The sequence below is a fragment of the Labeo rohita genome, chromosome 4 (assembly GCF_022985175.1).
Source record: "Labeo rohita strain BAU-BD-2019 chromosome 4, IGBB_LRoh.1.0, whole genome shotgun sequence".
NCBI lineage: Eukaryota > Metazoa > Chordata > Actinopteri > Cypriniformes > Cyprinidae > Labeo > Labeo rohita.
Window position 1 is genome coordinate 41356989 of NC_066872.1, and position 136463 is coordinate 41493451.

General features: G+C 38.9%; 2 protein-coding genes and 1 long non-coding RNA gene across 8 annotated transcripts; 2 read left to right on the top strand and 1 right to left on the bottom strand.

Annotated features, from left to right (window-relative positions):
* Positions 1 to 4042: 4042 nt before the first annotated feature.
* foxp2 (forkhead box P2) lies at positions 4043 to 113441 on the bottom strand. 6 transcript variants are annotated; one of them, XM_051108394.1, is made up of 19 exons: positions 113158 to 113441; positions 105007 to 105071; positions 104539 to 104603; positions 67716 to 67893; positions 45332 to 45421; positions 36852 to 36989; positions 34234 to 34323; positions 31517 to 31691; positions 30603 to 30816; positions 28990 to 29094; positions 23429 to 23516; positions 19585 to 19668; positions 16015 to 16225; positions 15466 to 15542; positions 15236 to 15337; positions 13303 to 13424; positions 13151 to 13220; positions 12307 to 12518; positions 4043 to 4913 (listed from the first exon to the last, which is right to left on the bottom strand). In XM_051108394.1, the coding sequence occupies exons 4-19, from the start codon at positions 67881 to 67883 to the stop codon at positions 4769 to 4771; spliced, it is 2091 nt and encodes a 696-aa protein (XP_050964351.1). In that variant the 5' UTR covers positions 67884 to 67893; positions 104539 to 104603; positions 105007 to 105071; positions 113158 to 113441; the 3' UTR covers positions 4043 to 4768. The 6 variants fall into 6 exon arrangements, with proteins under 6 accessions (XP_050964351.1, XP_050964356.1, XP_050964354.1 ...); XM_051108399.1 differs by lacking the exon at positions 67716 to 67893; XM_051108397.1 differs by lacking the exons at positions 104539 to 104603; positions 105007 to 105071; positions 113158 to 113441 and adding an exon at positions 76130 to 76252.
* Positions 75796 to 78631, top strand: LOC127164442 (uncharacterized). Its single transcript, XR_007827649.1, has 3 exons — positions 75796 to 75974; positions 76797 to 77010; positions 77660 to 78631. It is a non-coding gene; the product is annotated as an uncharacterized LOC127164442 (long non-coding RNA).
* Positions 113442 to 115563: 2122 nt separating the features above from the next.
* ppp1r3aa (protein phosphatase 1, regulatory subunit 3Aa) lies at positions 115564 to 122976 on the top strand. The gene is made up of 4 exons (XM_051108393.1): positions 115564 to 116724; positions 118391 to 118443; positions 118529 to 118629; positions 118814 to 122976. The coding sequence occupies exons 1-4, from the start codon at positions 115946 to 115948 to the stop codon at positions 120518 to 120520; spliced, it is 2640 nt and encodes an 879-aa protein (XP_050964350.1). The 5' UTR covers positions 115564 to 115945; the 3' UTR covers positions 120521 to 122976.
* The last annotated feature ends 13487 nt before the right edge of the window (positions 122977 to 136463 follow it).

Sequence of the window (136463 nt, forward strand, 5' to 3'; positions counted from 1 at the left end):
TTCCTTTTTCCTGTACTAACTTAAAATGTAAAAAAAAAAAAGACTTCTGGTTCATTAGCCGCTATAGAGGGTTTGCACTTACGTCACGATTTGGTCAGTTACCCGGATGCGCGGCCATATTGGCGATACTCTGATGTAAACAACAGTATGATTGCATGGTTAATGTACTCCTGAATGCGTTATTCTGCTAATTTATGCTGTCTAAACCATGGAAAAACTTGTGGAAGCTGCTAATTCATATAGAGGAGGAGTTAGTAAGCAGAAAGGGCACAATATTTTGACAAACTAAAGTTAACAGGTGGTAAAAATATGTACAAGCAGCATAATTAAAATATTAGCCTAATATTTCACCTACCTGACCAGAAATGATAAGAACAAACACGAATGTTGTAATGTTTCTTGGACATCCTGGTTCAGTTTGGCCACAAACGCCTTTTGTTCCTCAGACTCTTCTCCTTGATTTGTTATAACTTTAGGCAGTTTATAGTACTCTAAATGTTTTTTTCCCCAGTCCGACTAATTAGTACAGCCCAAAACATGAAATAACTGATCATTTTTAGCAGCAAAAATCAGCAACATATGCGAGTTTCCTTCAGTTCTGTGGCACTGTTTACGTTCAGCACCGCCATATGAGGCGTTGTGAAAACAACGAGAAGAATAACAACGGTAAAACTGTTTGCACAACAAACCAGTGTGTTCATAATTGAGGTACTACATTAAAATAATATGTTAAGACACACCAGTTTGCAATATCGGCCAGCAAAGCTGGACACGGACGAGACCGGAAACCAGACCCTTAGAAATTACAAATGGCGGCGCCCACTCTTAAGGTAAAAAAATAAGGTGGATAGCGTTTGGAACGGGACTGTCGGTTTGTTTCATTATTATTGTTATAATAACATTAATTATTTTAAAGCTCTTTTTAGTTTAAAGTGTAGAAAGTTACTTTCAAACGTCCTCAGCGACTCGGCTATATGCGCGCCATGCATTATTTCTGGGAAATAAACCGCTCCCTCACGCCTTGCTTTTCAGCGTTCAAGTAAACACACGCTGCAGCTCAACTGGGGACCAAAAACATAGCAAATACGCATGAAGATGTGCCGTTTCCCCTCACAGAGGGCTAGGCTGCATCCCAAATAGCCTTTTCAAGTAAGTTGTGCCGGGCCACGCTCTCCTCAGATCAAAGCCGAGGACGGAGAGAACACGGGCCGCGTCCATTACCCGCACCTCTGGCTGCACGGGCGGCTCCTCTCCCCTCGTCTAAACAACACTCGAGGTGCCGAGAGCCGGAACAAAGCCGTGTAAGTCGGCTATTAAAGTTTTATTGTTTTTTTTTTTTCCCGCCTCTCTTTTCCGAGCTGTTTTTGAGTTCCTGCGACGAATTCCTCCACGTTGCATAAAAGCATAATGCAGCCCCCATTTCCACAGGCTGCGTCTTTGTAGAATAAAAGATAAATGTGTACAAAAAAGTAAGAACTCCCTGATGTTGGAGGTAGACAGTTGCTTTTCAAATCCTAGTTTTGGTCCTTTATTTTATTCAGCAGTGAAAAGCCATGAATACAGAAAATAATAACGGCCGTTACAGTTCTCAATCGTGACCTCTACTCTCGCAGAAATCCGTAACATATGGACACAGTACACGGTAATGAAAAGTATCAAAAAGGAGTCTCGATTCGAACGAAACGAAACCAAACGAAAAAGCAAAAAACAACCAAAAGGTATTCACCAATTACATAAACATGTTTTTTTGCTACAGTCCCAATTTACTGTATACATAGGGGATCATATTCCCGGAGAATGATAGTTATTAGAAAGGATACATGACTCAACTGCCAGACGTAATGCTTCAGAACGTATGCACAGAGGTACAAGCAATAAATACACACATTAGGAAAAGCCTTACAGCTACGCAACGCAGATGCAGGAAAAGCAGGTTTGCTATTCTTAGCAAGCAATGAGAGAACAGTAAAAATTCAGGAGGAAAAAAACACTGATCTTTTTAGCTTAGAAAAAAATGTCTGGTAAATTCATGGGTCCACCAACATTTTTTTTTTGTATCTTTTTACATAATATGCACAATTATCAAAATACAGACAAAATCATCCCAGAAAAAAACCCAGACAATCCTAAAATCTATTGGAGGAGATTGCCGATCTGGAGGTTCTTCTGGTATTATGTGCAAGCAACTATTTTAGACATTTTTTAAAATGTTTTTACAAAACCCATGCAAACTCTACAGGTAATATGCATTCTGTGGCTGAGAGTTTCTTTTTGTCGATCATCATCATCGTCGTCGTCATCTCCTCCCGGAAACAGTATAGCTGAGGTATGCACACTTTATGCACTTAGTCCATCGTCATCATCATCATCATCATCATCATCTGACGTTTTATTATACGTGTTTATTAATTCTTATTTCCAGTCCACCAAATGAATTTAGACATGCATTTTTTAATAACACAATATCCCCTTACAGGTATTTTTACATATTCATTCTACAAATGTTCTGAGGACAAACTAGTTCAATGCAAACCCTTCCACATCTGCCTTTGGGAATGTAAACTGGCGCTTTTGGCGACGTCCTGCGTGAATCGGGCGGAAAAATGTGTCGGTGGCGTTCTAACGATTCGTGCAATCTGCCGTTTGTTCGCTTTGTTGTGAAGAGGTAGAAGCCTTTTTTGGATAAGTGGGAGAACCCTTTTTGTATCTTCTTATTCAAAGACGCTGCGTCCTTATATTTGGTGCCATAAAATTATTATGAATGTCATCTTCAAGTCAATTTGCTGACTCCAGCAAAGGATAAGGGATACGCTTTGTTCCTGGATCCAGCTTCACTGTCTTATTAGCGTGTGAGAGTGTGAGAAAGTGTGTGTTGGTGTGCTAAAACTAGCAGCCAACCCTTCAGTTTGGCACGAAACGGGAACAACTGCACAGTATGTTTCACGCACACACACACCCACAAGAGAGAGAGAGACAAACTTTGACATTATCGGTTACAACACAAAGCAGTTATCCGTTTCAAATGGGTTTTCTGCATTAGAGAACAATCAAAGAAAAAGAGAGAGAAGAAAAGGAAACAGGCTTTGCGTTATTTTCATCTCCATCCGCTGTATAAGAAGAGGCAGAAATCTGTATAACTTTGGTTTGACTGAAAACAGAAGCAAACTTTAAAGCAACAACCGCTTTTCCTCGATGACATCAGCAACGTTCACATCAAAGCGTTTCACCTCAAATAACTGGTTGCTACTTATACATGGTCTAACCACAAACCTTCCCATGATCCTATATAGCCATGAATTATACAATGAGTCTGAATCAATGGAGCAAAGCAAACGTCAGCTGGAAAAGGATCGCTCCTCCTCCCGTCATGGCTCTGTTGTTTGCTTTTACAAGATAACCAAGCCACATCATTTCATATCGACTTGAAATCATGACTTTTTTGGCTTCACTAGATATCTTAAAGTTTGGTTACTATATTTTCGCTTTCGGCTCTGAAGAAACTCGACGGATATAAGACATGACACGTCGGACAGTCACAATGAACAGTACATTTCACTAGTAAAAACGATGACAGGATGGCTTACGCAAATCATAGTAAAAAGAAGGAATACAAAAGTGACCTTTTCTGCACTTCCACAAATGGTTGTTTTGGTCGTGATCCATTTATAGCTGCTCTCTCGCTCGGCCCGAGCGAGCGCTCCGTCTGTCGATCAAATTACATCAAAATCATTTTACTCTTTGTACAGGGCTAAAGGAGACAATCCCAGAGGTTATTCGAAGGTAGTTAGTGGAAACAAAACAACTTCTCTTTGTACTAGTTAAAGTCACAGAAGACTGACCAAAGAGTCTGGCGGCTTCTGTCTAAGCTATTGGCCGTTGATAGTGTTGGCTTTGGTTTCTAGCTGTTGCCTGTGACTCTTTGCAGGTAGACAAAGCTTTAGAACAAGGAGGTAAAGAGACTAGAAGAGTATGCAGAAACGCATCTTTTTCTTGCGTGTTTTTCCTCTCAGCAGAAACAGAGCTAGTGAGACTCGAGACCTACTTTGTGTTTTTTTTTTTTTTTTTTTTTTTTTTTTTTTTTTTTTTTGGACGGCTGCAACAGTCTTGACACCTCGGTTGCGTTATTGATGCGAATGCCATTTACAGTTGGTGGCGGCACAAACGTGACTCGAACGAAACGACAGTGATGGTGGGGGCAAAAACAAATGAACAGCAACGACAACAAAAAAACCAGCTTTTTTTCCTTTTTAAAATTTTGTCGACATACAGGCAGTGACACTAAGTTTTGATACTACTCATGTGCAAAAAAGAACAGAGCAACAACTTGAATTGAACCAGCAATTGCATCTAACACCGACGACTACTGTGGCTTGGATATTCACAAACTTAAAACTTCTTTTTTTTGGCAGTATATGTGGCCGTTGGCTTTCTACAAAACGGACTCGCTCCCGTCTTTCGCTTCTGTCTTTCTTTCGGTCCGTGAGCCTCGTGTTTGTCGCGTGAGGTGGCCGAGTCGATTCGAATGAATTCTTGTCCTTTTGTTCTTCCTTTCGTGTTTGTTTTTAAAAAGCAGACGTCTCGTGTCTGTCCATCTGTGGTCCCTAAAGATCTGCGCTATGGATTTTCTTCGGGCCAGTCTCCAGATGCATGCTAAATAAATACTCCCGCCTGCTGCGTCCAGTCTTTTTGCGTTTGCGGTGGTTGTGGATTAGTTGAGGGGCGGGGCCTGAAAGAGCCAGAGCCCCGGCGAAGGGGTGGGGCAAAATAGTCATTCCAGGTCCTCCGATAGGTTGCCCTCCTCCAGCTCCCGGTCATCATCCAGCTCGGGACTGTGATTGGCCGTGGTCACCAATGACATCGGACAGTCCTCGTCGTCCATGTTTAGTGGCTCCTCCTTGACGTGAATCGGAGGCCTGCGGAAGCGGAAAAAATTGGCCACAAATTAGAAGAAGGTCTGGTCAAATATGTTGATCAAAAATGAAGTAAAAACAATTTTTTATTTAATATATATGAAAATGTAATTTATTTCTGTGATCAAAGATGAATTTTCAGCATTATTACTTCAGTTTTCAGTAAAAATATCCTGATTTGGTGCTTAAAATGCATTTCTTATAATCAATGCTGAAAAGAGTTTAATATTGCTTAATATTTTTGTGCAACTGTGATACTTTTTTTTTCAGGATTCTTTGATGAATAGAAAGTTCAGAAGAACAGCATTTAGTCAAAATATATTTTTTGAATCATAAAAGTCTTTACTGTCACTTTTGAAACGATTAATATATCTTTTCTAAATAAAAGTATAAATTTCTTTGAAATTCTTACTGACCCTAAACCTTTGAACGGTAATAATAAATAATAAAACAAACAGGATATTCAGGACTTTATATGACCATTAAAGAGGTTTGTTTTGCACTAATAACCATCTAACTACACAATATCACACTTATTACTTAGTAAATAAATAAATGGACATTAAATATGATTTAAGTTCTTAAGTATTAATTTATAATTCTTACTGCCCCTAAAAAAATAAAATGAATAATAATAATAATAACAATAATAATAATAATAAACAAAATAACAAAATGAAAATAAATAAATAGGATTTTCAGGACCTTATATGACCATTAAAGAGGTTTGCTTATTACTTATTAAATAAATAAATAGACATTAAATATGATTTAAGATCAAACTATATTATTAAATGAGAAGATCATTTGATATGTCATTTGATCCATTTAATATGTCTTTTTTGATTAAAGTATTAATTTCTTTAAAATTCTTACTTCCCTTCCTGCCCCTAAAATAATAATAAATAAAAATAAAATAAAAAATAACATTAAACAAATAAATAGGATATTCAGGACCTTATATGACCATGAAAGAGGTTTGATTATTACTTATTAAATAAATAAATAAATAGACATTAAATATGATTTAAGTTCAAATTATATTATTAAATGAGAAGATAATTTAATACGTCATTTGATCCATTTAATACGTCTTTTCTGAATTAAAGTATTCATTTCTTTAAAGTTCTTAATGTGCCTAAAAAAATAAAATAACAAAAATAACATAAAATGAAAATAAATAAATAAATAAATAAATAAATAAATAAATAAATAAAGACACTCAGGACCTTATATGACCATGAAAGAGGTTTGATTATTACTTATTAAATAAATAAATAAATAAGTAAACATTAAATATGATTTATGTTCAAATTATATTATTAAAGGAGAAGATCATTTAATACGTCATTTGGCATTTGATCCATTTAATACATCTTTTCTGAATTAAATTTAATTTCTTTAAAATTCTTATTGCCCCTAAAAAAGCATTAATAAAATAACAATAAATAAATAAATAAATGGGATATTCAGAACCTTGTATGACCACTAAAAAGGTTTGCTTATTGCTTATTAAATAAATAAATGGACATTAAATATGATTTAAGTTTAAATTATATTATTAAATGAGAAGAAAGAGCGATAAAAGTAGCAGAGCTATACAGAAATGTGCTTGTCAGTATTTACTTGAGCCATCATTACACAAAAATTATCTGACAGCAAAATGCATCGACTGACCAATCAGAATCAAGCATCTCAGGAAGCTGTCAAAAAAAAAAAAAAGTACCTATAAGCTTCGTAGCCTATAGAAAAGCAAATCTAAGATCTAATTACAAATCTGTAATGAAATAAGAAAAGTGTAAAAACCAAGTGTAACTCATCAACCACACAAAAAAGATTAGATACAAGCATTCAACACGGCACCAGAGACACCTTTAACTCAAGATGTTTTCAAAGTCGCAAAAGAAGCGTTAACAGCAATTAAACCCCGATTAATGAAGCGCGTGTGGAAACGCGAAAGCGTTGACAGTAAAATATGCTCGCTGCTGAGAAGTTTACTGATGGCACCTGCTATTTAAAAGGGAAAAAAGGAGTAGCTGCAGCCCCATTATAAATAATGGAGAATTTCTCATCCTCTCGCCCCTGGAGCAAAGAGGGGGGGTTTGTTGGGTGGGCGGGGGGAGAGTGGAGCTTTTTTTTTTTTTTTTTTATCTTGTTAATAGAAAGTGCAGGCCTTCGTTAATATGCAGGGGCCGTGGTGGCACTTCTCAAGTGAGGAGACAACCTGCAGCTAGACTCCACCATTAATCAACTTCAGACTGCCAGTTGCCTCGGACACCATGATCCATGTTTTTAACTCCAAATGGATGAATATCTTTACCGACTGTCAATAAATGTAGGGACGAGGGTAAAAAAACACGGAACGGTTTGGCGAGGAGCGGCGAGATGCCGAAGAGAGGGCGGAAGTAGGGTTACTAACAAGAATAATAACTCTGTCATACACAAACAAGGCTTAACATGATCTCGGGCCCTTGGCAGGGAGAGAGGTTTGTGCTACCATGATAAATCTGACAAAACCTAATTATTTCTGACACGTCGGATGCATCAGGAAATCCCGCTGGACTGGAGAGAGAGAGAGAGAGAGGAAAGAGAGAGGAATCCTTATCAACCAGTCTCTGTATTAGGCCGTGTCTGGCTGCTCTCTCCTGGGTCGCGCTCATCAATGGCACGGGGAACTTTGAATATGAAAAGAATTTTAAAAGGTACAGATTACTTTAATATTTATAGCAAAATAGATTAATATTCAGATGTGGAAGCGCCGGGATGTTTCTGTCTCCTGTACTCGGCTACGTGCGCCGGAGAGAAAGGGAGGCGACTACGCCGGACCACCACAATGATATATTTCACACCCTCAAGTAATACCTGTGAATGCGAATTAAAAAGTTCTCCTTCCTTTATTAAAGCAATTAATTCAAGCACAATGGCGTCTGGTCGCCAGACAGTGTAATCTTGAGTAAAGATACGCTTGCGCTGGCATGTCCATCGGCCATTACTAGTTCTTTTTACTAATTTGACATAGTTTTCATAGCTTTATGGAATTCATATCGTAATTTCTCATCATTTAACTGGCATATTAGCCATAAAAACATTGGTTTAATGTTTGCAATCATCAGTTCTGTCAAAATGGTGCTATAAAAGACATTTTTGACTGTCACTGCTCATTGTTAAAGTTTTTTCTTGTAATTTTAGGCATAATAATGATGCTAAAATGTTCATAAACATATTTTGGCCACATTTATCACACAATAAAAACTGAATACACCTAAAGATGTTACGTAGAAACAATTGATCAAGCTTTAGTCTTCCAAAAATGTAATTTTGGATGAGAATATTCCATCATGCTTTGCTCTTGTTGGTATATTCACCTAAGATTGCAGAATGTTTTGTCATTTTATTTATTTTTTTCTTTTTCATAGTTGTACGTCTTTGCCAAAATGTTATGTAGTTTTTGTAATTGTATGTGATTTTTGAAACTTTTTCATTCATGCAAGTTCATTCTCATAATTTCTCTGATACTACAATCTATTTCAGTATCAAAGAAAGGGTAACGTTTTATCGGCCACATTTATTGTACAATAACAAACTGATATACACTTACATAAACAAAAATGTGACCCTGGACCACAAAACCAGTCATAAAGGTCAATTTTTAAAATTGAGATTTATGCATAATCTGAAAGCTCAATAAATAAGCTTTCATTGATGTATGGTTTGTTAGGATGGGACAATATTTGGCCAAAACAAATCTAAATATTAAGAAAATCACTTTTAAAGTTGTCCAAATGAAGTTCTTAGCAATGCATATTACTAATCAAAAGTTAAGTTTTGATATATTTACGGTAGCAAATTTACAAAATATCTTCTTAGAACATGATCTTTACTTAATATCCTAATGATTTTTGGCATAAAAGAAAAAAATATCATTTTGACCCATGCAATGTAGTTTTGGCTATTGCTACAAATATTCCCATGCTACCTCAGAATGGTTTTGTTGTCCAGGCTCACAAATGATCATGCTCTTGTCTTCAAACAGTGTTAATTTGACTGAAAATGTTCAATCACGTCTTTCTCTCATTAGTATATTCACTTGTGATTAACAAGATTTCTATCTTTGTAATTTGCTGTATTTTTTTTATCACTTTTTATCATTTTACTGGTGCTACAGCCATAAAAATGAAGCTGTAATGTTAGTAAACATCTCTTTTGTCATGTTTAATGAGGCCATAAAAGACACTGTTGACCATCAACCCTCACCTAACGTTCGGCTGGCCACATTTATCGTACAATAACAAACAGATATACTTAAAGATATTACGGCGAGACAAATGATCCCGGTCGGTCTGACGTTCCACTGGCCATTAAGCTCGACACAGGCCTTTACTCCTAATGTGAAGAAGCATGGCTTACAGCTTTCATTTGCATTAATTATAAATCAGCGGCATGCTTGTGAGGTCGGAGGAGGAAGGAGAGAGGAAGAGAGAAATGATTAGTCCTTGCCGTCCCTTCTCCACTGTATTAAGATGTCAGGATGAGTCATTTTGTGTTTAATGAGAGGCTGGCATGAGAAAATCTGGAGCCGGAGTCTGTGCCAGTCTCCCTGTGTGTGTATGTGCGTGTGCAGACATTGGCACAGCGCTTGAGTAAAGACGACTATGACTGCAAACACTACCAATTTCAAACATGTTTGTGCAAAACGTGTTGGTTTAAAAGTGTTCAAAAAGTTTCATTACATGTGCCTCTGAAATGCTTGATTCTGATTAGTCAGTAGCAGCATATATAATTAAAAATTATAAATATAAATATAGATTTTTTTTTTTTTTTGGCACAAAAAAAAAAAATCCATAAAATGACATATTTCCATATTATGACAGTGTCTAAATGTTTTATTACATGAGTCTCTGAAATACTTGATTCTGATTGGTCAGCTGCAGCACATATAATTATAAATTATAAATATTTTTATTTGTTCTCTCTAATTTTTCTTTTTGGCACAAATTTACTTCCATATTATGACATATTTCAGAGTAAACAATGGTTAAAAAATTAGAAAATTTAAATTGTACTTAACTTTATCTATTGAGAATTCACTTGATAAAAACTGCATTAAAAATAAATATTTACATTTTTTATTATATCGAAGAAACTTTCATTTGATCATACTGTATTTGCTGACATAAAAGCATTAAATTGTTCTCTTCTAAACCAGATACTGATAACAAAACGTCAAAAATCATACACATGCTCATACACACACATCTAGTCTGACTGGTGCCATTAATGCAACATGTTCAGAGAAAGGTTAGTCAAACTGTTCTGTTTCTCAAGAGACAAAATGCGAATGTGTTGTCCTCTTCATTATTAAATGCATCCCAGAAAAAGCCACTCTCAAAACATATTTCTTCCATTTTGGGCGTGTAGAGGTCATGTAACAAAGATTTCACCTTTACTGAGCATTTATGTCTTAACGCTTCAGCCAGAAAGAGAGAAAATATGACAGACGGACAGGCAGAAAGAGAGAGAGACGGGTCTAAAAAACACCAGACTTAACTGTCTGCTATTAAAAGTTAAATAACCTGAGGGAGTGAATACACTGGGATTCTGTCTGGATCTCGGATTTGGCCCACTTCACACTACTGTCCCACTTCTGAATCAAACACACTCCTATTAACACACATTTCCAGAGCTTGCAGTGTATTTTTTTAGCTAATAGGGTCTTTGGGTTAGCATTAGCAACTCGAAACGTATAAAACGTGTGTGTGCGCGGGTCTGACGGCGTACGACACACTTCCCGCTGCCCTTAACGCTCGTGCTACTATCTTTGGCTGGGTAAACACAGCCATCCAGCATGAGTGACATCACTGATTAGGGCGAGCACATGTTCTGTATCACCATTCCTCCGACCGGCACCGCATTAATCTTTCATCAGCCTGTGCTCTCTCTCTCTGTCTCCTTCTTTCTCTCTGTGAGCCATTAAAAAAGATGGAAAGGCAAAGATTTTAAAGTAATTAATGATATAGTTAGCTGCTAAATATTAATAGGAACGGTCTTGCATAAAATATAACATCTAAACCTCTGCGATGCGGACAGTGGGGTAATTACAAGGGAATCTATAATTATGGCAGCCTGCACTTCTTACCTATTTATAGGTAAGAGCTGTAATCCAAGAACCAAATGTACACTTAACCTTCAGGTCTACATGATTTTTTTTTGTATGCATATGTAATTTAAATGTAATTTAGGAACCATGTGAATATTTACACCACTCCTGGTTTAATGCTGAAAATCTGACAAAAAAAGACCATATTTGTGACCCTGGATCAAAAAATCAGTCTTAAGCAATACAGGTATATTTGTAGCAATAGCCAAAAATACATTGTATGGGTCAAAATTATCTTTTTTTTTTTCTTTTATGCCCCCAAAAATTAGGATATTAAATAAAGATCATGTTCCATGAAGATATTTGGCAAATTTCCTGCCGTAAATATATCAAAGCTTAATTTTTGATTAGTAATATGCATTGCTAAGAACTTAATTTGGACCACTTTAAAGTGGATTTTCTCAACATTTTGATTTTTTTGCACCCTCAGATTTCAGATTTTCAAATAGTTGTCAAATAAGCTTATTTATTCAGCTTTAAAAACCTTTATGACTGGTTTTGTGGTCCAGGGTCACATTTTTTAAGAAATAAATAATATATTAATAATTAATTCATTTTATTACTGCTACAATATTCAGATTTGTGGCTCACAAAATAGCTTTTTTGCTATAATGATCAAAACTTCATCCTTAATATGTAAGGTAAATATTTTCAAATAAATAATTATTTTATTAATAACTGTATTAAGTGCACCTCATCCCTCAAAATGTACATAAACGAGCAGTTTGCAACCCATTTATGTCCATAAAGTGACATATTACAGAGTGAAATTGGATAAACAATAAGTTTAGTGAACTGAATTAATTTATTAGGATTTAGGAATTTAATTTAAACAATTTAGGAACCTTGCGAATACTCTGCGAATAAACTGCAGAATCAGAGCTAAAAATCTTAAAGAATAAAAGATTTCTTTTATAAATAATATTAATAATAATTTCTATTTTATTTCTATAACAGTTCATTATTTTAGGATCTTAAATACAAAATAAAATCAAAATTGACGAATAAAAAAATAAATAAAAAAACGAATATATATTTATTTATTTATTATTATTATTTTTTTTTTATCTGTGTCTTGTCACTGTCATTCTGTTGTGGAAGCACCTGTCACCATAAAATAGCCAATATTTCATGATCCAATCAAATCCTGTTGTATGAAATCAGGCCCTGCTGAATATTTTGTAAATACGTCACATTATAGATGTCTAAATGCACGTGAATGTGTTTATGTGAACTCACAGGTGGGTCTGTGGGGAGTATCCGGGACTGCTGTGTCCGTTAGTGTCCAGGTGATCTAGCGTGCCGTTGAGATCTTCATGCGTGGTGCCCTGTAATAGGCCGGTCGGGCTGCCGCTCAACAGTCCTGGAGGACTCGCCCCCATCATACCTGACGCGCTATTCATCAAGCCTGGATTACCCAGCAACGGCAAAGAGGTCTCCGCCAACGCAGCCTACGAGAGAAAGCGAGAGAGGGAATAGTTATACTCAAGCATTTTCAAGCCTTTTCAGCAGTCGGCATGTCACGGCGCACGGCTTCCAGCTCGTTCGAGATTATCTCCTCTTTTACTTCCGATTTATTGCTGAAGAATCAGTATGATAAAAACAGATGAGAACTGCCACAAAGTGGCAGGGAAAAAAACAACGGGAAAGTTTCCAAGTTGCAAAAACAATCTCTTCGCCTTACAAGACAGGCCTCAAATGAACAGCGAATGAAGAAAGCCCAAGCATCCACATGATAATGAAACCATCCAAAACTTTACCTCAAAACAGTCAAAGAAAAAAGACTCCTGACATTTTTGCCTCCTGCACATTAAAGTTATATACAGTAATTAAATTTTAAAGTTTTTGCCACGAGCACCTCGCTGGCCGACACCGCGAAGCCAAATCATTTATGACAGTTTGGATAAATATTAATGATTATGCCCTCGCATTTGCACAGGCTGCTATCAATCTGAGGCCAGGCTGGCAGAGAAGGTACCTGCCTCTACCACACGGTGTCCTTCTAGACTCTCACTGCCTGTGCCAACCTCTCTCTCACACACACACACACACACACACACACACACACACACACACACGTTACCTGTAAGCTGGCGTTGAGAGCCGCCCCATAACCCAGACTGGATGGCAGGTTCTTGACCAGCGTCGGGCTCCTGATCAACAAGACGAATGTTTAAGTATATAACTGTGAGAGCATCTAAAAGACATTTAGACTGTGTTTGTGTGCATGCGTACCCTGTTATCTTTTGAGATCTGCGTTTCTGATATTCCATTTCGTCCACGGTCCACACTGCGCCCTTCACGTTCTCCACCCGGACGAAACACTTGTGCAGGCTGAGGTTGTGTCGCACTGCGTTCTGTAAAACATTGAAAATACAAAAATGAGTGCATTTACTTCAATAAACGTATTAGTGTGCATTGTTTATCAATGCATTTTCTTCTTCTTAAAAAAAAAAATAAAAAAAAAAAAAGGTGTATTTTTTTAAAAACAAAAAACATTAACCAATGATATCAAAGCCTATCTGCTGAACACTATTGTTGATGTAACGTTATTGTAGATTAAAACAAAAACTTAAATCATGTCAGTTATTTAAATTACCGCAGTTATTTAAAAATTAAAGGCTATAACAAGTAAGAAAATGTAGAAAAGGACAAGAAAAAAAAAAAGCAATTACAATTCAAAAATTTTTCAAAATGACCCATAAACACTCTTTCATAATCAAGAAGCATGCATAAAAAATAAAGAAATATGGCGTCGCCATAAAAGAATCTAATTAGAACATGTAGCAACGAAGCCAAATAATAACCTTTGCTCATATTACATTTTTTTCATGTTTTATTTGAGGGGCGGGTGTTTTTTTGCTCTAAGAAAAGGGAGAGAGAGGAATATAAAAAAAAACCCCTCATAAGCAGATCTCGCATCTGACCTGAAAATCCCAGGATTTGATTGATCTTAATGCCCATGGCTCTGAATATGATAATTTTAATATTAATGAGCAAATGAGCAGTTTTATTATGCATGCTATATAGTTATAACTAATAAGCTGGCGGGGCTGAGAGCTCGATCCCCAAGCTGAGCTGATGAGACCAAGCGCAGATATTAAATCACCTTTCATTCCTTTTTAAAAATTCTCTCTGTTAATCAAATGACAAGCCCGTCACCAGCCGGCCCTGCCCGGGCCCTCACAAAAGAGCAGGGAGGCTCCGAATGGAAATTCCTGCTCCGCTATTGTAAAAGGAGGGACCCGAATATGCCGAAAGCCCCTGCTTTGCCTCTTTGTTCCAGTTGGGACCAGATTAAAATATTGAGTTGATAAGGACAGAAGCTGGAAACAGGGATGCATACGCATCTCCAAACACACGCTCCGGCAGTAAATGAGTCGTGGCCCAGCATGCATCTGTACGGGGAGCTATTGCACACCCTTGTGGAGCTGTAATCATACACCAGCATCATTAGCAAGCCAAATCCAAATTAATTCACTTTGCTAAATCTAGTGCTGGGAAATGCCTCGCATGCTGATGAGAGCCGGAGAAACCTTTGAGAGGACCTGCGTCTGAGTTAAAATAGAAAGGGGAAAAGCGGCCGTGCGTCTTATCGACGCGTGCCGCGCTCTCCTGTCTAAAAATAGCGGATGGTTTTTATTGTATCCTCCTTTTCTTTTTATCCCCGCCTGACAATGTATTTGTTGGGACAGAGATACAAATGAGGCCTTTTGTACTGGGAAATAAAGTGCGTTTCCTGGATGACAGGGGCATTAGCGCTTCAGAGGCAAGCGGGTCTTAACCTCTCTCTCCATTTGTCTTGTTCCGCTTTTTGTCTCGCCGCGTGAGTTATAGCCCTGGCCGACATCAACAACAACAAGAAAAGGGATGTAGCGGAGTGCGTCTACAAGGCAAACAGCCATCTTTCAAACTAATTAACCAATAATATGCAGGGTGGGGAGGGAGAACAAATGAAAAGGAGACACTGAGAAAGCAGTAATACGCCACGTCTAACAAAAGGTGCTGATGATTGAGTGGCTGGTTAGTAATTAGCGCGTCAGAGCGCACACCTCCCCGTCAAGACTCGGCTATTAATTGCACCAAATTAGAAAACGATATCAGAGGCTGAATTATTCTTTCACTTGTCACAGAGAGAGCGAGATAAAGAGAGAATTCGTCCGTTTACCTTCCAGGTGGCGGCGTTGCGTCTGAAGTAGGCGAAGGTCCGCGTGAACCAGCTGTAGATTTCGTTGAGCGTTAGCTGCATTTCATTTGACTCCATGATAGCCTGCGAAGAGATGCCATTAAGCGGCGCGTTAGAGACTGGAGTGCGTCGAGGCGCTCTCACCCAGATTTAATTCAAGCAGCAATTAATTACAATCTAATCAGGCTAAAGCTAATTTATTTCCCACTCACCTGCCTGATGAGGGTTGCATAAGTAAACGGCGGCCTGACGTCGGCGTTCTTGTAAAACTCGTAGTTTGGGGCGATCTCTGCGGAGAAAAATAAAGAAACGGTAAGATAAATGCAAAAATAAATAAATAAACCCAAGTGTCGCCACCTGGGATAATTGCTAAACGTGTCTCCGCCAGGAATTCATTCAGGATTTTATCAAATTAAAACGAGGGGAGAGTTAGGGGGTGGGGGGGACACTTCAAATCAGCATTTTGCATGTCCAACTAAATACATTTTTAATTAATCTCTCTCTGGAGAAATCTTAAACATTAACACGCTCGTGAAATTAGAGCCCGCGTCGATATTTTGTATGTGTTTGAATAATTCATGCCTTCCCCGCTGCTCCAACACTTGCGGAAGACCAGTAAATACAAACATCAAACAGGATGTTTTTACATGCGTCGCCTTCTTGAATATTGCATCGTTTTATATTTGCCTGTAATTAAAATACATTGAATATTGATGATTTGATTTGAGCCACATTTGCATAAAAAAAAACCCTCCACAAACCTGAGGACAAGGTCATGGAGTATTTGTCGGTGTGGCGTCTGCGCATGGCGCCCATGCTGGGCACGTTGGCGGGACTGAGTACGTTGGGCACCTGGGGCATCTGGGAAAGGGGCGTGACTGGAGCGGTGGGCGTGGTGGGCGTCTGAGGTAAGTTGGGAGGCGAGACGGACGGGAGGTTCTTTGACATGGTGACGCTGGAGACGAGATTCAGCTGTAGAGAGAGAGAAAGAGAGGGTTTGAAACGAGTGCTGGCTCATTCCTACAGCTGTGTTTCCCCTAATAAGCAAAGGAGGAAGCAGCCAATCTGCACTAATTACAGGATGAAATTGTATCATAAGAATTCTAATTAGAGCACGCTGTTAAAGATTATCTAATGATCAGGCTGTGAGTTATCCCGGCCCATCTCTATCCCATAAGAGCTCCCTGGATGCAAAACACACACACACGCACTTACACACATCACCTGGCTTCCTGCCATAACCTGGTGCCTCGCTACTGATCCGTCTCACTCTCTTCCTGTCTTACCACCCAAACAGTGTCAGTTTTTTTTTTTAAATCAATATCCACTGTTTTTGTATCCCAACTTCACCCGAGTGGAAAATTCCACCCTGACCTTTAGCCTCACTGTTAATTCCTTCGAATGGTAATGACATCATTACATATTCAAACCAAATTGCCTTAATTGCGAACTGGCAAGCGGAATTCCGGTCCAACGAGCGCCGGTTGGACATCAACAACCGTTTGTGGCACGTGTTGATAAATACAATGAAATGTCAAGCCGGCTATTCTCAGGCGGCTGCTCTATAGACAATTACAGCTCCACTTAACGATAATGAGATAATGCCAACACAGAGAGTGGCACGCGCTATACCACTCCGCAAGAAATCAATGACTCCTCTAGGGGAATGTTGTATGCTGGCTAACGACTGGAACTAAGACCTTGAAAGGAAATTAATGACAGAGACGCGTTGTCTACCAGAGGGACGTCTTAGGAAAAGGGTAAACGGTTATGTTTTTGACATTACATCACATGCTAAGTAAATACTTGTGTCTTAAAGTCAATATGCAATCAGAATCGACCCCTATTACTTCTAAACATCTTCCTTATGAAATAAAATAAACGTGTTCCTGGTCTTATTATGAACAATTAATTGTCACACATTATAAAAAATAAAACAATAAAATAAAAGAATTAAATATTCTGATTCATTCTGAATTTGAATCTAAATTTCATTTTATTTTATTTTGATTTGTTTTGTTTAAAATAAAATAAAATTTACATTTTCTACAACAAAAATTGTTTCATTTTGCATTTGAATTCAAATTTTTTGTTTAAAATAAAATAGAAGCTTAAATTTTCTACAACAGATATTCTGTTTAATTTTGCATTTTAATTTGATCTAGAATTTTTTTGTTTAAAATAAAACAAAAACTTATACTTTCTACAACAAATATTTTCATTTTTCATTTGAATTCCAATTTCATTTGATTTAGATTTTTTATATAAAATAAAAGATTACATTTTACACACAAACAAATTGTTTCATTTTAAATTTGAATTCAAATTAAAAATTCAAGAATTCAGAATTCAGAAATTAAATTTAGAATTCAAATTTGATGGGGGGGTCCACTGTTACAAAGCCCGCCTCCCCACTCCAAACAAAAACTAGCTTTGTTATATGAGATGTAAATCAATTGTTATTTGTATTCCCATCTTTGTCCTTGCTTGCAAAAATGCAGTTTGATGTGTATAATACGTCGTCAGGGGCCGGGTCATGGCACCAGATTTGAGGATTGTCTCTCTTAATATCTTTCTTATTGCGGCCAAACCACCACATCAGGCCGTAATTACACACTACTCATCTAAAAAGGTTCTGATACACTGTCAAACATTGCAAAAAAGCACTTGATAATAAATCCTATCAGTACTGAGAGAGCGGGGAAGCAGATAGAGAGTGTGCCGCATGTATATTTAAAATGTTAAGACAAGATTTTCCTCCCCTCTCCTCACCTGGTTACGGCAACAAGCGTAACATGTTTGCAGGCATACAATCCGGTGTTTGCAAAATGGAATTTATTAAAGCTTAACTGAGCAGGAGTGAATGAGACACAGGGATCAGCCCTTTACTACCGCTGCTCATCTGAATATATATTCAAGGTTGGCTGAGAGGAAGGGAAGGGGTTGGGAAAAAAAGAGCCCCTCATTATTCAGGACTAGCAGCCTTGGTAACTTTGATTTTCAGCCATCCATGGCATGGCCAAAAGGTAACATTTAATGAAGTGCCATTCAGAGTTTAAATGGGGTCGTATAACAGTGTACCAGCACCTTGTGTTGGGCTACTGATAGCGGTTGAGGGTTTGCCGGTGCTCATTTTGTCCTGCTAATAAATTCGCACTATTAATATTTATCAAATGTGTGGGACGGTTCTCCGTCGGCCCTGTGTGTACGAGGGCGTGAAAGTACCGTCATATTATCTGTAGCATCCCTTTTTTTCCGGGTAGGATACACGTGTTCTCTTTTGTACCTGCGAAAGCGATAACGTTAAAGCATTTGCGCGAGACTTGCACTAAGACAAAAAGGAATGAGCCGAAAAAAAAAAAACGCAGACCCTCGCTGATTATTTAAGAACTCGCCATTAATTGCTCATCATCAAATGCAATTAGCAGTCCTTTCATGTGCGGTTTATGTAATGTAATACTTCATTAATATTATTCATTCATATGCGCTCGTGGATTATAGGCTGAACGTTTTTTATTAGAGTCGATTTCACCGAGCTGCTGGAGTTCTGAGGATGAAAACGAAAAAAAAGCCCTGAATAATAAATCGACAGAGGTGAGCAGTCGATTCCTGATGGATTTACAGGATAATTATTCTGTCTTGTGATTATCTGCTTTATACGGTGGGAGGTGATGAGAAAAAATTATGCTGGGGAAATTAGCTACTTGCTAAGCGGCGGCAACACGCTAACAATGTTTTCCCCCGCAAAATATTGAATAGCTAATAAATAATTCCAATAAATAATATTTATCACAGCCTACTCTCTTTTGTAAACACTTTAATTTCCAGCACAACACTCTGTGTCTTTTATATTTCGCTGTTGATTAACGGTTAAGAATGTGAAATTGGATGTTTTTTGTCTCCAGACGGATGGGCCGTGTTCATATACAGCTCCATTTTTCTCCAAATACACAGCTATATCTCTGAATGTTTACAGATTACGGGTTATTTCTGCACAGATCATCTTCTCGCAGTTTCCTTCTATCATTTCAAACTGTTTGTTTTCTGAAACGAAACGTCTTCCCCCCCTACTTTAAGTGCGCCTGCGGTCGCGGCGCTAAACAGCTTTTACCGGCCAACAGGTTGTTTGCCGTGCTAAAGCCATCAGAGTGTAATGGCTCTACGATTTTTGGCTGAGATCGGGTGTATGATTTAATGCTCTCTCGGTCCTGATAGGGTCCCAAGAAAGCAGGCATTACAAATCCCATTCTCCTCTCATCCTCCAACCGTGTTTAGAGAGCTCATTTACCATCCGAGTCCTGTTTACTGTACGCGTACCAATATGCACTCACCGGTTTTGGTGATGGTTTGGGCTCTGAGGGCCTCATGTGCAAGTGTGCCATCATCGCCTGAAGACGCTCACGTTCTTTAGAAAGCTGTTAGCGGAAAGAGGGTGGGGGAGAGAGAGAGAGAGAAAAAAAAAGAAAACAGGCCGGTTTTAGAAATGAGTGATTTTCCCCAGACTACCACAGTAATACATCTTGTTATCAAGCTTGTCTGCTTGTAATAAATCCTGCATACGGCCGGACCGGCTTCCTTAAGCTCGCCTCACAGACGTAGACATAAAGCAGCGGTTCACAACCGGCAGGCTGTGACCCAAAAAATAGCTGGAGGCCATGTGGTCATGGACTTGCTGCAAAACAACAATTCTAAATGCAAATAAAAAATTAACCATGCACTTGAGTATAATTAGGATAGAACAATGCAGGCTTTTAAAAAGGAGAGGAAAACACATCATATCTTCTTTAACAACTATTTCAAAACAAATTCACCTGTCACATTTGTCTTTTTTGTGCATTTAAACTAAATTAAAGCAATAAGCCCCAAGAAGCCGTGGTTTACAGTGAATTTATAACAGCTAAGAAGCATTGTTAGGCACAACGCGAAGCGAAGTTGTTATAAATTCACTGTAAACCACAGCTTCACGGGGCTTAATGCTTTTATAAAACTGTTATTCCATATACGTAGTAAAGTTTCACAAAATAAAACAGAGCAACTAAAGTGTAATGATATTCCGCCAAACAAAGTAGTTCTTAAGAAACGGTTGTTGTTGCAACAAAGTGGTTGCCGAGCAACACACAAACATAAACAAAGGTGCATGTTTAAGGTGCAATATTAATCACTGTTACCATATAATAATGCATTAGGCATCTTTTCGGAACAGGTTGTCTAATGAACTGATGATTGAATAAATACAGCGTTAACTCAAGAAACACTGTCTATAAAGACTAATGTTTTTGTATGTTTGAGGAGCGGAGAAGAGTCTGAGCATTTGCCATCAAGTTAGCAAATATACTTTTGTTGCAACCACAACTGTTTCTGAGGAACTACATTGTTTGGCGGATGAATAATGTTTGTATTAGTATCATTACACTTTAATTGCTCGGTTTTATTTTGTGAAACCTTACTATGTATATGAATGGCCGCAATAAGCCTCATGAAGCCGTGGTTTACAGTGAATTTATAACAGCTAAGGGGGTTTTAGGCACTCCGGTTCATGTCATGCCTAACAACGCCCCTTAGCTGTTATAAATTCACTGTAAACCTTCTTGGGGTTTATTGCTTTATTGGACCATGTATTAATCAAGGTAAATATTAATTCTTAAAATTTAAAATATATTACTATGTGTGAAAATTCACATTAAATGATAAATAAATGACATAAAAGTTCAGGTATGCAACCTTACTGCAAAGTGATTCCCTTTATGTACGACGTTTCTGTTACTGTTAGATGATAGGAAAGAGTTTTGTACAGCGTTGGACACTTGATGTCCTTGGGTTCTGAAGCAAAACCAGTCGAGAACCACTGAGAGTGAGAGAGAGGCAGATTAAAGCAAGGATAAGAGAACCATTCCTCATGGTGCGGTGATGGAGAGCTGAAGGTGGTGCTCGGAGGTCACGGAAAACAAATAGCACTTCATCTTTTTGTCAATAGCAGAATTTAGGTCAGCAAAGCTCTGACAGTAACAAGCTACTCAGGCCATAAATTAGAGGGTCCTGGTCGGCGACTCAAAGTCCTGTGGACACTGTTAGGGCTGGAGTGGATCTAGCAGCTGCCGAGAGGTGAAGGGGTCCCGCAAACAGAGTGCCAGTCAGTCCCGCCTCCCTGCCTCCTCCCGGGTCCTCCGAGGTCCAGTTAGTGCCCCGGCGATCTGTTATCATCAATCTAACTCACGGAGAGTGACAGGGACCGGCCCGCACGGCGCACCGTCTTGAACTCCGCCGGTGAGCCGGCATTCGAGCTCTGAACCGGGCCTCATTACCACTGACGGAGTGCAAAAAGGAGTGGAAAAAAGCCCAGAAGGACAGAAAACAGCAGCGCTGCTGTAATTGGTCACAGTGTAAGCACGCCGGCTTTGTGGTATCAGCGAACAAGAGAACAAGTCAAGAGAGAAATCGTGATGTCCGTCTGTTATTTTACATATAAACAAGAATTATTCATTGTTCTGTTTCAAGAGCCCAACAAATAAATAGGAAGGGTTTTGCCGAGCGTAAAAACCTTTAAAGGTTGAGGGGAACGCTTGGCTTGCATTCAGATGGGCATCACGAAGGCTTAGAGGAGCCACGGTCAGAAAGCAATCCGCACTACAAAGGCAAAGCGGCTCTTTGCGTGCACAAACGCGAGGGAACGGCTAGATTTACATAAAAAAAACAAGCACAGGCCGCAATTATTCTGCAAGCGGTTATTTATTTGAAATTAACAGAAGAAAGATGGATTTCAACCCCGTGCGCCGCATCCCATGATGCACTGGGAGGTGTGAGGCAAAGGACAGAGCGTTAACTGGCGGGAGAGATGGCCGCAGAGCTGAGTAATAGCATCCCTCAATCACTGCTCTCATTATCTCGCCAGCGTGACACCTTAATAAGGTCACGCTCCAGCTACTGAAAATAGTGGCTCTCTTTAGAGGTTCCTTCAGGTGCAAAGTGTATTTAATTAACACAGTCCAGCCCAGATGCGCGCATATTAATTGGACGGGATAGAAAATAAGCACAAACCATGATTCAATTATAAAGGCCTGTGATGGTTTTCACCTTTGTTGGGATGGATTTGCTCAAGGTGTCCCTTGTGCGTTTTTACACTTTATGCGCCACAAGTTTTTTATGGCAACAAGCTAATTAACAAAATGTTTGGTGTTATGCTGCAAAAAAACAGTTGAACAAGTGTGTGTTAAAGACAACATGAAAATAAAAGCAAGCAAAACCTGGTACTGAACATTCACTTTTCACACTTGGTGCAAAAAATCCAGTCTTGCTCTAAATTAAGGACTAATATCTAATATCTTGTTTTCAAACATGTTTTTTAAACTGGATGAGCAGATTGTCCTGGTTGCAATCTGCCAGTGCTTACATTTATTCATTTAGCAGATGTTTTCATCCATATGCAATGTTAAGTTTCAAGTATAAGTACGTACACAAGCTAGGTAAAGCCAAGTTTTGATAATGCAACATTTTCAATTTGTAGAGAAATCAGTCATTGTGAATGCCATTTTATGTTGTCTTTAAAGTGATAGTTCACCCAAAAATGTCAATTTTGTCATTTACTCACCCTCTCATTCTAAATCTGTATGATTTTCTTGTGTGAAACGTAAATGTGTCCATGCAATGAAAGTCAATAGGGTACAAACTATCACTGAACCAAAATTGACTTTCATTGTATGGACAACAAAACATTTTTCAAACCCATTTTCAAACATCAGTCATACAGATTTGAATGACATGAGGGTGTGCAAATGATTGCAGACTAGTCAATTTTAGGTGAACTCTTTCTTTAAATGCATATATGTAACCCTGGACCACAAAAACAGTCATAAGTAGCACAGGTATATTTGTAGCAATAGCCAAAAATACAATGCATGGGTCAAAATTATCGATTTTTCTTTTTTATGCCAAATATCATTAGGTCAATTCTTTCATTTACTCACCCTCTTATTATTCTAAAACTTGATTTTCTTGTGTGAAACATAAGTGACCATACAATGAAAGTCAATGGGGTCCAAACAATCACTAAACCAAATTGACTTTCATTCCATCAGGTTCGAATGTAATAAGGGTGTGTAAATGATCCCAGACTTGTCATTTCCAGGTGAACGGTTTCTTTAAAATGTGCATATGCTTGTATTCATGTGTCTACTGTACCTGTATCTCTAGCTGTTGTACCACCTGCATCTGTACTCGGCACTGGGCGGTACTCCTGTCGTCCAGAGCGTGTTCATTGTTAAGGTGCCTGCAGGCAAATAGGAGAAACAGATGAGAAACCAACCCTCACACAGACACACACACAGGCTGAACTAATAATAGACGGTTGCTGTTGATCAACTACCACTGTTGTTGATGAATATGATTTCTGGATTACAGGACGTCCAGCCCATTAGCTTTTAACAAGCCGCCGCCATCTAACAAGTGTGTCCCGCGCTCGCTGAAAGCCGGTGTTTAACATCACAATAGCGCGACTGTCATGCGAATGAGAGGCAGCGCTCAGAACACAACGGCTTATGAGGGATGTTGGCGTACAAAAGGCCTCGCGCAGAGGTTTTGTCTTCTACATTTATCAAGAAATAAATACAATAAATGCAATTTAACTCGAGTAACGTTTAAAAAGCGCCTCCTACGGAGAGTGCATTATTCCGCCGACATATTAAATGTATCTACTCATCCTTTCATTAGAATATTACGCAGGGGGGGAAAAAAACCCACTTCAGACTGCAGAAGCAGTCAATGGCGGTTTTCCTTGATTGGATTTTGTCTGCAGGACACAAAAGAAGCCCGCCATTAAAATAGACCTTTATTCCCGGCGAACGCACGGAGGCGAAAAGGTTTTTAAAAGTGTTGTGATGTTCGGTAATGAGCCTCTATCTAAATTATCATTGGTGACAAACCCACAAAGCGCTCTTTTAGAAGACATGCTTGTGAAATGCCAATGCTGCCACTCTCTTTCCTGTAATTATAGGTTAGCTTGCAGACCCTTCAATGATCATTTACAGTACAACCTCCAGTGCATTAGTGTGAGCTTAAATTGCGCACACACACTCGCGCGCAAACACACACCCACCCACACCGAGCTAGTTTTAACACTACTAAGCATTTTCTCTATTCATTCTCTATTCATAGCGCAAGCTATTGTTTATGTGCAAAACGCAAAATAACAACGTATTCATAATCCTCCTCAAACACGCCAATCAAAGCAGAGGACATTTGAGAACACAATGGCCGCCGCTACCTTTCAATTACGCCCGTGCCCATTTAAAATTATTTCATTCCATCACGCCCGCTTTTGCTATTGTAACCGTTTCAGGTCTAATGCTCAGATATTCTCCATTATAAATCAAGAGTGAGATAGCATTGAACAGAAGAAGAAGGGAAAAAAAAAAAAAAAAAGCCTAGGATGACTGGAGAGTCGGTGCCTTTCTCCGGCCCCGTGCCTAATTGCTGTTTCAGAATGCGCATGCAAAGGGGCATTTCATTAATCATGTAATCAGGTCCCTCGCAGGGAACTAATGCTGCAAATACCCTTTTCATTTCAATGCTCATAATGCTATCTTATGCACTTGATGTATGGTGGATGTCATAAATTACAGCTGCTTCAAAAGCCACGACTGGCTAGTTCTGCCGTCCCGACAGGTAGCTCGCTAAATAACATCTTATCTCGCACGCCCCGTTTCTCATTAGTGACCATCTAGATCTTAATCTCTTTTTCTTGTTTCTTTTAGGAACGTGAAGTTTTCTTCTCTAATGGAAGCCTGTTTCCTTCTCTGAGAGTAAATAAAATAAATGCAATTGTTTAAATACTAGGTTCTTTATGCTTGTTTGGAGATAAAGAGTCACAATTATTAGAAATAGACATAACTGCAAGATATTTAAGCAGTTATGAGAATGTCATGAAAGTCTGAGACATGAAGTCTGAACTTTGAGACAAAGAGTCGCATATATAAATATGTGGAAAAATATGACCTAAAAAAAGAAAATCACAATGGCAAGTCGCAACTGTGAGATACAAAGTCACAGTTGTGAAACACTAAGTCCCAATTATGTAAAAAAAAAAAAATTATTAAAATATAATAACAGAAACAAATGAGATAAAGTAACAATTTTAAGTAAAAAAAAACAACTAATAAAAGTCAAAAATGTGATATATAAAGTTGAAATTATGTGAAAAAATAATTAAATAGGGAAATATAGTCAAAGTTGTAAGATATATTTACAATTAATAAAAGAAAGAAATTGTTATGAAGTCAAAATTGTGACAAAGTACCAACAGACCAATTATAAGTTTGTAAACATTTGGATGCATGCATCATGATTGCAGAAAACCCTGGAGAGATAGCCTTTACGGCTAGAGAATTACACAGATACGGTACAAAATAGTTCAATTTAAAAAGATTATAGATTGATTAGATGTCTTTTTTAAAATATTCTCCGCATATTACAAGTGCTTGTCACTGATAAGCACTGTTATTCAACGAAACTGGCGTTAGATAGTGGGATAGTCTTACAGATCTGAAACATTAATGACGTTTTCTGTGGGCGGAGCCTATCTGGTGACATGAATGACATGGAACAAAAGAATAAAAAAAAAAGGTAAATTTGATTTTATATTTCAAAATTCTGACTTTATTCTTGCAATTCCAAGATTATATCTCACAATTCTAATGAGGAAAAAAAACTTGTCATTCTCTCTTTTGCCCTTTGGCTCAGGATAGGAGTTTATGTCCCACACTTCTGGCTTTTTTCCCCTTAGAATTGAGTTATAAAGTCTGAATTTGTGAGAAAAAAAGTCAGAATTTTTAAATAAAGTATATTTAAGATAAAATATATATAAATTTATCGTAAAAATTTTTATAGCAATAGGTTTAAATAATATTTAATGCGGTAACTGTAGGGTTAATACAATACTATGAACAGCATACGTGAATATTATGTAGACCTATTGTTTAAATCAAATTTATGCTTTAAAAGTAGAGTAATCATAGCAGTTTTCATCCATAGTATGTACGTTTAAACGTATGTGTTTAGCTTTAAATGGCGTCTTTGACGACAGTATTCTATAAAATTTTTTTGCATTCCGATTTTGACATCAAAATAGCTTTTTTCTCTCTTATTTCATGGATTTTACCCGTTTTATCTCCACCAGTGTTTTCTTGCAACCACTGACGTCTGTGGACCAGTGAAGTAACTGACGTCTACTCCAAATTGGTCTACAGTAAGCTATAAAGTCAAAAATGTAAGCTATAAAGTCACAATTGTGAGATACTAAGTAGCAATTGTGAGAAATGAAGTCGCAATTACCTTTTTTAATAGCCAGCAGGATGAAATACAGCACAACAGAGTCTTCAGCGAGTGCTAACGCTAGCGAGAGCTAGTTAGTGCTGGTGATTACATCCAGATTACTGCATGGCTATGAAATATTCAGGCTGTAGGTGTTTGACTATGCATTGATAAAAGCAGGGGGCTGGAGGGGGGTTAGATGCAGTCACCAATATCTCTTAATGAGCCTGTGGCGCTGGGTTTAGTTCAAACAGAGAGGTGAGAGGAGAATGAGACGGGGCCGCCCGCTCGCTCTGAGCAAACATCTCTGGAGCCGCCTGTAATTTATGGGTCACTTTATAGGCATATTGATTTTTGTTTTGAGATGGGGAATGAGGGCTCTGATGGTCTAAGAAACAGACGGACAGGTACGCAACGGACTGCGAAGTGCATCCACAGACAGAATGAAATCGGCTGAGTTAAAGCTAGCCGAGTAGGCCAACGTGGACCATTTCGCTAAGGACTCATCACTCGTTGATTAATCTAACCTGGGACTTCCTGTTGGCTTTCATTAGCGCCCAGTTTAGGACGCAGCACTGTAAGAGGCGAAAGCTCGGCAGGTTGCTTCACCAGTTCTAAATGTTAAATAGCTGAAAAAGACAATTAATTTCCCTGTAAAAGCCCTGTTAGATCATGCAAGGGTTTGTTTACGGAGATACACAAGCTCATATTGCGTCCACATGGGAGAGATGCTACAGCACTGACAGCACGTCAATCTTTATTACAGGCCAGCGGGTATGTCTGTATTTTTCTCTCCCCACTCATCCTGATTCTTCTCAAACATGTGAGAGGAAATCAATAAGGGAACTAGGGCAGCAATCTGGAGCTTAAACAATAACAAAATCGCCTGCGTAGCAGAACAACATTAGAACGCTATGAATTCATTAGCCTCGTCTTTTAGCTGCACGTAACCCCCAAATAAGTTGCCCCGAATCAGACCCGCAAGACGCGTGCTTTGTTGCATTAATACACACGTCTCGAGGTGTACCCGCGTGCTTGCACGCACATTCACGCACGTCTATTTGAACTTCAGAGCTAATATAACGTGCCAGGCACCTCTTGGCTACCCCTCTCCAGGTGCACGGCGCATGAAAGAGTGCAGAGCTGCGCTTAAATGCTGATCTTGACAACTTTCTCAGCAACACAACAAAGATTACAAAACCGTGGCTGGTTTCTTCTCCGCGAGCTACAAGCCCGCGCAGGTTGGGTGAATCCCTCCGCCCCCTGCTTCCCCATCAAAGGTGCCATTTGAATCTGACACCTATTTTATGTAAACCATTTTAAGCGTGTGTACCTGGATGATACGCAGCAGTGACTGGCATCTCCGAACGACATTAAAAGCTTCTTTCTGACACGACAATCGCTCCTCCAAGGCACGGCGCCACCCGCCATCTCGCCAGCTCAGATCACGCTGTCTTTTGTGGGAGCGTTTTCATGTACGAGTTACAGTACGGGCGTCTCCGACTCTGAGAGGGTGTCTCGCCCCCATTTCAACGAAGATTTGGAGGATGATTGCTGTAACGGCATCCTACCGCATAAGCTGTCAGATGCAGAGCGTTTTTATTTAGTCCTCGTCAACCATTGATCTGCACACCAGATTTGGCGGGAAATGATCACATGATCTCTGATGTATGCTGTGCTGCAATCGTAATAAACAAACCCCAAAGGGGTAGACGGGGTTAGTTAACCCTGTACTTTGCAGTTTGGTTGATGGTTGTAACCAACTAGTTAACTCAAGGGAGCGAAATTCTTGACTTGTTTGGAGTGAACTCTTTAGATTGCGTCTAGACAGACCAACGTCATCACTCTCAAAAGCCGTTTACATGAATTGACGTGGACATTTACACCCACCAAACGCACCAGATTATTATTTCACAGTTAATTACGGACCTAATTAGAATATTCAAATGAAGCCTTTTCTCCATTCTTTGATGGTGAGGCTCTTTCCTCGGAGTGGCAACGTGATAACCTGCAATCTCCAGCACTGCAAACACCTTCTTCTTTGATGTCCCCCCACTCACGTCCCGGCAACAAAGCCGGCCAATTACAAATGAGCTAATTAACTAAATTGTTGATGGAGCATGAAGAGTTCATTTCACTCCGTTAGCTGTGCCATGACAACACCGCACGGCTATGTGGGTTGCCATTAGCTTCTGCCGTTCAACGCCAGCCCATCATGCACTCACGTAGCCGTAGAGATGCACGGTCATTTCTGAGCACCGCCTATGATGGGTTTAAAGGCGCCTTTGGGAAATCTGTTTTGCAGATTTACAGCAGAAGTCTGAAAACTGTATAAAGTGTCAATGGAAGCAAACGTAACAACTAAGCATCAAGTAAGCATTTAAAAAGAGTCATACAGACAAGTGCACATAAATTTTCTCTTGATGATCACTTACTTCAAAAACTGTCCAAAGTCGTCACAAATACTTTCACATCCTGGCCACTTGCACACTCCGTGACCATAGAGGGAGTGTGATGCTCCGGTCTCTTCATGCAGCGAACTGAAAGAGAAATAATGAGCATTGAAAATGTGGTGGAAAACATGGTACCTGTCAAGATACTATGACCAAAAGTTGGGTCAATTTGGTGGACTTGATGCTCAGCAAAGCTGAAAAAACACACATGCTTTCCCTCAACATCAGGCCACCTTGTGATTATTGATCCAAAGTATTACTGAGGAGACACAAGTGTGTTAAAAAACACACGGCCCAGCCAAGTAAAATCGGCCGTCAACATTTTTTCCACAGGCTTTCACCTTGTAAATCCATTACGGACAACTTGTGTAAATAGCAGAAAACCGGCCGCTGCGCTTTAATTTTCACCAGGAGATTCATTTGCGGTGGAGCTGGCGTTTTTAAGGACACAACCTGTTGTGAAAAGACATTGCGGTAAGTTACGACCGCCAGTTCTAATGGTGCTGAGGGGCTAATGTGTGAAAGTGAGGCTAAGCAGACCAGCACGGCGTGTGTTTGTGTGCGGCACACGCTCGCACACACAAACCTCACCGGCTGTTTTACCTTGCCGTTATCGATCCAGCACATCTTAGAAAGCAGCTGGCTCTGACAACACAACACACTCCGTGATTACGAACGACCGCGGGCCCGAGAGACTCCGCCAACACACGAGAAGAGTGTAACCTATTTCTTAAATTATTTCCCTGTCTCTCTCTGTTTTTTCCTTTTTCTTCTCTGCCTCTAAAGATATCTCTCTCAAGAAAGGGCTTTCTGTGAAGACGCTACGTACTTGAAACCAATTACACAACACATCCACCCCCAGTGAAGTCAACGGCTGTTGCTATGTACTAACATATGGCCGCTACAGACTGAATAATACATGGAGAAATATGCGAATCTATGTCTTACAGCAGCCGCGGAGCATATAAAAGGGCCGTCGCGCATATAAACGCTCAGGAAATGCCACACCGGCACAGTGTATTCTATTTACATGACAAGCTGCGCCAGCAAAGCAATTTCAAAAGAAAAGCAAGGTATTAAATACTTAATGTACAGTGAGGTGAGCTGTGTGTTCCTGCCACTGAAAGTTGCACCTCCATGCGTTTGATATACCGGAAGGCGCTGCGTTCAATAGCACGCTGTCTCGAGGGAGGTTTCGTCTCATTTCAACTGTTATCCAGACATTAATAAACTATTGATGAGCAAACAAACAAAAACACACAGCCCTCTCCCGGAAGGAACGAGCATTCTCCTTTTGCAAATGGGGACAAACATCAACCGTTCTTTCGTTTTCCGTGTTGCACATGAAAAGTAGCTTAAACGGCTGTTTGGTTTGTGTTTGTTAACATGCCTTTGTGTTGCACACAAGACCCTTTATCGAGTGATCACGTATATCTGAAAAGGGATTTGGAGTTTTTCATCCATTCACCGCTTTCATCTAAAGTGACTTTAAATGGCTGATACAGCCGGATCTCAAGGACCCAATGGTGATCGGGTAACCGGAAGAATAAACCTACGCACTTCCAAATAGCTTTAGCATGCATGTGTGCATGTACCTCTCTCTCCGGTTGTTGAGGGCCGGGGACTGGCCGTTGGAGATGCCGTGATGGGTGATGGGCGGAGAAGCTTTGGGGTTGCTGGTGGAGGTAGTGGACGAGTTGTTGGTGGTGCTCAGGTCCAGGCCGCTGTGTTTTAGCCCGTTGTCCTCCATGGCGTGGCTACTGGTGACGTCTTTCCAAAGTTGCTGGAGTTCGGCGGGGCTCAGACCAGCTGCAAGAGAGTCACAAACAGGTTTACAGACACAATCATTCACGAAAAACTCTCATTACGAGCTCCCGTCTGCCCTTTTCTAACAAGGTAGGTAAACCTGTTGTGCTCTGCTGCGAAACTTGAGCATCACACTTAAGCATCTGGAGGTAAACCAGCGCAAGATCGACCCGGACACTCATCCCTCGCTTCGTTCCCGTGGTATCCGAAAGTGCAGAGCAACCAGGAACTCATCTGCACATGATTATGCATTCATAAACAAGCCTCTGTGTGCAGAATCAAATCATCACATAATCCCTTGGATGATAAAATGACTATTCCGCTTCGTGTCGCCCCGGCTATACTCCAATTAAGAGCCTTTTTCAAACTATTGTCATCCACCGCCATTTCGATAAACACAGTAGCACCAGGTGTTTGTTCCAGGAAAAAAGCAAATGGCAACAGCTCGTCTTCCTCAGAGCTCTGAGCTCGCACTGCGAGTCCGTAAACAACAACAACAGGCAAGGAGGGGAGGGAGATAGAGAGTGAGAGAGAGGGAGAGTGAGAGAGGGGGAGAGAGGAAAACAACAAGCACACAGACACAAGCAACAGAAAAAGAAAAAACTGAAATGGCAAGCAAAATGCAGCAGGAAACAAAAAAGGGAGTTTAAAAGAGGACGCAGCCACACACGCATACTCTCAGATGATCACGTGAGGATGTTACCTGGCGGCAGAGTCTGTCCGGGGAGGGTGGGCTGTCCTGGGCCGGGGGGCAGAGAGAGGAGGCCCTGCCTCTGCATGTTGAGCAGGTGCTGCTGCTGCTGCAGTTGCTGCATTTGCAAGAGCTGCTGCTGAAAGACCAGCTGCTGTGCCGCCAACTGCTGCTGCTGCTGCTGTTGCTATAGTGAGAGAGAGAGAGAAAGAGAGCGAGTGAGCATACACACGCAAAACACTAATCACACACATGGACGAGAAAGTGTGTTTGGTTATACATGTGGCCCAAGTGGAACCTAGCCGTCTCGTTCTCTTCGTCTCGCCTGCTTGCGTGGACTGTGGTAAACTGTGGGTGGGAGGGTGCGTGGAGCCCCCTCCTTCCGCCATTGATAGTTAATTGTCTTGCATTTCTAATGGTCCATTACAGCTTATGGGGCCACGGGGAGGGGGTGACGGAGGGAGGGAAGCTGAGAGAGATTTACAGCACCCACCCACCCCCCCATCCCCTCCGAGCCCTGTTTACCGCCAGTCGAGCCTCTTGCGTAAGCTGGCGAAGACAACAACAAAAACAACAACAACAGCAGCAGCAGCGGCGGCAAACCACAGAAAAACAATGCAGCGCTTCAATGATCAAAGCACAGCAACTATGCTTGAAATCTTTCCATGGATAAAAATAAAGCTGTAAAATCAGGTAAACGCTGATGTTACAAAATAAAACAATAACAGAAAGGGTTAGCAAAATCGCAGTGAACAAAACACCCATGTAAAACTCATTAAGCACATTTTGCATAGAACATATTACAATTAAACAACTGGATTCCATTCATGAAACATCAGCTATGAAAATTTTGCATAAACTCACATAATATGGACTTGTAAAGTAGATATGCATGTGAAATTAAAATAACTTGCAAGATCCAATCACTAAATTGCAACATTTGAGTTTCATTCATGAAAAAAACAGCAAATCGAATTTGTGCGTTAAATTGCATTACTGCAAAAAAACGCTGTAAATATGTGACCCTGGACCACAAAACCAGTCATAAGGGTCATTTTTTTTTTTACATTTTTTTGGTTTGTTAGGACAGGACAGTAGCCTGAGATACAACTATTCGAAAATCAGAAATCTGAGTGCGCAAAAAATCTAAATATTTAGAAAATCGCCTTTAAAGTTGTCCAAATGAACTTCTTAGCAATGCATATTACTAATCAAAAATTAAGTGTGATATATTTACGGTAAAAATATCTTCATGCAATATATACATATCTTCATGGCTATTGCTACAAATATACCCATGCTACTTAAGACTCGTTTTGTGGTCTAGGCTCACATATTCTTCTCATGTTTCATAAATCAGGCACAACATATAACTTTGTCGTACTAGTTTGTAACACCATTTTCACGTAAATTGTCATATATGCAAATTCATTCTGTTAGTGATTCATGAACGAGGCTCGATGTTTGTATAATTTTGCATGTGATGAAACGACAAGACACCTCTTTAGTCTCGACTGTTCAGAAATGTAAAGTGGTGTAGTAGTTGCATTTCCATGTCGTACAGACTCAATTTATTAGCTGTTTTTTAGGAGGTCTGGCTTAAAAATGACTGAAGTTTGCTTCTGTGGACAAAATCTCCAGAGGTCCATTAGCAAACTGAGAGCTAGTTTCTGCTGAGACCCTGTTAGCTTGAGCTTTCTCTCTCTCTCTCTCTCTCTCTCTCTCTCCCATCCGCTTTCCCTTTCCTCTTCTCCTGTCAGAATACATTACAACCTACTCAGTGACAAGAAAGCAAAGACCCCCATTACAGGAGGAAAGTTAAACTTCCAATTTTTGCTCGGAATTACACCAGCGGTAGGACTGAACGGACTCCAGAGGAAGACCTTCAGTCAAGAACGGTGAGGAAGACCTCACTCCTTTAGTTTAGGGATGAGAGAGCAAGAGAAAGAGAGGCAAAACTTGTGATGCGCTCACTGGAAAACAGACTGCATAATGGAGTGAGCCGTGCGGATTGGCCCCGCCGTCTCGTGAGAAATAAGGGAGCAATTTCTATTCCATATTTGATGGCGGGGGCCTGAAAAAAATCTATTCGCAAATCCAAACAGAAACAAAGCCTCCGGGAGGTCAGTCCTGCTTTCTGTAGGCCCTGCATAATGGCTTGCTTGAAGAGAGACAATGGTGCAAGGTGCCAGTTGAAGAGACTGCTGGGGGCGGGGGACGTTTCCCGTCCACGATACCTAGCTGATCAATTTAACTGCTTCCGCACGTTTTGTTTGGATTGCCGCCGCCCCCCTCTCTTTGCCGCGCTTCGCTTTTTGATGCCTGCTCCTGCGTGTCAGCAACCCTCTCAGTCTGCTTCTGTCTGTCTGTCAGACAGATCCACGGTCTGACTGTCAGTTTGATTTATGAGCTCGCTGCGGTCGAACTTTTCTGCTCGTCGGCCCAAACCCGCCGCGGTGGTTCATTAACGAACAGACCCCGTGTGCTACGCTAAAGCGGGCATTTTTGCGTCAGCGTAACTCTAAATTGCCGCCAAGGATAGAGTTGAGACACCTGACAACATTGTCTGTCTAATTTTAGCGCTTCGGTAGCATTCAGAAGAAGTTTCCTCTGAGGTAAAAGAAGGTTCCCTCTTGTAATGACAGCATAGACTGATTTACAAGTTGCTTGTGGTTGGTGAACGTAAGGGAAATCATCACTTTGCCGATTGCATGGTGTGTTTATCATACCTCTTTCGCTTGTTTTCCTGGGTGCTGTTGCTGCAAAAGCTGTAGATGAAGTTGCTCCTGTTGTTTCTTATAAAACTCTTGCAGGTGTTGCTGTGGAAAGACATGGAAATACTCTATTAAAATGTGTGGAATATACAAGAACAAATGTGCTAACTATGGAAGCCCGTTTCCACCAATGAATAAAAATTAAAAAAAAGGCTATTGTGACTTATCTCACAATTGTGAGATATAAACTGAGAAAAAAAGTCAGAATTGTGAGATATAAACTCGCAATTCTGTGAACATATTAGTCTTTTTTTTCCCACTAAGAACTGGACTTTATAACTGGCAACTGCAAGTTTGTATCTCACAATTCTGACTTTATAACTCGTAATTGTGTTTATATCTCAGTTCTGAGAAAAAAATGTCAGAATTGCGAGTTTATATGACACAATTCTGAGAAAAAAAGACAGACTTGCGAGATGTAAACTTGAAATTGCAAGAACAAAAAAGGCAGAATTGTGAGATAAAAAGTCGCAATTACCTATTATTATATATATTCAGTGGCAGAAACGGGCTTCCATAGCTAACATTAAGCTATTTTATAATCATCACATTTATTTATACAGAGCTTTTTTTTATAACAAAAACTACGATTGTTGTTGAAAAGTACTTTCTGCTTCTGTTTCCCTTTTCCATTAAGTATTATATCATTATAGCATTTGCACTAACCGCTAGGAACAGATGCAGTTAAGGTAAACACTCTTAGCGCTAAATGCAAATGTGCTAAATGCTAGCCTAAAGTTGTGACAAAAGCAGTGTTGCCAAGTCTGTGGTTTTTCCGCGGAATTGAGCTACTTTCATAGTGTTGCCGCTGGTTAAAGCGACCCCAATTACATAATATTCAGCCCCTGGAATGCAAATTCTACCAGGAGACCGCCCTCGACTTTTGGGCTAGTTTTAGGTTGCAATTGGTTGTGAAAACCTGGCAACCCTGGCCTGAATGGCTTGAAAACAAACAGTTGCACAAATCTTATACTTCTGCTTATATCCTTTAAGTGCTTGGAAAAAATTACAAGTTTGTGTAACTGCTTGTAGCAAACTGCTACACCTGTGACAAAACCAAGCATCTGTTGTAGATGGCTAGAAAATTTATCTGTTGCTTATTTCCCTCTTCTGACATAAGTGTGGCCATACCTCAAAGCAGAGCTACAACAGAACAAACAGATTCGTAGCCGACTCCAGGGCTCCTGAGGCCGCACGACATGCCTGGATGTGCTTCTGCATGTCACATCATAAATAACATCTCTCTCCGGTCGAGACAAAGAGACCAGCACTTCCCCTCATCATGCGTCTCCATATGGACTTTTATGCGGCTGCACATTACCGCTAGAGGAACAATTAATCTTATTGCCTATATATTTTTTCCTCTCTGATGCCTTGACAGGCAGTGAAATTCTGAAATGAATGTGAAGCACTCAAAGGAGAGGATTCATCATTGTGAATTAATGCATTTAGCACACTTCTCCTCTTCGTCTCAGAGTGCTGTCCTCAGGAGCTCGTCGTCGGAATACAGGAGCCGAGCTCTCCCGTCTCGTTCAGCGGGAGACGTCTTCAGCGTGAGACGCTCGTCACCGTTTATACAGACCTAATTATAATCAAGGCTAACTGAGTTAATGGAGATGTTTTTAATGAAGAGCTCACTCGGAGAGATTTTAAAATCACTTTTGAAGATATAATCTACTCTTGTCAGAGACGTGGTCTAGTTGTTAGCGCACACACTAGGATACGACGTCGTTTGAGATGTTTTTCCTCATCATTTCATGTCCTCACAGTACTACGCCTGCTGAAAAATCCACCTAAACCTGGTTTGCCAGTCTTAGCTGGTTAAAGAAGGGTCTCCCAGCCTGACCAAATGCACATTGTAAGGCAAGGAGACCAGCTGAGACCAGCTAAGACCAGCAAACAGTTTAGGCTGGTTTATGGTCAAAAAAAGACCAAAAATAAACACAGTATGTCTACAAACAAAGTCTACAAATGTCATATGTCTGCTATAGCTACCCATGCTCACTCTTCAAACTGCTGCTTTATTAGAAGAAGTGAAGAACGTAGGAGAGCATGCTAATTTACGCTAAAGCTCATTATATCAGTGGTTTTCAATCCTGGTCCTGGGGACACACTGCTTTGCACATTTTGTATGTCTCCCTCACCTGACACACTCAGTTCAGTACATGGATCTCTCTCCTAGCGAGCTGATGATCTGAATCAGGTGTGGTAAATAAGGGAGACACACAAAATGTGCAGAGCAGTGGATGCTATATCAGCCTTTGCTGCAACACTAAAAAAGCAATGCATCTTGCAATGCATCTTACATTAATGAGTCAAACAACATGTGAAATCAAGTTCATGTTTTCAAAGTGTTCAAGTTCACGTACCACTAACTCTACTTGACTTTCTTGTTTCTGTGCTCCGTTTGTCCCCAAAAGACGTCCCCACTGAAAACAACTAATTACACGCCTGTCCATATTTGTTTCTCTGATCTAAGTATGTCAAGGACAGATGAGAGGATCTGCGTGCTACCGTTTCAAAACACGACTGCATATGGGACAGCGAGTAAGAGGGTGTTTATGTGTGTTCACCTGCTGAAGCATGACTGCTTGTTGTTGCTGTAGGAGGGCTTGGAGCTGTTGGGGGGACAGGACCTGCTGTTGAAGGATCTGCTGCATCTGTTGGGGTGTGATCACCTGTGGACTCATCATTGCCACAGACACTGGCACCTAAGAGAGATGGAGACACAGAGAACGATGCATTAGCCACATCTCATGAAACTCTTCAACTGCAAAGTCACACGCTTCTCGAACTCTCTGGAAATGGTGCGAGCACAGTATATGTAATCATTCGGCAGTGCATGTGTACTTTCTTACTCTATATATTTTCTGTCAGCTACTCCCTATGGGAAAAGCACTGCGCTTTAAATAGAGGAGGACCTTAATTAGCTGAACCCTTCAACTCCCCCAGGCGATTTCTAGCGCTACAACACACGAGGCAGGCAGGTAAGACGCACATCTCCAGAGCCGACTGTGGGTCGTAAGCGGACACATGGCCTGTTGAGGAGCAGCTAAGCTAAGTAGCATGGATTCAGGCTGCCGAAGCTTTGAAAAGTCTGTGAGAAACTCCTGATTGAAGCTGAGCTGCTGTGAAGTATTCTGTTTTACAGAGGTGAGGGGAATTACCAGTTGCCTCTCGCTGCGCATTGAAGTTTCCAAGTTGCACGCTTGGAAGAAAGCAGCCAGAGGCACAAGTCTTCCACGAGATGTCATTTTTAAAAATTCATGTCATTTTTTAAATGATAAGAATCATTAAAATACCAGCTGTCAAACTGTGCGAGAGAACTTTTTCGGCTAAAAAACAAAACAAAGAAAATATTTTCGCAGCCCGGCATTGAAATGAAGAAAGCGGGTTTTTTGCAAACGTGCAACATTTACATTAATTCGACTCGATTCTTCGCTCATGCCTAAAACTGCACGATGAAAAGAATAAAAATAATTGCCGTACAAATGCTTTTGGAGAAAGACAGAAACCTGTTTTTTTTTTCTGGACGCTGCACCTGTCTACTCTGACTCTTCAGGGCATTCTTTGTACTTTATGAAGCATGCTACATGTTGCATCGTCCAACAGAGCAGCTTCGACAGATGCTGTCTATCATCAAGACAGCCGAGCCTTCGGCGTCATGACAGGTAAACATCTCTATTGTTGTGGTCTCTGAGCTTGAGAGAAAGACACGAGGCTCCATTAGACGTCGCGAGGGGTCCGAGCGACTCTTCGCGCCGGCTAATCAAGACCGCTTGATTGCTTTCCGTACGTCTGAGCTCTCAGGGCCTTGACACGTCCTTGTTTTAGTCTCCTGGCTCGGCCCAGCTCAGGTTCCCCTCTTTGATTAGCAGAGACATTTGCATGGTCACTACACATTTTTCATTTTAGAAGTCATTATGCATTAGCGCTCCTGAGCGCCGAGCTTGACTAATCCTGATGAACTGAGTAGCGGAGCTGAAGGTCACACTCCATCCCCACTCATATTCATATTCAAACAAATCCAAGCACCATTCTTCATTAGACTGGCCCCAAAACTCAACGAGCACCTCCAGTACCACGGAGGGAAGCGCACACACAAATACACTTTCTTTCTTTCTGTCTGTCTGTCTCTCTTCGGGGAGGAAAGGTGTGACGAGGGAGGAGGTATTGGAAGAAAAAACAAAAAACAAAGGAACAAAGCAACAAAGTCACAAATTAAACAGCTGCATGTAATTATGCAAATGTATGCTTACACCTTCAATGTTATTAAACCTTAAGACACATTTGTGATGTGTAATTACCCCCAGGTTCAGCCAGGGTTCTGCGCCGGCCTAAATGACAATATAAAGACCAAAGCATGAAAATACAAGCGGAGATGTTCTCATTACGCTCATTATTTGTATATTTAAATGAGCTACGGACTGAATAAACGAACGATCACCTCGTCTGCACCGCGGCGCGGCGAATACAATAAACATGTAAATTTCAGAACAATTCGCTAAGTTTATTTATCGAACCATAGCTGACTGTGTGTTGTATTTTTCGCCTCGAACTTGCCAAAGAGAAATAAAATGAACTCAGGATACGCCCCTGAGCCTCTCATTAGCTTTTTAGCAGATCGACGGATGATACACATCTTCATTTCATAGCAAAAAAGGACGAGACAAAGTTGAAGTTTCGGCCCACTCACTTCCGAGTTGCGCACAATGCTAATTCCAGCATTTAACGCCGGCGTTTTCTGCATGATATATCAGAGCTTGAAAGATGAAAGCAGATAAGTAATTGCTCTCCTGGTTCTTATTCTTCACTGACAACCCATAAATTTAATTTTACACACACGTTCATTTACATTTTCGAGTATATGACATGATAATTGGCGGAATATAACACCTCCATTCCGCGGGATACTGCGGGGGGCGATGATTGACAAGCTGGGTGAATTGAAAGGAACAGAGGCTGAATTGCTTCTCCCCGAAATGATTTCGCCAAGACGGGGCATAATTAATGAGCGTTTGCCAAAGGGTCGAGCCGTAAACAGTCACAGACAATGGGTCTTTTCCCTTGCAGGATGCCAGATGAAGAATACGACTGCAAGAGGCAATGATGCAACCCGACGAGTGCTAGAAAACTTCACCGATAATGGCATTCTTCATGAATCAAAGCATCAACTTCAATCATCTGCACTTGAAGCACTTGTGCTGTAAGAAAATTTACTTACAGGCCATCAACTGACATCTGTTTCTCACTCTCACTTTAAACAACAAGCACGTCCAAAAATGGCAATCCGTGAAGCTTTGATTTCTATTGGAAAACTACAAATACAAGCTGATCTCCATTGACCTGCTCTTTAAAGCCACAAGGCTCAGCACCTGAGAGAGAGTAGAACAAATAGCTTTAAATTGGTCAGTGATGAGAAAACATCAGCGGCCCTCCAAAAGAACGAGCAGATCATTACAGCGCTCTCGCTATGCCAAAACGGGTCTTGGCGGTCAACTCCACATCATAAGAACGAAAAACGCAAGACTTGAGCCTTCCTGCAGTACCTGAAAACACATCAAATGTCCCGTTGGTGTAATTCCAGCAACAACATCTGAGAGAGCTGTGTTTAATAACTATAATTATTTTTGTGCAAACTAACTAAAATAGTTAGTGAGAGTTGATTTGATTCTTTTGGCCTGTTCAGACTGAACTGGCCAAATTATGGGGCCACTTCAGAGAACCGCTTGCTATAGGTACTTATAGTTACTGTCTCGCCAATTTATCTCATTCTCAAGGAATGGGGCTTTTCCTAGACTTCGGAAAGGATCTTGACCTTTCCACTTTGGTAAAGCTAAGGCTGCTAATTCAGTCAGTAATTAATGGTTTCGCAGTCAAGGGTTTATCGATGGAGTTGCTTTACTTGGGGACCACCAATACGCACACTCATTGATTTGTGAGTCATCGACAACATAAACACATACTTGCACTAATCCAAACCTAAAACACAGTTGCGCAGTGATCGTTTGGATTAGAAGATCAATGTGAACGCTCTTTGGGATCGGAGTTAAGTAGATTACAGGAATGTTTTCCCAAATCAATTTACTGTATGTTACAGTTCAGCAAAATAGTATGGGAAGAGTGGATGTGAGCTAACAGTGAAACCAGAGTTTCGTTTTTGTCAATGAAGGAAGGGATCAAATGCATACTACAGGAAGTTAAGCCTAGTGTGCTTTCCAAAGGGAACATAGTTAAGATCATGCTGCAAAACCACTCAAAGAAAAGATTTTGAAATGCATAATGTGGTCCAAAAGACTGAGACTACAATTGAAGAAAAATTTGATCTTCAAGAACGAAGTCTACACAGTCTGAAAGTTGTCTTCCTTTGTTTTCCTCAAATATGTTTCTTACCATATTTGAAACAACGCATCGCGTGGCATTTACAGGGAAATCTGTCTCTCTCGCTCACTCCGCATCAGCCCCCTCCTCTTCTCCCTCTTGAAAGCTTTGTGATGTCGCAGGTAATAGGGAGTCTGTTGGATCGCTCTCCTCGTCAAGTGACACGCAGTAAATTACACAAGCTTCAAGCAGCTCGCTGAATTATAGTTCATCACTTGGAAAGACTTCCCACCACCGGGCTACACGTATCAGATCTGCCAGTTAGGATCCAATTAACACCCTGGCCAGAGTAATCAGACTGCATGTGTAAGGGCTGCTGGAACTGGTTTATTACTCCCATGCATCTTCTGTCAGAAGGTACAGTTGTTGCTTCTACATCAAAGCGGTGCCATGGCACTATTTTTTTTTCCCCCACTCCCACCGTTCCACTGGTTCTTGCCTAAGGGTTATACTTCAACTTCTTTTGCATTGCAATGTGAGCCCCTGCAAACCAAATCCCTTGCAATTTTCACACGCTGCCCACTAGTTCAGGTAACTGGGGTAAAGTAGGATGCTTTCCTGGTTACCAAAGATCACAAATCTGCAAATACAGTTTTTCCCTCTTCCTTCGCTTTGGAGTGGCTGAACTTTTTTGGAATTTGAACTGAATTGGTTACACCTTACAGAAAGCTGAAATGGAATTTTAATTGGAATGCACAAGAAGTGCAATCTAAACACAAAGTTCTACCAGTGAGGCCTATGAACATTCAAACTTCAATGCTTTTTAAACCTTTATCAAAACTTTCCAACAAGACTTGTTTCCTATGCCTGTAGTCCTTTTGTAGTTCCTCTGTTCATTGGTTCCTCATGATTTCTTGTTTAACCCAGCCTGTATAAATATCCCTTGTGTTTCCTATGTTTCTTGGGTAGTTGCTGGATGTGCATATTCTCATTCCCTCCTTCTTTTTATGTAAAGTCTTGAACTTAGATCCACATCTTACCTTGCTTCCACTAGTAAAATCACAGTTTTATTAACTTCTTTAAATGTTAATTTATTTGGATTACACTTTCTGATATTTAAATTCAAATTGCAATTCTGCATTCTATTGGTGAATTCAAATTGGAACTGAAATGGAATTTAAAAGGCATTCCAAATTTTCTCCGGAATGGCGCACAACCCTACTGTTGGGTGAACGCTGTTAATAATCAATGTTAATGTGAGGGCACGAGTCTCCTTTTATAAATTCCGCCGGCTTTGTGCACGGTTCCAGTTGGCGGTCTGAGTAGATGAATTTTAAGGAACATGGCGCAGGAGTCTGACGCTCAGATGAGCTGTGCGTCGCTGACCTTTAAATCGGCGACACTCGGAGGATGGCTCACTGCTCAGGAAGTGATTGGGTTGAGCTATCTACTACTTCTCTCTTGTCTTGGAATGCACACGAGCAACGAGCCACTCAGCCGTTCTTCCTATGAACAAGGAAGCCTCTGGAAGGATGTTTGGTTATGAAAAAGTTACATTGTTGGGTTTAAAATGAACAAAAAAAAAGGTCAAAGTATTGGCCGTTTGCTTCTGTCATGGACGCAAGCGCTGTAGAGTGTATCGTAGTCGAAGCTAGTGAGCTAAAATTGCTTTGTTTGGTTGTTTCACCTTGTTAATGCTCAGATATCGCTTTTGGAGCCCACAACGCCAAGAGGTCAGAGGTCAACTCTACCTCTTTAAACACCTTTCTGTCACCTAGACAGCTGTATTATATCACCACAAAAGCCTGCTGTAACACCCACATGCCTCTGTTTGTTCAGCATCCTCCTGCTAGCTTCTAACCACTGTTTCGTCAGTATTCAGTATCGCTAACATGTGTTTTCACACTGTTAAATGCCCATCCTGCCATCAGGACGAGACGCCTGGGCGGCACACAGAGCCAAACAAACAAACCGGCATGTAGCTTATAGTTGGAGAATGGCAGCTGGGCTGATTGGGAGGGCAGGAGACACAATTGCCAGTCGCGCAAGCTTTCTGTAATCCCCCTTCCCTTTCGTCCTCTCGCTTTTTATTTGTGTTTTAAATGTCAGTGTATAAAACGCGCAGGAGATATTGCCACTCGGAGGGAGAGGCGCTACGACGCGAGAGGACTGTTGTGTGCCTTGGGAAATCCTTGTAAGCAGCATGGAGAAGGCACAAGGATTTACGGGGAAGAAATAGGTGTTTATTGACTTCTCCTCTGGGCTTACGGGGTAATAATAGACCTGTCACATTACACAAATGTGGAAAAGCGGCTTCTGAGCGCGTCAAAAGCGCGAGATGAAGCACTGGATAGAATTAGTCAGCCGACAGGCTTTAGACACTAATACAAGTAATTAAAACCGTGAGCTCCAGCACTTAGATGCTCGTGCGGTAAATAATTTATACGCCATGATCTATGGATCACTTTCCCTGGCTTTCCTGGACAGGGAAAGGGGCGGATTCATCAGTGTCAGGAAACGAGCAGGCGTTTACTTTTTTATGTAAATAAGTCATTTTTCAAAATGCTTGTTACTTGGCACGTCTAAGTACATGCATATGAAGTGAATTGGGTTTCTGTAAGCGTTTAAAAGCGTAGTGATCAAAGAGAAAAGGAATTTAAAGGAATATTCCATTAGAGGTGAATGGAACCAGCCTGTAAATGTTCAAATACTGTTTCAATAGTACAGCCACAAGACATGAACAAGATGTGTGTTTTCTAACTGTTGCTATGACAAACTCCTTAAACCCTAAAATAACTGTAGAAATGACAATATAAACAATTTCAGAGCTCAAATAATAAGTTTTAACAGAAGAATTTATTTTATAAAATTATAAGCTTCACATTTCTGCTTTAGAAATGGGCCCCATTCACTTCCATTGTACCTACCTCAACATAACCTTGATTTTTAATTCTTTTTTTAAAAGAAAAGTAAAAATAATTTGTGGTAGTCAACAGTTGAATGGAATATTCGTTTTTTTAAGAAACAAAGGATTACTAGACATTTAAAACAGCACCGAATAAGTTAATAAAGGAAAGGATCGACAGCATTGATTAACTACAGCCTGAAGACAGCACTCAACAAGCCCTGATTCATATTGATTCATATGGCTAACATGAGGCAAGGATGGCATAAGCAAATGTAAATATTCAATATTTACCATCCTCCGGTGTTATTAGAGTCAGGGGCTCGGTCATGGGCTACCAGTTATCACAGACCTTCCTCATCCAATATCACTCGGCTTCCTCGGGAAGTATCGCACGGCAATTTGCAGTCACGCCGTGTGCCGGGAATCCATTCTCTGAGTATACAGACGGCTGCGAAACTACAATGGATACACGAAAGCGCATCCACCTAGGCTTTGCTTTACAGCTAATATCTTTGCACAGAAGGTGAAAAATAATAAAACAAAAGGAAAAACTTTGATTTCCCCAAATATCATATTTGCCTCAACCGGCCTGAATATATTAAAAGCCGAAGGCACCCCAATCTTTAACTTCGGCATAATTAGATACACAAGGGTGTGACTCTTAAAAAAGGTGTTGCCATTGTAACACTCTGTGAAAATATTAACGACGAGGGTTAGCACCAATTTTCTCTTCCTTTAATTAAATGCACGGGGTACTAATGAGGTAAACCACTGCTAGCTGATAGCACTTATTAGCAGGGAGGAGGGCGCGCTCTCTCTCGCACTTAATTTAAACCTAAAAATACGGAGCCTGGCAGATGTCAAGCGCTTACATAATGTGAGGCGGCACGTTTGTATTGTGGGGATGTGAGAGAAATAACACGTCGACACTCAGTGGGTAAGTAAACAGGTCTGGTAATAGGGGATGCGACGTGCGCGATGCCGCTGTGACCTTTACCAAATCACTGACAATAGCGATGCGGCGCAGCTGGAATCAATAATGGCAAATTATCTTGGAGGGGTACAAATGACAGCTAGTTAGGATACGCAATGCTACAGGAAGCCAGGAGGAGTTGCCATTTGGTTTGCATTGTAAAGAATCCAACAGAAGTTTTCCAAAAGCTTTTTATTTCTCATTAACCATGTTAATTACCACCAAAAGAAGACAGTGAGGCACTTACAGTTAAAGTGAATGTGGCCCAGTCTATAAATGTTTAAACTCACTGTTTCACCACAAAATGTTAACAATGGGAGTTAAAATGACTTTAGCATGAGAAAACGGATTACTAACAGCTTCTGTGTAAAGTTACATCCAATTTTTCTTCGTTGCCACGATAACTCCTAAATCCCTAAAATGATTATTTAAACAGCTACACATAAATTGGCCTCATTCACTTTCATAGTAAGTGCTTCACTGCAACCTTGATTTTTGCTTTTTTAAAGACAACAAGGAACAAATCAATATTGTTTTTTGTGTTAATCAACATTCTAAAACAAATGCTGTCAATTGGGCATTTAATACGTCAATATCTTTTGACAGCAGAGATTTCAAGGCTGCCCAACAGAGGAGGTGAGGTAATGTAGCTGTAGACAACAGAAAGGTTTCAGGTGTGAGGTATTTTGTTTGGTTTCTTTTGGAGAAGGGCAGGCTTGACAGGTTGAAATTTTACTGACAGCTCCAGAATTACATTGCCAAATCAAACAGAGTAGCTGGAACAGAGGAAATCTTTTCCAGAGCGCCATGTATTATGGATGGACTTAAGAGATTAGCGAGGAACTGCTCACCTGCAACGGACGCTGTTTGTCGTTGTTCTTTGGAGATTTCAGGCCACTGCCTGGTTGCTGTAGGAGTAATTGCCTTGCTGCTTGTAGGGCCTGTGAAGAAAAGAAAAGAGAAAAAGAGACGCAAAATTAGTTTTTTTTTTTCATCCGTCTTCCTCCCCTTCAGCTCCGGCACACTCAAATATCAAACACTGTGAAAGGTGACATCAACCCGGCGCATTCCATCCACTACACTATTCATTGTTGTTGATGAGCCATGAAGCGTCTCTCAGATATACATTTTTCATGATAATCCACAAAGCCATGATGAAAGATAAATACAGTTTGTCTAGCACCTCTGAAGAGCACGAGGGAAAAAAAAAAACACACAGAGAGTGTCAGTGGTATTGACCTGTCTAGTGTGTGCTCAGCTGAAATACCCACTTCTCTGCAAATTACCGGCCCATTTGCATATTCATAATATCAATTTGAAGTAGAGGCAGGCGATGTGAAGTGTTCCTAGAAGCTGTAATTAAAGTTGACAAAATCAACATCAGATTACCTCAGGAGTGAATTAACAAGGAGCTGAGCATTAGCCGGGCCCCTGAGCACAGGGGTGACGCCGGCCCTTCTCTGCCAAATCACTCCAGTACCTACTTCTCCAATGTCATAGAACAATACAAGAATATTTGGTTGCTAAGGCAAGCATCCCTATTGCTCATACATCTTAGCATATGGATTTACATTGTATGGGTGAGTCCTCTGGGCTCTTAACTTGGACTAGTAAGCAACCACCTAGCAACCATTAGAAATGTTCTAGCCACCCACATGACCATATCAACGCTCGGACAACACCTCAGAACACCTTAGTAACCGCCACATTCCTATACAATGCATTAACAATTAGCATCTAGAAAGGCCTTAACCACCCACACCACCATAGCAACACCCCAGCAACTCCCCACTACACCCTAACAATACAGCAATGACTGATCACTAATTTTTCTTCATAAAATGTAAACAGTTATTTGCATGTCTTAGTAACCACCCACATCGCCACAGCAACATACTAACAATCACTCAGAACATCTTAGTGACTGATCATAAATGCATGAGCAACCCCCCAACTCACCATATTAAATCACACTAACAATCACTCTGAAAACCTTAGCAACCACCTAGAAATGCTCTAGCCACCACTCACCAATTCTAGGCTCTTTAGACTTGGACCAGTAGGTAACCACCTAGCAACCACCTAGTAACCACCCAGAACACCTTAGCAACCACCTAAATTTTCTTTGGCAGCTATGTCCCTATAGCAACTCACTAACAATCACTCTGAACACTTTAGCAACCACCTAGAAACACTCTAGTAACCATTCAGAATTTCTGGGCTCTTTAGACCAGTAGGTAACCAGCAACCACCTAATAACCACCCAGAACAACTTAGCAACCACCTAGAAATACCCTAGCAATCACACTTAACTGTTGACCCGCCATAAATGACTTAGCAATCACTCAACAAGAGAAACACACTAGTAAGAGACCACGTAGAAACCACCTAGTAACCACCTAGAACACCTTAGCAACCACTTAAAATTGCCTTAGCAACCACCTAGTATATGTCCCCATAACAACACAAACAATCACTCTGAACACCTGTGACTGATCATAAATGCATGAGCAACCCCCCAACTCACCATATTAAATCACACTAACAATCACTCTGAAAACCTTAGCAACCACCTAGAAATGCTCTAGCCACCACTCACCAATTCTAGGCTCTTTAGACTTGGACCAGTAGGTAACCACCTAGCAACCACCTAGTAACCACCCAGAACACCTTAGCAACCACCTAAATTTTCTTTGGCAGCTATGTCCCTATAGCAACTCACTAACAATCACTCTGAACACTTTAGCAACCACCTAGAAACACTCTAGTAACCATTCAGAATTTCTGGGCTCTTTAGACCAGTAGGTAACCAGCAACCACCTAATAACCACCCAGAACAACTTAGCAACCACCTAGAAATACCCTAGCAATCACACTTAACTGTTGACCCGCCATAAATGACTTAGCAATCACTCAACAAGAGAAACACACTAGTAAGAGACCACGTAGAAACCACCTAGTAACCACCTAGAACACCTTAGCAACCACTTAAAATTGCCTTAGCAACCACCTAGTATATGTCCCCATAACAACACAAACAATCACTCTGAACACCTTAACAAACTCACCAATTTCAGGCTCTTTAGACCTTTTCCAGTAAGTGACCACCTAGCAACCACATAGTAAACACCCAGAACACCTTAGCAACCACCTAAAATTTCCTTAGCAACTATGTCCCCATAGCAGCGCACTAACAATCACTCTAAACTCCTTCATCATTTGCTCTTCAGACTTGGACCAGTTAGTGACCACCTAGCAACCACCTAGTAACCACCCAGAACACCTTAGCAACCACCTAAAGTTGCCGTAGCAACCACCTATTGTATGTCCCCATAACAACACACTAACAATCACTCTGAACACCTTAACAACCACTCACTAATTCTAGGCTCTTTAGACTTGGACCAGCAAGTATGATCTAGCGACTACCTAGCAACCACCCAGAACACCTTAGAAACCACCTAAAACTGCCTTAGCAACCACCTACTGTATGTCCCCATAACATCACACTAACAATCACTCTGAACACCTTACCAACCGCTTAGAAATGCCCTAGTCACCATTCACCATTTTTAGCCTCTTTAGACTTGGATCTGTAAGTGACCAACTAGCAAACACCTAGTAACCACCCAGAACACCTTAGCAACCACTTAAAATTGCCTTAGCAACCACCTAGTATATGTCCCCATAGTATATGTCCCTACGCTCTTTTGACTTGGACTAGCCACCTAAACACCACCCAGAACAACTTGGAAATCACTTAGAAATACCCTAGCAATCGCCCTCAACATCCTACCAACTTTTGCATATGCAACTATCCACTCCTTTTTCTTCAGAAATTGTAAACATGTTTTTTTATAATCTTTTTTTTCTTGTTACAGTATGTGTGTGTATGCCTGATGCCAAGGCAGGTTGAAATGATGTACCTTACAGTGTTCCTCATGTACCTACAGGAATACTGATAGACACGTTCAAAGGAAAGCAACTCTTTCCAGACTTCCTGGAGTTGTATGTCGATGGTAGACAGAAGTGAACAACGACTCTGTGAACACAGCCGCAGACGGCCTCAGCGCCCCGACACAAGGAGAAAGCAACAAAATAAATAAAGCAATATAAACAACACAATAACTTCACAGGTGTTTCATCTGTCGGGGAAGAGGAGAGCGAAGGTCGAGGGGTGCGAAGAAGAAGAAAAAAAAAAACCTCCTTCAGATAAAGAGTGACACTTCTTCCAGCAGAATCAAGGGCTTGTTTTATTTCCTGGTGCTTGCCAGTATCCATGACAACAGCTGCCTTGACAGGATGTGCATATGGCACTGCTCTGCCAGCTGGTGAGAACAATGTTTGAACTAGTACATTGAGATGCTGAGCAAACAGGGGGAGAGAAGGAGAGAGAGAGAGGTGAGGGAGAAAGGAAGAGAGGGAGAGATAGGGGGAAAAGTTGCCACGTCTTAACCCGCTGGGAAGGCAGCCATCCCCCTGATCAATTATGAAGAGACAGGGCGAGGAGCTGCCACTGTCTGTCTGGCTGTGCGGTGAGGAGCCAGGCTCTCCAAGCTCCTGGTAAACAAACACAACACAGTGGCGCTGGGTCCTAACAGCATCGATCTGTCTCCTCTGATGCACACACACACATAGCCGTTGTCTGATACTTCAGGGGACACCAGGATGTGGAGGAGAGCTGGACTACTTCAAATCAGTTCTCTGTCCTGTCCTGTCTTTGAACGAACCAAACAGACAACAACCGGTGACTTGCTCTTTGAATGTGGCGTACCTGTCTAACCGGATAAGTTTTGAGGAAAAACAAACCCCCCCAAGGTTTTTACGTTTTGAAAACTAATCAAGTGGCATGCTAAGAAAGTTTCCGCAAATCACCCCGCCTTATTTTTTCGTTCTAAGTGACGCATTTATCGATTAGCTATGGTCCTCGCGGTACTTTCGGATGCATGAGTGAGTTATAAGTACCCTCGCCAAGTCATTATCGGCAGGACCGCGTGGATGAGATTGTAAATTGCGGGAGATTTCACGCCCATCCAAGCGGTGATTGTGATTGTGTGGCTTTAGTGGTCGGCTAATGGCTTTAGCACAACAATTAACAGGAGGAAATGTTTATCCGCGCCCCGATCGATACAGACTCGCTGTCCTCTGATGAATAAAAGGACAAAGTCAAAGAAGTCATTCAATACACAGTAGAGGTCAGGAGAGTGGCGCTTCCCACAGCACACGGACGGAGACGTTTAATGGCTTTTCCGATACGAACGTGAACAATGGGAAGGGGGGGGGGGTGTAATGAACTCCACTTTGCATATTAGTGGAACACTTGTTTAGAACAGTTAAATGGATAGTTCACCCAAAAACGGAACTCCCTCACCCTGATTCCAAACCCATGTGACATTCCATTTTCAGTGAGACACAGAATTTTAAAGAACATTCTGGGACACAATAAAAGCGACAATAAAAGTTCCAGATCCAGATATGTCTGATTTGAAGATAATTTACTCACCCCCATGTCATCCAAGATGTTCATGCCTCCTTTTTCAGTCGAAAAGAAATGAAGTTTTCTGAGGAAAACATTCCAAGTTTTTCTCCATATAGTGGACTTCAATGGGGGACAACGGATTGAAGGTCCAAATTGCAGCTTCACTGCAGCTACAAAGGGCTCTACACGATCTCAGCTGAGGAATAAGGGTCTTATCTAGCGAAACACTTGATCATTGGTCAATAAAAAAAAAAAAAAAAAAAAAGTATATACTTTTTAACCACAAATGCTCATCTTGCACTAGCTCGGCTACAATTTCATGCATTACATAATCACGTTGGAAGGTCACACACTGTTAGTTGTTCGCCTGTGTTCTTCAAAATCGCCCAGCATCGTTGTGTTATCTTTTTTTGTAAAGGGCGTTTGACTTTCTTTGCATGTTCGCTTTGTTTCTTTCCATGTTCTGCCTACGTCACGCGTGACCTTTCCAACGTAGAGTGGCCATACGTGCCATTTTTACAGGACATGTCCTGGCCAGGATTTCTATATTTGGCTTTGTTTTCCTATTTTCAAACTTGTTGAAGGTAATGACTGAAAAGTAGTTTGAACAATAACATGCAGGCATTATACATAATCAACCAATCGTGGCATGTGAGAAGGTGGGACCTATAGAGCAAGATCAAATGTGAAGTTGAGCTAGTGCAAGACGGGCATTTTTGTGGTTAAAAGTACATAAATTTGTATTTTTTCAGGAAATGATTGATCATTTTCCTACATAAGAACCTTATTCCTTGGCTGGGATTGTGTAGAGTCCTTTGAAGCTGCATTGAAACTGCAATTTGGACCTTCAAACCCATTGGCCACCATTGAATCCTGGGAAACGAGAAAAATCCTGGAATGTTTTCTTCAAAAACCTTCATTTTATTTTGACTGAAGAAAGAACGAAATGAACATCTTGGACGACATGGGGGTGAGTAAATGATCAGGACACTTTTATTCTGTCAGTGAACTAATCCTTTGAGTTTCAGTCTGTTCTTTACATAAAACTGGCTTCAGAAGACCAAAAAGTGCTGTAAATGCATAAAAGTAGTCCAGACGACTCTGTATTTTTATGCAAAGAACAGACTGAACAGAGCCAATCCCTGAACAAATAGATCAGATTTGAATAAACCAGTTAATGGGACTCATCCAATTCTAAAATGATCTAAAATCAATGGTAAACAGTCTGTAACGCATAATTTTGCATCTGACTGATTAAAGGAGAATAAAGCGCACAAGTAATATGGGCTACTTTAATGATACTTTTTTGTCATTCTTGAGCCTCAGCCCTCATTCACGTTCATTATATGGAAGAGTGACCAGGAAATTTTTCCTTTTGTGTTCCACGAATAAAAGAAAGTCATAAAGGATTGGAATTAAAAGGGTGAGGGTGAGTAAATGATGACAGGACTTTTACTTTTTGGCTGAACTATTCCTTTACCATTTTGTCCTGTAATACAGCGAAAACATTCCTTATTAGTGACAACACCGCATTATACAGCTAATATTTGCCCTTGTGCAAAAAATACCCAGAATGCAACACAAAGGCATATTAGGTGCTTTCCAGATTCAACAAAAGCGAAGCAACCACTGAAGTTTCGCTGGACGGCTGGAAGCCGCTTGCTTTGCTTTGCTTTTCTCCGTCCTATAAGTTTTGTTGCTGTGCAGAAGAAATGCGGGCTGCCATCCATTAATGCACACATTGTATAAACAGCACAATGCATCACATTCCTCAGAGCTAGGAGCTCAAGGAGAACCCGGGCTGGAGCGTAAATAACAAGGCACTCAGGAACATATTTGATGTTGATATCTATCTCTAAGGACTGGGAGGGGGAGAAAAAAAAAGAACAGAAAGAAACAAACTTGCACATTCAGTACAATGAAGCGCACACGGAAGACACGCACACAAACACACGAGCTTCGCGGTCCTTATGAAAATACGATTCTGCCCAAATGGATCAGCTGTAATTGGTTTCAGATAGCGAGGTCGAGGGGGAAAGGCGATACCGGTCACTATTATACGAAACGGAGGGAAGAAACACGAATGTTTACACAGGCTACGTTAATAGCTGAGCGGAGCTCACCGGAGAGAAAAAAGAGACGGGCGAAAGAAACATATGTCAACTCTCTCACCCCTTTCACCAGGCAGTCTGTGTTTAGACTTAACACAGGGGTAATGAGGAATACATCGCAACGTTCCCAGCGCTAAAACAAGCATGAAAAGCATTAGCAGCCAGTCGCAGCTTGGCACATCATTACAAACGCATCCTCGTTCCCCAGGATCAGCACTTGAACCGAGCTTTTAGACTCACAACTGTGACCAAACTAGCTAAGGGAAGCAGGTTTGTTTGAGAACGGAAACACGGTGGATTAATCAGAGAAAGTTGGTCCACAACAAGGGTGGGGTGTGTTTTTTGGAGAAAAACATAGATTACTCTAGATTAGAATGCTACTGTTGTTTTATTGGAAGTTTTGCGTCTCCAAAGATCTCCGGGCCTGCAGTCGCAGAGGACACGTCAACCCTCGGCTTATGGAAAACACGCACAACAAGACAGAGATAGAGCGGGAGAGCGAGAGAGCACAACCCTTATCAAACCGACAGGAGTCGGCTGCCACGAAAAACAAAGGACAAACAGTTTAAGCTGAACAAACAAACATAGCTGATTGGCCGGTGGTCTGCGCAGCCTGTGCAAAGATAGGGCCCCACTCTCGACAGCAAAATATTGACACCATATCTGTTATGTAAGTGTGTTTAGGACATAGGGGTCTGATGAGGGGCCAGGCCACTCATGAATAGAAAGCGTCGCTTCAGGCACGGATTTCATAAACAAGACGTGCGCTGAGGACATAACAGCCCCGTGGCGGCCCTGCGTCGGGCGCAGCACGCACGTCAGTGTGAATGACAGCTGAACACGTTAAAGGTCCGTTTGGACACACAGCGGCAGTAGGTCAGTCTGTGGACAATGTTCTAACCTCTGTTGTGAGGAGGCTGACTGACACAAGGGCGGAACAGACCGCCTTTTATCAAAGGTCATCCGTAGCTGTGATCTGTGTTAGCGCTCCAGTCGACAGTGAACCAGGGCTTATCGGGGAGGCTGGGCGGCCTTGTTGAGCTCCAAAGACTGAGGCTGCATTTGGCTGTGGTCACAAACAAAGTTCATATTAGCTGCCTGGAAATGTTAAATTTGGACTGAACTTTGTTTTTATGTGAAAGCTCTGAATAACTCTGAGCTTCTCAGATGGCATGACAAGAAACATATGATTAAGTTACATTTTAAAGTAAAAAGCTCCATTTAATATTAAAACACTTAAAAATTATATTAATAATATTGTTTTTTTTGATGATGAAAATTGCTTTTAATAATAATAATAATAATAATAATAATAATAATAATAATAATAACCTATTTTAATGTTTTTATTTCTGATTATTAAAATTATTATCATTAATAATAATAATAATAGCAATAATAATACCATTTTAAATAATGCTGAGTAAAATATAAATTAATGAATACACTTTAAGTAATTAAAAACTTTTATTATTAGAACAAAATATAAGAAAGAAAAAAAAAAAGAAATTACGAAAATTACTTTTAAAAATAATATTAATAATAATAATGACCTAAAATTATACTAATATTTTAAAGTACTTTTGATGCTAAAAATTATTATTATTATTATAATTATTATTATTATTATTAATAAAAAATTAAAATAATACCAAGTAAAAAATAATAAATTAATAAAACACCATTATAATTAGAACAAAATATAAGAAAGTTAGAAATTATGAAAATGGAAATTACTTTTAATAATACTACTATTATTATTATTATTATTATTATTATTATTATTATTAAAAAGGAAAGAAATAATAATAATAATAATAATAATAAAAATAATAATAATAATAATATTTTATGTATTCTTGATGTCAAAAAGTATTATTATTATTATTATTTATAATTACAATAATAATAATAATTTACAATAATACCAAGTAAAATAAAGTTTTAATAATATAAAAAAAATAATAACAACCTAAAATTATAGTAATTAAAAAAACTCCATTATTAGAACAAAAGAATGGGAGAATAATATAACAAAAGGAAGAATGTTGAATGAAAATGAAAATGAAAATGATTCAAAAGAAAATTGATTATGAAAATTGCTTTTAATAATAACAATAACCTAAAATTATAGTAATATTATGCAATTTAAGTAATTAAAGAAAGAAAGAAAGAAAGAAAGAAAGGAAAATTGATAGCATTTATTAATAAAAAATAAACTATACAAACTGATCCACTTTTAGGACTAGACTCTGTGAATACAGGAAGAAATAAGCTTTTTGTTTAGTTTTTTGAATTACGTAAAAATACCATACATCACTCTTTGTTCTGCTACTTGTTTTAGTCTTTAACTTTCTTCTTCCTTTTCTGGTTTTGGCTTAAGCAAAACTTTGTCTATCCACCATGTGCATATGTAACAAATAGATGACTTTGACTTGTGAGGTCTGAGTTTAGTTCTTTAAAGAGGACTCAAGTGGGAAAACAGCCCAACACACAACATGTCCAGTAAGGATGAGCCGTGCGCTCAAAGCATCCATTCCAGCAGCCGACACAAATAAAAAATGAGACGAGGAGAGCGAGCGAGCGAGACGGGGAAAGAGAGAGAGATCTCCGTTATTGTGGATACAGACGCAGAGTGTTTTTCCTCAGCCAAACGCCATACTTCTCAGACAAGAGAAAAGGATGTGGGAATAATGAGTGTTTTTATGTATGACTCAATAAATCAGCGGTGTGCGCAGCTCGCGGGCCGGTCCGTGGAGACGCTCCTCAGCTGCAGGGCCAAGCGCGAGCTAACCGGCAGAACAATGGGCTTCTGTGAGCTGCGCTCCCTCTTTTTCTCCTTTCATTCCTTCTCCAGCTTTTTCCTCTCAATCTCTCGCACGCCGTTCCCGTCTTTCCTCGCTCCGCGCCTCACATCTCCCGTCTCCCTCGCTCGCTTCTTGTTTATTGATTTTCTAGATTAAGGATCCCATGGAGAGGGATTGTAACACACAACCATAAAATTATTTTGGGGTGTGCTTATTTGCCTTCCCCTTGCATCTATTTGGCCTGTGTCTGTAGACAATTATGCTTCCCCAGCCCAGTCTCAGGTGCTAATAATGAAGGACAAATAGAATCATATGTGTAAACTTCCCCTTCTGATGAAAATTTATATTAACTTTCTGCCACTGTAAACACAGAGGCATAGCTCAGCCCTCCCTGGTGAATTCGAGATGAATTCGCTCATTTCTACCCCAGAAAGCCGGGCATTTATGGGAGGGAGAGAGAGAAAACAGAGATCTGCTTCATTGTGTAACCTCGCACTTATTTTTTCAAGTGCGAGGAGACAAAACACGAGTCTGTCCGGCCCATCAGGGTGAGTGTGTATGCGCAGACAACAGCAATGTGTGCCTGTGTGTGTGTGAGTGCATGGCCCTCGTTGGGGAAACAGTGCCAGCAATAACAGGCCAAACAGAGTCGGCTTCCACCGTTCACTGCAACCACAAACATTCATACGCTTCCCGCCTCCTGCAGACACCGTTATGGATGGCTCTCGCAAATCTGCACCACACTTTTGCACTGGACCACGTATAATAGTTTACAGTATCGCCAGCAACCTGTGGAGGAAATCAGACGGCAGGGGCCCCGTACTGAAAACAACATCTGTATCCCATAGAAATCCAAAAACGTACTGAGAAGAGCGAGAAAAATGAACAGTTTATACTCTAATTAGTTGCTTTTGCTAAGATGAGCATCACTATTATGATTGCTTACAGTGATCTGAACAATCACTAAACCTAGATTTAAACTTTGTTGTGAATGAATGACACTTCAAGTCATGAAACTTGTTGAGGAAAGGTGTGCTTTTCAACAAAAAGTTGTTTTCTTTCTGCTTAAGTGGGAAGTTGAGATTTCAAACTGCACTGCCAATATTTCACTTGCCTCAACAAATATTGTAAATTAATTGATAAATTTAAATTTATACATTTTAAAAGTATTTTTTCTATATTATTTAATGTTAATAAAAATTCTAAAAAACATTATACATATTTAAAAATTCTTTATTTAAATATTTAAATACGTAAGCATGCAATTTTCGAATTATTAAGCTTGCAATAATAGTAAATACACAGGAAAATGCACAACAGCAGTAAATGTGTGCATTTGCTTATTATCAAGCAATGCTACTTCTAGTATTTTGGATTCAACATTTTTACTGGTGGACAAAAAATATATAATTTGAAACATACTGAGAATATCGAGAGAAAAACAAACAATTTCTACTCTAATTAGTTGCTTTTGCTAAGATGTGCATCACTATTACTATTACTTTGAGTGATCTGAACAACCTATAACCGATGTTTTAAACGGTTTATGCTACAAACATGGACAATACTTAAATTCATGAAGCTTGTAAAGGAAGTGTTCAGTTGGGCTGGTTGAGATTTCAAATTGCATAGCCAATATTTCACTTGCCTCAACAAATATGGTAAATTAATTTATACATTTGAATTACAAGTATTTTTGATGCATTAATGGTATTAAAAAGTCTTTAAAAATATATAAATATTAAAAAAAATATTTAAACCACTAATTGGCAGAAAAACGTGGCATAGCACTTCCCAAAACATCCACTTTTCAAAATACTCGTGCAAATTTGCCTGATCTTTGCGCAAAGTCCATTCTGTGCTTCCTTGATCTAATATTTGATGTTTTTAAAAATGTTGTAGATTTAAGTAGCAAATGAGAACGGCTAAAATGTTTGAATATATCTTGAGATAAAAGTCTTCTTAATGATTTTCAGTTTTGTTTAAGCTAATTAAAGCAGCAGTTTTTAAATAACGAAAGAATATGTAAAAGTATGCAAGCACAAACATATACATACATTTTTATTGGTGGACAATTTCTGGAAAAAAAAAAAAGGCACAGGAATGCATTTTATGGAGAAAATGTAAAATCTGGTATCATTTAATCTCATGCATTTCATTTTAAAGATGCTTAAACATCTTAAAGAGGCATCACAGACTAGTTGTGAAACCAAGTGCCTCTCCTCTGTATCTCTCTGGGAGCTCAGACATTGTTTCTTGCACATCTCTGTCTGGTTCCTTTACTTTATGAAATTCGATCTCTCCCTGCTTCTCAACGGCAGGCTTTGGTAAAGCCCTTGCTTTCAACTGCTGTATATCATCTGGGTTTAGATAAGGTGACTCTACTGGGCCTTTTATCTGCCTCCCTTACAGAGACACGACCAAGAAAGGCGGCTGCTTTTCACTTACACCATCAACACGTGCCAGCAAGTGCAGGTCATGGAAGGAAATAAAGGAAGAGCGAGGCAGCGAACGAGTCCCCACTTCCTAGCGTGTGCTCGATGCACTTGGCTTCTTTTTCAAGTGATTATGATCCATCTCTTTTTCGCAGTTCCACGCCACTGAGCGTCACACGGTCGGAGGAATACCTCTTTATAAATGTTGCATTGAGGGGCGAGAGAGAGCGCATGCCACACTTCATTTAGAGTGAGGCCGGAGGAAAAAAGAAGGAAAAGAGTAGCACCGAGCCTTTGTCAGGCCGAGCGAATGGACTTGTTCGCCGTTTGAGCATAGCGTTTGTTGACAAGAACTTATTAAGAGGCTCAGACAGCAGAGTACACAGCTAGAGGCAAAGTGTAGACTCTCTCTGCAGAAAAGGAAAGAGACACCAAGCTTTGTTTGTGCAGGGTGTCAATAGGAATACACACGATTATGATGAAAAACAAACTGCATATGTACTCCAGGTAGGAAAGTTCTAAAAATGCATTGCATTGCAATGCATATTTATGGTTTAGGGTTAGTCTGTAGTAGCATTCTCCTACGGGTCTAAGATATATCCTCATTTAGGTAATTGTATATATCGCCTAATCACTCTCCTGGCAGCACTCTAAAAGTCAATAGGATATGTCTGAGTGTGTATGTGTGGTCCACGCCGAGCTCTGTTACCCACAAGGTCGACTGTCCCCTTTGTGACCTTCAATGTAAAGCACAAACCCCTGATTACCGTGCAACTAACCACAGACGGCATGTTGTGGAACAATATGCGGTTTCTCCTCCAGCTGGAAAATACGTGCTAAAGGAAGCTCAAAAATGGTGAACGCTTTCCAACAGCGCAGGAAAAATGATCGCCGCGAAATGGAATCGGGTTACAAGAGCACGAGCCACTCCAGGTGAAGACAAACTATTGTTTTCAGTCCATTTACCTGAGTGTTCAACTGTCATTAGTTCGCGGTGGGCCGGTAGTCCATTCAGCCCGGGTGATGGATCTTCCCAGCCCATCTCAATGAGCACCGCAGATCAGTGGAGTTAATAGCGTTACATCTAGCTGGTGGTGGGCCAATGCATCTCCGTCAATCCCCCTTGCTGACGGAGCGCCGGGGCCCCGGGCCCTCCCGGCTACGTGTGCCAGCGATCTGTGGCGTTTGTCTTGTGAATATTCCAATTACAGTGCGTGCCTGACCTTTTCAGTGAGCTGAGCTGTGGTAGAGTTATCTTCCCTCCTGACACACGGCGTCTATCACTCAACGTTTCAGCGAGAGAGACGGATCTGTTCTAAGGGTTTCAGGCTGATTACAAAGAGCTATGGATTGTTACACATAGCCCTAGACGTGCGGCGATTAAGATGCATTCAACGCGCAGACAAACATACGTGTTCACTCAAACACGTCGGCTGTGTGTATTCACATGCCATGTATCTGCTATAATCAGCCGGCTAACTGCCTGACTACACTCGCTCCCGTAAACAAAGCCTCTGACGGGCCTTTTTACGAGGTTTATTTCGCAAGCCTAGCGTGAACAAAGTCATACTTTTGTAGTTGCCTCCCCCTCCCAACAGCTAATCTACATCTTTCATTGAATCAAGAATGGAAATGGCCAAGAAATGCTTCTTTTTCAATTTCATGCTGAGGTAGCTCAACTTAGTGGATGTAATTTCTCCTAACAAGAAAATTCATCACAATGTCGTTCACTTAGTTCGACCATGAGAGAAATCCCCCCTCCTCCTCTCACTCTTTTTTCCTTTTCTACGCTTTGATGAACATCCCTAAAGCATCATCACTCCCTTCATAACATGTCTGACCATAAATAGACAATTACATCAGCTGTTAAAGTGATTATGATCTACATCAGAAGAAATGATAGAGGTCGCATGTATGCCTGGCACTGTAAACTACGTATCCAAACAGATAACATTTGCACAACCAAAACCAAGCAATTAAGCAAATTAACTACAATACTGAAAATTGCCATTACTCCCCAAAACCTCTTAATCGTGGTAAAAATCACAGCTAATTGCTTTAGTACACTCCTAAAAATAAAGGTGCTTCACGATCCCATAGAAGAACCTTTTTTGTTTAAATGGTTCTATAAAGAACCTTCAGCATCTGTAGAACCTTTCTGTTTCACAAAAGGTTCTTTGAGGCAAAAGAATGTTTCTTTAAAGAACCTTCGACTGAATGGTTCTTTGTGGAAACAAAAAAGGTTCTTGTATGGCATTGCTGTGAAGAACCTTTTAAAGCACCTTTATTTTTAAGAGTGTAGCAACAGATTCTGCTAAGCCAAACCGAGACAAGCACCCTATGTCGGAAATACCTAGCGGGCAAATTCATGCATCAAATAACTCCTGGTAAATACCTCTAGCAATAACAATCACATTTCAATTGAAACGGAGTAGCATTGGAAGATTTAAGCGTGAAAGCAATATCAGCTTAGCGTCAAATCAAGCATGAAGCCTCACACACAACCTTAATTCATGTTTTGCATACGACGACAGCGTTTCCTTATCGCCGGGTTCGCTCAATCCCTCTCACGCACACTAGTTCTCGTTCTTTGCACATGTTAACACTCTCGGTGGTTCTCCGGCTCGTGATGGAGATGTTCGGGCCAAATGACAGCGACAGAGAGGGGATATAGCATCGATCCTACACTTTAAAGATAAAAAACGTCCCGGACGAGCCCCCAGAAATAACACCCACTGAGAAAGCCTGCAAGCCCGGGCTAAGTGACATGTGCGTGCATTTGAAAAGCCTCTTGTGTATTTGCGAGCTGAGGCCAGGCTTATTTACAGCATTTGTTGAAAAGCCCTGAAGAGCCGCAAGCTGAGAGGGTCTCTTACATATGTATTCAGTGTCTGGGGGCAGTGAGCTATGAGCCAGGCCAGACGCCACTCATATGATCTCTCTCTCGCTCGCTCTCTTCCTGCATTATGGAATTCAAATATTCAAGTGGAAGAGTGGCAACATCTGACTACCTTGTGCATAGTAAATAGAAAGCGGGAGGAACGGGGGGGAGAGAACAGAGAACAGCTCTGGCAATCGTAGCCCTCAACTCCTTAACCAGATTTACATCATTTTAATATTTGTTCCGGAAAACCTTCACATACAAACATCCCCAGGCAGGCGTTTCACAGGCTGATTTGTTACTATTCATGGATAAACCGGCGAGAAACTGTAATACTAGACATGCTTGTTAAATTCACAAGGCTCCAAAGCTGCCTTCTAGAAAATCCTGCCTCTTGGTTGTCAGCTTAAGACGCCGGGCATCTGCATATGTGAGCTTTTTAAGCTCTGTTAAATGGTTTGTGGTGTCATAGGCTGTCAGAGATACTGGGAGGATGAGGTTCAGGATGCTCCAGTTTCCTCACTATGTTTTTATTGCGTTGGGAGTCTAAAAGACTCCTCGCTCTCGGGGGCCTTGCTCTGAATCACCTGCTTTGAGAAATAGTGTTTGGTTCATTGCTCACAGTTTGAGCAAAGAACTACACTACCCATAAGCACCTGCCCCACAGTTTTCCAAAGTACATCTCCAGTGGAGGCTTCTGCCCTGAGGGCCGCTATAGATTTCGCTGCCGTTAATTTCCGCAGGCAAAGCTGTTAGGAAACATCAAAACAGCAGGAAATTAGATGTGAAGTGGTCATTGATCTTGACCGGCTGAGTGCTGGAGTTTTATTTACACACAGAGGTTAAACGTAATTGCTAAACACAAGCGATGGTCAGAGTCGTGGCCTAATGGTTAGCCCCTACGCTTACACATTGAGCCGTGGTGCTCGGTTGGGGTCAAGGAGAGTCTGAATCAGGGAAATGTCATAACATTTCCCAATATCCCACTCGCCCACAGTCTTCTCCACCATTCAATCAATAAAGTGGTTTCAAATTAAATAAAACAAAAAATACAAAAAGTATACACTCTTAAAAATGAAGGTGCTTTTAAAGGTTCTTCACAGCGATGCCATAGAAGAACCATTCAGTCAAAGGTTCTTTAAAGAAGCATTTTTTTATTACCTTATTATAATCTGAAGAACCTTTTTTTCACCACAAAGAAAATTTAGTGAAACAAAAAAGTTCTTCAGATGTTAAAGGTTCTTTATGGAACCATTTAGACAAAAAAGGTTCTTCTATGCATTGTGAAGCACCTTTATTCCTAAGAGTGTACATTGAAAATAAAGAGGTATTTATTAGAGAATAACATGCATAAAAAGTATGAATTAAAATAAAATAAAATGGACTACACGTGCACTGGTAAGGTTAAAAGGGCACGTTTGCAATATATAAATATTTCTGTTAAAAAAAAAAAAAAAAAAAAAAAAAAAAAAAAAAAAAAATTCTCCCCTGTTGCCTAAATGTGCAAACGTGGCTCATTTCATTTATAACTCCAAGGCTGAAGGTGTGTGTTTCACCTGCACGTCTTTGACCTGTGCTTCCCCCCCATGACGCTACTAGTGCCACCCAAGCATGAGGAATGTTCATGAGTGTTTGTTTCCAGCAGATTTCACTCTGTTCCTTTCTCTCTGGATCCCCCCTCCTCGTCCTGTCCCTCGCTCGATCTCTCTTTCAAAGCCACGGCTTGACATTTCGCTGGGTCTCTGGAGAGGCCGATGGGAAATGGAGTTACTACTGCAGGCGCACTGTAAATTCCATACAGCCACATGTTATGTGGCCTAAACACAAATGACCACTCCAGGATCTGAGCTCTGTGGCGATAATAGAATAATGCCTGCTGTTGTCTGGGGAGGAACGAAGCACGCGCATCCGTCACGGAGAGGCTTATATCTTGCAGTGTCATCGCGAGAAGCAGCACGCCTCTATATGTCAAAACGATGTCTGCTGATAGTGAAACGGTACAGCGGCAAGTCGCCAAAACGTGTTTTATTTGGTTTCCACCGCCAATTTTTGTGAAAGCTTTATGAAATGTGGCTCTTGTGAAACCGTATGTGTGTGCGTGTTATTTACACACTGTAGTGGAGGAGTCTCGGGCCGGTGTGATAAAGCTAATGAGCTTCTTTGTGCTGGAGTGTAAATGAGACAGTCACCTCGCTTTCGCTATCTGCACGGTAGAGACTCCAGGGGTGATTACTGCTTTAAATTATGCTCAAGGGCAAAGCGCTATTTGCATCAGAGGGGCTTTTATTTGGCTGATGAGCGGCGAAAGCCGTCATCACCCTGCCTGAAGATGTTGCACTCGCAGCTCCCGGTGGACGGCGGGGGAGACGGAAGCGAGACTGGCTGTTTGTGTGGCGTCTCGGCGTTACTTTGTTACTTTCCCCTCCTGAATGACAGTCAATGGACCCCTAGAGACGCTCCCTCCCACCTCTTCTGAACGCATGCATGTGTGTTAATGTGTTTGTGGGGTGATGATAGAGTCAGGCTCATTGAATATCAATTAGCACTGTGGTTTTTCTCTGTTATGCTTCTGTTTGTGCACATTTTCCAGGTGTTTTCTTGGAAATCGTGAAGTAAATAAGTGCAAAATAAGATAATTCGTTTTCCACGGACACCTCCTCCCCGAGTGGCTCCCTCAACTGCGATACTACCTCCGATTTCATTTGCTCTTACACCTGAAGAAGACGGGGAAAATATGGCTGACACTGGCTGTCAGGCGTCTCATCTTAAATTCTCCTCAAGCTAAAATGTCGGGTTAATTGCTGTCATTTTTACACCGGGCCAGTGACTTACACACCGCTTCCTGTAACAATCGCTGTTAGCAGGGGAAAAAAATATAAAATGAACAACGTCCTGTGCATCTGGACACGACATTCATAAATAAATGTGGAAGATCTAAAAATAAATAAATAAATACAAGCAGAAATATTCCAAAAGCCATTGTTGATATAGTAGAAAATACCGCAGAAGCTATAACTGAATTCTAATGAATAAAGGTTAGATGCATGCAGACTGTGCTCTTTTCATTAATATACCCCTGAGAACTTCCTCTCCAGACAGGAAGTTCAATTGCAAAATATGGCTACACTACACTATAAATCCATGCAATCACAGATTATTAAACTAGAACAATCATCTAGAGGTTCCATTACATCACATCACGTCATCTACGGATCAATGCAAACATTCTTGTACGCACACACCATTATACATATAACAACATTAAAAGCTCATTTAACAGCAGCCTACAAATCAATAAAGTCCATGTCCTTCACCATTCTTGTCAGAAACATACAGTGCTGCTATACTTCTTCCATTAAAAAGATTTATTATGAAAATATAATGTATTGCAAATGTAAAACAGTCTCTGAAAATGTTGGCAGAAAAATAGCAACAACACTAATGTCATATGTGTAAATGTTAATAATAATAATAGAAAAAAATCCAAATGCAAAAGGCAATTTGTAATTTCTGAGTACGAAAGTGTGTCTACTTGTGTGTTTACTTGCAATTACTAACAGTTATTTTTAATTGGAGTCTTTTATCTTTCTCTCATACATACACACAGCACCAAAACTCAGAGATCTAGGTGGTTATTAGGCGGATGTGTAGGAATTCTCTGACTGTGGCGTGTGTGTGAGAGGGAATTGCGCAGGAAGTGTGTGAAGTTAACAGCACCTGGCCTCCCTTTAAAAAGCCTCCCGAGGCCTGTTAGCTGGCCCACTCATTTCAACGTGTCTGTCTGCGCTCTCCCGCTCACTCTCTGTAAGTGAAACATTGTCACTCTCTCCACTGTCTCTATGGCACTTATCTCTCCTCTCTTCACTCTTTCTGCTTACACTGCCCTTTTCTGCCACTCTTAGTGCGGATTATCTACAGACAGATAACACAAAATCTGTTCAAGTAATATGCAGCTATACAGGAATAATAATCTTAGTGATTATTATTAATTAATAACAAATATGAAAGAAATAAAAATAAAAATGAAATCTTACAACTTAATAAAACTAAACATATTGTATTTGTTATTGTCATCTATTAACTACTGTTAAACTACTATGTAACAATAATAACAACAACAACTTATTAGAATTAATAATTCTACTAATAATAGCACTAATAATGAATAATTATGGTAAAACTACAATTTATATTTATATTAAATACACATTTATAGTAATATTATTACTTTAATTTTAATGCTGTTTGTGTGTACAGTAATAATAATGTTTAGATGGTTTTTGTTTTATTGGCTTTGTACTGTACTCTGCTATGACAAAAATCTAATCTAATAGTATTTGTGATATAAAATCGAATTTAAAAATACTACAATGCATATGTACATGATATACACATTTATAATACAATTACTACTTTATTTTTAATTCTGTTTATGTGTACAATAATAAAAAAAATTAACTATTTCTACTAACAAATAACAACAATAACAGCGATTGTAACAATAATTAATATAATAATTATAATATAATTAACAACATTTATTATTATTATTATGGTTAGATGGTTCTGTGGCTGGTTTCTTTCATTGGCTTTTACTGTACTATACAATAACATTGAATTTACACTTTATTTTATATTAAACAATCTAGACTTGTTTACTTTTTTATTTTTATATTAAATGTATATATATGCACATTCAAATTTATATCAATATTTTATTTTTACTATTTCTAATTGTTTACTGTAACAAAAACAAATGATTTTATTTAAAAATGTGCAAAATAAATAACTTATTTTTTAATTTCATTACTTCATTAGAATTCATATTTAACACTTTAATATTTCAGTCTGTTTATAATATATTGATCATAACAACAAATACAAAATAAATGTATAAATATATATATGCGTACACATTTAATTTATTATAATAAACATAACACTATACTTGAGATGTGAAGTTTTGATATTTCAATGTTTATAATAACACGTTTTCAGTCTGTTTATAATTTATTGATCATAACAAATACAAGCTAAACATGTATGTGTATACACATTTAAATTCACATAATTATTATATCTGAGATATTAAATGGATTTTAAACATTTTAATGTTTATAATAAAAATGATTTCATATTTCAACATTTCAGTCTTTTTTCCATTCTATTTATAATATATTGATCATAACAACAAATACAAACTAAATACATAAATATATTTGTATACACATTTAATTTTATCTAATGAACATAAAACTAATTAAGATCAATTAAGTTCATTTTTTAATGTCAGTGTTTACAATAATTGTATCTGTCTGTTTTCAGTCTTTTTATAATATATTGATCATGAAAAATACAAACTAAATATATAAATATATTTGTATACATATTTGTATACACAATTAAATTCATATAATAAATATAAGACTATAATTGAGATGTTTTTATTTCAAAATGTTTATAATAATAATAATAATAATAATATTTCAGTCTGTTTATAATACACTGATCAAAACAAATACAAACTAAATATATAAATACTTGTATACACATTTAAATTCATATACTTAATATAACATAATAGAGATGATCATATTTTAATGTCAATGTTTATAATAATAATAATAATAATAATAATAATTTAATATTTCAGTCTGTTTCAGTCTGTATATAATACACTGATCATAACAAATATAAACTAAATATATAAATATTTGTATACACATTTAATTTCATATACTTAATATAAAACTATAGGGATGTTCATTTTTTAATATTCCAATATGTTTATAATAATATTAATAATAATAATAAATTCATATTTCAGTCTGTTTCAGTCTGCTTTCAGTCTGTATATAATACACTGATCATAACAAATACAAACTGAATATATAAATATTTGTATACACATTTAGATTCATATAATTAACATAAAACCAGAATGTAAAACTACTATGCTCATTTTTTAATATTTCAATGTTTATAATAATAATAATAATAATAATAATAATAAGCAACAACAACATCATCATCAGCTACTAGCAATTCACAAATACAAACTATTATCAATAATGGCTTTGATACAAGTTTACAAAAACACTTTTTTGAAGAGGCCAGTGTTAACCAGCAAACACTGATCTCTATCTCGCACACGCTGAAGTGTGCAGGTTAAAACAGAAGTCAGTAATGAGAAAGCGGGGGGGTTGACCCCAATCAGACGCGTGTGTGAGACACAGAAAGAGAGAGAGACGGCCGGTGTGATGATGAATGGGAGGAGAGGCCGTGAGATGGGGGTGCCGTTGTAATCACCAGCTGGAGAGGGTGGCTACGAAGGGGGGGTGTTCGGAAGGGCCCACAAAGAGCCGCAGGACACACTTCACTCTGCTACGCTGATCCTGTCTTACCCACAGGCCCATGGGCTGCTTTCAGCTGCTGTCACCACCATGACTGAGCCACTCACACCCATCCACACACACACACACACACACACGCTCTTAATAATAATAAAAAAGAACTGCCATTAGCTATAAACTTCAGCTGCAAAAAATAAATTAATTAATTAAAATACAAATAAAAGTATTATAAAATAAAATTCAAAATATACATTTAAAAAAATATTTAAATATTATTTAAAAAGGTTTCATTATTAAAATCAACAATTTTGGAATTATTTGGCCTACTTTTAAGTATTTCAGCAGTATAAACATTCACATGGCAACCAAAAACAAGGAAAAAGTATTGCAAGTGCTTTGCTTAAATCCTTGAAAACAAAACAAACAATGCCTGAGGAATCACAAATTCTGTTTTCAGACACATACTCGCATCCAATGACACACTTGCGAGTGAATAAGTGAACACACAGTCCACACCGCCTGCAGACTAACCCTGAGCTCAGCCTGACCTCTCATGCTGCGCTTTTGGTGAGCTGTCAAACCCATCAGTCACTGCGCCGAGACACATACATACAGCACACAACTGCACAGTGCAAATAATTATGCATTCAGCCTCTATGCATATACATTTTGATATACACAAATACAGCATGCACTGGTCAGCTGAGGTTTCTAGAGTGAACGAGTTGCCTGGCCCATAAAGTGTTGTGAAGTCAAATAAGGAGGCCCTCTAGTGGCCACAAACAAAGAAACACGAGCAAAGCTCCGTACTTTGCAGACAAACACACACGCACGGCCTCAGCCCGGCACGCTTCAGAAACACCAAAACACCTCCAAAACAAGTCAAAAACAGCCAGGGTGCTGTACAAAACTCTTGATGATTACAAGCAAAAGCTATGCTGAAATAAACACAGCTACTAAATAAGCATTAAAATGCAATAAAAAGAAGAATAAAACAGTCCAGTTCCTGTCTAAATGTGCACAAGTGAAGGGTGTCAGTCAAAAAGCTGCCTGCTGAGCCTTGTGTGAAAGCCAGCGAGAGAGAGAGAAAGAGAGAGAGGGAGGGAGAGAGAGAAAGAGACAGAGCGCGGCGGATGACAACGGACGGGGGGGAGAGAGACGCAACTTACCTGCTGTTGTTGCAGATGCAGCAGCTCGACTGCGCTTACTTCACTGCTCGTCTCCCCACTTGATCTTCCATCTCTACTGCCAGCATCTAATTGGCTGCTTAGGCTGCTCATTCCATTTTGACTCATTGAACTGTTGCTTATTGTCTCATTGGCCGACTCCTGCATCATGACTTAATACCTAGAAGTGATTAAGAGGCACCGGTTAAGGCTCTTGTTACAATCCCCTTTAGTTGCCTCCTAAAAAAAAGAGGGGGGGTAAAAAAGGAAAATTGGGGGGCGAGAAAGAAAAAAAAAAAGCTTTCCATTATCAACCCCTGCTCCCTTTGCAAATTAAAGCATTTAACGGGGGGAGGGGGTGGAATTATGCATTCACTGTGTAAATGAAGCAATACAAAGAGATGCACGTTTCTTCCTGGCTTTTATTTATTTATTTATATTTTTAAATTTTGCTTAATGCATGCTTTTTTTTTTAATTGCATTTTCTTTTCTTAATTTGCATGTCGACCATCACACACACAGATAAACATCACAGTGTGTTTAAAAATAAATTTAGTGACTTCAATGTGGTGTGAATAATTTCAAAAGGAAATGTAACACGTATAAAGCCTTTTTTTCCCTGTTCAAACGTCTTAAAATATCCCCGTTGCTTCTCAACTGAACGGAGTTGCTTAATGACGCACAGCTAATCATGCAAAATTAAAATTTGGTACAGGAGGTGAGGGGAGAAGAGGGGGAATTACAAATCACATGCTTCTGTATGGTGATGAACGATATAATGGTCTTTCTTTTAGCTGAAGCTAAATAAAATTCGCCTGCTAGTCAAATGAGAAGAGAGAAGAGAGGAAAAAAAAAAAGCTTGTGTCACATATAGGCCAGTTCTCTTCCTCCTTTTTATTTTAATCACATACTCAAATATTCATTATTTCCGTATATTTAGCGGCGTCCGCCGAGCACAATTAAAATTCAAACACCAAATTCAAACAGAACAAAAATCGCACACGTCAATTTCTACTCTGGCAAATAAATGAAAAGATATTAAATTAATTTTCCCTGCCATCTATTAGATATGAAAACAGGGGAGAGTGGTGGCTCAAAAAAAAAAAAAAAATCTTTCACGAATATCACTAATGATTGTGCTAAAAACAGCATAAATTATGCATATTACCTCTTCTCTGGTAATAAATGTTTTATCATTTTCCCTGCATAAATGTTGTGTACGTTCACAGGAACCCTGCTAAGATCTGTGGAGATCCTTGCAATAAATAAAAGAATCGTCCGACCCAACAAACGCAATTCAAGGTGTGTTCTGCATAGCTAATACACCCACAAGAGCCTTAATACACACTCCGTCATTCACATATTCATCGAACCCCCTCCTCTCTACCCATTTTGTTTCTCTCAGAAAATGACGACGGGCTGTCTCATATTTCAGCGCATTCAAACATAAACAATATTAATTACGCTAATGGCGAGCACGCACAATAAAATATCCCTAATCTCGTGTAATGTTTAGAGGGGATTCGTTTTTCCAGCAACACTTTCATTTATTTCCCTGACAGCTCCGCCATCCTTCTTTCCACAGATTAAACACATCAATTTTGTCACCTGCTACGTACGGACAATTAGCAGCGATCTTTGAACGAGAGCGTACAGTAACTCGACAGCCGAGCTACGGGAAAAAAAAAAAAAAAAAAAAAGAAGAACGGCGCTAATCAAACGCACGACACAACAAAGACGTAGTCTTCTAATCCACGGCTGCTTTTCAGATCAGCAAATGACATTTTAACGGCACGTCTTATGAGAAACACAAGAAGCATGAGTGTTTTTTTTTTTTGTGATAAATGTAAAAAAGTGCACCACCTAACCAGTATGCACTGGTCAACTTGGGAACAAACAAAAGTGCAGGAGATTAACAGACCAGGAGAGAGAGTCACACAGTGTGAGGGCTGACGAATCTCTCCTGAAGAAAAAACACAAAGCTGCCGTAGAGATTAGGCGACTAATAAGTATTCAAATTAGGCATAAATTTTACATGCCCCATGTTTAAAATATTCAGAGAAGGGCCGCTTGATTGCCTTTACGCGAATTTTATGAACAACGTAAGGGAGTGTTTTTTAATGCCACAATGAAGGAGACTAAAAAGTGAGGCACGACTTTAGGACACTGTTCTTCCTCAAACCTTGCAAAAAAAGCGCTAATTAAAATTACATTTCAGATCACTGTAATCCCAGTTTGCACTGTGGAATTCAAATATGATTTCTACGAATTGATTATTCTTAGCATTAAACACACGTTTTTAAATAACTAAAGAATAGATGACATTTTCATGTAATATTGGGAAGAAGAAGAGGAAGAAAAAAAACGACTTTCCCCCTTCAAATTTGGTTTTGGGTTTAATGGTGCGGAATACTGATCCTGTCATTATAGAAACACACATTATTAACACTGTATCCTCTAAATCCACATGATCCACAACTGGCGTGTAGGTGTCTAACTGAACGTAATGCTCATGCAGATGTATGCAAAGTGTATTCAGAGAGATCAGGTGCTGCTTTAACCTTAATGACAGCGGTGAGATAAATTAATTAGCCATCTGAAGGCAGCATCCAAATCTGCCAATTACAATGTCAATTAGAAACACATCCTCGCTCACGATCTTTTCCACGCGATGGAGCGGACGCGAGGAGGATTGGGGGGGGGGGTACGTGTCTGAATGACACTGAGTGAAGGAGAGAGTCTAGTACGCTACTGTACCAGAGAGAGATGGACGGAGCGAAAGCGTGAGCATGAATGAGAGAGAAAGAGAGAGAGAGAGGGAGGAAGAAATCCAGCACCCAAAGTCTGTCTTTGTTCGTGGGACCCCCGTTTCTCAAGTCTTTGACCCTTGGGGCCAACTGCCTGTCATTATAACACACTGTCTTTTCCTAAAAACCAACCGGGGTCAAGGGTTCATGCCATTGGAACATATTTACAGCTCCTGCTAGTGTGGAAAAGCTCTGGCCCATTTGAAACTGGCAAAATTGAACATTTTGGCAAGTTACGTTATCTTGATAACAGTCATCATCTAGAAGTCAGTCGGTGTGTATTCAAGGTTAATAAAAACTCTGCCTTTCTGGAATAAAAGATGTTATTTGGATCTCGCGGTGTGCTTTTTGCGCTTTAAACGCTGTAACAGTACCACGCTTACGATTCCTTTCTGGCTGTGCAAATGTTTGCTCTCGAATCGTAGGCTGTGCAAATCTGTCCTTTCCATCAGGTGAAAAATCCCAGACAGGATCCTGACAACACATTCAAGGGCTACGCCTGTGATTTCGGGTGGGTGGGTTTGCAAAGAAAGGTGTGGGGAGGGAAAGCCACAAATATAGCCCAGATGTTTCTCATGCACACACACTCCTCATCACGAAGGAGTAAAGTTACACTCGTTTGAGCTGATCTGATTTTACAACCACAAATGTTGCCTCATTATCAAACGCGGCACCCTTCTTATCGGAGTTCGGATATCACCATTCTAAGCCCTCCATCATCTAAGGCGCTCGGAAACCGCGGGATATGTTTTATACAAGTCGCTGAAAAGGGGCACCGGAGGCTGCGACTGTGACATTAACACATTCTCACACACACACACACTCACAGAAATCATCCACTTTCGCCGAGACGCACTTCATTTTTCCCCTCTCCCGTGGAAACCGGCGGCCCTCTCCCCTGATAGGACGCGCAGAACAGACCTGAAAAAGAGCTTGATGATTATTTCAGGGAGGCATCGGAAAGGCAGACTCTGTGATCCAAGAAGCCTAGTCATTATCAGTGCATTGCTCAGGTGCCCGGAATCCTAACATTGCATGGAAGGGGGAAAAAAAATACTAAAAATTACATTTCACAGTCTGCTAGCTTCACCCGCTCTGATTCAGTTAAGATATGGATACCATTTAAAATAATCACAAATTCTGTGCTCCACTGAAATTAATTCATCATTGCCATAAGTTACAATGCATACAAAATAAAGCAGCACGGCTCTGCTATTCTCCAATATTTAACAGTGGGGAATGCTTAATAAATCAAAATGCCAGATTCTGAAAACGATGATGCAAAGTTTGAATTCCATCCCATGTGAAATTGAGAATATATCCCAATTAAAAATGCCACTGAACAGCTAAAAATGGTGTTTAAAAGTTGAACCGTGCATGCCAGCACTCGCCATACACCGTTAATGACTCTTCTCTAAACCTGAATGTGCTGTAATATTACAGACCCCCTCTTCTCAGATAGCAGGATTTCAAAGTGATTCACAATGGACGAGATTACAGAGTAAAAAGAGCATGAGGGAAATCATATTTATACCACGAGTTCAAAAATGAAAAGGGAGGATGAATACATCGCTTTTCAGGATTAATAGTATGCAAAGTAAGCGAATCAAGTGTTGTTATCAGTGGTAAAATGAGAACACATTCAAGAAAAAAAAAATTCAATTCACGATAAATAGACCATCTGTGATTCGATTCATTCAGCGCTGAATGTTCAGAACTTAATTCTGGGCTATTTACATTAAAAGAAGGAGAAAAGGAGAGGGAGATGAAAAGAACGAGAGAGAGAGAGAGAGAGAGAAAAAAAAAAGCACAGACTGAGGGGGGACAAAGAAAACTGCGATAATCCTGAAGAAGCGCTGAAACAAAACCAAATCCTTGAGAAATAAAAACACACATAAATCATAAATGCTAAACAACGTGACCTACAAAGCCGGAGTTTCGTTCAGATTTTCCAGCACTTCCGGAAAGAAAGAGAAAAAAAAATAGTGTTTCAAGTCTTTCCATCTGATTCAAATTCTACCCAGCAAGCACCTCCCTCTCGAACGAAAGCGGCTCCAAAAGTGGGTGACTAGACAGTGACGCTGGTATCTCATCAAGCAGTCCCTGCGCTTGCATTTTGGGTAATTTCTTTAATTAACTCAGCCCACCTAATCACCAGTAATTGACCTATAAAAGTAGGAGGCCCCATTGTCTGCTCCAATCATCTCTGGCAGGAAGAGAAAGTCTCTCCCTCGCTCTCTTCCTCACTATTTATCCATCGCCTTACACTATTTACCTGCCTCAAATGCATATTTCATTTCATTTCATGCCGCAATTATCCTTTGTGACACCGGCTGCGTGTGGGGCGAGATTAAAAGCCTTGGGGTGAAGGGGGGCAAGCGCGCTCGCCCCTGCCTGGGACGCGCGGCCGCGTTAACGACCGGGACGGCCCTGGTGCCGCCACACAGACACGAAGGCGCGGAGAGACATAGCTCATGGTGACGTTTCCACTTATTTGAGGCTGATTAGGGTCATTATGTCGCACCGCTCTGATTTATGTTGTCATTCTTTCGGGCCGGTCCTGCATCGATAGATCTTAATGAATTGGTAAATAAGGGTGAAGATTACACTTGACAACACCCCAACATTTCTCATTCATACCCGACAAGATTTATGTAACCAATTAGGGCGGTAACAGGCGAGATTGGTCGAGAGAAAAATAATCTTTCCCGAGGAAAATTACCCCGAGTCTAAAACCTCGACAAAATAGATAATGGGCAGTCTTTAAGGGAGACTTAGTCACAGAGCGAGAGCCCGGGCTGAAGGGTTCTCAGAAGTGCATTTAAAGAGGGAAGCGGCTCTTGTAGGACTTTCAAATTGATTTTTTCTTTTTTTTTTTTTCTTAAAAATTCAACCACACGACTGCAGGAACTGGAGCACACGCACCCAAACCGCACACACGCTAACTAATCAGCCACCATCTGCATGTCCAAACCAGAGGCCATGAAATCAGTGGATTAAAAAATTAACCTCTCGCCAACAAAGAAGCACTTTGATGTGCAAATGTGAACTCGAGGAGGTAGATTGCAAACTAGTACAATGCACACACACATAAAGAAAAATTAAAAATACAAATCAATCGTTTCTCCATGACTTCACTGTGTGATGATGCCTCGACTGAAGAAATCCATTTGCATTTTTTAATAGTCTGCTATTTCAATTATTTAATTTACATCTGTGTGGCAAGAGTAACCAGTCGACTCATTTCGCATTAAAATATCAGATAAAAAAGGCTGATCATCAATGAGCTCAGACAGGCCGAGGAGGACCCGGAGGGACGTGGGAGAACAGAGGGAGGAAAACGAGAGTGATGCTGGCGTCGTCTCATCCAGCTTCCCCCTTCAAGCACATGCAAATAAGGCTGTGATGCTTAACTGCATCATTTATGGGGATAATAGCGGCATCATCATTACGGGACTCAAATTAAATTACATCACAATTAGCATAACAAAGTGATTGGTTAAACTTTCAAAACAAATACCCGCCTTGGCTAATGAGCGGTGTTAATTGCCACATGCAAAATGTAGGTAAACGTGTTTTGGTTAAACAATTTTTGAAATTCAGATTTTACTTTCTTTCGTTTATTTATTAGATTTATTTTTCAAGAAGCTCGATCGAGGGGATCTGCATCATAAAAAAAAACAAAAAAAAAAACAGAATATGCAGCATTTAATTTTACCCCACTAAACAAGCTATTACACGCAGACTCTGGAGAACAATGTAAATTACCCATCTGATTCTCTATACAGTATGTACTAATCATGCAGCTCATTATGCATCAGGGTATTAAATTATAAAGAAGACCACGTCCACATTCCAGCACAAAGCCATATAAAAACTTAATAATATGCTCACAATAGTCCAATAGCAAGCGTTGCTCGCCCTTATGAATATTTAAGTAAACAAATTATCTGCCCGCCTTTGATAGAGATAATTAGTACTTGAGGGCTAATCATTTTACTGACCCCACCTCCAAAATGGGACAGGCTCGTTTAAGTTTTAGGTGACTCTATGAAATCTTAACTCTTTCAAATTAAAAAAATTATTAAATCATAAAAAAGAAAAAGAAAAAGAAAAAAAAAAAAACCCCCACACACACATATTCATCTACTTGGAATTTTACAATTATTAGCCTGCAAAAGTTATAATAGCTGCTCACAAAATTATTGCACGCTCACAAAAAACAATAAAAATGACTCAAATGATTTAATTTCCCATCAACACGTTGTAAACTCCACAAACACTTCACTTCAAATAAAATCACCGACTAGGCAAAGTCAAAGCACACTGTTCTTCGGCACACACTCACACACACTTAACGGCACGCGCGCACACACCCGCACAAAACCACATTCATTATCGTCATTGCCATTATCACCAGCAATTAACCCACAGATGAAAGCAGCCCACAAACCAAGCCGGAGCACGGCGCAAGCCTTAAGGAATGACAGCGAGAGTGAAAAGACCCGACGGATGGATGAAAGTAGGAAAGCATGGATGGATGGAGGAAAAGGTGGCTTTATTACCTGCAGGTGAGCGGTGTGGGACGGCAGGCTGGAGAGGGTGTTTCGCGGAGAGTCGGGCGTCACGGGGGAAGAGCGTGCGATTATCAGTGTCATCACTCCAACTGTGTTTATACAGACTCGCATCATAAACAAGCGCCTCTTTGGCCCCGTCCCTCACGCGTCGCTCATGCATACTTAAATCGGCAGTGCACCCATTAAAAAAAAAAAAAAAAAAAACGACCCCTATCTCCTGACAATTATTCCTTCATCTCCACTTGTCACCGAGCAATTACGACAGCGCACAGACAGGGCCCAATAGGAGACGCGGGGCTTTGGGAAGCCGTGCGACCGGCCGGGAACGAGGGGAGGTGATGAAAAAAGTGCCTAAAATGGAAATGTGTCGCCCTGACCTGGAGCTTTTCTGCCTTTTGTGACGCACTGGAAATACTGGCATCATTAACATTAAATCTCTGCAAAAATGCAACTAATCATTGCAGGTTTTACTGCTTCTGGGCTTCCTAATCTAAAAATGCTCTTCAAAAAACTCCCTCTCTCTCTTTCAATGATTTTTTCTTTTTTTTTAAAAAAAAAGGAAGTCTTTCGTCTTGCTGACCGAGTTGCTGACTGAAAGAAGCGAGCGTGTGTGTGTGTGTGTGAGAGAGAGTGTGAGTGTGTGTGACCGTGCGCACCAGCGTCTCTCTCACAGCCTGCGCGCGGAGCCGGGGACTCGGATCGCGCTCCGCCAGCAGCCTCTCGCTGCTCTCATTTGAGTGCGCGGCTCGCGGCACACACACACACACTTTTTCTCTCTCTCCTTCTCCTCTTTTTCTCCCGCATTCGGACTCCAACCGAGAGGGGATTTAACACACGCGGCCAGCTGCGGAGGACGTCCCGAGCCCTTAAAATGCGAGGTACGTGTTCCTGCCTGCTTTTTTTGGTATTCATTCTCGCTTGAATGAGATTAGCCAGCATGCGACCTTCTTGCAAGTCAAACTAGCGAGCTAAATAAAAAAACAAAAAAAACAAAACATGCAACAATCTCAGCTGGGAAGAAAAAGTAACCTACCTTTTGAGGAACGACACACAATCCCACTCCCTGAAGGTAGAGGCATTTGAAGATATTCTTAGAAGCCTTGAAGCATTAACTTGCATCAAAAATGAGGAATAGGATGCCACTGGTAGGCAACAGCATCAGAGCACGAAAAAAAAAATAGGAGGGGGGGAAGAGAGAGGTGGGGGGTACGAAGAATGAAAGAAAGAAAAAACTAGCTGACGTTCACTGTCAAAGCCATCATCAGTGAACTATTTACAGCGGTATTTACACGAGCGCCTCTTGCCCGATCACGTCCGAGAAACCCATGGCATTTTTACGCCTGTAATTAAAACAAATCAAGCAGACCTCTGATTGTTTTGGCACCCGAGGACTAATCGTACACAAAAATCAGCGGTTTGATTGTCAGGGTGGGGAGGTGGAGGGGTGGCACTTCTTTTTCCTGCCTTTCCTTTTTTTCCCTTTCGAGATGGATGGAGGGCTACTTTAGCAAGTTGAGTGATAGTATAGTGGAGGTAATGAATAAAGACGCCTGCTGCTTTCCTTATTAGGTCAAGCTAACCCAAAAAACTGTATTTGAGTCATTTAATGTATGTAACTTTCACAACCCTATCTTATTGTGTTGAAAACTAACAGTGTTTGTCAACCCGTTCTCCTCGTTCTCTCGCCCCGCATGCCACAGATGTTTCTCCTAGCTGCTCCCGCAGACAGGAATCCACTCGCAGAGACGAGAGCCACGCTCTCTCCCAGGAGAGGAGTACAAAGGCCAGTCTGCACGCGGCAGATGCAAAACCAAGTCCATCTGCTGCAGGCTTCCCATCGCCACACGGAGATTGAAAAGTGAGGGGAGCGTTCGCGTAGACGCCGCTGGAACGTGAGCGAGGAACCAGCTGTTGGTAAACGTGGGAGCAGATTTTAGACACAAAAGACTGACGTAAACGCACATGATTTGTACGGAAACGGACAACTAAGCAATTCCGTATTCAAGCTCTGGTAAAATCAATTACCTCATATACAACTGTCGAAGGTATGCACACTTCACAGTGAGCAAGAACTTTCACGTTGTGAACGATTCACCCAAGCCAAGCTTGACAGATTTATTTAGCTAAAAAAAAAAAAAACTCCAATGCACTGTAAGACCACTTGAACTCCCGCTCTGAGCATGATATAACAGGCTTCGCGTAGCACATTATCTAGAACATATTTTAACTGCATGATATCATTAGAAACCGCTCAGCTCTAGCCAATGCCGTTTTTTTTGGGCCTCCACCCCTTCAGACTAGGGCAAATGCTCAATGAGGAAGTGTAAAAGGTTGCACTGGCAGGCATGGAAGGCCTCCAGATTTCGTCGTCACCGCTGGAATAGCATCTGATGCGTCATATTTACATTTCGACCCAAACGCCACAGGGTGCGTCGCGCCCTAACCTTCACTTTACGATACAAACAGGCCGCTTGTTAGCCGCTCTCAGTTCTCACTCATATCTGGTTTTATTCCGTCTGTTTCTCACTTAACTCCCTCTCTTTTTTTCCTCCTCATTTCACAGGGCTTTGGACCGCAAGGTCAATGAGGACAAACAATTCCAGCAGCGGCTCTCGAGCGCATGCAGAAGAAAGTGTCGGCTGAGGGGGGATGGACTCGTGCAGTGGCAGAGCTGGTGTCTCCGAGCGCTGGCATAATTTCCATGGCAACCACTCTAACTATTAATTTTCAATTAAAGCAGACACAAAACGCCCTGCCCCGAGCCTCCAGAAGGTGTCAAGAGGGGGAAACTGGGCCTTTTTGGAGCCAAGACACCATTGGGCTCATTCATAGTGACAAAAATCACACCACTGAACAACACTTAGCATCTAAGCCCTGTTTTTACTTCACAATCACACCAGTGAGAACACTAAAACCACTATGAAACTCATGCATGCTAACCATTAGTGAATAATCGAGTGATATTTGAACTGTTATGTCCCTTGGTCGATTAACAGAGGTGTTACCTCCCCCTTGTGTCAGCTTTAAAATCTGACAGGATTGTCAGTTGCTACTAAAAAGAATTTTTATTTTTTTTTGGGTGAATTTTAGTAAGAAATAAGTGTGAAATAAGGTGTTTGAATCTAATTTGCAATCTATGCATAAAGTTGAACACAAAAGTCTGATATCACAAACAAAAATATGAATAATTTTTCCATTGCAATTTATACTATTTGTGACCCTGGACCACAAAACCAGTCATAAGGGTCAATTTTGTTAACATTGAGATTTATACATCATCTGAAATCTAAATAAATAAGCTTCCCATTGATGTATGGTTTGTTAGGATAGGACGATATTTGAGGAAAATCTGAGGGTGCAATAAAAAAAACAAAAACAAAAAAAAAAAAATTGCCATTAAAGTTGTCCAAATGAAGTTCTTAGCAATGCATATTATTTATCAAAAATTAAGTTTTGATATATTTACGGAACAAAATTGACAAAACATCTTTATGATTATGACCTTTACTTAATATCCAAAAGATTTTTGGCATAAAAGAAAAATTAAAAAATTTGACCCATACATTGTATTTTTGGCTATTGCTATAAATACACCCGTGCTACTGTGACTGGTTTTGTGGTCCAGGGTCACATTTAAAACAAACAAACAAACAAGTAAAAATTCAGCTAAGTCGGAAAAAAAATAACATGCACAACTCCACTAGTATAAACTACATATTCAAGAAATGACCTAGAAATATTCATTATGCATCTATTTTCTTCCCCATTTTTCAAAATGCCAAATCTTTGTTTACATCCAACTAGATTAAAAATTGAATTCCACATTTTCAATTAAACCCAGTATGCTGGTATTATATCAGCCACCCTGCTTTCTAGATATTGGCATCAGCTCTTGAAAAAAAAAAAAAAAAAAAAAATAAGAAACAACTCCTACCGGTCGACCAGCACTAAAGATTGAGCTAACAGCAGATTAAGCTGAGCTAGTGTGCACTCACTGAGAGTCTGATGTGCGTTTCAGGCCTCACAGAAACGCCGGCAGCATTAAAGCTGTTCTCTGGCTGGAGAGTTATCCACTTGAGCTCATCTCCGCCTCCGATCCATTCGGCTGATGGCTGAGCCTGTGGAACGCACTCCGCGCTTGTAAACAGCCCTAATAAACTCTCAGCCTAAGGTCTGCCTGTATGCTCAACGTATACTTATTTGCACATGTATGGCTTTGAAACAAAATGTGACACTCAAACACTGCAAATTTAAAAGTATCTTAGTCCCTAATCACAGTAAATGTAAATTAAACACTTTCAGCCTTCACTATGAGTTACACATCCCAGATCAGCTGCTATTTTTCCAATTTAAAACTGCTGTATAAGTCAATAACCAATGGTTTGGTTGGATAACAGAAGGTTTAGTTCCCCCTTGTGTCAAAATCTAAAAACATACTTAATAATAATAATAATAACAATTATAATAATAATAATAATAATAAAAATAAACAAACGCATATATATTATATGCTTATAAATCATTATTAATTTATTATTGGTATTCATTATTTATGTATTATTTATTAATTTTCTGCTGTAGTTGTGCATCTCATTTTCTATCATTATTATATATATTTTAAATTATCAATCATTTGGTAATTAATAATAACTTTGATATACACATTACTAATTTATTATTGTTATTATTTATGTATATATTTATTGCTGTAGTTGGGCATCTCATTTTCTATCATTAAATACATATATAATATATTTTTAATTTTTAATCATTTGTTAATAATTAATAATTTTGCTAATATATTCATGCATATATATATATATATATATATATATACACTAATTTGTTATTGTTATTATTTATTAATGTTATTTTTGCTGTAATTGTGCATCTCATTTTCTATCATTAAATATACAGATATATAAATATGTTTTAATATCATTTAAGAATTAATATTAATACATTATATATATATATATATATATATATATATAGATAGATAGATAGAAGATAGAACACACACACACACATATATATACATATATATATATATATATATATATATATATATATATATATACACTAATTTTTTATTATTATTATTCATTTATTTATTAATTTTTTGCTGTAGTTGTGCATCTAATTTTCTATCATTAAATATATAGATAAATAAATATATTTTAAATTATTCATAATTTTTATTAATTAATATTAATATTTTTTTAATTATAAAATTAACCAGTCACTAATGATTTGTCCTGGTCTAAAATCAGCTTGCCTTAATTTTTAGCTCAAGATCGTTGCATCTGTAATGATCAGGATGTTCTTACAATTTCACAAGGCAAGAAAATCTCACTCCGATTAGCATGGTTTGATCCATCCATACCCCTATTCTGTTTTTGAGTTCAAAAACGTAAAGAAAAACCGAGATTAATGGCAAACTCATAAGACCGGCCTCTCTTCATCTTAATGATGTTCTTCATCGCCGATCGATATGACCTGAAATGGACCATTAGAGCACAATGATTATATAACAGGCAGCTAAACATTATAATATACTGTACTTAAGCGGCGCCGTATCCATGGCAACCTCCTTTTGCCTTGCATGGCGGACCCTTAATGAAGTCCTATTAAGTAGCCTATAATGATAGTGTCCAAATGTATTTGCATATATACTTCAGTAGGCGAGGGAGGGGGCCGGAGCAGAGCTCAACAATCACAACAGCGCAAGATAAGATGCGCGTTTAATCCACAGCATAACAACCTCGAGCCTCAAAGAGCTCCGAGACGCAACGCACATCAAAATAAGCCGCTATCTGCGCCGGTAAATAAGCTACGTTTGGTGGCACCTCCATTAAAAAGCTAATTAAGCTCAGGGGCCGGGAGCGAGACGGGGGCCGGCTTCAGCTCAGAGGATCCCCGCGCAGGCAGGGTTCCTAACATGTGACTTTCATTTGCGACCCTGGCCGGACGCCCGACAGGACATCCCAGAGAGAGTGTTTGCTCGACTCAATATCAACAGGCGCAGCGAGCGGCCTCAGGAAAAGGGCCCTGCCTTCGGTTCCTATTGAAAACAAACCAGCCGCGTCGGACGCTCCGCGACGTTCTCGCACTCTCTCGTTCTCATTTTCTCCATTTAATGATACCTGCTCCACTCTAGCATCTGTAGGGAGGATTGAAGTATACATTTCGGCGGAGAAATAAAAGAGATCGAAATGACAGAAGTCAGACAGTTCAAGCTGACCGGCCACTTCAAACAGAAAGCCCCGCAGAACGAGACAGACACTCCAGGTTAAATTGGCTCTTCTGTGTCTACCCTTAAAATGTGGGCTCCTTCAAAAGCGCATTTGAATTAGATGAGTTGATGAAATCAAAGACTTGACTGTGTGGGTAAATTTATACAAGCAAGTGCAGCTCACAGCAGTTTACCTGTTATGCGGCAGATTGGTGGCAGATGAAAGCAAACTGAATGGCAGCCGACTTCCTCTCTCGCTCAAGAGATATTATCATACTGTAAAGGCTGTAATTTGTATTAGCGTCGCATTGTTGGAGAAACGCAGGTAATGGGTATTTGATGCTCTCCGAGCTGCCAAACTTGTAATAAGATGAAAGGAAACATGACAAGCACTCAACGATGACCACTCGACACGTTTGTCAACATGACAAAAAAATACAAATACAATTTTTTTTTAAATAGTAATGTTTAGGTTTTTTTTAAACAACTCAAAAGATTAAAGACATGATGGGGAAAAAAATGATTATTTTAACGCAAAACTGATACTTTTTTGCAATAATAGATTTCACGTTTATCAACATGACAAAAACAAACAAAAAAAAACTATAATTTGTTTGTTTTTTTAGACTTTGCTTTTTTAGACATAAACAGATGGTAAAAAAAACATTGTTTTGAAAAAAAAAAAAATAAAATTAACCCAACACTTTTTTTGACTCAAACAACTCAAAAGATAAAAGACAGAAGGCAAAACATTGATCACTGTATTGAAAAAAAAAAAAAACTGGTAATACATTTATCTCATCACTTGTCAACAAGACAAAAACAAACGAAAAACCCCTCTAAACTGTAATACATTAGGGTTTTTTGACTCAAACAACTCAAGATGGTGTAAAAACATTGATTATTGTATTGAAAAACAAAGTAAACCGTTTTTGGTAATACTTTTCTCTCAACGCTTGTCAATAAGACAAAAACAAACAAACAAACAAACAAACAAACAAACAAAAAAAAAAACTCTAAACTGTAATATTTTAGTATTTTAGTTTAATATTATTTAGTTTTTTTTAATACTCAAATAACTCAAAAGAGAAAAGATAGATGGTAAAAATAACCCAAAGCAAACAGTTTTTGGTAATAAATTTACCTCAAAACTGTCAACAATACAAAAACAAAAACAAAAAAACCTCGAAATAGTTATACATTAGGTTTTTTTTTACTCAAATAACTCAAAAGATGGTGTAAAAACACTGATTATTGTATTGAAAAACAAAGTAAACAGTTTTTGGTAATACTTTTCTCTCAACGCTTGTCAATACAACAAAAACAAACAAAAAAAACTCTAAACTGTAGTTTTTTTAATACTCAAATAACTCAAAAGAGAAAAGATAGATGGTAAAAATAACCCAAAGCAAACAGTTTTTGGTAATAAATTTACCTCAAAACTGTCAACAAGACAGAAACAAACAAAAAACCCCCTCTAAAACAGTATTATATTTAAGGTTTTTTAGACACAAATAACTCAAAAGATACAAGACAGGTGCTAAACAGTTTTGGACACTTAAATCAAAAGGTAAAAGAAAGGAGGGGAAAAAATATAATTCTAATAAAAAAAACAACAGAAAATCATTGTCTCTATAATAAATTGAACAGAACATATTGTCCAGCTTTCCACGGAAAACAAACAAAAAAAAGTAAATATAAACAAATAAATAAATAAATAAATACCCCATCTATTTTTAGAACAAAATGATACTGTCAAACTGGTTGTTTCGTTAACACTAATATATATATTTTAAACTCTGAAAACTTCTATCAGCAAAAAATGTATTCTTCAAATTAAAATTTGTCAAGCTAGCTAGAATTTACTACCAAAATACTACGTTAAGTTTCATCTCAAGCTTTCTTTATTTTCCATATCTGCACAAATCAAAAGAGGACAACAAATGCTTTCCTTAGATATATATGACAGCGAAACCAGGCTTATTTTGTTACATTTACAGCTTAAGGTGTAAAGATTTACACAGTCAGGTCACAAATACTCCAAACATTTCAAATATTTTCTTTTTTTTTTCTTTTAAATCACAAAGACTGGGAGAAAGGAAAACAGAAAAATACATAGTGATAAAAAGCAGCAGGAAAGTTGGACACGTCTTAGCTCTTCTCACATTACACCAGAACCCCAAAAGCACCATGAGCTACATCCAATCCAGAGGTTTGATTCTATTCAATCAGACAGCAATTACTTCAAAAAAAGACAGAGAATTAATTCAGGAAAATGGCATCCCACCAAAGAATAATAAACTCATTATAAGGAAATTTCAAACTTAACTGTTCTCCATGCCGCAGCTAATTTAAACCTAATTTTTACTAGCCACTAATTCAGTAGGGGGGCGGGGATAGGAATTACATCTGGAGGTAATTCGCTGTATGGAGGCTAGCCAAATAAAAAAAAAAAATCTATATATGAGAGGAAGAGGGGCTGGGTTGGCTGAGGGGGGTTTCTGCTCTTTGAAAACCTCTGAATGTTTTCATAGTGCTGTCATCAGACAGGTCAAAGAGGTGTGATTAGCGGGAGAATCCGACAGAGACACTAAAGTCCTGATAAAGTCCCAGATGATCAGACTCTGGCAAGGTGGCAGCCTTGTTTGGACTAGACGGTCTCACCCCACCACTGATATTTAAAACATCTCGTGCTGGATCACACGCCTGAACATCTGTGTCAACACATGACAAAATCTGAAGCGGGGAAAAGTTGTTTGGGTGCATCAGACAGCCTGAGAACGCAAGGAGAGCAGCAATTCCCAACCCCAATCGTGTCCCAAATGGGTGTTTCTTCAACTATGAGCAGTTTTATGGCCGAAGGTTTGATCTTTATTAAAGCTAACAGAGTTCTTGTTGTTTTATGAATGTTACATTAAAACTGTCTTGGAAACTTTTTTCTAATGTCTTTTATGTATAGGCTAGACTTTATTGCTTTATCCTTGTCCTAGACCCAGTCTTTAAATATTAAACTATGAAAATCCACCATTAAAATCAATGACATTTTAAAACAACGATAATAGATATGACTATATTTAGGCGTATCACTGTGGTGTCATTTCCATCACAATCAACAATTTATTTATTTTTTTTAAGTATTAATAAAATTAAGTGTACTTTGTTACCGTGCCATTTTTAATCAATCTGCAATTGTGAAAAATGTCATTTAATTGTGTGCATTTAGGATACATAAAATGTTAGCTGAATGAAATTAACACATTTTACACCAAAAATGTTTTTTTTTTTTTTTATAGCATGTCACTGTGGCATCATTTCTATCACAATCAACAATTCTGTGCCTTTTTAATCAATCTGCAATTTTCAAATTATGCAAAAAGTTTAAAAATGTTATTTAATTGTGCACATTTAAGACATATATAATATTGGTTTAAAATGTAATTTTTGCCACAAAAAGCTACTTTATTCTATTTATTCTCTTTATTTATTCTTTACCCTTTTTTCTAAGACTTTATTGCTTTATCCTTGTCCTACATCCAGTCTTTAAATATTAAACTATGAAAATCTACCATTAAAACATTTTAACACTGAAAAGTTAACACTTAAATTATGCAGAAAGTTTAAAAAAAAATGTAATTGTGTGCATTTGGGATACAAATACAAAATTTTAAAATATTTTAAAAGTGGTTCAAAATGTCATTTTCGCCGTAAAAAGCTACTTTATTCTTTATTTATTATTTTTTTATTTTTTTCTCAGACTTTAGTGCTGTATCTTTGTCCTAGAAACAGTCTGTAAAAATATTAAACTATGAAAATCCACCATTTGAATAGATGACATTTTAAAACAATGATAATAAATATTACAATTTGTGAAAACATGTATATTTTTAAGCATGTCACTGTGACATCATTTTTTATCAACAATTTATCAACGATTCTTTTTAATCAACCTGCAATTTTCAAATTACACAAAACGTTTCAAAAATGTTTTACTGAGACACATTTTGCACCAAAAATGGTTTAAAATGTAATTTTCACCACAAAGAGCTAGTAAAATTAAAGGTAGAAATGACATTTGTTGCTTCACAAAAATGACTACCCATTGGAAGTGTTTGCCATCGTTGAAGAAATCCCCAAAAATTGAACACTGACAACCTGTGAACAAGCAGCCAGGCTCCTTGAATAGGTCCAACCCTACAAAGACTCGAAGTGAAAGACTAAGACTCCAAGGTCTCGTTTGTAGGCATTGCAGATACACGTCGGATGTGAAATGAAAAGTTTGGACTCCAATAATCTACAGTGAAAAGTGACTAAAAGAAGACATTTACATTCGACACAGAGCCTGACGGCCCCCACCTCAATCCCAACTACCCCCGTGTCCTCTTGAACAGAAAATGTGTTTTCCAAATGAAAATAAACTGAGGCCGGCCAGTTTGAGGCAGTTAAATTCAGGAATATGAGATCAAATAAAGACTCCTGTGGCGGCTGAAAAGAGAAATGAAATCGCTTCTGAGGAGAGATGTACTGGGTAATAAAATCACTCCTTTATATCTTCCTAAACGGCACATGTTCCCGTGGAGTGGTTAAGCTTTGGCGCGGTCGGTCAAAGACAGTATGCAAGTGGCAATTTTTACTTCCTGAAGATCTCCCTACCGATATCCTTCTTAAGTCTTGCGCTCTGCAATTTGGCAGAAATGGCCAACTCTTTAAACGTCGAGTTTGAGGAAAACTTTTGGCCCGAATTGCTTTAACAACACGCGGTGAACGAGAACTCCATATTCCATTAGTCGAGCATAACTGGAGGTCGTAATCAGGTGCCTCCGACGACCCGTTTCCATAATGGGGCGAGCGGAGGATGAATACTTGCTCTTGATTGGACGCAGTCAATAGTGCAGTGCGCAAACAAAAAACATCACAGGAACAACCGCTCCGCTCTGAATCGCTTCAATTCATCCGTTCGTCCATTGACGGCGGAATTATGGTGCATTACCAAAAACATGTAATTGATTTGCCTTTGAAAAGGTAGCCACAATAACTTTCAGACCACATTTTAGACGGCTATATTGAAGGGCATTAGCAAACGGAGGAATACATTATAATTTATAATACAGTGGTTATTAAAGTCCCAATAAAAAGGGTTTAGAGAGTGGAATGATTCACTTATCAGTTTGCTTGCGTGGTACTTAAAAGCAGCCCCTCTTCTGTCATTTCAGCCGCAAAAAAGTAGCCTGTGATGACATTGAAAACAGCACGGCATGTACAAATTTCCCCCCGATGCAAATGGTTTCCATTAATTCCTGGAATGGAACAAAAATTGTAATTGTTTATGCAAAAGGAAGGGAAAAAAAATATTTAATAACAAAATAAGAGTTCAAAATGGAAGCATTTGCTATGAAACGCGCACCAGTCCCCATTTGATTTTCAAATACAGGCCAATCAAAAACAGTGAAACAAACTTATTAAACGGCAGCTTCTATTCAAAGTACAAATTGCTCTGTGCCGTAAAAAGCTTAGACTATTTGTACCAGAAGCTAAAGCACAGGAAAAGAGGCTTTTCAAGCCACAATAAGTGTTTTCAAATAAGCCAAATAAAACGTTCCCTGAGAAATCAGGAATTTAAAAAGTACAGTTGTACAGACATAATGTGACACGTGGGTTTCAAAACATACATATACTGTACGCTCTGAGGGAAAAAAGGTACAAAAGTTGTCAAAGCGATGGTAAAAAGGTACAAATACGTACCATTTAGGCACTAATATGTACCTTTAAGTACGGCTGGGGGATTTTTCAGTTTTTATCGATTAATTCAAATCTATTGTTTTGCTACGATTTTTTTTTTTTTTTTTTTTAGAAATCAAGGAATTGTGATTTTTAATAGAAATATTACCAAATGTTAGAATTAACAAACAGTGTTGCCAAGTCCCTGGTTTCCCATGGAATTGGGCTACTTTAACACTGTTGCTGCGGGTTGTTTTTGATGTCTGCGGGTTGAATTAACCACAACAACGTCATATTTAGCCCCTGAAATACGAATTTACCAGGGGATAATAAGCGTGTATTTTATCCCCTCGAAATGCGATTGGACTAGTTTTGACTAGCAATTGAACGGGTTTTGTATGGAAAACCTGGCAACCTTGTTGACAATGACACAACGCGGGCAATGAAATAGGAAAAACACGCAAGAAGATGGAAGTGAACTTATTTTAACTTGTGTGGCGCGTTTTTATAATGCCGTTTCAGGCAAATGCGTCCATGTTTACATAAATAAAAGAAAGTCAAATAAAAAACCTACTACAGTATGTCTGATATTTCATGTGTGCATCATGGTGATGTACTAAAAGCTGCTGTTTGTCGTTTTTACAGAACATTTATAGTTAAAAATAGTCTACTGGTGTTATACCTTCAGTCGTTTTGAATTTGAATGACTTTATATGAGGAAGCATTTTCCTCATATAATTTCTTAACATATAATATACGTAAGACAAGTTGTAGTTTATGCATCTTTTCTGCAAAGATATTTAATAAGAGATTTGTTTAACATTTACATCATGTTGACAACTTCATGTGTGATAGATGTGTTGATGCTGTTTTGCTGCAATTTAATTCACTTCTCAACTGATAGTGTCATCATAGTAAGCATTAACTGATTAATCAATTGATTGCATTGCAACTCTAAATAAACATCTTTAACACATTCTAACAACATACTGCATCAAAACAGAGAAAACTGTGAACGTTACAACCACGACCCATTTGAATTCACACATCCGAACCAAAGCCCGCAGCATACTTCCAGCTTTTTTTCCCCTCATTAAGAGTTCGACACGTACAAGACTCTCTGCCTTTTACTGGATGGAAAGCAGAAGGGAAAGTGGGGAGAAAAAGAAATGGAAGGATGTTCTGACAGTTTAAAAGTGCCCAACAGCTGCCGTCGGGTCATCTAAACGCACATCCACCTCCCCAAACAAACTCAGACACGACTTCAAATACATAGCTGGACTGTTAGCTAATCCTTCCATTGTTCAAGCTCACCGAGTTTTTCAGCCTCATCGCCCTTGCTGCTCAAACTACACCCCTAGACTAACAACCGAACCCTCTGTGCCAGCGACCAAACTTAAGTACGACACAGCAAGAAATACCTACGAAAACCATAGAAACATGCATGACGCAAATTTTTCGACTTGCATCACGAAGGAAGAGCCGAACAGCAGGAGACGGGCACTAAACAGGGGTCTTTTGTTTGGCCCGGACAAATCCAAGCCTCCCCAGAGGATATTTAATACTGTGCAAAAGTAGCAAACCGGTGGCTACGGTAGTCCAAAGTGCACACGTACGACAAGAGGTTCGGGTTTGTGTTAAGAAGTGGCCGCGCAGTCAATTAAAGATAAATTTGAATGTTTCCTCCTGACAAATAAATGCATTGGGATGGATGGCTGCCACCGATGTATGAGCCAGAAGGAATTTAAAATGTATTTTAATTACTTCAAAAGTGAGAGAAAAGTGCTGTCGATGCATTACGCTGGCATACGGAAAGGGGCCGGCGTCCAAATTCGCCTGACAAGTTGCCACAGAATCAAACACAAATGTTTCATTAGCAGGTAAAGTTTTTTCTTTTTTTACAAGTCTCCGGCAGTTCCGATTTAACACACACACCATGCACAAAAAAGACATTTACACACGCAAATTATAAATGCAAGGCTCTTGCAACGGGACTTGAACTTTTCACACCTTTCAAAGCCACAGAATTGGCTGCGTTCAGCCTCTCTGCAGCTGCTGCTTTGCACTAATGCAAGACGGTGTCATATGAAAACTATTCCTCTACCCAAACCACAGAGCTGGTCATTAATGAAACACAGCCTGCACAGTGAGGTCATGAAAAGTCTACATTTCAGCAGCCACATATACAGTGAAAAAAAAAGCATAATTCCCAAAGAATAGAGTAACAGGAACAAAAAAAAAAAAAAAAAAAAAAAAAAAATTCAGATTCCAGTCCCAAGGACAGGGAAAAATAAATAAATGGCAGGGAACGGTGGCCTCTCACATTTTCCCCCCACGCTTTGCAAACAACCGTCAACTGCTGCTCAGAAACAGCGCTGCTTCACAATGAGAGCAGACTAAACAATCCGATCCCGGCCAAGGCAAACGCTCTGCAACTCTGCACACAGTCGCGTTTCAGGATGTCTCGGCTTAATTGCCAACTATCAAATCTCACAATGGAATCTGTCCATTTGGCAGGGACCCCGTCGGCGGACCTGATAAAACGTTGTTTAAAAAGTGTCAGCTTCGTCCCGTGATGAGAAGAAAATCGTTCTGACGGGATTCGAGTTTCGGTTGGCTCTTTTTTCATTTGTCGAAACGAGGCAGACTCTGCATAGTTACAGTCGCAAAATCAAAACGCGTGGAGCGAGTTAAAGAGCTTGAAATCAAGTTTTATGGCTCTTAGTCCAAGTCTGTCAGCTTTGAGGTCTATAAGCTAGTCTACTCTATATATATGCCACACAGTTATGGAGACAGATTTGTTCAAAAAATTAGATTTGCAAATAAAAAAACATATTCACAAATATCTTTTTATGTCACTGGCATTAGTTTGTGGATCACTCACTGTACATTTGTGAAAGGCTTTCTGTGCATTTGTGGATCGGTGCATCCATTTGTTTTACGATTGGTCAGCGAAATGTGGCTGTTATCTGATTGGCTCAAGTAGATGGTGGGTGGAGTCCATGTATTTGTAAATTTGTCAGCGTCTAGATGCTAGAAATGTTTCAAAAGCCAAATAGATTATGATCCACAAATGAAAAGAGATTAACAAAAATGAAACACACTGACAAATAAATAGAATGAGATCCACAAATAAATCTTCACAAACATGAATTTCACAAATGAAATGAGATTTGCATATTCACAATTATCTTTTTATGTCACAAACACAACTTTGCATTCATTTGTCTGCGTCTAGACACTAGAAATGTTTCAAAATTCATAAATGCATGCACCCAAATAAATAGATTATGATCAACAACTAAATGAAAAGAGATTAACAAAAATTAAACAGACCAATAAATAGAATGAGATCCAGAGTTTTACAAACAAATAAAATGAGATTTGCATATTCACAAATTTCTTTTTATGTCACAAACACAACTTTGCATTCATTTGTAAATGGCTTTCTGCCCATTTGTGGATCGTTGCATGCATTTGTTCTACAACTGGTCAGCAAAATGTGGCTGTTATCTGATTGGCTCGAGTAGACGGTGAGTCCACGCATTTGTAAATTCATCAGTGTCTAGATGCTAGAAATGTTTTCAAATCCACAAATGCATGCAGCAATCTACAAATACACAGGATCCGATTCACAAATGAATGCAAAGTTGTGTTTGTGACATAAAACGATATTTGCAAATTTCATTTTATTTATTTGTGAAATTCATGTTTGTGAAACTTCAAGATTTGCAACAATGCAACAAATCTACCTCCATATGCAGTCTTTATATACCAGCATATTGCTGACTCTTATGATAAAAAAAAAAGAATTATATATACATATATGCATTTGTATTTTCATATTTACTAAAATATTGATATATTTTTAAACTGTTTTTAATATATATTGTTTATGTATTTCTTTATGCTTATTACATATATGCTTTCTAGATAGCATTTATTTGGACAAAACAAACTATGCAGTTCAGCATGAGTCATCCATAGTTTCCCTGTAGGAGACTAAATATAAATAAATAATAAATCAATTTCATATGGGACTCTTAAAAAACGCCACACCTCAATATGTGTCTGCACAGCAGAAATGCTTTTGAGCTACCAGTACATGAAGTTCTTGGGATACTTAGGCTACTGACGTAAACCGAAGCGGACGAGCCTCCAACCGTTTGAAGACGCAGAGGGGACGAGCGCTATCAGGACTACGAGGGCAGGATAATCGGTTTGTCACTCTGTGCGTCTTGTGGCATTCTGTTTTTCTAAGTCTGACTTTCAAACTCCCAGATCCAAAAAACTTCAAACAACCAAAGTACCAGCACATTCATAAAACAGAACAGAACCGCTGGGAATTTAAGACGGAGGGAGAGAGTGCACACACATACACACACACACTCACTCGTTCGCACAAAGGTAGCAGGCCTCGACAGCAGATGGTAAAATTAACATTTCAACAGTTCTCTTCTTTCATGTAGGTCTCGGCAGAACCGCCTTTTTTCTGGAAAAATGTAAAGGCTAGGGTTTGGAAAGACGCAAGGCTAGAGAAAGCATCTGGAAAAAGGGAAGGAGAATATTGGCTTATTGCTCCTGATGGTCCTCCTCTATGAAAAATTAAATAGGTCTGTTTTGCAGGTTTGGCTCTCTGGAGTGCCCTCCGCTCTGTTATGGAAACATCATCTCAGTAATTTATATGTGCTAGAACACCTGGTGATGAAGGAAAATAAACTTTTTGGGGGCTTCTTTAAATCCAGTCCGCTGACTTTTTCACCCTCGTCTAATCTCATCCGCTTCCCCTCGTTAGCGTCCGTGCGACGCCGGCGAACGCATTCAGGAGAAAAAACCTGGAAATAACAGTGCTTTTCGTAAATGAACGCGCCCTCCGAACAGATACGCGCGGCTTCGCTGAGATACATTCAGAAGCTGTCTAATGCATTTCAAATAAATAAAAATCCAAGTGGGCGGAAAAAAAAAAAAAAAAAGATCAAAACACCAAAGTGACAGACTCATTTGAGTCCATTGAATGGAACGCCTGAGTAGAGGCCATTAATTTGGACACAGTTATGGCTAAATTACATGTGTTTCACCTCTGTGACATTTTAAATGCAATTAAAAGCTGGTTATGAAAGAGTGCGGACTTCCTCGTGATGAGGGAAATCGCTGCGGTGATTAACATGCAAACGAGCTCACGCTGGCGGAGTAGATTGAGGTTTGAAAACCCCATTTACTTTTGTGTGATTATCTATTTACCAGTACACAGCCTTCAATCTCTCGCCGTTCCCCCCGGCGCACATCACTCAATTACACTCCCACCTTTATTTACGACGGTGCCACTGTACGACGGGGCTCGGAGCGTCCGAGCAGGCTTTTGTCTAAAAATCGCGAGCTGGATCAGCCGCGGCCCTCCTCGGAGGGAGCGCACAGCTGGAGCATGTCAAATATCAGCCCTACCATTTGGCTACGACGATTCTGTAAACGGTTCATTAACAAAACGTCTCCGACCGCAGTTTTACAAGTTGGCCCCTGATAAATTGTTAAGTTGGAGGAGATGTTCCAGATGAAGATGAGGGGTCTTCTGCACACACGCTCTCGCCAGAGGAGCTCTGGATTTAGATTGAAATGAACTGCGCTGGAAACACTCAGAGCGCTATTATGTTTCGCCGTGTTGATGCAATTATCATCTGAACGCCTGGCAGCATCAGAGGAATCTAATTTAATTAATTTAAACGGATGAATAACCACAAAATTCCTGTTGTAAAAATGTGCACAGCAATGATGAATGCTGGAAATTCAAAAATAAGTCATGTCTTCATTTAAAAAAAAAATCCTAAAAACAAACAAATTTTTATGAAAATAGATGATGCATGCATCATTTTGAATGTTCATGCAGTGTGCTCAATAACTGCACAAATATTTAAAGTACTCACTTAATAACAGCTCATACAAGCTGTGCTTAATAATAAAAAAATAATTAGCAAATGCTGTTTATTCTAGTGCACATCACACCACAGCACGCCAACTTCCCTACTTAAGCTACTTAAGCTTAAATTTATTGTCACTGCATTTATTAAACATGCTAAACTAGATAATAAAATCTTATAATCCTAATCAAATATTGATTTTCTCTTAAATATTTAGACAAAAATAAAACAAACAGATCTAATTAGACCGTTTCAATAAACAAACTGCAGATTCTTCCGCACTATAACGTCCCATCACTCGCGTCTCGGGTTTTGCCACCCACTCCTGTATGATCTTTCTCCCCAGGATTTATGCTTCCCGCACTGGGACGGAGTTTTGAGAAGCCCTCGGCTCTCTTAAAGCTCCTGCCTTTTCAAGTGCTCTCAGCCTGCATAAAACAAACCCTGTTGATCCAGCCGAGGGGGTTCAGGAGAGCAAAAAATGGAAACAGTGCCATCCAGTGATGCGTCTGGGCATTCCTCAAGCGCTGACCTCAAGGCTTGATCTCCAGGAAGCCCACAGACTGATATGTACTCTGGCAAAAGCCTGTAATCTGTCATTTCTTCTTTGTGGTGACTAAAGACAGAGGAACGTCTCGGCGGAGCAGTGGGCAAAACACATCAGAGCGAATAACGGTAAGACCCCACATGTGTGTGAGCTGATTCTCAAGCAACTGTGAAGAGTTACGTCAGAAAAACCAGAGCAAAACTCACCTGTCGTAATGTAATCTGTGGCACTGTAGGGGAAAGTGAACAGATCGTTTCAATCCTGAACACAAAAAGCATTTGTAGGTGAAACTACTGATATTATTGTGATCTGATCATCTTCAAAAGCTTGGGAACATCTGATAAACTTGTACTCAAAAGCATCTGGGCTTCATTTACAGTATGAAAATATACGTTTTGTGATGTAGACAACAAGGATTCTCCATTCAAACCTCATAACACATCATGTAATCATGAAACTATCAAAAGTAAGGTTAGTATGAGATCAAAATTGACCCTGTTTAACTTAATAGACATTCTTGGTCCTACTGTGCACAAACTATTATGATTGCCAAAGAAAATCTATGTAAATACATGTAAAACTTACTTTACCTCTAAAACAACTTTTCTTTTTGACTGCTATCACAAAGCTCCAAGGCAATTTTTTAGTCCCTCCCAATTAAATTTTATATAAAAAAAAAGATATTAATTTAATTTATATTAATATTAATTTATATTAATATCAAATTAAAAAAAAAAAAAAATATATATATATATATATATATATATTTTTTTTTTTTTCCATATTTCCAGATTTACTTAAAAATACACCAGATTATGGAAATAAAAAACATTTTTGAACACTTTTAATGGTGATTTTTAAATATAGTTGACTGTATAATTTACATCTGGAAATTTGTATTTAAATGCTGTTTTAAACATGCATTTATTGCTTTTTGTAATTATGCACTATATTAAATATTGCATGCTGTTTAAAGCGTATAGTGTAGTGGCCAGAATGGTTAAGAATTGCATTTTTTAGTCCCTCCCATCAAATTCTATTAAAAAATATATAATTTATATTAATAAACAAATGTAAAAAATAAATATATATATATATATTTTTTTTTTTTTAATTAAGTTTTTATTTTCCAGATTTTCAGATTTACTCGAAAAATACACCAGGTTATGGATGTAAAATGCATTTTGAACACTTTTAATGGTGATTTTTAAGTATAGTTGACTGTATGGGTCACATCTGGAAATTTGCATTAAAATGTTGTTTTAAACATGTATTTACTGCTTTTTGTGTACTCATGCTCTATATTAAATATTGTATGCCGTTTAAAGCATATTGTGTAGTAGCCAGAACGATTGAATTTGCATTTAATTAAACATATATGAAAGCTAATTATATAAATAAATGAGAGATTGGTCTGCTAAAGAAACATCAGAGGAATATTTTGTCCAATCCTCCCCCTTATTCCAGCTCTAAATCTATTGATCTGTGAAACACAGGACTCAAGGGAGGAGATTCACTTAATATTATACAACTAATCATGAGATGAATAATGATTATACCATTTGGTAATTAAACGTCTTACAAACCATTTAACTCACTGTACGTTGGAAAGGGCCACCGGAGGTCGAAGCGATTGTTTTTTCATTTTTAGTTGTGAATCAAGCGAGCGAAAAGGAGGGGGGTACCAAAAAAAAAAAAAAAAATCATGCTATGTGACACAACGGTGAAAACACGTTGATGGTTGTTAGCAGTTATGCTGCTAATCCTCTATTCTGTCAAGGCAATGAAAGGAAACAATTTGAGGAGAGAAAAAAGCCACACAAACACCTCGTTCTTGTGGTGAATGTGGGTAAATTATATATTTAGAAAGCTCATTAGTCGACATATGCGTGGTTTCATAAAGAGAGAGAAACAGCAAATATATGCACAAATACATAAGTGTGTGTATATGTTGCAAGAGAAAGCGTTCTTGGCACAAATACCTCGCCTCTGTGTATCACAGTCTCTGATCAACACGCAGGTGCACAAGACGCATGCTAAAAGCCAATTTGCTGTCAACAATTCCTTTCTTATCCCTACTTAAAGGTAATAATTACCCTGCATTAGCGCTGTCAGTTTGTTGTCGAGCACGAAGGGCGGTCTTGCGAACATACAGTGTGTTTGTACACGCAGGGTCCAAAATTAACACTCCCCGAGCGCCAAACGCAACTAAAAATTGGCTTTGCTTGCCAGTTGGCCCAAAAATTCAAGAAATGCAACATTATTTGGTTTTAATCCAACTGTGAGAGCAGCTTGCGTTGATTTAATGGTGCGTTCAAGTTTGATAGAAAGATCACACTTTGAGTCGAACATGAATGTGACCAAAATTGCAAGACTTTCTTTAAAAGCAAGAAAGAAAATACATGGTATGCAACAGATGCATAATTTGTATTGATGGTAAATGTTTCAATTAATGATTTTACAATAAAACTAGCTAATCTGCATGAACAAATTACATCATTATTATGTAATTACAATATAACACATATATAATGATCAAAATTACAACACCTTCATAAAGTAAATAAAAACAAAGCGAAGAGTTAAAAACTTTTGACTTTTTAAAAACGTTTTTAGAAAAGGTACATTGCCATATTGCTATAACCCCAAATGTATGACAAATTTAAGTTTATCTAAGACACTTTATGGGTTTTGTTTCTGCAAAACTTGTGACACTTCTTAACTGAGTCACCATAAATGAATAAACGAGGAATATAAAATCACAATGCCTCTTTATGTTTATTTGACAGGCAGCATTTAAAGCTAAATTCTCTTTTTTTAGATTAAAAATAATATGAAATATATTTTTTAACAGCTGTTGTGAAATAATGAGTGGTAAAGTTTCTGAATTCACCAGCTATCCAGTAAAAAAGTGAATTTTGGAAAAACTATTTTCATTCATTTTTAACAATATTTTTCCTTTTCTCCCCATTTCACTCATAAATACAGTATATTACAGAAGTAAAATAAGTTTTAAACAATCACAGCCAGTGTTAAATAATGGACACATCAATGCAATTTTTATTCATCATCTTAAAGTAGAGTTAAAAACTTTAATTTAAAACATAAATCTTTTATGCTGCTTCCTTAGATTAAAATTCAAATAGCAATTAGGGATCTCAATTCAAATCAAATTCAAATTTTCAAATTCAAATTAAAAATTTAAGTTCAAAGTTAACTTTATTCCAACAAATCCAGCAACTGAATTAGTGGCTATAATTTCACAAAGTGTGCGAGATTTTTATGTGTAAAAAATTTTCTAAAAGTCTAAATTTTTTTTTTTTTTTTTTTTTTGCAGTAAAATAACAGTTACATGAATTTCTGTGAATTTCTGTTAATTTTATGCTGCTTCCTTAGATTAAAATTCAAATCAAATTGCAATTCTGGATCTCAATTCAAATTTTAAATTCTAATTTTCAAATTTTCGAATTCAAACTCAAATTCCAAATTTCACATTTATTCCAACAAATCCAGCAACTGAATTAGTGGCTATACCTTTGCAAAGTGTTAAAGTTTTTTACCTGCAATTTTTTATTCATCATCTTAAAGTAAAGTAGAGCTAAATTTTTTTTTTTTTTTGTACAGAAGGTACATTTCCAATTTACTCTAACCACAAATTTATAATGAATTTAAGTTTGGTGGTTTTTGTTTCTGCAAAACTCAATATTGCAATATTTCTTGCACCATAAATGAAACCAAAAGAAATAAAAATCACTATGCCTCTTTATGTTTGTTCAACAGGCGGCTTTTCAAACTAAATTCTTTACTTTTTTTTATTAAAAATAATGCAAAAAACATTTTCACAGCGAGTGAGAAACTTCTTTTTTGAGTGGTAAACTTCTAGTATTTTAGTTATTGCTCCCCATTTGTTAATCAATATTTTTCCATTTTTCCCCCCATTTCACTCATAAATACACTAGATTACAGAAGTAACATAAGTTTTGAACACTTTAAAGTTGCACAGTTTCACAGCCGGTGTGAAATAATGGGTGGTAAACTTTCTGAATTCACCCTCTATCCAGTAAAAAGTGATTTTTGGACCCTGCGTGTGAGTGCATTAGTGCATTATACAACACGAGCACACACAGACACCCTCAAACCCGCTCTTATGTTCTTGTATCATTCATAATACTTCATGCTTTGCCTGCGACCAGTCAAAGGAAACACTGAGGTACTTGAGATTTTATTGAACGGCGGCTTGTAAACGTCGTTGCGAGGAAAGGCGTGTGTATTAAAATCCTCTAAAAGGCATTGAGCCGGGCTGGAACGGGGCTAGAAATCCCAACAATGGTTTCCAGGAGGGCAGTATCACGGAATGCAAACGTCTGCCGTGATGAGCGTGCGAGAGATTAGAGACGAACTCCCCCCTCCGCCATTTACATAATGTAAAAACTCTTTTCTTTCATTCTCTCTTTCTTTCTTCCTCTCCAACTATTCACTAAATAAATGAGGAAACTATCAAAGCGTCGGGATGTTTGATAAAAGACAGACAGAGTGGATTCAGAACGGCCCGGCGCTCTCCACAATACACGCGGCGAGTGGCAGCATTCAGAGGCAGCCGACTGAGGAAGGGCTGGCAGAATATTTATAACGGAGGACAATGCTAATGTATTAGGGTGACACCTATACCTCCTCTAAGCCAAAGGGAATCACATTCTAACGCTGGCTTTATCTTCCGAGGAAGAACGCTGCGCTGGGTGGAGGTTTTTATAGAAATTTGGACAAATGTAAATGTATAGAGAACGTGGATGATTCTTCACAAGGTTGAAAGGGAACAAGGATCTTATTGAATGTGACCCGTTTTGTTCAGCGTCTGTGTTTAAACTTGCTGTTCATTCAGATCAAGATGCAGTCAAAAGACTGACAAACCTGCTCGAATTGGGTCCGAGACAAGGCCTGTGGTCTCTGTTAACTGTAAAACACTGTCAGGACGTCTTCTCACCATCTTATCTAATTCAGATTTAAACTGTAGTACAGTTAGAGGTTTAAAAGTCAATATGTAATGGCATTTCCAATGCATTTTACTTATGTGACAATGTGATTTACATTTCACTCTTTATTTAATTTTAGGAATTGACTGGATTATGAAAAGTGGACGTATACCAGATACCAGAATTTACCTAAGACTGTGAACAGGGTCATTTTTATACTTTGTAAAACTACACTATGTGGTGAAAATCCTTCTGTGGACAGCCTGAAACATGAAAAACGCACGCCTTTCATGATATGACTTGTGTAGTACCAACAAGCTGTAAAGTCCCTCAAAACTACTTAAAACTAAGTAAACAGAAACACTGGATTACATCACCTGCCAGCAACGACTGAGGTATATGCCTCAAGTTTATTTATAAAAGTCATTCCTTAGAAAGAGATTTAAATTGAGCCGTTTGCTTTCTCTCGGGCCTCTCAAAAAACATTGAACTTGTGAAATTCCTAGCCTTCCCATACCTCTAGAAAACAGCTCATCCCAGCCATTCGCCTGGAATCTATGAACCAATCAGAGGAGCGTCTGCTCACCGTGTGTGCGAGTGTGTTTTCTAGATCATTCTGGTCTATTTCAGTGAATTCTCATAAGGCAAGCTATTTTATTTACTTTATCTTCAATAAAATGGTTCAGTGAGCATTAGCAACTTTGAGACACGAGTTTCAATCAGTCCTGTGGCAGCACTGTCAGTCTGCATCCAGCTCTGTGTGTGTGTAAGTGTGTGTGGTGCAACATGCCGCAGACAGGCAAGACAGAGAGAGAGAAAGAGAAAGTCATCTAATAACAGGGGGAGCAAAGCTATGAATGAAAGAAAGGGAATTAAGTGATGAAAATAGGTTTGGAGAAAGCAGGAGAGAAATATTAGGAGAAAACAAATGGAAAAGCAGCGGAACGGGACGAGAAAAGTGAAGATGAAGACTAAACAAAACAAATTTTACTTACATGAAAGTCGATCAACAACATCTGTGGAATTCATTTGGATTTAAACAAAAATTCAAACTCAGATCATCGCCCAATTTATAAAAACACACAAACACAAAAATCATAATTACGGCAAAGCATCTGGCTTTTTAAACAAACTGTTAACAAAGCTGTTAAACCGACATTCTGTCTTGGCTTTTCTACAAAAAGTTAGTTACAGGAATTTTTATGCTGCTTAAAATTGAATTTTGGATCTCAATTCAAATTAAAATTTTCAAATTCAAATTCAAATTCAAATTTCAAGTTCAAATTTAAATTTATTCCAACAAACCCAGCAACTGAATTAGTGGCTATAATTTCACAAAGTGAGCAAGCCTGAATAATGGAAAAAGAATCTGCTCTCTGAGAGCTTAATTTACTTAAGGGCAAGGACAAACACACAAAAATCACAATTACAGCAATCTGTCTTTTTACACAAACTTTTAAACAAAGCTGTTAAATCAAAATTCTTGGCTTTTCTACAAAAAAATAACAGTGACATGAATTTCTGTGAATTTCAGTTCATTTTATGCTGCTTCCTTAGATTAAAATTCAAATCAAATTGCAATTCTGGATCTCAATTCAAATTTCAAGTTCTAATTTTCAAATTTTCAAATTCTCAAATTCAAACTCAAATTCCAAATTTCACATTTATTCCAACAAATCCAGCAACTGTGTGAAAGATTTTTACCTGTAAAAAATTTAAACTGAGACTAAATTTTCTTCTGCAGTAATCGACATGAGGCCACAAATGCTGTCTGTAGAGCTTGACTCAATTCCTCCTCACCAGCCTGAACGATGGAAAAAGAATCTCCTTTCAGAGAGTTTCATTTATCGAGACTTGAAGGAAACAGCTGGAGAAGTACAAGAGAAAAAGAAAAGGGAGACAGACAGGAAAGGAGAGTGAAACAGATTTGAAAAGCCTTCACAGGTGAGGTGGGCTGAGGGACGCCCTGTCTGTTTGGTCTCTCGTAGAAGAAGAAGGGCATGTTTATGCAGACGGAATCTCTCTCACATGACTCCCTCTGGCTTCACCTCTAAACATCACTCCACGAGCCTCAGAATCAGGTAGTGTGACCGCAGAATTGGCCCAGAGGCACGGCTTTCATGAGAGAGGGTTACAAAAGTGAAGCGCGCGCCATGGAGAGAAATCAGAGACTCTTGGATTTGGCAGCACGGTTGCTCCGACACACACATTCCAGGCCGAGACGGACATGTGACCCGAATCGGGCTGCTCTCGTCCCAACAACAAACACTTTCACCATCTATCAAAGCAGGTAACCGTGACACAGTTTGATTGTACAGGCTTGCGGTTTGTGGTGGGGAAGCCAAATTCCAGGCTCTAGTACCTCTCCTTCCGCAAGATCACTTTTCAAGCCACGATCAAATTATCGTGAAGAACAAAGCGGTGGGCTTGTATCTTTTGTAGTAATGCTTTTCCTGTGAATGAAGCCAGACAAAGCGTTCAAATGGAGAAAGCATTTCAAAACAGCGCTATCAAAGCAGTGCGGGGGAGAACTCTGTTAACGTATAAGATTTCTTTCTTCCGACGAAAATAACATTAGCTGTTTATATAAAATATCAAATGTGAGAAATGCATTGAAATCCTGCAATTCTTGTGAGAAGAATCACATTTTATAAAACACACACAAAAATAACACTAAGCTAATTTAATCTAATTTACATTTAAATGAATCCTTTTTGTGGCCAATTATTCACATAATCTAGGCGTTTTACAACTCCACAGGAGGCCGAAATCCTTCATACTCAGTTGGTTCAAAGCCTCTAAATAAATTGGCTGCAAGAAACCAATGGCAGCTTCCATCGCATGCTTCGTGTCATAATCCTAGTTCAGTCAACTCAATTGGAGTTGATGTGACAATTGTCCGAACACAAGTTTCTAATCTGACTCGTGGTTGTTTAACACACATTCTTAACAACGAAATTGACAGAAATTGGTAATTGGACCCACATTCTCATATATTCAATCTGCGCCCATTCATTCCTAATCCACCCATGACTATTCTACGCCGCGATCCATTTCGTGACCGCACGGGGAGTTCAAAATATACTCCAGGCGACATGCAGGGGGACGAGACGGTGTGAGACCAATGCATTGGACACGATCACCTGAAAGCAGAGCGTCTGACTAATTCCCGCCACCTGGACCGACTGGGTCAGACTTGTGTCAGACCACTCTGATGTCAAAAAGAGGGTCTCGTTTCACAACATTCCAGCGCTTTAGCTTCTAGACAATGAACTGCATATCAGAGTTCTGCATATCAGACTTGCTGCGCATGTATCGAGAGACTGAAAAGACCAGTAAACCAAGTAGAAGTCGCAGTGAAGGACACTCACTCTCGGCCCATTCAGACGGCTGATTAGCATAGCACTCCTGCCGGATCAATAACCTCATTGACTCGGTCTGTCTCCTCTATCAGGAATGATGGCAGACTCTCCTTTGTAACTCTATTCTTGGGGCAACTGTCCATTCTCCACAAACTCCTGCTCTATTTTTCAAACCGGCCTCAATTTGTTTCCTTCTGTCTTTTGGGATGCAAGTAAATAAAGCTGTCTAGATGCCACTGAGAAAGATTAGCATGTAGCTTTTCGCTTTATCTGGACCTGAATGACTGGAAGTGAGGGAACGGAGGCGCCACCGTTATTGCCAGAGTTTACTTTGCAAACCTCTTATTATCACGTTTTAGAATAAAAGATGTGTGAATGAGCAAGACAAGGAGCTACTCAAACTCCAATTTGCTCACAGCATGGCTTCATGAGCCCTTTCCCAAACCAAGCTTAACGGGAATATGGAAAGTTGGGCAGAATCCAAAAAAAATCCTTCTTTCTAATACGGAGACAAAACAATGAAGCGAAGAGAGTTTAAGACGAAGAGAAAGACCAGAACCATGAACCTCTGATGGCCTGAACTTTTTTTTTTTCCATCCATCATAAAAAGTCTTAAGTTTAAAATATTCGATCGAAATGGGGGGATTGACCAGTGACCTGATCCCAGGAGCTGCTTGGGTTCTGGGGGTTAATGGGGGATAAAGATTAGGAGGAACCGGGCTTCGCTTCATCTCCGTCCCCAACCACCTTCCCTTTCCAATCCCAAATCAACCCAACAATGAGAGCTTCCAATGGAGACGGAGCCCGGTTTCCTTTGATATTCTTCCGAGCTCTCGGCTCCGAGTGTCCAGAGCAAAGCCCCATGGAGGCTACTCTCGACTCCGGGGAGTGGAAGAGCTCTCTCCGAGCCATTTTAGATGGAAATGACAGGCGCTCTACTAGAACAAGAAATCAATTTTCAAAGCGAAGAACACGCTAGGCCGTCCAAGCGAAGAGTGAGCAACGCCATCCCTCGTCTTTAAACTCGGGTTAGATATGCTTAATTGCTGTAGATTTTATAATGTGTGTGCATTGGCGGTGTGAAGTTGGGCGGCAATTATACTTTTTTTTTTTTTTTTACGCACTGATCAGAGGACTTCTGTTCCAGAACAGATATGCTTTAAGAGTTCATCTTTGAAGATTTAAGTGGATACTCGTCAAATTAAAAACTAATATTCAAATCTCTTTAAGGTGGGGAGAGAGGAGCCGGGTTTTGCTTAGCCTTGTGAGGCAGTGACTTCTGGGGATTTCAGCCCCTGCCTGAAGCCAAGCCACCCAACCTCTTCAGCAAATGCAAACTTTAATCAGTCCCGCACCTCAAAGGCAGAGTAATGGCTTGGAATAGCCTCACTGATGGACGCTTTTCAACAGAGCCAAGCTGAGCGCTGGACTCCGCTGAGTTTAGCAAATCGGCAGCAAAGCGTGGGCTGTTATTGCTAGCGCAATGTGAAACTTTCTCAGCACAGATAAAAAAATGATATATTAATGCAAGTGCATTGACTGATTCATCCCAAATCAACCATAGATTAGGTGTTTCCCTATCTCCTTAAGCTTTTTTCCTTTACATAATGAAGCATAACACATTTTCTCAATCATTATTTGTACACAAATTATTTAAGGGACATTATACCAAAAAATGGGCAAAAATTCAGTCATCATTTACTCACCGTTAAGTTGTTCCAAAACCATTCTTCCTTGGAACTCAAATGGAAAAATGTTCCTAAATGTACTTTCGACTCTTTTCCATATAAATAAATGAGGATACAGGTTGCACAATTCATTCACAGTTTTACATATTTAAATAAACTTCCTTCATGATTAAACTTTACATGTTGCATCTAAATGCATACCATTTTAATAGACAACTGTTGATCTGTTTGTTGCAAAAAGATACTGAATAATTAAATCTGCTTGGAATACAGAGAAAGAGCACTAGTTTTATAATATTTTTGTAGTGCTTTTTTGTCATTATAGACCTCAACCTCAAATCCTACTTCCCATTCATTATATGCAATAGATTGGCCAGTACATTTTTTAACATTTCCCACAGTCTTTCATTTTTGACCCCATTTTTATCCCTTTAGAACATAAATTGTAATAACAACTGAGTACCTACAATAGCTAATATCAAGATCCCTAAAAAGTCAACAAATGTCTATCAGATGTGACCTATCTGCCTTGAATAGATGCAGGTTTCTCTCATTTACCCTTCGCAACTGTAGCCGCCTGTCTGGCAATGTCTACATCGCTAATCAGCGGTCACATTCTCACAGACGGTGGGATTCCTTATGCACATTTTTCACTTACTTGGTGACAAAACCATCATCAGGGCTTCAATGGAGGGCCAGAGAGAGCCGGACAACACGCTTGAAACCTTCACCTGCTAGTTTATGAACCACAATACATTTATCTTGACTTCAACCGCCTTTAACGTGAAACCTCACAACCGTCGAGGCCGTCGGAAACTAAGTGGACTCTCTCGACTATCATGATGCATCAAGAATCTTTAAGAGGTCCCCGGACTCTTCGTTATTAACGCTCCTCTCAGGATGTGGTTGATGGAATATATAATGGAAGTGATTTTTGAGAGGACATATCAATTATGGCCGAGACAGACAGACCGAACATGCAAATTAGCACTTTAAAGATTGCTTTTACTCACCGCTTTCGCCTTGGTTTCAGAGTACTCCTGCTGAGCTATGAGCAACGGCCATACCAGGTCTCATCCTGACCGACACAGAAAAGGGAAATGTGTAAACATACATATTTTTTTTCCTTGAGGCATGCATTTTTTTGCATATTACCTTTAAAGGTGGCAAAACAGCAAAAAATGACAGCGTAAGCATGTTATTAGTGATATTTAGGGAGTGTGCAATGACAGACAAGGTTTACTGTTTGTGTCACGCGAGCGTTTTTCATCTCCACGGCAAAATAATTACAACAAAGTCTGTCACAGTCCATCAATACGACAGGTCAATCAAATAACTGGATGTGGGCTCGTTTCACGTCAATGTGCCGCAGTTGCGTACGATCACGCTCTAGTTTTTTATCTCGTTTTCAAAGAGTGCATCTGCCAAAAAGATGAAAGTGTTGACAGAAGTACAAGAGAAGCTGTGTTTTTCGATCTTACCCTGAGGGGAAACTTTCAGTTGATGTCCGTTTGTTTGGGAGAGCTGAGTCCAAGTATGAGAGAATCTGTCAGAAAACAAACAAAAAAAGATATTATGCCTTATTCAGAAAGCAAATTTTTCAGTTGTAAATTTTTAAACGCACGTCGATACCTTCGTTTGCGTTTCATTCAGACTGACACAATTCACACCCAGAATAATAATATGCGTCAGAAATGAGGGAAAATGTTTAGCCCTCGAAACAGCTTGCCATGCCTGGCAGGTTAAAACTAACCGAGCATAAATCAAACTTTCCATCGAGGCTTCTGCCGTTTTTTTTGCTGACACTCACAGATATGTTCGACTAAATGAGCGTGTGCAGCTCAGTTCACCTCATTTTTGAAAAAAACTGCAAGTTGTAACATATTTCTTCTTTTTTTTTGAAAAGTACAGTTATGAAGCTACAGTATGGGACACACACACACACAAACCAGCCGAATGGCTTCGGATTCTCTGTCCCAGAATTCCAAAGACCCCTGTAGGCAACTAACAACTTCAGGATCCCGTGGAATGTGCTCCCTGAACTGTACAAAAAGAGGAGGGGGTTTGCTTAGGAGAGCGTTTCTGCAAACACAAACCCGCCACTACTTTAACCGCCTGTGTTTGAGGAGGTGTTACAAACTGAGACTGAGTGTTTGGAGGAAATAGCACAAACTGTCTATTAGCCCGAGTATTAAGATACACATCTTCCGCGCCCAATTACACATGCACGTATATGGCGTTCGGTTTAGGAGCACAAATAGTGTATATTTAAGCTCACCAGCTCAGTCAACATTTGAATGAGAGATTTATTATCAAAATTAGATTTAAGACTGTTCTGTCTGTGCTTTTTGTGCGCGTGCACGTGTACACAAACTCTGGAAATGAAATGCGATATAAAAAGCTCAGAATAATCATTCCGGAAAAGCGTTAATGTCCCGTTCATTTCCAACTGCCTCCGAGTTTGTGTTAATACCGCAACGTTTTTGGAGTGTAAAAACTCACCTTTTAAATCGACTTTTCCAATGTTATTAGTTCGCATGACCCCGTGGTGACGGGTTTACACAATACCGTACCCGTTTCAATTCAAGATCTCTAAATACTATCAAATTATACAGAGGTTGTCCTAATGCCACTGTCTGATATTTACATTTACAAAGTCGCGATAAACTATTTCAAATCAAGGGCAGGAATACCTCTCTGGTCCCTCTGCTGGGTGTGCAGATGAAAGAGGACATTATGCGAACAAGTCAGATTACAGTACACAATAATTTTTTACCTTTTCAAGTAAATACCATTCCCGTGTTAGGAGGTGGAAGCCAGTGTAATATATTTTGACTGAGGGCCGAACGGCCCTTATCAGCTCTAGTCAAGCAATTCAGGCCCCCCGAACAAAGATGAGTCTTCAAACTCCCTCCATTCATCAGCGGACGTGTAATTACCCCCGGTTCACAGTCTAGACGTTACCGCTTTCAGGGTATTTAAGATCCCCTTTGCAACATGCAGCATGCTCGCGCCCGGCCCAACGTTAAATCTGCGGCAGATAAATTAACGAAGAATGCAAGTAAAAAAAAAAAAGAAGCACGACCACAATGAAAAGAACTTTATCCTCCCTGCTGCTAAATGAGATTTCTTTGAAATGCAGATCAGTGGCGCTAGATTAGTGAATTTTAGCTGCTGTCAACATCATAACAAAATACAAATGCGATTGTTCGTCTGGGCCTTATCTCCTTGCTTCCATCTGCTTCTTCCCGTATTTACTCGGGTCGATTTACTATGCAGATCTAAATAAGACGCGCTCGCGGCACAATGGCTTCTTAAGCTTCTACATCAAGGTATTTGAGAGCGCCGTCACATGAAAAGCTGGCCCATCAAAGGCACATCCCTAATGAACTTCCCTATCACAGAGGGATGGCGCGGCGCTCCGGAGAGCCTCGCGGAGAGGCGCTAAACCACAGGAAGGATACCTCGGCAGCCCGGGGAGATTAACACGCGACGGGGACTCTCAAACAGGAGGCCGTCCGAGCCAAACCCGGGGTAGCTTGTGGATCAACGGCCAACACCCAGCACCTCAAGGTAAGATGGACGCTTGGAACGGTGCGTACAAAGCTGTGTTTGCAACAACGATGACAGTAATCTTCAAAGCCGAGGAATAACCTCTAATTTCACGCCATATTTGTTGCATCCTGCGTACACAGATGGGATTACAACTCAAATCCTAGAACTTACCCCAGAAATGGCTGGAAAAGTGAGGTGGGTGAGAGAAAGGGAATGTATATGAGGGTAAGAAGATGCATTTCAGGTTAAAATCGTCATGCACCAGTGGTTTACGGAGGGGGGCCGGGGCAATTAGCCCCAGAGGCAGCGCACACGTGGGACCGGCACATGTGGCTCGGAGTAGAGCTCTGACAACACGGCATGATGAGAGGGCAATGGGAATACGGCGGTGGGGGTTGAACGAGAGCGTGTGCCAGCCACGCTAGTGCCAGGTTCCAACTTCCGGAGAAAAAAAAAAAAAAAAAAAAGGAGCAAGGGGGGGGGGGCTGTATTCTCCCGCTCAGAAAACATCCTCGCATGGAAGCGGCATCCAATGGCCCTGCGGTCGTGCGACACAAACCGCAGTTGTCTTTTACGTGTCTTTCCCTCCTCCCCTCGCTGTCTTCACCCTGCCAAGTGGGCTCGATGCCAGTCGCATTTGCAACCACAAGGGACTGCTGCCTTTTTTTTCTTGTTTAATGAAATGACAAAACAACAGATTTACATATGCAGAAACAGGTGTTGTAACAGGTTTGACTCCTCTTGACCTAAAACGTGTTGCGTGGGGGAAAACGGAGGGGGAAAAAACAAGGGGGGGAAAAAAAGTTTATTAGCAACAGCTGCCTGGAGGGTGTTTAGGCTCTGATGGGCATTCAAATCTACACCATCTGCCCTGCTGGTTGCCAGAAGTGACAATCTAAATTAAAAACCACTCATCAAATATCATAAAAATAAACTATTGTATTGCTGTGGCCATATGCTGTAAGTGGCCCTATCAAAGACAAAGAGGGAGTCAGGAGGAGTATAATTAACCCTCCACTGTCTAAAAGACATCTCTGAGCACCAAACACAACAATGGCACATTCCCACAGGCCCCTGAACACATACTCAGAGTCAGAGCTACACTTCAGAAAGGATGCTTGTGTTTCAGTATTGATTCCTATTAAATTGTGCTACATATGTGACCCTGGACCACAAAACCAGTCATAAGTAGCATCAGTATATTTGTAGCAATAGCCAAAAATACATTGTATTGGTCAAAATGATACATTTTCTTTTATGCCAAAAATCATTAGGATATTAAGTAAAAATCATGTTCCATGATGATATTTTGTAAATTTTCTAACGTAAATGTATCAAAACTTCATCTGGACAACTTTAAAGGTGATTTTCTCAATATTTAGATTTTTTTCCACCCTCAGATTCCAGATTTTCAAATAGTTGTATCTTGGGCAAATATTGTCCTATCCTAACAAACGATCCATCAATGGAAAGCTTATTTATTCAGCTTTCAAATATATAAATTTAAAAAACTGACCCTTATGACTGGTTTTGTGGTCCAGGGTCACATATTAGTGTTAGATAAATAGAGGATAGAATATAAAATCTGATTAATCAACACAAACACCTTACAAAAATGACTGCAATACTGTGGTATAGTGATGAAACCAGAAGGAAATACTGTAGTATTTTACTAAATGATTAACATATTCATTGATTTAGGCTAAATATGTCAAAAAATAATAAAATAATATCAATATTAATAATAAAATCTAATTATTCTACACTAACCCTTACAAAAAAGCTACTTTAGTGGTACCATGGTACAATGATGGTATTATACTTTAATAATTAATTATCATGGTACTGCATGATTACCATATTCATGATGCATATAAGCTTAAATTCTGACTGACAATAAAATATTGATATTAATAATAATAAAATCTGAATTTTACATAAAACAGGTGTCAACATGGTAAAAAGTTGGTGATAACGTGGTATTTTGATATACACCATGGTGCTGAATGATTATCATAAACATAATTTATATGTGACCCTGGACCACAAAACCACTCTTAAGTAGCATGGGTATATTTGTAGCAGTAGCCAAAAATACATTGTATGGGTTAAAATAATCAATTTTTCTTTTATGCCAAAAATCATTAGGATACTAAAGTAAAGATCATGTTCCATGAAGATATTTTGTAAATTTCCTACCATAAATATATAAAAACGTACTTTTTGGTTGGTAATATGCATTGCTAAGAACTTCATTTGGACAACTTTAATAGCAATTTTCTCAATATTTAGATTTATTATTTTTTTTCCTGCCTCAGATTCCAGATTTTGCAAATAGTTGTATCTCAGCTAAATATTCTTCTATCCTAACAAACCATAAATCAATGGAAGACTTATTTATTCAGCTTTCAGATGATGTATAAAACTTAATTTAAAAAAATTGACCCTTATGACCGGTTTTGTGGTCCAGGGTCACATATACATTCTAAATTTACAAAGCATTAATACTAATGATAAAATGTGAATTGTATGCACTCATTTTTACAAAAAAAACATGTTTTACATGCAACTCACACTTGTACCATGGTACATGTCCACAAAAACAAAACAGTTTCAAGAAAATCCTTGTATTACTGTTACCATATGGAAAAAACATGTACTTTTGTAAGCATAAAAAAATACTTTGTTATACAAATTAAATGTCAAGCACAGCAATCAGGCATTCCTTTAAAACAATAGAGAAACATGAAGGTCAAACACATTAACTCACAACGTCAGCTCAGTAACTCAACAATAACAACAACACGAAGCAAATCCAAGAAAACAACAATTCGGGCCAAAGAGTCGAACTAAAAATATTCACTCTGCCCTTGTCAAAGACAAAGGGAGCATTAATTTGCCCTGTTATTATTTAGAGAGGGCAGGAGGAACAAACCTGAGCCCGTCGTGACCCTGCCACAGTGTTGCAACTTGTTCTAGAGCGATGCCAGCAGAAGGCAGCACCATATGCCCGCAGCCTCAGGCCCGATGCTCTTTCTGCAGCCTAATACGCCTGTCAGGAGACGTTACTGTCACAAATCCTCTGTTTTTCCACAACGTGTTTCAAATAAACAGATTTTTTCTCTCTTGCTAACAGAATTGTCCTCAGAGATTCCACTTACAGCTACTGTACAGACAGCATCTATGTTTTATTATTGTTTTATATATATATATATATATATATATACATGATCTTTTTTTTAAATAATATAACTTTTACAAATATTTTGAAACATTTTGAAAAATGCATTTTTTAAATAACCAAATTATTTGTGCGAAAAAAATTTAATAAATTAAAAAAAAAAGAAAACATGCTGCATAACTGCAGAAACTAAACCTGGCGTAAACAGCATCACACAAACAAGCATCGAGTCGACTTCCACACTTCCTCTCGTCACAGGCCACGGGCAAGTTTGGTCCGAGCGGGGCTGACCTTGCCGTTTACTACAAATGACGCCCCCCTTCATCCACGACGACTGGGGTTTTAAGTCAACCAGAGACTAAAACGCTCAATAAATCAGTGCCTTCAGCCAACAAGAGGCTGTCATGCCTTCAAATTGGAAAAAAAAAAACTATGACAAAACATATCAGCACTGATAATATCAGCTAAGCATACAATTAATAATTTCAAGGGCATTTGTAGTAAGATAAGATGCTTATGGGTGATTTTTAATACCTCTCCATAAAGGTCATGTGATAGCGTTCATGTGAAAGAGAGCGCCGTCAGAGTCAAAAGACTGTACAGCTGGGGATTACACACCATGTTTAAGGGGGAAAAAAATATCATATGAAAGGTCTAAAGCATTGCAACCTCAGCCAATACATTAAAATAAGCATAAAATTCTCATTACTGACACTCAAAAGCATTTTGTATTTCTAATAGGTGACCTCAGAGGAGCCACTCTCTGAGTTAGTTACTGAAGCACACCAAACGTCATTAGGATGATGTGGATAATTACAGCACATAAGACCTCTTAAGCATGTAATACAGTCTTTTATCTGGAGAAGTCAATCTCTGTGAGGCTGACAGCTAGCAGCATATGATCCCGGTAAACAAATACTTTCACGCGGCACCAAAGTGCCATTAAAGGCCAGAACTGTCAACACAAATTCCACTCTTGCGAGAGAAAAGGAAAGGGAGGGGGGAAAAAAGAAAGAGAGAGAAAAAAAAAAAAAAAGACTTGATCACCTCTCGTTGCCTTAACGTGCATGAAGGTTGTCATGGAAACATTTCTGTGAAGTTAACATGGATACAAACAGAAGGCTTTTCAGCTTAATTGCCATTAGAGTTTTATGACCCTGTTTAGGGATGTATATTAAAACACACGGGGTAACACTTCAATAATTGGGATAACATGACTGATTGAGAATTTCTCAAAAAACACCTTAAGTTTAAGTTCAGGTGTGTATTTTGTATTAGACACCACCATATGAGAGAATTAAACTCTCGAACAATGAAACAGTCCCACCCACATTACTCTCAATACGAATATTCAGCTCGCCGTGGCATCTTAACTCAGACGAATGATTTTATTTTCCTCAGTGCACACACATTAATCTTAAAAGGATGTGTCTTTTTCTTTTAACGCAAAGCAGTGTGTTGCACACACCCCAGCCGATGATGAATGCCGTAATCAGGCTGCGACTACAAAAACATCAGGATAATTCGAATTTAGGCCCCTCTTTCCTGTCGCGGGTCAGCCGTGCCTCCCTCCCTCCACGTGTCGTACGTGAAACATCACGCTCATTGAAACACTGCTAATTAAAATCACCTGGGAAGAACTGCGTGGGGCTAACAAAGGGCCGGGCTTCACGTTACAGAGCACGTCTGGAGCTGCCGAGGTGTGTGTGTGAATGTGTGTGTGTTTGAAATTTTACTACTGCTATTACGGCCTCTTTGAAGCGACACGGCGTCGAGTGACGAAGCGCCATGATGCACACCTGCACTTCACCTGCACAGCTGCCCGAGTGAAACTGAGGTGCTTCTGCAACCAGAACTCTCAGAGCTAATCACAGCCACCACAGAAGCTGTAATACTATACACCTTGTTTTAAAAAAAAAAAAAAAAAAAAAAAAAAAAAAAGTCACCCTATTGATTTAGTCCCAGATCCCTTGAATCCACTGAAACTGCTCTGGCAGTAGATGTGGCTGAGTCTTAAGAGGAGTGCTGTCCATTAACACTCCAATACATCAACCTTACTGTCCTGACACTCACTGCTCCTATGAGCAGCACTAAACCAATGAAGAATTCACTCTGGATTATGGAAATGGAGCAAGCAACCACGGTAAGATTAATGTTAACCTTAATAATAATAATAATAATAATAAAATCTAATATATACATACATACATATATATATATATATATATATATATATATATATATATATTAGATATTAGTATAGTTAGTATTTAGTATCTGACAATACTAAATTTAATGCAAAATCACAAAGCTCTAAAATACATCAAAACTAAATTACTGAACTCCAGCAGTGTGTTAAAATGAATAAATTACCTAATTTAATTTTTTTAAAACGTACCAAAAATGTAAACTATAAACCTATTAAACACTCATAATCATTTGAGTATAACTGTACAAACTGTAAACGTAGTAAAATCAATTATACATCGAGTACACTTCAACATATTTACAGTTTATGCCGTTTAATCCACTAACTAAAATCGTTTACTGTTAAATAGACGGAAATTGTGTTGTTATTATCATCAATAACAAAGTAATGCACGTTAACGTTTCACACAGGTTGTTTTAAAACTAAAACGCTCAAATAAACACTGCTATAAACACAACAAAAGTTGCTGAGCACAAAAAGACGTCTAATAATCTAACAAGCCAAAACTGTCACTGGATGTTTATTGTTTATAACGACAGAATCACAGTACCGACGTCTCTCAAACTCTCAAACAACACAAACACTGTCAAAACAACAAATAAACCATCCGACAAGCACTAAACAACCCATCTGCAACTTCTCAGTCAACTCAAACTCGTACAAAAAGGCACAAACGTTAAAACTCACCAAAAGAAGTGGATGTATCTCCTCCGCGGATGCAAAGTTTGGCGTGTTTACGAGTCGGCGGTTTATAAAAAGCGCTAAAAACAAACGCTGTTGATATTCCTCCGCTCTGAGTCGCAAGACGCTGCTGTCTTCAGTCAGTGTGCTGCTGTTATTACCGATGCAACAGTAAAAAAAACGCCCGAGTAACACCGACTCCTGTTTGAATGCGCTCGCATGACGCGCAACGCGAAGCGGCGGCTTGTTTTTTTGTATCTCGATTCAATACATCGCAATGTATCGGCCGAGTTTTGGGGGGGACTAGCTTATTAGAATGCGGGGAGGCACTTACGCGGACGTGCATGTTGTTATTTTTTGGCGTACTGCGACCCCACGTGACGTCATGTCCACCTGCTGGGTAAACAATACAGTTATTAGAAGTTGACGGAGTTTGTTTTGTTTATCGAGTCTCTTAAATACACTAATAAGAAAACAATAACAGTCGTTTCATTTGCTGAAGAGACGAGTAGAGATGAGGAACAGCAATGTGAAGTGCCATCTTTTATTTTATTTACCTGTTTTATCACGCTCAGTTTTTTTGTTTTGATTTATTAAAGTGTAATTCCTGATTAAATATACATATTTATGTATTATATTATTTATTATGAATAAATAAATTGAAACCTCTTTATAGAGGTTTAAACGTGTGTAAAAATGTGAAGATGAGCAATGTGGGAGAGTGATGAAAACAAAGGAGCAATTGAGAATTCTTGTGCTTTGTTGGAAAATGTTTTCTGTGCTTTCTTTTCTTTTTATCTTTTTTATTTCCTTGATTGTTTAAAATAAATTCAAGCTGTTTTATTTTTTAAAGCAGCGTTTTTTTATTTCTTCAAGCATGAAATGTATCAACACTTGCTCAGTTCACACACCCCATGTTCATTTAAATGCACCTCGAGCTGAGCAACTGTAGATCATCAGCATCATTTTTTTCGTTGTGTTGAAATATTATTTGAGTGATCAGATGTTTGCTTTTGAGCATTTATGTGTTTGAGTTGCTATAGCTCTTTAGTTGATACACATACTGTAATGAGTTATGCATTATATGTGTACTGTAACTGTGTGCCACTGCCTTGATATTTTCATATGAATAAAATGAGAAAAAAATGATTTTCAGATCAAAGATTGATAATATCACAAGTTTCCCTTTGTGAATTAATTATTCCTGTCTGTGTCTGAATTAACTGTTTTCATTACATGTTGTGGTTGCAAAAATAACCTGCATTAAAAAAAAAAAAAACTATTGGTATGAAGGATGGATGGTCATGTTTTTTCTTTTTTTAATAAAAAGTTGTATACTTGCATATGATCAAAATATTATTCATGCATGTTTAAATAAAGAGGCTGTATATATTTTGACTTGGTTTTAATAAAACATTTTTAACACTTCCAAAATCTGATAACAAATATTTGACAGATGTCTACAGAGGTGTTAGGAATGTTTTATAAAATTGATCAGAAATAGAATATTTGATGCCTTCTTTTCAGCACATGCATGCTTTAAATAAAAGGTTTATTTAAGAAAATCCAACATTTCGTGGGTTTTATCACAAAGGAATCAAAAACGCATGCATTTTCTATATGGATTTTAGAGAGAAAAATCATTCTGACAAAACAGGCATGAAACATAAGGGTTTGCTGCCGCCTACTGGAATGTTTTGGAATCCACTTTTGGTTCTCAAAGAACAAACAGTGTGCATACAACTTTGATTAAACACTGCCACCTAGTGGTCAATTGTATTCATGCAGAAAACTACTTAGTGCAAAAAGTTTACAGGAATTCACAACTATCTACCACTGAAAAGTCAAAAGCCCGTAAATAAACAAAAAGTGTACATTTCTATAAACTGATGAAGTAAAACTATTTATGAAACTCAATTTCAGTTCCACTTGGCTACATAAAAAAACATTTATTGAACACAAACTGATGTAGTGTGACAACATGTGCCAGAGCAAAGCATGTTGTCACAATATGGGGTAAGTTGTCACAACGATCACTACTGATCACTGACAATTGTTTTGTTCAAAATATGAAATAATATCTAAATAAAATGTATGTTTATGTATTTAAAATACATTACAGGCTGAAAGGTTTTTCAATCAAATTTAAACAGTAAAACTAATACAAAATAATTCAATACGCAGACAACATATAATCAAAATGAAATTAAAATAATCATTAATGCAATGCATAAATTGTATAAAAAAATCGGACACATTATCATTATATCATCTGAATGACAGTGTAGTCATTATGTTTGTTTGCTTATCCAACACATAAAAAAAAATATTGTAAATGCCAGAATTTACAAAAAATGGTCTCAATTATACAAAGACAGTTTTATCTAGGTGTTTGAAGCTAAAATTCAAAAACACAAGCACACATAGTTACAGTTTTGTATAACCCTTGAGCCAATTTCCCACGTGACAACTAGCACATTTCCAACTTCTACATTTCCAAACAAAAGCATTGTGTTGTGTGGTGCGGATACACATATATAATTCAAGGGGATTTATCTAAGCTATCAGGTTCTGCAAAGTTCAACAGACGACATGAACACATCAAAATATCCCACGTCTACCAGACACTACTGAACAGGACGACCAGCATAGTTCAGTAGCACCCACAGCTATTTTTATGCATGGCAACTACACAATGTTCAGCTGCAACCTGATGCTCTGTGCCTAGTCACACGTTGTGAGGGTTTTAGGCGGTTAGTGTTGTTCAGACTAACCCATCCCGCATTACCCGGGCATGTCTGGGGATGAGCTTGTACTCTCCATGGTCTCCTCCAACCCGGAGCCTCCCATCTGTAAGGACTGGATAATGAAAATCAGCAAGAAAAATGTAAAACTGGAGAAAAAGGTGGATGGGTTATTAGAGGGAAACTCTGGAGATGAATCCGAGGAGGTGGAACCCGAGCCCCCGCCGGTAGCCGCACGAAGAAAGGTGTCGTTTGCGGATGCCTTTGGTCTGAACCTGGTTTCCGTGAAAGAGTACGACAACCGGGCTTCATCAGGGCTGGATGGTAGACAGGGTGAGGAATACTACATCTCCTGCCTCTTCAATATCCCAGTGTTGCACCAGGACATGGAGGTGAGACTTCAACAGCAGAAGCTGGAGCTGGAGCGCATCGAGCTGCTTCCTGGATCTACCACGATCCGTGGCATCGTCCGAGTGCTTAACCTCAGCTTCCACAAGGCCGTCTACGTCCGTGTCACTCTGGACGGCTGGCAGAGCCACTTTGAACTCCTTGCCGAGTACATGCCCGGGTCCAGCGATGGTGAGACGGACTGTTTCTCTTTTCATCTCGTGTTGATGCCTCCATTCCAGGTCGAAGGGTTGCGGGTGGAGTTCTGTCTGCGGTACGAAAGTGCTGCTGGAACCTTCTGGGCCAACAATGGAGGGACAAACTACATTGTCTTCTGCTATCAAAGACGAAGGAGCGACCTGAAAGAGAAAGAGAGTGAAAAAGAGAAGATGGTAGAGGAGAGTAACCAAAAAGGTATCAGGAGCTGCCTTAAAACAATCAGGTGGGGAACACTGCAAAAACAGACACTAGAATTATCACAAAGTGCTAGGGATCTGAACTCTGGCGTGTAACTCATCCCAGATGTGAGTAATACCGTAAATCACACAGACTGTCTAAGAAATGTACAGACTTACAATTTTAGACTTGTAGATGATAAAACTGTCCAAAAAATGTCATATATGTACATTGAAAGAAAAAGGATTTTGTTGCAATGCAGGAGGGTAATTGCATAGCAATACCTTTGGCAACCATTCAAAACATCCTACCAACTGCACAGCAGCACTAAAAATGACTCAGAACAGTTACAGTAGCAAACGCACAGCAGAACTACAAACCAGCCTGTTACGCCTTATGGTTAAACTTTGTTAAAAAGGACATTCACTTTGATATGGTGTTTGCATATGCATGTGGACACAACCATCCTACAATGATACAAATCCATTTAGTCCTTTTTTTTAATCCCAGACAAACCTAAACAATGTCAATTATCAAGCCGTTTTGATTTTCTGAGCAGTGTGATGTCATATTTATCAAGCCCCGCCCACAACTGCTGATGGACTGTCCTTAGCATATTTCCGCCCTTAGTTGTCCGCTGTCCACCATGTTCTCCACATTCAAGCAGCTGTGGTGACAACAATATCTTGTAAGCAATGTAAGTGCTATACAAAAAAACGGAAGAAGGGGTGGGGTAAGAAGTAGCTCATTATCATTTAAAGAGACATGCAATGAAATGGCTTGCTGTGAATAGTTATGTTTGAAAGGGTAAAAAGGGTTGTTTTACATGACCACTGAGGAATTTGAACCAAAGTATTTTGCAGACCTTAAAGAATCATACCAACTTGTGAAAAATGGGCTTACGGTAGCAAACACACAGCAGCTAATCTTAATTATCAAACGGTTTAGATTTTCTGAGCAGTATGATGTCATATTGCTCAAGCCCCGCCCACAACCAAGAAACAACAAACCAGGCTCAGTCGTGGGGCCAGTTCTCCACTGGCCAGACGAACCTGCAGTTTGTTCCATGTTGCAGTTTGTCCAGTATTAGCATATTTCCGCCCTCAGCCAGTTGTATACTGTCCGCTGTTTCCTCCATGTTCAAGCAGCTGTAGCGACAATGTCTTAAGCAACACAGGTGTTTGATATTTGGATGTAAAAGTGAACAAAGGAGTCTTCATTTTCTCCCAATATGAGAGCCACTGAGGCTCTTATGTCAATTTTGTGTAAAGCTGCTTTGCAACGATATGTTGAATTGAATTGAGGATGCAGTGGATTAGTTTTGTTTTTGATGGTAACACATCACCAAATAAAAAAAAAATAAAAAAATAAAAAAAAAGAAAAGGGTGGGGTGAGCAGTAGCTCATTATCATTTAAAGAGACATGCACCGAAATGGCTCGCTGTGAACAGTTGTTTTTTTAAAAAATGTTTTTTTTTTGTTTTTTTTTTTTTTAACCAGAGTATATTACAGACATTAAAGACCTTAAAGAATCATACTTGTGTTCAGACTTGTAAAAAAATGGGCACCCGATGTCCCCTTTACATAGGTAAACTTAGTTTTAGACGTATTTCTCTGGTTGTCCAATCAAGCACTGTTTGTTTTGACTGGCGATGTTATGTTTGAACATATGCCTGGTGTGTGCGACTGAAAACCTGCCGTATATATTTACAGTAAAAAGACCTACACGGAGGTGACACCTGCAGAGGCGAGTGGTGAGATCTCAGGTGGGTTTCTTATGTAGAGATCTGGCAATAGGGAGCTTTGATTCTCAGGATGAGAGACCGAATTTGAGTTTTTTTTTTTTTCCAGAACAAGTCACACCCAAGGCCGGGCATACTAGTGAGAACAAACCAGAGAAAGAAGCGGGAATCAATTCCTGCAAATCCCTTAAGGACTGCTGCAAAACTCTGGTAGGGTCAATGAGTGCTCTGACAAGGTTCAGAGACAAAGACGGGCATTTAGAAAGGTAGTTCACCAATAAAAAAGATAGTTTGCCAGAATAATACCCATTTATTCTATTGATACTGTAAATATATAGGCTTGAAAACACACTCTTGGGTGAACGATCTCTCCATATTGTCTCTTGTTTGACAGGTGGATCGTCGTAGGAAACGCCGAGCTGTTCGTTTGGCAAATGCGCAGGACTACTTTGATCAAAAAGAAATGGAAGCCCAGATGGGAGGTAATTCCAGCCCAGATGAAAGTACCACATCCACCCCAAGGCTGAGTATACCAAGTAGAACCAAATTGCCGGTTGTCCACAGCCGACAAGGATACGGTATGGACACGCCACCGATACTGATGTACCACCAGATCCCTTTGCTTTCCCTGGATTGGGGCAGTACCACAACAACACCTCCCCAAGCAAACCCTCCAGATGCCTGCAGTGAAACAAGCCATCAGGTTGAAGATCACCAAGCCATATCGGCTTCTGAGGCCTGGGAAGCTTTTCTTAACAGCACTGATACGCAGGAACAAGTATGTGTTCCTCCAGAGTCCGAAGCTGTTGTCCCGACAGAGGACGAGAGAGCTGAGAAAGACCACAGTCAAGAGTCCGCTGGCAGGAAAGCAATGGAAACTATAAAATCTGATCCCGTAGAGCCATCAAAGGATCTGAGCACGAGTCCTTCTAGAGATCAGGAACTAGAGAAAGAGCCAAGGGTCACTACCCTGCCATGTTCAGCCCAGGGATCAGAGCCAGAGAGGGCGGGAAGTGAGTTAGAGACATCTCGTGACCACCAAGCCCCACATCACGAACACACAAGCGGATCTCAGAGTCAAGACACGACCAAAGCAAACCCAGGGGATGAAACTCGAACCGCGCGTGACACCGAGACTCAGAATTCAGAAGCCGAAGATGGAATCTCACCTGAAGAATGCACGGGCAGCTCCGACACCTTAAAGGTTAAAGAAAACACACACAGAGCGGTCAAAGACACCCTGACATTTACGGGGATCGGGGACGTGCCGCTCACAAATAGACAGGCCGAGGGATCTTCAGAAAAGGAGAATAAAAATAAAGACGATAGCGAGGAGCAGGTGGAAATGAGGGCGTTTTGTAGAGAACTACATGAAGGCAGTAGAAAAGGACAAGATGAGACATCTACGGATCACAGCGCAGAAATACAGAGCGTTTCATCGTGCGAGAGCGAGGCATTTATTGAGAACGAATTATGCACGTCGAACAAGAGTTTTAACAAAGACAATTCAGAGCTACTGGAAAAAGAAGAGAGGCGGTTTGAGGCAAACGAAGGACTTAAATTGAAGGAGCGAATGAATGAGATGACTGCTGGTGCTGAAGAGGATGAAATGCATTCAGAAACCAAACGAGAGCTTGTAGAGGACTCCCAAGTAGATGGAGGAGGGAAAGAGTTTGAGATTCACGCTACCAAACTTGCACCCAGCCACGTACCTATCTATCCAAAAGTTAGCACTGACACATCCAAGCACATCCATCGGACAACTTCATCTGTCACGTCTGCAGAGGAGGACTTTGAGCTTGGGAAGACTCTTAGAAACTTTCAAGAACCCCAGCGATTGGACGGAGAGGATGAACTCTCCACGCCGCTACCCAGCATTCACCTGTCCTGTGTGGATGGCAATGGCTGTATGCTGTTGAGAGAATTCTGCTCGCTGGGTCACACGACCAAGGCTCTTGTTTATGCTATTCTGTTTGTGATCTTCATAGCGGCGTATCTCTACAACCTGACGACCTGCATGGCCCTCTATCTGTTTTCGTTGTTCTGGTGGTGCAGCCAGGGCATGAAGCAGCGTCTGGACGTGGATGTCGATGTGGACTGAGACCAGACAGAACGTTCTTGAAAGTTTCTGAGAAAGTTTTTGTCAAATTATGTGTGACTCTGAAATGAAAAGTTACAGAAAGTGATTCTACGGGCCCAAAATCACTTGACAAAGTTAGATTTAGGAGGCATTTTTGTTTGTTCCCTTCTTCTCACTTGTGTTCCCAATAAAAGTCCCATTTTAAACAGGTGTCTTTTAAATATAATACTAAACCTAAACAAATAAATACTTTTACTTTTAGTTTTTTAATTAGTCTTGTTTTCCAGTAAAAATATAAAGAAATCCTTAAAGAAAGATAGATTACTTCACAAGCAACAGTGAATAAGATATGAAGACTTATTCTGATTTTCCTATAGTGCATTGTGTATATGTGTCAAATTAGAAAAAAAAAACTGACAAAATACGTTGATATTAAAAACAGAATCTGTTAAAATTTCATGAATTGTTGCTTCTTAAGTAAATGTATCTTCTTTTAAGGATTTTTTTTTATTTTCTAGTTTTAGGGGTTTTTTTGCTTTGTTTTACATTTTGTTTAGTGTTTGTTTTGTGTTGCTTTGAGTTTTTTGTTTGTGGGTCTTGTTTATTTGCTGTTGTTGATTTGTGTTGTTTTGGGGGTTTTCTTTTTTTGTTTTTACATTTTGTTTATTTTTTGTGTTGCTTTGAGTTTTTTATTTGGACATTTTTATTTGTTTTGTTTTTCTAAGTTTTTTTTGTGTTTTTTGTTTCTTGGTTTGTTTTATTTTGTTTTGTGTTGCTTTTTTATTTGGCCATTTTTTATTTGTTTTGGATTTTTGGTTTTGTTTTGGGTCTTGTTTTGTTTTGTTTTAACGTCATTTTTTTTTAGTTTTGGGTATTGTTTTGTTTTGAATTTTGTTTTGGGCCCTATTTTTTGTTTTTTTTTTGTTGTTGTTGTTTTACTTTTTCTGTCTGGACACATTAAAATGGGAGACCATTTAATCTTTTTTTTTTCTTTTTTTTTTCATATTTAATGTTAACTTTTATATTTTACCTGGAAAAGTTAACCCCTTTTTTGTTTTTAACAAATTCATACCTAAGCACAGCTTATAACAGTAGCATTTCATCATAAGCCTTTGTATCAAAAAGTGAAACATTATTCAATATTTTGACTGGTACTGTACCTTTATGTAATGTTTGACTAGGTTCATATAAAGGTGTACTGAATGCCCTATGTAGCCCGTGAGGACACAGCTGCATTTCATGTCTCTTTGGGGATGTGTGTGATGGACGTGACATTTACTGCAAATCCCATCATGTGTCTGTTCCCAAAAGAGAGACAGAGAGACGAGGGCCTGAGAAACGACAGTGCTTCTCGACCCTCTGATCTGTGAACATAACTCTATGCAATTCATACCTGTTAGCCTTAAAGTCATAGTTTATGCACAAGTGAAAATTCCCCTCATTTGCTCACCCTCATGTCTGCAGAAACACAAAATGAGTTTTCATGATCTTCTCCACGCAATTGGAAGACTAAAGCTTTAAAAAGCCATTAAAACATCATAAAGCATCGTAAAAGTAGTTCATATGTGAATACGGCACAATCTATAACAAGCCTAATTTACATAAAAACATGGTGTGTCTGGGCTCAAAAGAAAGGCACGATTTTTACGCCTCGTTGAACTGAATTATGGGTGTTTAGTGAGTAAGACGCATCATTTTGAGCTAAAATACGACACATAAAACTGTTCATTGAATTTGCCAGTGTGTTGGACAAATGCATGATCTCTGTTTATATGTGAGTGTTGTAATAGAGATGTGTGTGTGTCGCTGTGGTCATATGATCCAGTCTACTATCACTCTGACCTTTCGGTGTCTAGCTGCTAACCTCACGTCCAACTCGAGCTGCTCATCTGTACAGAAAGAGCACACATTCACGGTTTTACTTTTCTTAATACCTCTCTTCAAAACAACATTTACTGTACACTTATGTAACTAGTCTTAAGAACACTAAAATCCCCAAAAAAAGGAAGCTAAGAATTATATTTTTATTTATTCACACATAAAGCATAAGGCTGAATAAGGCTAAAAATATTACGGTGAACTCCAAAAATATTTGTCAGCATAGATGTCAACATTGAACCAAACTGGTTTATGCCGGTTAGAGCCGGTTTGGGGACTGTGACAGCAGAAACATGATACTGTATTACCATCCAAGGACATTCAAAGGGCATCTAAACTTCTCAAATGTGTTTTTAAACTTGTCTGTAGCTAATAATGTCTTGCATTTTTACATGCTGTCCTTCTATGCAATTTCATGTATTTACATTGCATACAGTGTTTAAGTGTTTGCAGATGATCCAAGCATTCACACATGGTATTTTATGTCAGTCTGCAGGAAAAAATGAAAGAAATGCTTCAAATAAATTGACCACTAAACACTGGCATAAAAACAACTCAAGTGAATAAATAATAGTCACCCAAAGCAAATATTCCAGAGCACTTAGAGTTATTCATAACAAAATAATGTGCACCACTTGTGGTTTTAATATGCAGTTTGTGCTGACCAACTTCACATTGAGTCTTTCTAATGTGTTTCCATTGAGCTCAGCATGGTTTGTTATTAAAATGACTCAGGAGAAACATGATATTCCCATACCCCACTCAAAGATGAAAGACACGTGATAAAATGTCGCTACGAGGTTTTTTTTTTCCGAGGCGTGAATACTTTAGATGTTTCATGCATGCTTGCTTTGCAGTTAATTATGTGTTACGTGTTGGCACCCTTTCCCTATTCTTTCTGTCCTCTTTTTCTCCGTTTAAACAGTGCTGTGCTTCACAAATCCGCATACATGTCAAATTTAGCATTTTGAAATATATGGCAACTTCAGTTAAAGTTAATTGTAATCTAAATCATTAAAACAATGTTTTATTATTGGTGAGATTTTCACTTTTTTAAAAAATCATTTAGACTATATTTTTGTATTTTATTTTATTTTTAAATTAATTTTATGTTTAATTTTATTTTTGAATTTTATTTGTACTTTCTTTTTATGCATTTAATTTGTCTTTTTTATTTTATTTGTCTTTTATTTTATTTGTACTTTAATTGTATTAGATTTTAGTTTTTATTTGTACACAATTTTTTTAAAACTACAAATTTTATCATTATTATTATTATTATTATTATTATTATTTTAACCATATTTTATTGACAAAGTAGGGTTGCAACCACTAGATGGAGCCACAACAGCACTTTTCCTCCTGACAGCTCAAACTGGAACAAAGCAGTCTGGAGGAAATTCACCATGACAGATTGTGCTGGGTCAAACACTCAGTCAGCCAATGAAAGCCAATGAAATGTGTAGCTGCCACGTAGAAAATTGTAATATACACAAATATTGATTGAATATGTTTGTTTTGGGGACTGAAAGGCTAGCTTTAGCTCACGGCTAAAACAGAACATGCTACCTGACACACAATGGCAGCACGTACCACTGAGACCTGCCTTGCTTTCTCATACACGCACACACATAAAACACACAACACAGTCATCCGTCTTCTCGCACGTCCAAGCACAGAATCTGGGTTACATCCTGGGTATCCCAAGAGGCCAAGTGCTCATACATCATTATTGAAACATCCCAAGCTCCCGAGGACGGATCACACATATCTCCTAACGCTCTCTAATCTTTTTCTCTCCCTCTCTGGGTTATGTGTGGGCTTGCCAAGTTACCTCATCCCTCCCTGTATGCATTTATATAGTGTTGAGTATGTTACCAACAGGATGTAGAGCGGCATTCTGCAGACTCTGCAGAAATTGTGGAAAGTGCAGAAGCAATCAAGTTAAACGACTGTCCTTTCATGCTATTCACAATAACACTACTTTTGATAAATAACCACAGTTGCTAAGTTTACATGCAGCCTAATGATTCATTAATAATTTGACTAATAGTGCAATCAGAATGAAAAGCATTCATGTGGCTTGAGAAGGTAGGTCATAACTGGATCAAAAAAACCTTCTAAAATCACCCAACCAAACCTGGTAAGACCGGAAAAACATCCCAGGCTAGTTTAATAAAGTTATGAATCCAACTAATTTGACTCAACTGAGCTAAATCTGATTGCAAATGCAATACGACTGACAAAGTTCTTGCAGGTCTTAACATAACATGACGAAAAACATTTTAAACCAGCCTAAACCAGCTGGTCTTAGCTGGTCCTCTATGTTTGAGAAAGGTTTGGAGCACTTTTCAGCTAATCAGACTGGGAGACCAGATGGACAACTTCTAAAATGATTAGAAACTGGCTAAGACCAGCAGGACCAAAATATATAGATTGCAGTCTGATTAAATTGGCCGAGGTTGCAGATATTATAACCTGGAAAGAAAACATCCTAAACCAACTTAAACTGGATTGCTGGTTTCAGCATGCTCAGATTGATTTGTTGGCAGGTTTTGGAGAAGTTATGGGAGACCAGATGAATGTACAGCTAAACCATTATAAACCAGATAAGACCAGCAGACCATTTTAGGAGCTTTTTTTTTTAAAAAATTAAAATTAAAATTAAATCTCTAGATTTGGAATGGCATTCTGATTAAATTAACAGAGGTACTGCTGATCTGAACTTCACCTGGACCAAAAACATCTTAAACCAGTCTAAATTGATTTGCAGATCTTAGTCTGTTTTCTAGGTTTCAGAGAAGCTTGGTGCACTTTTCTGCTGCTCAGACTTGGAGACCACATTGATGACTACCTAAGACCATCATAAACCAACTAAGACCATTTTAGGCTGGCTTAAGCTAACATTTGCATCAGGGTAAATCTTAAAATATATAAAAATCTCTAGATTCAGTATTATAGTTGCATTAAACTGACTGGGGTTGCAGATTTTAACATAGCCTAGCATCTTAAATCCGACCTATCTGAGTAACGGCACCAACGTAACCCCTCTAGTTCAATTCCCCTCACTTGCTCTAAGCGAGAATCTAACTGGGGTTTCCAGCATGGAAGGTAGGCACATTGACAAGGAACTCTAAAGACCACAGCCTTAGTTGCTAGTGTAATGGGGAGTAAGGTTTAGCGACACTGCTCTTACTGGCTGGCCTCCATTACATTCACTCCCTTAAACCTCACTTTCCTCCAGGTCACGTCACCAATATAACCCCTCCGGTTCTACTCCATTCACTTGCTCTGAGTGGGATTCAAACCAGCGTTTCCAGCATGGGAGGCACACGCTAACAAGGATGCTAAAAACCAAAGCCTCTATTGTCAGTTGCTACTGTGCCTCTTGACATCAGGGGAGTGAGGCTTACCTGCACAGCCCTTACTAGCTTACTAGCTTTTGTTACACTCACTCCCATAAACCTCACTCCCATCCGGGTCACGTCACCAATGTAACCCATCAGGTTCGACTCCGCTCACTTGCTCTGAGCAAGATTCAAACTGGCGTTTCCAAGATGGGAGGTGGGCACATTGACAAGGACACTAAAGACCACAGCCTCTAGCACACCTCTTGAGATTAGAGGACTGAGGTTTACCCACACTACTCTTAGTGTCTGGCCTCTGTTACACTCACTCCCTAAACCTCACTCTTCTTCGGGTCACGGTACCTTTCTGGTTCTACTTACCTCACTCGCTCCGAGCAGGATTCGAAATGCCGTTTCTGGCATTGGAGGCAGCCGCGCTGACAAGGATACTAAAGACTTCAGCCTCTAGATTCAGTCGCCTTTGTTACACTCTCCCCTCCTAAACCTTACTCCCATCCGGGTCACGGCAACAGTGTAACCTCTCTGGTTGTACTCCCCTCACTCACACTAAGTGGGATTTGAACTAGCGTTTCCGGCATGGGAGGCGTGCACTAACAAGACCGAAGCCTCTAGTGTCATAGCCACTAGTGTACCTCTTGAGACCAGGAGAGCGAGGTTTTCCCACACAGCTTTTACTAGCCAGCCTCCGTTACACTCACTCCCATCCGGGTCACGGCACCAATGCAACACCTCTGGTTCTACTCACCTCACTCGCTCCAAGCGGCATTTGAACCGCCATTTCCGGGATGGGAGGTGCGCACTAACAAGACTGAAGCCTCTAGTGTCACTCGCTAGTGTACCTCTTGAGACCAGGAGAGCGAGGTTTTCCCACACAGCTTTTACTAGCCAGCCTCCGTTACACTCACTCCCATCCGGGTCACGGCACCAATGCAACATCTCTGGTTCTACTCACCTCACTCGCTCCAAGCGGCATTTGAACCGCCATTTCCGGGATGGGAAGTGCGCACTAACAAGACTGAAGCCTCTAGTGTCACTCGCTAGTGCACCTCTTGAGACCAGGGGAGCGAGGTTTTCCCACACAGCTCTTACTAGCTGGCCTCCGTTACACTCACTCCCATCCGGGTCATGGTACCAGTGTAACACCTCTGGTTCTACTCCCCTCACTCGCTCCAAGTGGGATTTGAACCGGCGTTTCCGTCATGGAAGGTGACCCGCACAGCTCTTACTAGCTGGCCTCTGTTACACTCACTCCCAACTGGGTCACGGCACCAATGTAACCCCCGGTTCTTCCCCTCCTCACTCATTTCAAATTGCGTTTCCGCCATGGGAGGTGGGTGCATTGACAAGGATGTTAAAAACTGCAGCCTCTAAAGATACATTTTCATTATACTGTAAATTTAACATAAATAACAGACTCTGAATCTGCACTTTAGATTAATGAAAATAGACATATCTAAACCCTCTCATTCTGCTTTTTACCCATGAAGTCACTATTCACTTTGTGCTATCAGTCAGTCACCCAAAGCTTGTCTGTCACGTGGATCCAAAACCCTCTGAACTCTTCTAGGCCAGAGATGAGAATGAAAAGAAGACGAAAAAGAAAGATAGTGAAGAGAAGAAGTGTTGTAGGTGTTTGGAAGTGTGCCCATGGACCCCTAAGGGCCTCTGTGGTGCCCTGGTGGCTTCACTGGATGAATCACGATGAGGAGTCGTCTTGTGCTACGGCGCGGGCCCTCAATGCGAGGAGACAGGTCGCTCCTGAGACAACGTCCCGCGGGAAATAGGGGTTGACCCGCGTTGCTCTCTCTCTAACACTCACTCATTCTTTTTCTTTGTCACAGGGCCAGTCTGGACAGCCACTCGTCCTGAGCCAATCACTTCAGTTTGTTTTTACGGTAATTAGTCATCTGTGAGTTCACAACAGACTGCAATCAGCAGTGCGCGTGTACCGCGGCCCCAGATACCTCGGCAGCAGTCTATACAGATTAGTGAAGTGCCAAGACAAATGAAATGTTAGCATAGCGTTGGAGCTGTGGGCTAGAGGTTGATGCATTACCTAAGGTTTTTTTGGACATGGGATCATAGCAATAACATAGTGTTTTGGACATTTACATTAACATTTGCAAAAGTACTTTTAATAAGATAGAACACTGAGTTATGGTGCTCATATGGGAAATTTTACTTTGAGTCTGGCTTGCAAAATTTTCCTAACCCTATTGTTTTTGTTAATAAAGATAATAATAAAAATAATAATTATTACTATTATAATCAAAATGTATTTATTTATTTATTTATTTATTTATTTATCATCAGATCAGATATGTTCTCAGTGTAAACAGACAAATAACTTGACGCTCACGCCTGGTCAGAACACGTCTTAACATTACTGTGTACTGTGTTTTTATTTATTTATTTATTTTTTTTTTAATCATGAGAACAGTTTACTGCAAGACTCGGAGAGAGGTGAAAACTGGATGATTCATCCCAACTGTTCCGAGAGAGTTTCACTCCCCCGCTACTCTCAATGTTCTGTCTCATTCTCTTTCTCTCTTTCACACACACGTACACTGTGAGATTGTGAATGTCAGATGAGTATGTCTCAGTGTGTCATGCTCTTTTATTCCTGTGCTCTTTCTGTTACGCACTCGCTCTCTTCCTGTACCTCAATAACGACGTGTTTTATTCTATATACAGTCCACTCAGGTCTCACTTTATATTAGGGGTCTCTAACTACTATGCGCCTTTTCAAAAATAGTGAACCATTGTAAAAATTTTGTATTGCATATCACTCTTGCTGATATTGAGGTGGAATATGGTTAAGGTTAGAGAAGGAGTAGTCAACAGTGTAATTATAGATTACAGATTTAAGGAATTTTCAACTACAGTGTAAAAACGTGTACGCAATAAGTGCATTGTATCAAACGGTTAATTTAAAAGTAAGTACATAGTAGTTAAAGATGCTTAATATAAAGTGGGTCTTACACACATAATTACATATAACTGAAAAGCATAATCAAAGCGAAACCCTTACAAAAAATACTGTGGTGGTACCACGGTACAGTGATGGTATGGTACTTGATATGTTCCTAATAATTACCATATTCAAGTACCATTCATGTATCAAGGTAGCATGGTATATTGTTAAAAAACAAGGTATTTTAATAATATAAGCCTAGAACCATGGTAATTCTATGGTACTTTGATATTTACCATGGTAGTAAATGATTACCACATTCATATACTAATGCATTTACATGAATCTCCAAAAAAAACAGTAGGGTATTACCACGGTATATGCAAATAAAACACATTTTTTCCTTGGTACTGTACATATAAAAAAAATAATATTAATAAAAATAAAATAAAATAAAATAAATAAATAAATAAATAAATAAATAAATGTAAAACAAAAACACGTAAAATGTATCAATTATTATTTAATAATATAATTTATATTTATTTATTTATTTAGTTAGTTATTATTATTATTATTATTACTGGTAGGACATGTATCAAGGTAGCATGTTATACCATGAAAAACAAGGTATTATAATAGTATAAGCTTAGAACCTTGATAATACCATGGTACTAAATGATGATCACATTCATATACAGTACCGTTGTATTTACATGGTTCTCCAAAAAAAACAGTAGCACATTACCATGGTATACGGCCTAAACACATAATTTCCTTTGTACTGAACATGTAAAAAATAAAATAAACTAAAATAAAAATAAAAAAATATTTACAAAAAAATATATAATTTATTATAGGGTCACTTAGCTTTTTTTAAAAATAATAATAATAATAATAATAATAAATGCTGTATTATAAATCATTCTAAAGTGCTATAATAATGTATTAAAATAAATGTGTAATAATTTATCAAAAAATGACAACAATAGTAATACTATTATTATTATTATTATTAAAATTATTATCATTATTTTTATTATTGGCAGGACATGTATCAAGGCAGCATAGTATACCGTACAGGGTAAAAACAGAGTATTTTAATAACATAAGCCTAGACTCATAAGTAAGTAAGAAGTACTGTATTATAAATTATTCTAAAGAGTTATATTAATGTATTAAAATAAATGTGTATTATTATTATTAGCAGGACAAAAAGTTATTGGTGGTTATTGTACTATGGCGATAACATTATTAACATGGTACTTTACAGTACTTCCAAGAATACTACCATGGTACCATGTTCAAAAAACACATTTCTAAAATGTGGAAATTTCTAAACTACCGCAGCAATACCAAAGTACCTTTTTATTGCTAGTGAAAGCAGAACTGTACTGCAGCGATATACGGCTTCGTTAGGGTCACAGCTCTCTACACCCACCGAAACACATCCAAACACATCCGAAGAAGCTAAAGAAGGCGGCAAATGGATTGAGGAAGTGTCTTCTCCGTCCACTGGATTGCACACGGCAGCGTTAGAGCTTTCAATCACCCGCTCCAGGCCCAACTCAACGCTCGGCTCCACAGCCATCGAATTACGCTTTATTATCGCTCCCTGTCCAACACATGGACCCCAACATGACATCCATCTCCTCCACTGCAGCGTTCACCGCCTGACAAGTGCTCAGACTAGGCGTAAACACAACCTCTGCCGTCATTCCCATTGCTGAAGGCAAAAACGACGGCACAGAGTCCAGCCTGAAAGGAAGGGACCAGCGAGACGCTTGTTTGTGGAGATGAAGAGGAGGTGTGTTGGATAATGATGGCTAGTTCGTGATGGGTATATTTGGTGTGGAGTGTAGGTGGAAACACAAGTAGGTGCAAGTAAACTGAGGCATATTTTAAAGAGACGTCTGGGGAGATTTGATTAAAACCGGCTTTATTCTATTACCTACAGGAATAAAGCATAATTAGGTAGCGACGCACACTGTGAAAAGTCACCATGTTTATTCAGGCTAAAAAAAACATGCGCGGTAATGATGAAGCGCAGAGACGCTATGCGAGATATTATTCTTGTGCATTTTGTCCCCACAGCCGTCAACGACTGTCTGTTCGCACAACATCAGAAAATAAGGCTTGGGGTCATCTCAAAACGTCTGGCTCCCTCTTTTGATGCGCACACACATTCGCTAACATCATCCGTTCCATAAAGCGTGGAGAACGTCGCCAGTGATTCACATGGGGTCACATCACAGGGTTTTGAGGCTGCATATGTTACCACCACACGCAATAGAGACATCAGACCGCGAAGGCGTCTCGGTGCAACATCTAACGGTGGTATACGAAAAACGTCAGGACAGCGTTTCTGAACTTGTTCCACTGGTGACCAGTGTGTGGCATTGAGTTTTTTTTCTGCATCATGCTGTCTTGCAAACAAGCTGATGTTGCTGACGATTACATCAGCAACGGTAATTGATGTCGATGACAACATTTATACTCGTCCTCGTTGGATTCCCACTAGGCTGCCCAAACGTGTCGGTTTAAATAAAGTTGAAGTCCTCCAAACGGGAACTGTCGCTGGTTTATCTTCTCGAGAGAGGTTTGCTATGGCGCTGTACAATAGCCGGTTGGACAGTGAATTTACAACAGAAAAACCTTTAAAGAAGTACTATGGTACAGTGATTAGATCAGATAGTTTTACCAAAGTATTTTGGACATGTACACATTAGAAGTATGTAAATACTATGGTACAAAAATTGTAGTACCTATATATGGCTCAAAGTACCGTAGTATTACCGTAGTATTACCTTCTGTAAGGGAAAGTACTCCAAAAAACATAACATAACATAACATAACATAACATATGTAAGTAACTAAATAAATAAATAATCTTTATATGTTGTTGTTTAAAGTGCCATAGTATTACCTTTTGTAAGTGAAGGTACTAAAATAATAAAATAAAATAAAATAAAATAAAATATAACAATTTTATGTAATAATTATTAAATATTAGAATATTTTTTTTAATTATTTATAAATATATATATATATATATATATACACACACACTACCGTTCAAAAGTTTGGGGTCAGTAAGACTTGTAATAGTCTTTAAAGAAGTCTCTTATGCTCATCAAGGCTGCATTTATTTGATTAAAAATATAGAAAAAAAACAGTAATATTGCAAAATGTTTTTACAATATAAAATAATGTTTTTTATTTTAACATACTTTAAAATAGAATTTATTCCTGTGATGAAAAGCTGAATTTTTATCAGCTGTTACTCCAGTCTTAAGTGTCACATGATCCTTCAGAAATCATTCTAATATGCGGATTTATTATTAGAATGATCAATGTTGGATAATATCAACAGTTGTGCTGCCAAATATTTTTTGGAACCTGTGATTTTTTTTTTTTTTTCAGGATTCTTTTATGAATAACAAGTTTAAAAAGTACAGTGTTTATTCAAAATATAAATATTTTATAACAATGTAAATTATTTATTATTAACTTTTAATAAACTTTTAATTATTAACTTAATACATCCTTGGTGAATAAAAGTATTAATTTCTTAAAAAAAAAAAAAAAAAAAAAAAAAAAAAAAAAAAGAAACAAGAAACAATAAAAATGTACTGACCCCAAACTTTTGAACGGTAGTATATATATTTTATAAATAAATAATTAAATAAATAATTAAATATATATATTTAATATATATATATATAATATATAATTATATAAATTATTAATAAATATTATTATATATTAATTATTATATATAATTTAATATATACTTTGAACCATATATATAAACATATATATAAACAATATGTGTATGTGTATGTGTATATATATATATATATACACACATACACATATTGTTTATATATATGTTTATATATATGGTTCAAAGTACCATGGTATTACCTTTTGTTAGAGAAGGTACACCAAAAATATATCATATAATATAATATAATATATATATATTGTTCAAAGTTTCATAATATTTCCTTAAAATAAAAAAAGCATAAAATAATAATAATAATAATAATAATAATAATAATAATAATGATAATAATAATAATAATAATAATAAAAATAAAATAGTTATTTAAATATTAAAATAATTGATTAATTATATATATATATATATATATATATATATATAAATATGGTTTAAAATACCATAGTATTACCAGAGTATTATCTTTTGTAAAGGAAGGAACTAAAAAAATATAATATAATATAATATAATATATAATTATTACAATAATAATTATATTATATATTATAATATTTGATATATATAAAATGAATCAAATAAATAATAAATAATCAAATAATAATAACAAATAATAATATAATACATTATATAATAACTCAGTCTAATAACTGTTTAAATATTACAATAATTTATTCATTATGAAAATATTATATATATGGTCCAAAGTACCATGGTATTACCTTTTGTAAGCGAAGGTACTTAAAATATATTATAAAAGATATATAATATAATATAATATTACCATTAGTATTACCATCTGATACCATGGTATCACTTCATTACTTTTCTGTGAGGGCGATGACACATTTCAAACCTCACAGAGAAGAAGCTCAAATAAACTTGTATGAAAAGTGTGAATGAATGATCTTATGTTTATCAAAAAAAGAAAAAACTAACACCAATCTTTTCACCCCAGCAAGTCATTTAATGGTAGCAGAGAGGTGAGGAAACAAGGCACGCAGCTTCCACAGGATGTGAAACAAAGTCGACAGCCCTGACTTTCACCTCTGCAAACGCTAGCAGCTAAAACCACCTCCACTGAGACGCTCACACACGACTTCCACTGTACTCACAAATTACACCTGACTCACACCAAAAAAAAAAAAAAAAAAACTGGCCTTGATTACTAAAACCAGTGGGCTTGTTTTTATTGCTCTGGTGGAGGTTTTATGCTTGCTATGCATGGGGGGGGACGTACATTTCCTCGCACAGCTTTTCACAGAGATTGATTTTACCTTGAGTGGCGTGCTAGACAAACAGCACCTCGGCCTGCAGCTGTCAGCTCATGAGAATTACTGCCTACAGCTCATGTGGATGTGGTGTACCGGCTTATGTATGTGTGCTGTATATACCTGATAAAACAGCTTGAACTAGGCTGAAGTGATTTGCTGCTAAGTGTCCAAAACCCCTTTAAAACAGTCCAGCCTGTTCAGGTTTTGGAAACTATCAAACCAGCTTAGGCTAATTTTAAAGGGTTCTGTCCTTAATTACTCACCCTCATGTTGTTCCAAACTCGTAAGACCTTTGTTCATCTTAGGAACACAAATTAAGATTTTTTATGAAATCCGAAACTTTCTGACCCTGCATAGACAGCAATGCAACTGACACGTTCAAGGCCCAGAAAGGCAGTAAGGACATCATTAAAATAGTCCATGTGACATCACTGGTTCAACCTTAATTTTATGAAGCGATGAGAACACTTTTTGTGCACAAAGAAAACAAAAACGTCTTTTATCAACAATTTTGAGAGAATTATTCCAAAACCTAGTATCTACAGGCTGCATTGAATGCTACATAGCATGCTAACTTAAAAATGCAACCTCATAAGTGTCTGGTTTGGGATGTTTTCCACTGGCAGCAACTTAATTCAACATATACAACTGTCACACAAATATTAGATTTTTTCCCCCCGGTTTTCACATTTTTAATAATATTTAATAATATATTTACGATCAACTCCACTCAGCAATGCATTTCAGTGTTGTTTTAGTATCAGTATTTAGAGTTCCTATTATGGGTTTTATTATATATATATTTTATAATTTTATTTTATTTCAGATTACTTTATTTTATTACAGCAAGTTAAACAAAAAAAAAAAAAAAAAAAAAAAGAAAGAAATGCTGGGTTTTGATTTTAGTTAAATATAATAACCCTGATGGATTATATCTGAAATAATCTAAAAAGGATATATGGAAAAAAGAAGAAAAAAAGTTGAGAGAGGGTGACAATTTATTTATCAATAATAATAAATAAACAACAAAAAAGACATAAATAACTAAAATGGTCAATTATACAGTTTTCCGTACAAAAAAAAAAACAAAAAAAAAAAATTAAAATATAGTTAACCTGTAAATCTGTAATTTTGTAAAATTTGTAATGTAAAATGTGTAATTTTCTGAATTTCTATTATTGTTCAACATGGTTAAACAGTTTTCATTAATTTTTATTTTCATTTACATTGTAGTTTTTAGAACAGCAAGTTAAAAAAATGCTGCTTTGAAATAAAATATTTTTATAAAGATTTTATTTTTTAATTTCTTCTTCTTTTCTTTAATTTTTTTTTTATTTCAAGTAACAACAACAACAACAATTATTATTTATTTATTTATTTATTTTATGGTTTTAATTTTAGATAACTATAAAAACTTTTATGATGGATTTGGGGATTATCTGACAAGGATATAAGGAAGAAAAAAAACATTTCTTTGTGAAAATTTGAGAGAGGGTGATGGGGACAATTTATTTCTCAAATAAATAAGCCAAAAAAAAAAGACAAAATACCTGAAACAGTCAAAGATTTCGGTACAGACAAAAATATGCAAATATTTTAACCACAAAATTCCACAATGACAAAATTTTCACTTTCTAAACTTTATTACTTTCAAGTAATTTCAATAGCAATCCACACAACTGGGGCAAAAGATTTCCCCACAGATATCCGGTTCAAATTGTTTATGCAAATTCACAGCATTGACCAACAGAGAGCTGCTTGGTTTGGTATTCTCAATTGACATTTTTGTTCCAAGAAATTTCACCAAAACTTGACCAATGCAGCTGTCTATTATTCTGATAATAGACAGTTGCATGCCTATGATCCCTAAACACATCGCCTAGATGAGCGTCAGCTTTGAAACCGCGCTACACTGTGCGGTCAGACTGGTCCCTTTCTGCATACAAACACTTACTTACACTCAATCACCCAGGCCAACACAAGCACACCCCAGGCTTTTTGTGCTTTTCTTAAGCGAAAGCGGTCACTGGACTCCATACAGGTAGGTAACAATGGCAGAGGTGGAAGCCGTCCAATCAGATGGTTTTCACAGCTGTCAAAGAGCTATAGGAGCCATCACATATCATGTCTCCATGGCCTATGCCTGGCATAAGTGTATGAGGGGGCGGAAAAAGCTCCCTTCCAGACCTGATAGGTTGCCATAGCGACTGTCTTTGCATTGAATCGATATAGCCATCTAAAAAAAAAGCCATGCAATTCAGCACAGAAAAATCAAATGAAACATGCCAGGCTGCCCAAGACAGATTCAGCTTGATTTGTAAATACGGAAAGTGTTTGCATTTGAATAATTCCCATTTGGTTCGGTCTGCTCGTGTCTGGTTCGGTTTTGGCTCGGTCGAGAGGCTGACCGAGTCCTGTGAAACAATTAAGTCTTTAACTCTCTGAAACACAATCGAGCATTGCATACTAGTGATTTTGCTAATGCCTGTTGATCGGGGGGATCAGTCATTACCAAAACGACCAAAATGAACACATGGAGCAAATTACCAGAAAGCAAATTGCATGAAACTGAATTCGCTCCACATTCGTTTGAGACGTCAGTAACAGACCTGGCCCCGTTTCACAGCGAGGGGAAAAGGATTCCTGCTTAAACAGGCACAAAGTGTCTTCGGGGAGCGAGAGGAAGAGAAAGAGAGAGAGAGGAGGGATGTCCTTCTTCATGCACCGACACGAGGAATACTTATCAGCCGCTCAGAGACACCCGAACACATCGGGACGGACTCCACCA

What these genes read in the sequence shown, in the direction of transcription:
- foxp2 (XM_051108394.1), bottom strand. Translation starts at nt 67,883, where the DNA reads ATGATGCAGGAGTCGGCCAATGAGACAATAAGCAACAGTTCAATGAGT. An exon ending in CCAAACCATCACCAAAACCG is followed by an intron (nt 16,226 to 19,584) that starts GTGAGTGCATAT and finishes CTCTCTCTACAG; the next exon opens with CTGAATCTCGTCTCCAGCGT. An exon ending in CTCTCAACGCCAGCTTACAG is followed by an intron (nt 12,519 to 13,150) that starts GTAACGTGTGTG and finishes TTTCTCTCGTAG; the next exon opens with GCTGCGTTGGCGGAGACCTC.
- ppp1r3aa (XM_051108393.1), top strand. Translation starts at nt 115,946, where the DNA reads ATGTCTGGGGATGAGCTTGTACTCTCCATGGTCTCCTCCAACCCGGAG. An exon ending in AGCTGCCTTAAAACAATCAG is followed by an intron (nt 116,725 to 118,390) that starts GTGGGGAACACT and finishes ATATATTTACAG; the next exon opens with TAAAAAGACCTACACGGAGG. An exon ending in GGCGAGTGGTGAGATCTCAG is followed by an intron (nt 118,444 to 118,528) that starts GTGGGTTTCTTA and finishes TTTTTTTTCCAG; the next exon opens with AACAAGTCACACCCAAGGCC.